Genomic DNA, 144,179 nt, shown 5'->3' with positions numbered 1-144,179 from the left:
CTTTGACTAGCACACTTTTTGATCAATTCATCAAAGGGACTAAAATGATATTTGCACCTCTTTAAAGAATCACATAGCTCTCCATATGTCCGATCACTACAGCTCTAACATGGTTGCAGATGAGCACCACGAGCGGTTTGAAAAAGGCTCTGTTCCACTGCAAGTCCTTCAAATATGGCCTGTGCGGTAAAAGATTCAGTGACTATTCTCTAGATGTTTTAGGATTTCAGAGGTGCTAACGTATACATTGCAATTTTTAGAAAAATAAAACCAGACAATAAACTTGTTAACATGAAACTCGCTTGATATATTGTCAAGCTCAAGGCTTTTCTAACAAAAGCTGTTAGGAAAGCAAAACAAAGGGAAAGAGCGCCATAAATCCTCTATTTATAAAACTGTTTAGTGACACTGAATGGGACTCCAGCGATTTTGCAACAATGCCATCAGACACAACAACGTCTTCTTTTACATTCAGCTGCACACATCCCCCCCCATGGCATAAAAGTCACATAGTCTGTTTCGAAGAAAAGACGTGAGCTGCCATTATACCTGTGCATTGGGGAGAGTATTACCACTCTGGTTTATATAATTAAGAATTCTTTGTATTTGGATTAATTTGTATAATTTCTCAAGGTATTGCTTGGTTTGTGGGTGGAAGAAGAAGAAGAAGAAGAAGAAGAAGAAGAAGAAGAAGAAGAGGAGGAGGAGGAGGAGGAGGAGGAGGAGGAGGAGGAGTTTGGATTTGATATTCCGCTTTATCACTACCCTAAGGAGTCTCAAAGCGGCTAACATTCTCCTTTCCCTTCCTCCCCCACAACAAACACTCTGTGAGGTGAGTGAGGCTGAGAGACTTCAAAGAAGTGTGACTGGCCCAAGGCCACCCAGCAGCTGCATGTGGAGGAGCGGAGACACGAACCCGGTTCACCAGATTACGAGTCTACCGCTCTTAACCACTACACCACACTGGCTCTCAGTAAGATTGCTTCAGTAATGGTTTGTCTCATGGTTTATTTCAGTACTGTAATTCCACACGTCCAGGCTGATGGGTGGGTGATGTTTGCAAGCATGAGGTCATGCTTCACCTGAAATATTGCCCCAGGTTCTCAAGCGTAGTGATAGGCACGAATTCAGGAATATCAGGATGTGAGGTCTTCCAGTTTGAAAAGCCTTGGGACAGACTTGTTCATAGTAAGATTCCCAACCCCCATCTACACTCTACACCACCTCTACAGATTCTCCTAGGTTGGAGCATGGTGCTGATAAAGCCAAGGTTGCAGGTTTGATCCCCATATGGGAGGTATTCCTGCATTGCTGTGGATTGGACTACATGATCCGCAGGGTCCCTTCTAGTTCTACAATTCTATGATTCTATGAGCACAAGAAGAATAAAAAAGCTTTGCTTTCGGAAAAGAAGCAGGTAAGTGGTGCTAGGGAGAGATTATTAGTGGCAAGTGAGACCTGTTTAAGGGCTTCATTCTTAGCTAGAAACAATACTACTGAGTATACTACAGGAGCAGCTGGGGATTTTGGGACTGTAGTTCCCTCCATCAGTAAGCTCAATTCAGAACACAAAATAAAAATAAAAACCCATGGTATCTAGCTGAAAGCTATGACTACTGAGAATGCTCAGGACCATTAATTCCTGCAAACAAGAAAACAGCAAGAAATCTCCTGACTCTAGCAGCCCCTTCCTGTTGCTGATGACAATCTCACACTTCTCAAGTGTGTTTTTTGTTTTGTTTTGTTTTCTGCTGGTACTGGAAGAAAAGGAAAAGTGGAGCATATCACCCATTTGTCTTTCTCAGAAAAAAAACCCAGCAAAGGCCAGATATATTTTCTTCAAGCATTCTCTATGAAATCTCAGAGGAAATGGAATTTCAAAGTGAACAGGGGAAAATCTCACTCATAACTACTCGAGGAAGTGTCAGGGTTGTGAATATTCTGTCTGGCCCGTCCAGGAAACACTGTGGATGTGCCATTTCAAAAGCAGTGTTCTCAAACCTGACAACCATCCTCCAATGTCCATTTGAATCCTTACAGAAGTAGTAGCTCGATAATGTGGTGCCGTCCATATATTTTTGGAGTCGGAGGCACAAACACTCTCTAGACTTGTTTCCACAATTACATTTTCTAGAAGGGCCTCAGAGCCACAAGATTCAATATGGCACCATGCCACTGTGGAGCCATTCCGGAAGTGTGACTGGCTGCTTTCTTCCTGCCACACTTCCTGGAACTACACAGTAGTCTGAAGCCATTGAAGTGGAAGGAGTGGGAATAGAGGGACTTGTGCAACTGTAAGCAGCAGGAGGGACACAAGTGGGTTAAACCACAGAGCCTAGGACTTGCTGATCAGAAGGTTGGCAGTTCAAATCCCCGCGACAGGGTGAGCTCCCGTTGCTCGGCCCCTGCTCCTGCCAACCTAGCAGTTCGAAAGCACATCAAAGTGCAAGTAGATAAATAGGTACCGCTCCACTGGGAAGGTAAAGGGCATTTGTGTGTGCTGCTCTGGTTCGCCAGAAGCGGCTTAGTCATGCTGGCACATGACCCGGAAGCTATACGCCGGCTCCCTCAGCCAATAAAGGGAGATGAGCGCCCCAACCCCAGAGTCATTCAGGAGTCCCTTTACCTTTACCTTAAGCAGCAAGAACCCTTGACTTTAAAGTTTTTTTTTCAAAAAGTGCAAAATGAAAATCAGCCGCCTCAGAAACTCAGCACCAACCCCCACCTAGAGTGGTGGGCAGCATGCCGAAACTTCTATAAGAGGTTTTCAATAAAAGTCAGGAAATGGGAAAATGCCCTTCTTCACTGTCTGGTAAGAACAGGGGGAGGGTGTCCTTTTCCCCTTTTTTTCTGATGGGCGAAAGAAACAGGGGGCCTGCAGAAAGCTGTGGGTGGAACGGGGGATTGAGAATTGATTTCTCTCTTCTTTTTTGCTTACCAGAATGAAAAGGGGATTTATTCTCTTTCCCTTTTAACCAGGATCTGGACAGCATCTTGCCTGGTAGGGAGCTATTTTGCATGATTAAACACATCATTTATGTAAAATAACTTATTTCTGCAAACCCATATCAATAATGGCCCTGCATTTAATTTTCCAAGACAGAATGAATGAGCACTTCTGTAACTATGAAAAGAACTAAGCTTATGAAAATGATCCAAGAAGATACAGAACTGCTAGACTATTTTGTAATCTTTATTGGTATATGGGTCCCCCCCCCCCCCGTTTATTGATAGCTGTTTAAAACTGTATAGCATAAATCTGTATCTTTTGTCTCCTGAATTGACTTGGTTACCAGGGGAAACTATTTTCTCCCTAGCCAGTAAGAAGCTCTGTTGCTCCCAGCTTGACAGTGATGCTCCTCTACATACCCAGTAATGTTCTGTCTTTTTCAGGGATCAAAGTTTCATGGTTCAGGATAGACAAATCTCACCATTTCAGTTTCTTTCAGTTTCTCATTTTTCCAATCCACATCAATTTGTAATTTTTAGAGTGAATTTCCCTAATAAAATTATTTGTGTGTGCAACTTTGCCTAATTTTTAACACAATTTTCCCTGGCACAATTCAATTTTTCACCAATGAATGCTTTCAATGCTTAACTTCCCAAAATCTGTTCATTACTTGACTGGAGGATCTCATTACAAAATTTGGAGAATTGCGAATTTTGAAGGATAGCTGTCTTTCGGATCACATATTGTTTAGACTCAGCAATGAATATTAGGTATATTCGTATGAAAATGCAAATCAAACTTAATTTCTCCCCAATCCCCACTATTAACGGACTAAGACTGGTCCTTAATATGATAATAACCTTTATGGGCTGGAAATAGAGGCCAAAGAATCAGAAGCAGTCAGAGTTTTAGTTTTGTGACAAGTTAAGTAAAACTAGGCAGAGCGCACAATAATATGGTTTTCAGGGTTAAACACAGAAATCATGGGTTTACATGGAATACCCTAATTAGATCTTTAAATGCAGAAACACGTGTTCATTTAATTGAGTTTCATCCCAGCATGCCTCAAAATAAATTGGGTTAAAAAAAGCAAACTTGCTGATTTTCACAGGGGGAAAATGGTAGTTACGTTATTGCTCATTATACTGTATGTCAGCGGTTTGGAAGCTCATTCTGAGTGACTGAAAATAGAAATTACGCTCTGCAACTTTACTTCATCAAGCATATTGGATTTGAAAACCATATGCTTCGAGCTTTGGAATACTGGTATTTTCTATTATTGTCAATCCATGAATAAGGGCTGAAGTTCTCCAAAATGAATAAATCAAAAGGGAAAATCAAGCAAGGCTCTCCTTTTACATAGTGTACTGAGGATTGAAGAGAATGAATTTTCTGAAGAACTGAAACTTTGATTGATAAAAGAAAAACAGAACTTATTTCTCCCTTTGTACATTTTCCTTATGCAACTTGCTGTCCTATTTCACTGAGTTCTCCTACTGAAATTGTCTTTTAATGTTCTCTAATAATGTATAGAGGGAGAAACACTTTTCTATTCCACTACTGGAAATCATGGTACATGGGTGCATACATGTGATAGCCATATAACACAATCCTTTTCATATCTTCTCAGAGGTCCATTTGACTGAGTTTAATGCGGCCTCCAGGGATGTGTGTACAGAATTGCAGCCTTAGTTTTACTTGGGAATAAGTCCCATTGAATGGAAGACTTGGGACCTAATTATGTTAACTTAAGGAAGTCTGTAGAGGGAAGGTTTCCTGTCCCCTCATCTTCCTTGCAGCCCTGAAAAGCCTCTCTGAAGGGCAGAAGAGATGATGGGAGACCCTTTTTTGGAGAATTTTCTTAAATTAACCCATCTTAGGGTCCAAGGCATCACTGCTTGGTTCTAAGTAGATATGTATAGTCGCATTGCACCGTTAAGAAGCAGGTATAAATCTGCAATCATTTTCAAAGGATTCGTCCAATGAAATTATGGTTGTTGTTTCCACTGATTAGAAGGCTATTCAGTCCTCTTTATAAGAACAAAATATAAAACAGAATGGATCTTCAATTTTACAAGGGGCATACATATCTATGTCTAAAACATGGGAATGGCCAGGATTTATATTAGGAGGGGGCAGGACTTTTGTTGTGGATGGGGCAGAACCAAACTATCTGTGATGTGATTGGTCAGTTAGTTAACTGATTTTACTTGATTTGGTGGGGTCAACTGCATCTAAACTACGTCTAAAGATGTAACCTGGTTGGGAGAACTGACATTCCAGGATCATGATAAGGATGGTTTGCGTGGACAGGCGGAGTCCCCAGATCCCGCGCGGTCCCCCCGTCATGTGAAATAACGACTCATGACAACGTGCTATGGGATTAAATTGGCCACAACTTTATTAAATTTCAAATGTGGGCAGACCTTGGCTCAGGCATTGGGCGTTCTCCCTCCCCAGTCCCCAGCTGGGGACCTAGGGAGCATCAGGGTTATCCAGTGTGTGTGTGGGGATGGGCCGGCTCTGGAGAACATATGTTCAAGCAGAGATAGCCGCCCCCATTAAGCCGCCGCCGCCGCAGGGGAGAGCAATGACGACCTTTCGGCGTACGGCCAAAGCCTCCCTTCAGAAACCCCTTTAATGGGGAACCCTGATATCGCCGCCACAAAGAGGAAGATGGACTAAAGGATTCCGCCCAAGGCCTGATACCGCCAAAGTTGTGACGTTTTGCTACGGGAAAGGCGAAACCTGCCAATGCAGGGAAATTCCTTTCTGCCCTTTAACAGCGACCTTAACGTAGCAGCGCCCGCATACCTGTGAAGAAAAGTTAACCTGCAAATAAGACATTAACTGAGGGTGGGTAGGGTGGGAGAAGCTCTGGAGCCAAGTGAGGATTCCCAGGTAAGATCCTCCCTCTATTGTGTGGGCAGGTAATCCCTCCCCTACCTGGCCTGGTCTCCTTGGCAACGCTTCCCCCAGGTGGGATTGGACAACTGACTGAGGTAGGCGGAGACCTCCAGGTATCCCACCTGAGGGAAGGCAAACCAAGCCTATGCTGTTGGAGCCGCTCCAGATCTAGGGGCTGCGCGCGTCCACGCAAAGGGCGCCCCCCGTTTTAATCGTGGAGCGGTCATTGCAAGCAGAGACTGCTGAAAGTCAAAGAATGTACATTTGTGTCAGAGTAAGACACAATGATCTACAGAGCATATATCTTTTCAGTGTATGCTATACCTATCTTTATTGGGAAAAAAGAAAGAATTGTGTTTCTGTCAGTAGTTTTCTTTTTAAAAATCAATTTAGACATCAGCTTTGTAGGATGAGCATTATGATCTTAGTACTTCAAAAACCTCTGTTGCTTGCCATAGATAACAGCTTGATGAAAAGAGATATTCTGGTAATGTTTATGATGTGTTGTGCCCATTATATAAAAAACGCAAGCCCTCTAGCAATGAAATGCCATGCTCCTTCATTCCACAATGTTAGATCATCATATCATTCCGATTCCCTCATTTTCCTTTGTGAAAATGCCATGGACTCCTTAACTGTCAGTCCTCCATACTAATAGCAAGCTCATTATTAGAACACAGGTTCTTGTGTAGTCAAACGATGCCATCCATGCAAGAAAGGGAGGCATCACCATGTCTGCAAGAACTGCTGAAGTACAAAAAGATACTGAGGGGCTGGGGAGCCTAAGTGGAACACCCAAAAGGGAGTGAGAAAGAATGTACCACCTTGAGAGCCAGTGTGGTGTAGTGGTTAAGAGCGGTAGTCTCGTAATCTGGGGAACCGGGTTCGCGTCTCCACTCCTCCACATGCAGCTGCTGGGTGACCTTGGGCCAGTCACACTTCTTTGAAGTCTCTTAGCCCCACTCACCTCACAGAGTGTTTGTTGTGGGGGAGGAAGGGAAAGGAGAATGTTAGCCGCTTTGAGACTCCTTAAAAGGGAGTGAAAGGCGGGATATCAAATCCAAACTCTTCTTCTTCTTCTTCTTCTTCTTCTTCTTCTTCTTCTTCTTCTTCTTCTTCAGTATCAGGTGATGAATACCAGTTGCATTTGCTAGGAGTGTGCAAATGGTCAGGGATAATGAGAGTTGAAGCCCAGCAACTTCTGGGTGGCTACAGGTCCTGCCCAACAAGATACGTATAGGGAATATGACTATGTTCTACAGCCACAGTCAGAGGTAGCATGCCTTTGAATGCCAGAGCCCCAAGTCTCAAGAACTATTGACCCATACACCACTAATCCTCTGCCACCAAGCAGGTTCTCCCCAGGAAATCACTTAGTCTCAGTCGGGTTCTCAAGTTAACAACAAAGATTGTAGTTTATTGCAAACACAAATTGTCAGGGGTTTAGGAGCAGAGGCAAGGGCAAGGGAGGAAACAGAGAGCGAAGGGGAGGAGGCAGAAGAAAAGATGAGTGATGACGACGACCCGAGATCTCCGAGTCTTTCCAGTGAATCAGAGGATTCACAGAAAGGAGCACCAGTGGCCAGGGCAAGGGGGGAGTCTAGGGGGGCACCCCAGGAAGATAGAGCCAGAGGGGACTCAGAGGAGAGCAGTTGGAAATCGGGACCAGCGTCACCGCCAGAGAGCAGGGAAGAGGAAGGGAGCCAGGGGGCAAGCGCTGGCAGCTCACCACAGGAGGGAGGGCATGAGTCAGGAGTGGCCACACCTCCATCGGGGAGCGAAGAAACGGTTAAGAGGAAAGTGGAAGGTTGGGCGCGCGCGCCAAGTTCAAATGCAGAGGAAGGCGGCGCAGTAAGCAGCCCGGAAAGGGAGCCAGGTCCTAAAGCCCGGCGCAAGGAGGCAGGAGGGTCCGGGTCAGCGTCAGAAGAATCCCGGAAGGAAGAAGCCCCGGGGGGTAGAGGGACCCAGAGGAGGACAGTCAGGCGGAAAAGGTGGAGCAGGGCTAGGATATTAAGTTGGTGCGCACGGGGCGGAGACTCAGACGGAGCTTCATCGATCTAGCTACTAGACGTAGAGTTGCGCGCAGCAGCGTGAGAATGGAAACTGTAATTCAATAAAGACTTTTACTAAATGATCGCTGGCTAGCGTGATCCTCTGTGAGCTAGGATCTTCAAGCAGCTCTGACAGTAAGCTCCGTCTCCAAATTGTGGGCATCTACAGCCCCGAGGAGGGGAGAGAAACAGGTGCCTACTAGTGAGCTCACGAACAGCAGACGACATGACGGCTGAGCAGCAGATAGAGGAACTCAGAAAAGCAGTGGCACAACTGAATGCCGAGGCTCTCGCATCCAGGAAGAGAGAGGAGGAGGCAGCTGCCGCCTGCAGGGATCTCCAGATCAGGTTAGACGTGCTGACGAAGCAGACACCCCGGCAGGAGGGAATTGGGTTGGCGAGACGAACAGGCGGGCTGGTCTCTCACTTCGATGGGAACCTGCAACAGTATCCCAACTTTAGAGCAGACGTACTGTGCGCACTGCAACTGCTGCATAAAGACTTTAGAGATGAGCAAGAGAGAGTGGGATTCATCATGGCCCATTTGCATGGGGATGCTAAAGCATGGCTACGCAATTTATGGAGGGATAAGGATCCGGCGCTCCAGAATGCAGATGCCTTTATTAAAGCGATGGATGGGTGTTTTTTATCAAGTATTGACGTGGATCTTGCCCGGAAGGAGGTGCATGGGCTAAGACAAGGGAGGGCCAGCGTCAGACAGTATCATGCACGCTTTTTCGCCTTGGTCAGTGCCCTGGAATGGGACAGAGATTCGGCCCCTGTAAGAGACCTCTTTTGGGAGGGGTTGCACAGCTTGATTAAAGATGAGATCGCGAGGGGGGAGAGACCCCGAACCACCCAGGAGGTCGTTCAGAGGGCACTGGCAGTGGGGGTGAGGCTGGAAGAACGTCCGTGGAGCAGGGACGAAGGGCGTGGAGGGCGCGAATCAGCCAGGGGCCCCTCCTTCCTTCCCAGAGAAGCAGCGCGGGCGCAATCCACGCCTCCGCCAGGAGGAGGAGCCGAACCTATGGAGGTTGGAGGTGCAAGGGCTCAGTCAGCAACCAGAGCCCTAGCACCGGCAGCAGTGAAAGCGAAGCCTCCTAGAGGGAACAGGAAGTGTTACGTCTGTGAGGAGCCAGGGCATATGGCGAAAGAGTGTCCCCAGAGGCTCCACAAGCTCACTGCAGCCTCAGCAATGGTGACTGCAGCAACGCAGCAAGGAGAACCACAGCAGGGAAACGACGATGTCTGGCTGGAGGAAGAGGCACTGGGGCCCAGCCAGACGTGTCAGTGAAGCAGTCCCCAGAGATTTTACAGCCCGTGAACCCCCTCCCGCCCAAACCAGTGGTGAGGCTCACCGCATCTCTCCAGCTGCCCAATGGAATCACCATGGACGTGCCAATTACCATCGACTCGGGCAGCAACGCGGACTTTATAGGGCAGGAGTTTGTCGACAAGCACGCTATACAGTTGCTGCCTGCCACGCTGCCCCTGCAGGTTGTCACGGTGGATGGAAGGGAGTTGCTAGGGGGGCAAGTGGTGAAGCAGACGCCGCCAATGGTGATGCGACTTGGGAATCACAGGGAAATCATCAGCTTCAACGTCACTCAGCTATCGGACACGCCCATTGTATTGGGCATGAGTTGGCTGGACAAGCACAGCCCGGCGCTGGCTTGGTACCAGAGGCAGCTGACCTTCGGCTCTTCCTTTTGTGCTGAACACTGCATCATGCCCCAGCAGGAAGGGGAGCAAGAGGAGTCACAGCTGCAGCTAGGCACGCTGCAAGCGATTCCCCACAAGTACGCAGAATTTTTGGAAGTTTTCTGCGAGAAGGAGGCGGACAGGCTACCCCCTCACAGACCATATGACTGCAAAATTGACCTGCTGCCGGGGGCGGCGCTGCCCAAAGGGAAGCTGTATTCCATGTCAGAGGACGAGCTGCAGGAACTCAAAGAGTTCTTAGATCATAATTTGGAGCGCGGTTTCATCCGAGAGTCCAAGGCAGCGGGGGGCAGTCCTGTATTCTTTGTTAAAAAGCGAGACACGCCCCAAAAAAGACTGGTCGTGGACTATCGCATTTTAAACAATGGGACCAAGCCGTCGGACTTCCCCATGCCACGAATCGACGACCTCCTGGCGAAGGTGCGGAAGGGAAAAGTGTTCACCAAGTTAGACCTGCGAGGGGCGTACAACCTCATTCGCATGCGGGAGGGAGATGAGTGGAAGACGGCCATGTTCACGCCACTGGGTACCTACGAATACAGAGTTATGCCTTTTGGATTGCAAAATGGCTCCCACGTTTTTCAAGCTTTCATGCATCACGTGTTGGCGGGACTTCTCTACAAGACGTGCGTCTGTTTCTTAGATGACATCCTGATCTTTTCGGAATCGCAGCAGGAGCATGACAGACACGTCAAGGAAGTGCTGACCAGACTAAAGCAACATAGGCTCTACGCCAAGCTGGAGAAGTGCCAATTTGACGTGACGGAGGTGGATTTTCTGGGCTACAAGTTGTCTGACAAGGGGCTCGCCATGGACAGCGCCAAGGTTCGAGCGGTATTGGATTGGAAGAGTCCACGCAACCGAAAAGAGGTCCAAAGGTTTGTCGGCTTTGCGAACTTCTATCGCAAGTTTATCAAGGGCTTCGCTATGCAGACAGCGGCCATCACAGACACGCTTAGCTCCAAGAAAAAGAAGTTCGTTTGGACAGAGGAGGCGGAGCAGTCCTTTCAGGCACTCAAGCGTCTCTTCGCGTCGGAAGAGCAGCTGCTTCACGTCAACCCCAGCAGGCCGATGAGGGTGGAGACAGACGCCTCGGACAGAGCCGTGGGGGCGGTCCTGCTGCAAAAGGACCAGCAGGGGGTGTGGCGGCCAGGAGCGTTTTACTCCAGGAAGCTCAGCAAGTCCGAGCAGAACTACACCATCTGGGACAGGGAGTTGCTGGCCATTCATGCAGCGTTCAAAGCGTGGAGGCACTTCCTGATCGGCGCCAAGCACACGGTGCAGGTTTGCACGGACCACAAGAATCTGGAGCACTGGCGCACGGCACAGTTCCTAAACCAGAGGCAGATACGTTGGGCTGAGTTTTTTGCGAACTTCGACTTCCGCATAGAGTATGTCCCGGGGGACACTAACATCATGGCGGACGCCCTCTCCCGTAAGCCACAGTATCTGGAGGACGCAACGCCAGCGGCCGCCATGCACATCTTCGCACCAACAGTATGGGCGTGCGCCGCGGCCACCGTGGACCTGGAGGCGGTGCGACGAGCGTTGCAGGATGACTCCTTCGCGCAAGCAAAGATGGCAGAGGTGCAAAGGGGCAAGGCTGCGGCCGACGGTTTCCAGCTACGAGATGGATTGCTCATCCGTAAAGGGGCCATCTACGTGCCGGGAGACGACCTTCGCGCCAAGGTGCTGCAGCAGCTGCACGACGCGCCCACGGCCGGGCACTTTGGCAAGGAGAAGACGGTGGAATTAGTAGCCAGGGATTTCTGGTGGCCTGGAATGAGAGGGGAGGTCGCAGACTACGTGGCGAGGTGTGACACCTGCCAGAGGGCCAAACCAGTGCACAGACCGCCGGCAGGACTGTTGGAACCGCTGCAAACTCCGGTCGAACCTTGGGAAAGGGTGGCTCTGGACTTTGTCACAGATCTGCCCAGCTCGAGGGGCAAGACGGCAGTGCTGGTGGTGGTGGACCTGTTTTCCAAGATGGCACATTTCATTCCGTGTGCGAAGGTGGCCACGGCGGAGCAAACCGCCAAACTGTTCATAGACCACGTGTTCAAGGTTCACGGTCTGCCACGGTCTATTCTGTCCGACCGCGGGCGGCAGTTCATCTCGAATTTCTGGCAGAAGCTGATGGGCTTCCTAAACATCAAGATCAACCTGGCGTCGGCGAGACACCCGCAGACCAACGGGCAAGCGGAGCGGGTCAATGCCATCATGCAGCAGTACCTGAGATGCTATGCGAATCAACAGCCTGCGACGTGGGTGGATTACCTGCCGCTTGCCGAGTTCGCCTACAACAACACGAAGCACGTGTCCACGGGGGTCACGCCGTTCTTCGCCAACAACGGGAGGCACCCCAGAACCTTCCCGGGACTGGAAAGAATGGGGGAGGGGGAGCCGCAGACAGCAGATGCGTTCGCGTCGGAGCTGCAGGAAGTCCACGATCAGCTGAGGCGCCACCTGGAGCTGGCCAAACACGCATACAAGGTACAAGCGGACAGGCACAGAAGGGTTGGCGAAGAGCTCCACGTGGGAGACTGGGTCTGGTTAGCAGCCCACGCAGTGCCGGCCAGGTCGTTGGCCAAGAAGAAACTAGGGCATAAACAACTGGGACCCTACCAAGTCGAAGAGCAGGTCAACCCGGTAGCTTTCAGACTGGCACTTCCGGAGGGTTCCAGAATGCATCCGGTGTTCCACAGATCGGTGCTCACTCCCTACAAGGCACCGCACAGGTTCCAGGAACCCGGAACGGCGCCGAGTCCGGTCAGAGACAGAACGGGGCACGCGGGAGTGGCACAGAAGGAGCGCATCAATGACGTCACGGAGATTTTGGACTCCAGATGGGGGGAAGAGGGGGTAGAATACTTTCTCGCCAGGGAGGGCACCCTGGCCAGTGCGAACAGCTGGGTGCCGGGCTACGCCTTGGACGAACCTCTACTCAAAGACGAGTTTCATGCCCTCTTCCCACATAGACCTATGCCAGCAGACTTTTTCGACGACTGGCTTTTCACGCCCACGCTTTCGGCCAGCACTTTCCGGGGGTTCGACTCGGACGAGGACCCGACACAAGACGTCCGTTCCCCGGAGGGGTCACCCTCGGGATCTGCATCAGAACCCTCGTATTGGTGGGACGATAGACCAGAGGAGCAGTTCCGCAGAAGGTGGCTGGAAGGCCCAGGACGAGCAACGCCGCCAGGAGGAAGTGAGGGAGAGACGGACATGGACGTTTTCGGGGACGACCCTGGTTTCGAGCACGGCAGCACAGAGATGGAAGCGGAGGTGACCGTCGTCGACAAGAGCAGGGAGGAAGACCCGCGAGACTTCAGATGGAGGCCCGCCACGGGAAGCGAACGATATCCGACGTTCGTCCCTTTGCAACAGCACACCCCAGCTCCAGCACCGGAAGGAGGGGAGGGGGGAATGGGGGGCTTCGAGGGGGGATGGATGTCAGGGGTTTAGGAGCAGAGGCAAGGGCAAGGGAGGAAACAGAGAGCGAAGGGGAGGAGGCAGAAGAAAAGATGAGTGATGACGACGACCCGAGATCTCCGAGTCTTTCCAGTGAATCAGAGGATTCACAGAAAGGAGCACCAGTGGCCAGGGCAAGGGGGGAGTCTAGGGGGGCACCCCAGGAAGATAGAGCCAGAGGGGACTCAGAGGAGAGCAGTTGGAAATCGGGACCAGCGTCACCGCCAGAGAGCAGGGAAGAGGAAGGGAGCCAGGGGGCAAGCGCTGGCAGCTCACCACAGGAGGGAGGGCATGAGTCAGGAGTGGCCACACCTCCATCGGGGAGCAAAGAAACGGTTAAGAGGAAAGTGGAAGGTTGGGCGCGCGCGCCAAGTTCAAATGCAGAGGAAGGCGGCGCAGTAAGCAGCCCGGAAAGGGAGCCAGGTCCTAAAGCCCGGCGCAAGGAGGCAGGAGGGTCCGGGTCAGCGTCAGAAGAATCCCGGAAGGAAGAAGCCCCGGGGGGTAGAGGGACCCAGAGGAGGACAGTCAGGCGGAAAAGGTGGAGCAGGGCTAGGATATTAAGTTGGTGCGCACGGGGCGGAGACTCAGATGGAGCTTCGTCGATCTAGCTACTAGACGTAGAGTTGCGCGCAGCAGCGTGAGAATGGAAACTGTAATTCAATAAAGACTTTTACTAAATGATCGCTGGCTAGCGTGATCCTCTGTGAGCTAGGATCTTCAAGCAGCTCTGACACAAATAAACTTTGAATGCATTAGAAACGCTGTTACCCTTTACTCTCTTAGTCTTGTTTTATCCTGTCTCTGACTCTTCTACCTCCCCTCACACAAGAACCAACTACACTAAAGTGTCTTCCAACTGCTTTCCCAACTGCTTTTTCCTCAACTGCTTTTCCCAACTGTCTAAAGCTCTGGCTAAGACTTTTTAAAAACAGGTAGGCTCCACCTCTGGCTTTTCTATTGGTCTACCTATTAACCCTTTCTCTCCCCCTGTACAGACATTTCCAAAAGAACGGGCAAACACCACAGCCAGTTGCAGGGAATAGCAGGTAGAGACAGTACTGTAGTGCTCAGGGCTTCAATGGGCACCTGGTTGGCCACTGTGAGAACAGCATGATGGACTAGATGGGCTTTTGATCTGATCCAGTAGGACTCGTCTTGTCTATTAAGAACATAAGAAATGCCCAGCCCACAAGAGGCTCTTGTGCCACTTTTTCCTAGCTTCTGGCTGACTGTGAAAGGAAATTCCAAGAACAGCAGAAACTCCTGAGTATATCAACTGCAGTTCAGATTGTAGGTAAAGCAGATGTCAAATACAATATGAAAGCCAATTTGTAAATGATGTTAAATAAATGTGAGCTAAGCAAATAACTTAACATCACTTTGTATAGAGCAAGGTTCAGAGAGGGTTCAAATTCAAGTATTTGTTATGGGAGCTGAATAACTGGCTTTTTTGTGAATCGTTTTAGTTATATTCCACATGCCATTCATCAGCTCTTTAGCTAACACATATTTACCAAACCCCAACTGTAAACTGACCTGGTTCTTTTACTCTGGCTTTCACATGGAAGTGACTTGGGGTGAGGGGGTAGGGTGACCTTCAGCTTGTTCAACAAGCTTACTTATATTGAATGCAAACACACCATTCTGCAGCAATTTTTCATGAAAAAAATAAGGTCGTTCAGATGAAAAGATGGTTGCCTAGTGGTAATAACAACTGTGAGAGCCGCGTATTCTGAATATACAAAATACTGGAGTTGGGTTCTGAGGATAGCTTCATATGTAATAAGCAGCAGCAACTAGAAGCAAGAGTCACCCTGCTGTTAGATTTACCCACTTTTACCTGCTGCATACACTTTAAGTCATAACAGGCTAGAAACTAGCCCATAAAACCCTGGGATCCCTTATTTATTAGCCACCTCCCTGGTCAGATGAACCCCACTCACCATACCTCCATCATGCCAATAAAGGTAAAGAGGACCCCTGACCATTAGGTCCAGTCATGGCCGACTCTGGGGTTGTGCCGCTCATCTGGCTTTATTGGCCAAGGGAGCCGGCGTACAGCTTCCGGGTCACGTGGCCAGCATGACTAAGCCACTTCTGGTGAACCAGAGCAGCGCATGGAAACACCGTTTACCTTCCCGCCGGAGCGGTACCTATTTATCTACTTGCACTTTGACGTGCTTTTGAACTGCTAGGTTGGCAGGAGCAGGGACCGAGCAACAGGAGCTCACCCCGTCGCTGGGATTCGAACCGCGACCTTCTGATCAGCAAGTCCTAGGCTCTGTGGTTTAACCCACAGCGTCACCTGCGCCAGTAGCAAGCTTCAATTTATTGGCTCTCATCCAGTCCTTTCTGACCACATCAACAAGTTAGTTAATCACAGCTAAGAAGTGAAGACTAGATGGCATATCTCCAGGGGGATGTTTGTTCTCTGTAAGAGGGCTGTGCAACAAAAGACTGAATGTTTAAAGTGATGGCCACACCATACATTGAAAGCTCTGTAGCTGCCATGGTTTCCCTTAAGGAATTCTGGGAACTGTAGTTTGCCCCTGTAATGGCCTAGGACTCGGGCTTGGACTCAGAACCAGAGGAGACTCAGTCTGCACCAGATCCTTTGCCTCAGGCATCATCTGAATCAAGTCTGGGGCCTGATCCTGAAGAGTCCCAGTCTGCACAGGTTCCCCTGCAACAAACACCAGCTGGGCTGAGTCAGGGGCCTGAGCCTGCCCTGGCTCCAGATGCGAGGATTACCTCGTTGCCTTCAGCTGGGCCATCACTTACAGCTGCTCCACTACTGGTTTGGTCAGTAGTGAGGCATCCCCTGGGTCTAGTAACCCACCAACGTCTCCCGAGCTGCAGAAACTAAGGTCTGAGAGAAGGAGAGACCTGAGTACTTGCAGGAGGAGTGCTTGCCTTCGGGCAAAACAGGGAGGTGAGTCACTGGGGGATCAGAACCGGCTGCTACCCTGACAATCATAAAAGGCTGTCGGACCCCACCCCAGGTTGTGGGAGCAACATTGCTGTATGCTAGCTTCTGCCTGAGATCCTGTACCTGTCCTTGCCTGGTTTCCTGCCTTGTGTCCTGCCTCGGCCCTGTCAGACTGACCTTTGGATTCTGGACCAGTCCTGGACTGCGTTTCACGAGTTACCCCGGGCCCAAAACAGCCCCTCACAGAGCTACAATTTCCAATAACCTTAACAAACTACAATTCCAATAATTCTTTGGAGAAGCTTTGTGCTTTGAATTTCTGGTGTGTGGCTGTATCTGGGCAGTTCACTGACTTTAGGAGGGAACAATTGGAAGCAAATGGAGACTAGTATACGCAAAGATCAAGGAAGGAGTCTAACCTCAAACAGAAGTCACAACAGAAATAACTGAAATGAAGTTTACAGCTTAATACACATCAAACCAGAGGGTTGTTGTTTTCTGTCACTAACTTGGGCTGCGCCCAGTGTAAGTAGCAGAAGGGGGTTATTACAAACCAGAGAAAAAAATCCTAAATATATGTTGGGCTTCTTCTCTCTACATAAATGGTGCCTGGCATGCCCTGAACCATCAGTTTGTGTTTCAAACCTATTATTGAAATGTGGATAATCTCATCTGATAAAACGTGTTGGGCTCTTCAGATGGAATGTACAGTTGGAATTGTAGGAAGCTGTGGCCCATGTAGCTCAGTATTTCTCTATATCACAGATGGGGAACTTTTCCAACCAAACTTTTTCAACTGATTTCCCCTCTGGGTAAATTTCTGAGGGACACATGCCAGGTATTCCGTCCTGAGACTTCTCTTATCAGTCTGGATAGTATTAAACAAAACTCCAAAAAGCTCTCATACATAGATTTATTGAAGATAATTAAGGCACATGTAGAAATATTACTCACATTCCAGTAGGCTGTTCTTTGGCACAAAAGTGGGTGGAGCAACAAATGAAATGTTTATGTTTGCCCACTTGGCTGGTTTCTGTGTGCGCACGCACGCACACCCACCCACCCACCCATTTCTATTCTCTATCCATACATGCAAGAGGCTTGATTAGAGCTGAAGGAGACAGTCCAGCCAAGCAAAAACACTCAGAATGCCAAGCAGCACTAGTGAGGAGAGTTCTGAGGGCCAGGTGGAAAGACCTGAGGGCCATATTCCTAAACTGCCTGGTGATGCAAGGGATGGAACTTGTAACCTTCTGCATACAAAACACTTGCTCCACCACAGAGCTATGACTTTACAGTTCCAAACTGTATCAAAGAATAAAATGCCTGGTATCAAAGAAGTTCCATCAAATTGTATAAACAGGAAGAAGCTGGGGGTCATTTTTTTTTTTACAATGGGGGGGGGAATCAATTTATTTTTCGGAGTCATACTGGCAATGAACTGGCCTGGTGAAATGAAAAAGTTGAAATGTCTCCGGGTTTCTGTTTAGACTCTTTCTGCCTTTCAGGGCACAAGATATTTATTTCAAAGTAAATATGCTGGTGTTTTTTGGCTAACAACAGCCAAGTTATAAAGGATATTACCGGAAATTCTTCTGGCTGAAGTGAACAAAGTCTGGAAAAACTGGGTTGTAACAATTATGACAAATTTATCTATTTGAAATGAAAAGCTTGCCTGGGTTATTCCTTGCCTATTGCCATGGTCACCCTGACCCTGCAAGATTGGTAATATTTATTTTAAGGTGACCTAGAGGGTACAAGAGGACACGATCCTAAATGCTTCCAATATGACACAATGTTAACTTGGTAGAGAAAAGCCCACTGTTATTATGAGAATGGTGAGAGTGAACATATTTTAGTCCTACTATAACCAGGGCAGGATTTGGGTTTGATGAGGCCCTAATCTACTGAAGGTAATGGGGCCCTTTATATGTCCAGCTATCCTTTGTCAACAACAAATTGTCACTGTTTTTTTGTGTTGAATATATACTATATGGTAATTTATGGACCTAATAGGTATCTAAAGCCACTTGCACATAACAAAATATGTATTTTATCAAATTTGTTTTTTGTATCATCTTATATTTGGGAAATGTACATCCAGGGTTTTTTCTTAATTTTGGGGGGTGGGGGCAAGAGAGTGGGGCCCTAAGGTATAGCTTGTTTAGCTTCTACGTAAATCCAGCACTGACTGTAACATTGACTTTACTCGTACTGAATTTTCTTTTCTTTTCTTTTTCTATAGATATGGGAAACAGCCAAACATGACAAATAAAAGGGATCTACTCAAGTGACAGTACTGTTTTCAAGCTAAACTTGCTATCCTATGATCAAAACTACATATTTATGTTGAAACTCTGTTAATAATTGTGTGCGCTAATTCTCCTGGCCCCCATTGGTGGCACACTTTCTCCTCCATGCAGTTTTAAGGAAGCAATCTGAATAAGGGCTTCAGCATGGAGGGGAAGTCTTACACATTCTTCATCTCTGGCCTTCTTCCTGATTTCTTGGATGGAGGTCCTATGTAAACTTTCAGGTCAGGTCAGCTTTATCCTGCCTAGAATTTCCCTTCCGGTTACACAGCTGTGTCTTGATTTGTAAAACTCCACTTTCTACTTGCCATTTGTTGCTTTAGACTGGCTAGATTCAATTGTCCCACCCACCCTCCTATGATGCCATTCACAGGAGGGGGCAGTGTGGGAGTGCACTGACTGGTCCCACCCCTTGTGCTGTGCTCCCAAAGGCCTAAACTTCGGCCACAATCTTTCGGAGAGAAAATTCTGCAGCAGGGCAGCCTGCTCTGGATGTCTTGGTTCCCAATACAATTTAGAACTCTGCCACATTCTGAATTGGTTGCAGTTTCAGAGTCACCTTCAAAAGTAGCCCCACGCAGAGCACATTGCAGTAGTCCAAGCAGGAGATAGTCAGAGCATGTACCACTCTGGCAAGACAGTGCACAGGCAGGTAGAGTCTCAGCGGATGAAGCTGGTAGGCAGCCGCCCTGGGGATGCAGATACTGGGTACACCCAGTGGTGTCTGTTGCCTATTGGGACTGGTGGGGTGGGAAGACCAACAGTAGATGGAACCAGAGTCAACTTATTCTGGTTTTCAACCCATCCTCCTTCTCTCCATTAAGTTCTACTCAGGCAACACTGGGACTAAGGAGCAGACAGCTGGCAACTGCCTGGACTGCTTGTAAGTAAGAAAGCGCATGGGTGGGGGTGACTGAGGGCAATCTGTGATTGGTTGGCCAGTGTTTTATTCATTCTAATGGCTCAGGCTCTGCTGATATCTACCTCATGCAAATGGACTCACATGAGGAGGAATGGCTCAATAGGGTTAACAGCCTCTCCAGATACTGAGCCCTGGAATTTTTTGTCCATAGTTGTTTATTTTTATGACTTTGTTCTCCATTTTCAGATTGAAAATATTTAATGAACAGCAGGCTATAAATACTGCCAATATATAAATACTGCTTGGATACTGTTGTTGTTGTTGTTTAGTCATTTAGTCGTGTCCGACTCTTTGTGACCCCATGGACCAGAGCACGCCAGGCACTCCTGTCTTCCACCGCCTCCCACAGTTTGGTCAGGACTTGGATTCTAGACAATATTAAATAATGATGAAATACACCTGGTCTCAGAGATCTGGCTATGATATCTGACTTTGTCTTATGAAATTTGCTCTAAATTTCATGTGTAGAAAAGTTCCAGGGTTGTTTAAAAGTTTGGCAAGTAAATAAATAAAAATATGACCCTACCTAAACACCAAGCTCTTCTCAAATAATCACGGAACCATGGATAAAACATTTAGGGCCATATGGGTGATAAGTTCTTTGAAGACATCTGTTGTATACTAAAGGAAAAAAGTGCAGCTGCAGAAATGCTGAAAAATGAATGTCTTTCTGCTAATGTATACATTGCAATTCAAACATTTGCATGTTGTTAAAATATTTTGAATCTTTCTGCTTGTAGAATAATTACTGTGTACGCCAGAAAACTTAGCCCAAGCACAGACTTTAACAAACTGTGTATTGCATTTGAAATACCAGCCCAGCCATTTGCTTATGCAAAACAGCTACAGTTGCAAGCTTCAAAGAGCTTATGAAAGGATAGCTTCATTAAAATCAATTGCACTGTGATTAGCAGATTGCTAGTTACGCTTCTCACATCTGCAGATAAACTTTTGAAAGCATACAGTGGTAACAGGTTGCTGGATTAGATACTTCATACTTTTGAAGTAAAAAGACAAAACATAATTCATTCCAAGGTTCAAACCAATGCCAACACTGGTAGCCACAGGAGTTTCATTCCAGTCATCCATTTGCTCATTTTTTGCACTTTGTTTTAAAGAAGGCTTTTTGTTTCAATATGATGTATAAAATATCAGTTTTGCAAAGTCTCCCCCAATAAATATCAGAAATGTTGTTTCTTCTATTTCATTGGAATTTCCCCACTAAAATCATAGTTGTTGATATATATATATCAGATTGAAAACAAACTTTATGGGTAGCTATAAAAGAAACCCCACTTCAAAGGCTTGGCTTTAATTCTCTTGGCTCTTGGGATGTTGCTATTGTATTCCATCCATGCAGGAGGATGAGTCACAAACTACACTATGCATGGGCACTTTTTCTCTCTTGCTGCATTGCCCAGTGCACATGGAAAATGGATCGGCAGAGTCATTCATTATAAAAACAAACCGTCATTTTTGCATGCCAGAATAGACCTTCCTAAAGCAGGCAAACTGGTGCTTGGAACTTCATTTGTAGCGAACCATCCAGATGGACTGGTTCACCACCAGCATGAGATAAACCAGGCTTCGGAGAAAGATGTTGACATGGTACTGGACTAGTTTCAGAGATTGGCCTCACTGGCCATTTGCCAAGGCCCACACCTCAGCAGGGAGCCCAATGCTTAACACTCTCCCCATGGCTCTCTGTGTTTCAGCTCCTTCTCCTTGCTATTTGTGTCCATTCACCTGCGGTTTCCAAGGAGTGACAAGAGCAAGGAGAAGGGTGACGGCCTCCACTTGCTTTGCTGTTTCTTTCTGGTCCATGGGGTGCATTGTGCACAAAGGAAGAACACAGGAAGCTGCCTTATATTGATTCAGACCATTAGTTTGTCTACCTCAGTATTTTCTATGCTGACTTGATCTCCGGGATTTCAGACTGGGACATCACCAACCCTACTGAGCTATTTCAGGGATTGAACCTGGGACCTTATGTATGCAAGGCAGGCACTACAACTGAGCTATGGTTTTTTCTAGAGAGCAAGCAACTTGAAAGAGTCAGAAGTTTAGGAAGATGGCAGCATCTTGGAACCTCCAAAATCAGAAGCAGTACTGTGAACTGATATTTGAGCTTTGAGTTTATTATGGCTTGTCTTTCAACACATCGGCTGTACGTAATTCAAGATCAAGGCACTCCAGATCACTTCTGTGTGGTTTGGCACACATTTATTGTTTGCATATGCCAGGGAAACTTTTCAAAATATACTTCTAAGTACTACTATCAAATCTTGCTGTGGATCTCAGATTTCATAGAATTATAGAGTTTGAAGGAATCAGAAGGGTCATCTACTCTAACCCCCTGCAATGCAGGAATCTCAACTGAAGCATCCATGACAGGTGGCCATCCAACCTCTGCTTAAAATTCTCCAATGAAAGAGAGTCCACCATCTCCCAAGGGAGTCTATTCCACTGTCAAACAGCTCTTACTGTCAGAACGTTCTTCCAGATGTTTGCATGTCATTGGGCATGGACAAAAATGTTCATTAACCTAATAGATTCCTAAACTTAAAATTGTGGAATGGAGAAAAGAGAACATCTAGTATCACCTATACCCAATAAGTATGTTTTATACTAATATCTTTCTGTATATTTCTTTGTTACCTGTACTGCACTTATTAAAAAGCACTGCAGAGAGAGAGGAAAGCATAATTTCAGAGGACTGTAATAAGTGCTCCAACTTCCAGCACATAGAAACATTTCAGCAGCTGTCATGTCATAAAGGTGTTTTTCTTTAATGCAATATTTTCACAAGCTGTATTCTGAAGTTCTACAAGCTCATCCATGTTTCATGCAGCTACTGCTACACATAATTAATTGAATTGAGCCCCAACACCCCAGCCTTTTAAGACGGCTTCCAGAGTTCCTGGCTGCATTTGGCTGCATTGTGTGGGCTTGCTATTAAACAAAATTCAACTATTGTAATTCATTAGAATCCTTTCCCTTCCATCCTAGTATCTTTTCACAGCATCTGTCTTCATCACTCATTTTACCAGTGAGAAAAGTGAGGCCCAAGGTCATTAACTGAACTTTGTGATTATTTGGATAGTTCTGAGTGAGTATCCTGCAGCCAAAAACCCAGCCCTCTTATCTCCTTCAGTCAACAAACAATCAATCTGGACAATATAAAAGCAGAAAACATTCTGCTTCAAGAAACTGATAAGCTGCATGAGAAAGTCCAGCTTGTGTAAGGCTGACCACTTACACATCACCTTCCCCAAAGGAAATGCATCACCAAAAAGGAGAAGAAAATATTATGCAAATTTTCATAATAATTGACTGGATTGAAGGGAACAAAGTTGAGGAGGAATGGTGGCGATGCCCCCCCTTTCTCCTGAAGCTTCCAGAGAAGAGGAAGGCAGTATTGAATTGCAGCAGTGGTTTGAGGAAGGTCACAGCTCAGAGACAGGAGAACAGAAGAGTTGGGAGGTGTTGGGAGAAGGGAGGGGGGACAAAGAGCAAGAGCAGCCAGCTGACACGTTATCACTGGAGAGTATTTTTGACCCCCCCTCCTTTCTCCCAAAACACGATATTCATTGAGAGTGCAAGAGCAAAGGACTAAGAGGCAATCAGCCACTGGCAGCCACGGTAAGGGGAAGTGATGTTGCTAGGAAGGGAGGAGTTCAGTTGGAGCAACGCCATTAATGGGAGGCGGACTGCATGCCTTTGTCCCTCGCTGAGATGACTGAATAAACTCATTAGTAAGAACTCTTCCTTGCTTTTCTCTGCTCCTTGCTGCCATCAGGGGAGGGACAGAATTCCCCGAAACCTGATATTGCCTATGTACATTTGTACAAATTTCAAAATAGTGTCCATCGTTTAAATGGTAACACATTGCCTTCATGCGAATTTTAACCCACAAATGATTTCTTGTGGGTTTGAATGCAGAATTACAATTCCATGACAATCCAAGCTAAAAACAGCTGGAGAATAAGGGAGTGTTGACACACCCATAGGGGAATATTTCGGTTTAGTTCACATTTAAAGGCAAAACCTACCTAATTCACATGTTCTAGAACAATGCAGGAATTGAAACACAGCGATCCTTGAAAAGCTGCACTTTTCTGGATTTTGCAATGCAGTTCGCCAGCCATATAAAGTGTGCAAAAATGCATATCCTGAGGCAAAGTGTACAAAAAAACCCCAACATAATTAGTGAAAACAGCATACAAAAATGTATTCTGTTAGGGAAATTGCATTACAATGCAAAAACATGTACATATGTTAAGAAAAATCACACAGAGACATGTATATTAAGAGAAACTGGCACTAAAATGCTGATGAATTTTCATGAGGTCTTTAAAAAATGATGTGGAAATGTGAGCTGAACTTTCCTAACAGAAACTGAAATTGACAGGTTTGCCCATTTCTATGGCAGCGCGGACATTTCTTGGTTATGATGTATAATTCCTCCACACTCTTAACAGTAAAAAAAGGTTCAGTCCTGGGTATAATATATTAAGTGGCACATGTCATATTGGAAAAATTACCTGAGGGGGGGAAACTGGGCATTTAAACAGTTGCGGCAACCAAAGATAATGGCTTGCATCTGTTTTTTCTGGGCTTTCGTTCCTGCAACTTGGCTTCAGAACATAGATCTTACACCCGTCGGAGGGAAATGCCATCTGGCCTGGTCTGACCACCCACTGAGTCGCACTGGTTCCATCGCAAGGCAGAACTGTGATGCGGCCTCACCCTGTCACTCAGGAAAGAGGACCAAAATCCGTGTAGAGGTAGGAAAAGCCTTCTGCAGAACATTTTCCATTGTGAAGGAAGCATTTGCCGTGCACTAATTCAGGAAGAAACAGCTTGCTTAGCGCTTAGGCTGATGCTGACAACTTACTGTGACTTGCAGCAGCCGTGATTTGTTTAGCAGTAATTTACCTCATTGTATTAATATGTGCAAAAGGGGGAGAGGAAAGACATGACTACCAGATGAGCTGCCCCTTTTGCCCATGGCACGCACAATCTTGTTTTCAAAGCAAAAGCCATGCTAAAAAAGGCCAGCCTTGTATTCCAAAAAACTCACAAAGAACCCACTCCGGAAAATGGTGGCATTGGCAGGACAGTGCCAATTCTGAATGCACAGTGGTACCTCAGGTTAAGTACTTAATTCGTTCCGGAGGTCCGTACTTAACCTGAAACTGTTCTTAACCTGAAGCACCACTTTAGCTAATGGGGCCTCCTGCTGCTGCCGCGCCACCGGAGCCCGATTTCTGTTCTCATCCTGAAGCAAAGTTCTTAACCTGAAGCACTATTTCTGGGCTAGCTGAGTCTGTAACCTGAAGCATATGTAACCTGAAGCGTATGTAACCTGAGGTACCACTGTATTGAAATTGTGACTATGAAGCTCATTTGCCTTCAGTCGCAGTAAAGCTCTGCTGGATGAAATATTAATTGCCTCTGGTCTATTTTGGGGGAATCCTACAACGTGTTTATGTTGTTACTCTGCTATCTATACGCTGGAATCTGTTCTGGGTCAATACTGAGTAGAATTTCATGACAATTAAGTTAATTAGAATGGAATACATCTTACTTTAAATGAGGAAGATTGTGACAAGGTGATCTGTGTTCCTTCTCAGTTTGCAGGGCCACTCCAAAGAGTCCTGCTGTTCCTTTGTGTGGCACTTTATCTTTATACTTGACTTGGGATTGTCCCCTGGCAGCCCTATAAACAAAAGATTGTCCTCTGCAAAGTAGGGCACATGACCACCCGACTTTTGGCGGAACTCCCTGCCCACTAACCTTTCCCTCAAGTCCCACAGCAAGGCAAATGTAACAAATGTATTTTCCATTCAAGGGTTGTTGTCAAATATTAATTTAAATAATTAAAAACAAACAAAATGTTGCAAATGCATTGAGGGGATAATAATAATAATAAATTTTATTTATATCCCGCCCTCCCCAGCTGGGCTCAGGGCAGCTAAGAACAATAAAACAGTACAACATTCTAAAATCATTTATTATAAAATTAATTCAAATCAAATTGATGGCAACCATTGGGCTAGAGTTCTGTGAAGATTGCCACAGGAGGGAGTCAGGCTGTGCCCTGACCAAAAGCCTGGTGGAACAGCTCTGTCTTGCAGGCCCTGCGGAAAGATGTCAAGTCCCGCAGCGCCCTAGTCTCTTGTGACAGAGCGGTCCACCAGATTGAAGTTGCAGCCAAAAAAGCCCTGGCTCTAGTTGAGGCCAGCCTAACCTCTCTGTGGCCTGGGACCTTCAAAATGTTTTTGTTTGAAGACCGTAAGATGAGAAAGATGGGCTTGTTCCAACAGGCACATTCTGTGACCAAGAAGAGCAACAAATGACCAGACACGACAACAAGTGTTGGGATGAAATCAGGCCAAATTTTCATTGTTGGCAACAGGCAGAATAAGAACTGGCCTAGCAGTAGAAGCAGGACCAGTTCATCATCCCGCTCATCTCATGCTGGTGGAATGTGATCCGCTGGGGTTGGACAGTGCCAAACCTGTTCCATGGGCGTTGGCCAGTGTTCAACCCTGTCAAGGTGCAATCCAAACTGGAAAGGTCTCAGTGGACAACCAGGGTGAGGATTCCAGCCAGACAGAGACCCCCAACCCAAGCTTTCTTATATCTGTCTCTCCAGCCACAGCAGTTGCTGCAACCTTCCAATAGTTTGACTTCGCCCCCGAACTTCCTAACAGTAAGAGCTGTTCGACAGTGGAATTTGCTGCCAAGGAGCATGGTGGAGTCTCCTTCTTTGGAGGTCTTTAAGCAGAGTCTTGACAACCATATGTCAGGAGTGCTCTGATGGTGTTTCCTGCTTGGCAGGGGGTTGGGCTCAATGGCCCTTGTGGTCTCTTCCAACTCTATGATTCTATTCTATGATTCTATGAAGGCACACTCCTCCATTGTCTCCTGAGACAAACAACAACAATAAGGCTGCAAATCCTAATCCCACTTATTTGGGAGTAAATTCCATGAAATTCAATAGGACTTACCGTACTTCTGAGCTGACATGGTTAAGCTTGCACTGTAAGCCAGTGAAATCATATATATGCAGATGTATGACTCCTAATTTTTCAGGAATGTGTGTGTGCCACCTAACCTGCTTTTGTTAAATTCAGTCTGTTAGGAGTCTGAGATCATTGTCAACAACAACAATTGCATATGTTAATTGATTGATACAAAAAAAGTCTCAGAGCAAAGATAAAACACAAATTGATTGAATCAATTAAAAGCCAGAAGATTTTAAAGCAACAAAGAATTCAAAATTCCATAAACGCTCATCCAACAACAGAAGAAGGGCAGGTTGCACCCCACTCCAATGAAAGTGGAAAACTGTAGTAGAGGCTTACTTAAGCAGCAGAGGTAAATTAGTAAAATGGTTTAACCTAAAAACTGACAATGACGACACCTGGGGAGAGCGTTGCACAAACAGGAGGCTGCTGCTCAAAATTACACATTAGTCTATGGTAATACCCAGAGTAAAAAGTATACACTTTATAAGCTTTTGTTTTCAGGTTACATATTAATTACTGGTTTTAGAACATCTGCACACTTGCTTAGAGGGGATCTGGAGCCACTGGGTGATTTTTGTATGGAAAATGTGCTTTCAGAAAGGGTTTACTTTGTGCAGCCTGAAGCCAAGCAGTTACACTACTAAAAATAAAAGCTAAAGTCTCCAGCTGTCATATGTGTAAAACAGATTTAGGGATGAGTGACTCACTTTCATACAGACTGTAACTTCCCACCTGAACTGTCAACCCATCACGCCATTGGTACGCTTGCCAGATACCAACCAACTTTATACCACCAACCTGTGCTCTCTCTGTATAAGAAAATCAACATGAGAACACAAGAGCCCTGCTGGAAAAGCCCGAAGGCCATTCTAGTCCAAAACCTGTTCTCACAGTGGCAAACCAAATGTCTAGGGAACCCCACAAGCAGGATGAGTGAACCAGAAATAAAGGCAAACATATTTGAACAGTGTACCAGTCTCACTTCAGCAACATCTTAACATTTACAGGTAAAGGAACCCCTGACCATTAGGTCCAGTCATGAACGACTCTGGGGTTGTGGCACTCATCTTGCTTTATTGGCTGAGGGAGCTGGTGTACAGCTTCCGGGTCATGTGGCCAGCATGACTAAGCCACTTCTGGCAAACCAGAGCAGCTCACAAAAACGCCATTTACCTTCCCGCCGGAGCAGTACCTATTTATCTACTTGCACTTCGTGCTTTTGCACTGCTAGGTTGGCAGGAGCTGGGACTGAGCAACGGGAGCTGATCCTGTTGCGGGGATTCATACTGCCAACCTTCTGATCGGCAAGTCCTAGGCTCTGTGGTTTAACCCACAGCACCACCCGCGTCCCTCTTAACATTTATGTATGTGCAAATATACACCTTATTTGAAATTTACAGATCTAATTTGCCTTCATTGGTTTCTGTAAGACAAGTGAGTCATGAAAGCAGTTGAGAATGTGCCAGGCTGGATTTGAGACATAAGACCTTTTCGCACCTTCACTTGAACATGTGAAAGGGAGCAGGATTGAACCTACTGACCTCAGCCTCAGTCTCTGTGCATTCAGCAGAAAGTGTACATAGCATGTGATTGTGTTTCCCTGGCATACATTCAATATAAACTACAGTTTTAACCTTTTCACTGTTATTAGGCACTCAGAAATTTTCTGTTATCTTTGTGCCTAAAGGAATAGGGTTGTGCATGTGGTAGAGAATAGCATCAGAGGTTAGGCTGCAGTCCTAGACACACTAGACTGGGAGCTGGTTCCATTGAATTTAGCATTGCTTAATTGTGAGTAGACACACACAGAGTTGTGTTGCTAGCTCCAGCTAATGAAACTCAAAGTCCCTCATGTCTCTACCTCTGCAATGTTAAGTATCGGTATAAGGAACCTGTCACCTATTTCACTGCCATTGTAAAGAAGAGTATAAGATACAGCTGCAAGTCTCCCACATTCAAGCCTGAGACTTCCATCTGATCAGCTAGACTATGCATGCAGGCACCTGCACAGTTATAGCATTATTATTGTGCAGAACAGTCAGAAATAAAGAGCAGCAAAAGAAAAAGTCATTTTCCTGGGAAAGCAGCAAGTGAGTTGAGTGTCTTGCAAAGACTTAAAGCTTAGTTTCTTATCACATGATCTCCAGAGACAGATATTGAAGAGAGTCATTTAAAAGAAATTCCCATCAACTTTCATTCTTCCTTCTTTCACCCTCCAAAGCCATGCCCTACAGCCTGTCACGATGAAAAACTGTGATGCCATCTTCTGGGGTCCACACTCCCAGGCAAGGCACATGAACCCTGCAAGATCACAGTCCCAAAAAGTGTTTTTAAGGGCCAAAATTGCAGTGCTAAATTGTGCTCTCGTGAGGAAAACATGGGGTGTCCTGTTTGTTTTGGGAGCATTGAGGGGTATGCAATGCTGCACCCACATTGCACTGAGCTCCCTACTGTCTTCTCCTCCCTTTCCCTCTCTCAGTAACCAGCATGGTATTGGGTTGCTAAGTCGGCAAAACAGCTCTGCCTATGGAGCCCTACAGCAGCTATTGGTCATCTCCAGATAGGGCTAGAAAAGTCTGTCTGAAACCCTGGAGAGCTGCTGCCAGTTAGGGTGTGTGTGTGTGTGTGTGTGTGTGTGTGTGTGTGTGTGTGTGTAGGTAAGTAAGTAAGTACCGGTAGGTAAGTAAGTAAGTAAATAAATAAATAAATATACCCCTCCCATCTGGCTGGGTTCCCCCAGTCACTCTGGGCGGCTCCCAACAGAATATTAAAAACACAATAAAACTTCAAACATTAAAAACTTCCCTAAACAGGGCTGCCTTCAGATGTCTTCTAAAAGTCAGATACTAAGCTAGATGAACCAGAACATTGTTCAAGGCAGCTTCCTATGGTCGTATCAGTGCACTAGACTTGCAAAACAGTCTTCTATTAAATGTACCATTTGACTTGAACCAGTGAGAAGCTGCTAAACCTCAGCAATCTGGTTCATTTTAAAAGCCACAGGTAGCATCATCTCTAAATAAGTTCTGCAAGAGAGTTTAGGACTGCGCAGAGTTAGCCACGTATGGCTAAACATTCATTCCAAGACAATGCAAGAGCAGCAGAGAATGCTGCGAGACTGGCCTTTTACTGATTAGCTTGCTAATATGAAAAAAACAGATTTTTAATTAAAGCTAGAGGCTTTGATGGCCAAAGATCACAACCATGAGGTCCCTTTAATGCAAAAACCAAAGTCCTTTAAAAGAAAAAGGAAACACTTTATCTAGCATAGAGAGAAAACAAGGAGTTTTGAAGTCAGTTCCCTTTTGACACCGAAAAAAGAAAGATAAAAAAATAACAATCAAAAGCTCTGATGTAGGAGGATTTCTGGCTGGTACACCCAAACCTAGCTGGTTAACGAATAGTTGAAGGAAATTAAGGGTTTTTCCTGTTTGGATGTGGTGGGTAACTCACTCTAGTTAGCTTTTGAAAGGAAGTGAACATTGCTGAATTCCACCCTATTACCACATTGGAGAAGAGGGAAGGGAGAATCGATGTTTTCTCTTGCTCATCCAGGTGACAATAAAGTATGGCTATTGTCATATCCAAAATGGGCCACTGTATTCCAGCTGTCAATTTCATAACAGCTTGCTACTGGTCCTTCTTTTGAAGGGCAATCTGGTCCAAGTTCAGTTTGATGATGAAGACCATAAGAAGGGAGAGTAGGAGACTTGAAGCTCCTCATCAATAGTTCTCACCTGGACAGCAATCTGAGTAGACACACAGGTTGTCTGGCCATGGTCTTCTCCATTCTGATACAATATACTGTATTTATAGGGGCAGATGCTGCCTTGTGGGATAGGAAAGGATTTGTGTGTTGTTGCCCAGAAATGCTGAGAAATGCTATATTTCAAAGAAACTGCTGGATCCTTGTCTGCAGGCCTCTAGTTTATATATGTTAAAATTATTTGTCTCCTGCTCCATTTATGAGTACTTTTCCGGTAATAACATTTTATTTTTTAATAAAAGGAAGAAGAGCGCCTGTCCTCGCTTCCTCGTTAACAGTCTGGTTTCTCAGAAAATGAGCCTGCTCTCCATTTCATTCTGTGTTAAAGGAAATTTAACCTGAATCTTTTTTATTATGTGCTTGCAGCTATGTTAATATTTTAACCAGAAAATATTCCACTTCATAATTGCCCATTTAGTGGAGCTATTTAGAAGAGGTTTCTGAAAGCATCTGAATCATTAGAATTTCAGAAATTCATTATCTTTCTTTTATTCGTGCAGCCTTTTATACTGGAGACAATCTGTCCCTAAATCTGCAATCTAGGCCTGGATGAGAGCTGAAAGAAGGTAAAATGAAATCTATGAATCTTTATTCTAATCTCAATATTTTATTAGAACAGATTCTTTCCTCGCTGGGATGCGGTCATCAGTGCCAAAGCTTTGCCAATACATTGCTGTGTTTTCTGTCTCCACTGCTTTTAGGATAATGGTAACTATGGTAAGTACATAAGCAAAGAAGGAGATAGTGGAATTTAATGCCAGGCTTTAAGAACTTCTTCTTCTTCTTCTTCTTCTTCTTCTTCTTCTTCTTCTTCTTCTTCTTCTTCTTCTTCCTCTTTTGCTTTATTAACAATCTCTTATATCATATGACCCATTTCATATAGCATATATCATATAACATATACCACCAAGCTTTAAGAACTTCAAGAAGTTAACATAATGAAGAACTGCTAATCTTTTGGAAACCTGGGTAGAGTGTTGCATTTCTGGCCTTTAACTTTAGTTCCAGAAAATTCATAGACTCCATAGAAATGTATAGAAAAGAAACCACCTAGGCAGCTGTCTTACAGTGTCAGACCATACTTCCATCTATCTTCCATCTGTACTGATAGCAGTAACTCTCCAGCATTTTAAACTGGGGATATTTGCAACCCCACCTGGAGAATGGCAGGAATTGAACCCAAGACCTTCTGCATGCAAAGGCAATGCACTACCATTGTCTTGGAAGCACAGTACTGTAGAATTGGAAAGGACCACAGGCATCATGTAGTCTAACCCCCTTCAATGCAGGAATATTTTGCCCAACATGGGGCTCAAACCCACGACCCTGACATCATGAGTCTCATGCTCTGCTGAGCTATCCCACCTTGCAGCTACCTTACTGGCTGACCATTCTAGGGAGTCTCACTTACTTGACTCCTGCTCCATGCACTGACAGAATTTCATTGAGAATTCTATACATATCTATTCCATGGCAGTCATCTGATCCTCGGGGCCACATTCACACCATGCATTTAAGGGACGATGACACTGCTTTAAACAGGAATGGCTCTTCCCTAAGATTTTTAGGAGCTGTAGTTTGTTAAGGTATCTGAGAGTTGTTAGGAGAGCCCTATTCTGCTTCCAGAGCTGTGATTCCTAAAACAGTATAACAATACATCTCCCGACACAGGGAAAACTGGAAATGCTATTCCCTGGGGGAATAGGGGGCCTCCTAACTAATTTCAGCTCCCTTAGCAAGCTAAAGCTCTGAGAATTTTTTGGAGGAAGCCACAACTGTTTAAAGTAGTGTCACCATGCTTTGTGGTGTGACTTGGTATTATGCTACATACTGCTGCTCTTGGTGGGTTCAAGAAGAAGAAGAAGAGTTTGGATTTGATATCCCACTTTATCAGTACCCTAAGGAGTCTCAAAGCGGCTAACATTCTCCTTTCCCTTCCTCCCCCACAACAAACACTCTGTGAGGTGAGTGAGGCTGAGAGACTTCAGAGAAGTGTGACTAGCCCAAGCAGCTGCATGTGGAGGAGCGGGGAAGCGAACCCGGTTCACCAGATTACGAGTCCACCACTACACCACACTGGCTCTCAAGCATGGATGTGTACATATGGAGCAACATACACGGTTGCCTGCAATTTAGACTCTCCGTGGTGGGACAGCAATGAGCTCCAACACTTCAAAATCTGCCATTAAACCACTTCCCATTTCATCTACGTGCCCGTACTTTGCTATTCAAGCATTTGCTCATGGATGCTGTCAACTGAACAGATGCCCACAGCTGGTTTGTCAGAGGATGAGAGCTAGCATCTACCAGCTTCCTTCCCCATGCTACTATGCATCCAATAGTTGTATGAAATGACACTTAGAAAACATTTGTGAAAAGTGTTTTTCCAGCTACTCAATTCCTACCTATGGGACTTGCAGTGTTTCATGTTGTTCAAACTTAAAAAGACAGGAAAGAAACTAACTATACTGTTAGTGGCTCATCTTCCTTCAGAGGTGTGTATGGCCTCTTCTGTAGAGATTTTTGGAAGGTTTTTTAAAAATTCTTCTTTTCCAAAAGGCTTTTTCCACAGAGTTGTATTGCAAAATACAGCTAATGTGGCTGCCTTATTTAATTTTGATTATTTTGGGACATTCTGTTTATTGCACTACTATAATTTTGTGAGCCACCTTGGATGTGCCATGCCTAAGAAGGCAGCTTATAAATAATGTTTAAATAAATAAAATATAGCAAATAAGATAAGCAATAGCAATCTCTTTTTTTGCTGTTTATGTTTCATTCAGTATCTCTCCCTGCAAAATATATTTCTTCCCCACCCCTTCCAATGAAATAATTGAACCTTTGCTAGACATTTAGCTTTATTTGACTCTCTACATCATGCAATTTGCTATTTCTTATTGACAAAGGTAATTTGGAATAATTGAGATATTAAGTCTAAATAGATACCAACACAGGAAGTCGGCCTGGATGCCGACTGGCATGGTATTAAATATCTATAGAGAAAGTGAAATGTTTTATATTTAACTCTTTTGTTTCCAATCATTAATTTTTAAATTAATCAGTCTACACCTAACTCGACAAAGGCTTTGTCAGCTTTCAACTGTAGTTCAATGTTGCCCTCTTCTGGATTGACAGAAGGAATAACTAGAATGTTCAAACCCTTTTAAACCTTAATTTAAATTGTAAATGTATGTAGCTTGTAATTTGTGGTTTGTGACACAATAGCTTCAGAGATACTGTGATTACAGTAATCAAATTACTTTAATCCATTTGCTCAAATCTATTATTTCTTTTAATTCCATTACATATTCAATACAGAGGAGCTTCTTATATTTGTGGATTGCTTTAAAAAACATTTTCTGTGGTGGCTAATGGCACATAATTGGAAGCACATAACATTCTGTGGTGATTGTGAATTCAGCTACATTTGAAGGAACTAATGGGGAGACCCAGCCAATAAATTGTTGCTATTATTATTATTATTATTATTATTATTATTATTAAAGCCAAATCAAACTTAGGTGGTCAAACTCAAGGATTCATACCTCACAATTGCTCACTATTTCCAGCAATCATGACCCTAAAATAACTTAGAGCAAGGAACTGTACAGTGGTACCTCGGGTTAAGTACTTAATTCGTTCCAGAGGTCCGTTCTTAACCTGAAACTGTTCTTAACCTGAAGCACCACTTTAGCTAATGGGGCCTCCCACTGCCACCGCGCCGCCGGAGCACAATTTCTGTTCTTATCCTGAAGCAAAGTTCTTAACCCAAGGTACTATTTCTGGGTTAGTGGAGTCTGGTAACCTGAAGCGTCTGTAACCTGAAGCATATGTAACCCGAGGTACCACTGTACCTTGGATGGTAAAATGTCACATCCATAACAATATAATTAATAGATAAGATAGAAACATAGTTGAAGGAGTGCCCTTCATGAAATCCACTCTCTCCTCAAGCTGAGAAATTGTTGGTTAAAATGTTTCCATTTAGCCTACAGGCAAGAATATTGCTCCCATTTTGGATCTCGACACATCAAAGAAGTGATTCGGTTTAAAGCATTGTAAATTTAAACAGGGAAAACAGGTAGAGAAAAACAGGACTCCACGTCACCATCTGGTAGCACAATGTTATATCGCACATACAACACATATCAATCGCTTTTTCTCTACCAGTCTAACTGAGTCCTGGTTTATGACATTGTCGCATGGTCCAATCTGGTTGATTTTGTGGAGTCATCAAGAATGATTTCTTTTGTTTTGGCTTTATGTCACTATGTAGCCAAATTTGACCATTCAATCTCTGTTTAAAAACCTCCAATGAAGGAGAATCCACACACTCTGAGGTGGTCTGTTCCACTGTTGAATAATTCTTACTACCTGAAAGTTCTTCCTAATGTTTAGTTGGAGTCTCCTTCAATGGAATTTTAATCAATCGGTTCAGGTCCTACCATTGAATTGGCATAAAAAAGCTAGAGACATCTTCTTTGTGACAGTCTTTCAGATATTTGAAGATAGCAGATAGCTATCATATTACCTTTCAGTCTTCTCTTCTGCAGGCTAAAAGATGCAGCTCCCTCAGCTATTCCTCGCAAGGCTTGGTTTCCAGACCATTGATTATCTTGGTTGCCCTTCTCTGCACACGTTCAATATCCGTCTTAAATTGTAGTGCTCAGAATTGGGTAAAGTATTCCAGGTGTGGTCTGACCAAGGCAGAATAGAGTGGTACTATGACTTCCCTTGATGCAGCCTAGAACAGCATTAACCTTTTTTTTTTGCTGCTGCATCACACTGTTGACTCATGATAAGTGTGTGGTTTAACTAAGACCCCTAGATCCTTTTCACATGCATTACTGGCCATCTAGGGGTCCCCATCTTATATTTATGCTGCTGGCTTTTCCTGCTTAAGTGCAGAACCTTACAATTGCCCTATTGAAATTCATTTTTTTAGTGTTGGCCCAGTTTCCCAGTGTATTAAGGTCATTCTGAATCCTGATTCTATCTATTAAGGTTGGTAGAACCCCCAGAACAGACTAGGGAGTGGGGTGAGGAGAATAGGGACAAGGGAGTTAGCATTATATTGGATTCCACACTTTATCACAAGATATGCATTTCAAAGCATATTTTATCCCAATACATTTTGACACTGTTTTGAGCTCAAAACAGTATTACAAAATTCAGAAAAGTGCAAAATCACATTATCACATTACTCCAGGAGGTTCAGATCAGGGAACTTAAAATTGGAACTGACAAAAATTGAATTTGTCAGGAATCCCTAATATGTTAATCCCATAGCAAATGTTAACTCCATAGTAAAAGATGAATTGCAGTGATGACTTTACAGTAACTTCTGTGTATGCCATAATCAGGCACCCTCACGTTAAGCTGAGGTAGTGTAATAAACTTCAGAAACAGGCCTTTGAACCAAGCCTGAATGCTGACATTTGTGATATGCAAAAATTCACGCAACGTTTCACTGAGCACCATGTTCCAAATGCAAATTCTTAGGCACTTGAGAACTTGAGAACATCTGCAGATCAATCCACACACTCATTAAGAGAATAGTTATGCTCTCCCTTCCAGTGACAATGAACAATTTGGTATGAAGGAATGTCAATGAGAACAAAAATAGAGCTGAAATCTTTAACCCACACACCCCACCACCGATTGTGAAAAAGAGAGAACAAAAATACCAAACCAAGAGTGTGAATCACTTTGAGCATTGTTGAACTTCACATCTGCATCCACATCCAAATTTTACCGCAATATGTAAAGCCGAAACCTCATTCCCATCAATTTCAAATTTTGGGAGAAGCATAGATATGAAATTAGGGAGTTGGAAATGTGTTTTCTAAAGGCTTTCCTTTGAGGAAGATGGGTGTTAAAAATCAAGCGAATAGCCCAGTGCAAACAGGGTCATCGGGGAACCATCCAGGAGAAACATCTGGAAGTAGTAAGGAAGGACACTGAAAAGAAAATCACAAGACAAGGCCAAGTGCTCGGTTGCCAAGGATGAAAACAATGTTAACAGTAAGAGAATTTCCTCCTTCCATCACAAAAGGAAGATTTTGTAACTAATACAGTTGTGTCGCCAAAGAAAGACAGCCCTCTCCTAGCAAATGTGTGCACAGCTGCTTTTAAACAGGGCATTGGAAAAGAACTCGTGGGAGCGGGAGGTGCAGTGCTGGATTTATGTATAAGCTAACCAAGGTAAAGCTTAGGGCCCCACTCTCTTGGGGGCCCTCCAAAAAATTAAGAGTACTTCACTATTAATATACTTCCTCCTAATTGTATTTCAGTTCAACAATTACTTTGATAAAATACATATATTGTTATGTGCAAGTGGCTTTAGATACCTATGAGGTCCATAAATTACCATATAGCATATATTCAACACAAAAACAGCGACAATTTGTTGTTGACAAAGGACAGCTGGACAGATAAAAGGCCCCATTACCTTCAGTAGATTAGGTAGGGCCTCATCAAACCAAAATCTGGCCCTGAGGAGATACATCTTTTAGGGTGCAGTTTGTCTGCGACAGGCTGTCTTAATTAAATAGAAGGATCGTCATATGGAAGCACCTGTACCTCTATCTCAGAAGGTGGGTCTTGCTTTCCTAGAAAGTAGCATGAAAATCCCACATTCGTAAGTGGCGTCCATTGGCAAACTTCCCTCCCCTTGAGGGGTGTGTGAGCTGTGATGCTGCAACAAACACATTGAAAAAGTTCCTGAGCGCAATTGCAGAACCATCTCAAAGTCACCAGAGTAGCATATTTGGCACACAGAAGAAGCTTTTAAAATTCCATAGTGGGTGGAGCGAAACCCTTTTTAGTCTATACAGAAGGTTTAAAAAACAAGATGTGATGAAAGAGACAAATGACTTCTATAACCGGCATCTTGAGTCTGATGATCTTCCTTCACAATTTGTTCATGAGCCAGTATTCTTAAGCTTTGTAGGGAACAGATGATATATCAGCTTGCACAAAAGAGGCCAGCTGTAGATTCTGAAGTCAAAGACGCAATTATGTATACTTCAAATGCACCAGGGATCATTACTATACGGTTCACGAGAGGCCCCTTGTATAACATTTTCAAGAAATCTGGTAATTTAAAAGTTCTGTATACTCCAAAGGGGAAAAAAAATAGATAGCAGAAGAGTTTAGTTGACAAAGTAGTTCTATTCTTTTCTTTTTTTCACATCTGTTGAGAAAGGCTTGCTTCATCTTTATCAGGCTGACCAAAGCTAGTAATTATAATCTTACCATTTTTTCTTCCTTTCCTCTCCCTTCTTGAACTGGCATAAATGCTCCCATTTAAATGAAATTCACTGTAGAATTTGTTTTGAAGCTGTAAAGCTACAAAATCATGATTTCTGAGAACAGTTCTATGGAGATGATGGCATAAATGTGAAGCACCAGTTATATCTTAACACAAACTATGATTCTCAGGGCAGGATGCCATTTTCTGATTCGCCTCAGGTGGCAAAATGTATTGGGCTGGCCCTGGGTGGCAACCACCCTTCCTGACCATTGTCCATGCTTGCTGGGGTCTGATGCCTGGGGGGTGATGCTCAGAACATCTTGGGATCAAAGGGTGAGGAAAGCTGGTGTAGACAGACATGTCACAAAGAAAAGAAAAAGATGAAATAATAATAATAATAATAATAATAATAATAATAATAATAATAATAATAATTTTGTTATTTATACCCGGTCCATCTGGCAGGGTGTCTCCAGCCACTCTGAAAAGACAAGATTGTCCATTTTCTCCAAACATCGGGGGTGGAAGATGGGTAACAAAGAACTGGCAAAAAATGAGAAGAAACAGACAACCAGACAGTGTGTATTTGTTTATAGCTCTTCCTTTTTGCCAGGGCTTAGTGTCAAAACTAGTGCTTCACTTTCACTGAAAATGTATCTGTTGACTCATTCCTCCCCAGGCTTTGTTTAGATTTGTTACATAAGGCATGCTAAATCAATTCTCTGTCATGAGATACATTAATCTGCTGGATGCATCTAACCGTTTTAAGAAGGGCATGTAAACCAGCTAATCGCCATTGAGGAGCTAATGACTACGTGGAATCCTGCTTTCCAAAAGCAGCTTTTTGTTGTTGTCATTGTCACAAAAAAGTGGTTTCTCCCACAGCTACAAAATTGCTGAATGGCAAAAGGCTGCATTTTCTGTCCTCTTATGACACTGTCTGAAGGATCAGCCATGCCGGTTTCATTTTGCATTTCCAGAAATGGAAATGCTAGCTCAGCTCCCCACAGGAAAATCTTTCCAATCCTTGCTGGTAAAACTGCTTAATATATTCAAATTTACAACTAAAGCAAGATTTTCAATATGCAGCCTAAATCTCTCCCTGCTCCCACCACAGCCACCCCCACTACTCTGTTGGAAAAACAACCTCAGCTGATTCCCTTTACTATCTATAACAAGAAGCACAGGATACCTTCACTGCAGAAATATTGTTCTTTGTTCACATGTAGTCTGAGACTTTAAAAAAAATACATTTTAAAAATACTGAAAATTAGATATTAACACTGTTGCTGTCTTTGGTTTTTATGTGATTGGTGACTTAGTCAGTATCCTAAACCAATTCAGCTTGGCCACATAACCTGGCAACCAGGTGTAAGTTAAGCTAGAAAAAGGGACAATGTGTACCTCAAACTCTATTTTAAAACCTTATTTTCCCCTCCCAGGCTTAGTCTGGCTCAGCCTGAACTGGTGTGCTTTACCCTAGCTTAATTTAAGGCAGCATAATTTATGTTCCAAGGGACGCGGGTGGTGCTGTGGGTTAAACCACAGAGCCTAGGACTTGCCGATCAGAAGGTCGGCGGTTCGAATCTCCGCGACGGGGTGAGCTCCCGTTGCTCGGTCCCTGCTCCTGCCAACCTAGCAGTTCGAAAGCACATCAATGTGCAAGTAGATAAATAGGTACTGCTCCGGCAGGAAGGTAAACAGCGTTTCTGTGCGCTGCTCTAGCCACATGACCTGGAAGCTGTACACCGGCTCCCTCAGCCAATAAAGCGACATAAGCGCTGCAACCCCAGAGTCGGTCACGACTGGACCTAGTCGTCAGGGGTCCCTTTACCTTTAATTTATGTTAGTTTCCCATTCTTAGGATTTCTCCCTTAGTGTGCACCCATAGTGCGCACATTGAAATCAGTGGGCATTACTAACTTAATTAATTTGAACAAATCAACTATGAATACAACTTAGTTGAATACTAACCCCATATCTGGAAAAGGCTAATGTGCAAATCACTCTGTTCTGCCAAGGGGAGTTGTCCTTATGCGTCTGGAGGTAATAAGCACACTTTGTGGCAAAATTTTACAAGTTCTCTTAGCTACACAGCAAATATTGGACATAAAATGTTCATACACAATAACTAAGGCAAACTACTAAACATTTATCGGAACATAACCCTTCTCAGATTATTTCATTCGTAGGTTCCATTGCCTTTCAGAAGTTCTATCACTCTCCATCATAAGATTTTGTCATTACCTCCATCTATGATGAAATCGTTACATGTCTCTGGTCTCTGATCGCTTCGGTGCTCCAGTCTCCTGAATTTATATTATTTGGGCATGAGAATTTGGCAGGCAGCCATCTCCCTGTGGTCAGCCAGGGCAGGTACCAATGGCATCATCCCAGGTACATCAAAGGCTTGGCAAACTGCCCTCCCCACTATCAGCATGGAAATCACTGGCTCCTGTCATTCCCATGGGCTTGATCCTGCAAACCCATGAATTAATCATCAGTCTTGGCATTCATCCCAGATTGACCTCATATACTAATAATTCAGGTTATGCCACCACTTTATCTTTAAAAATAAGATCACTTTCCATTATACGGCACTTTATACACTGTTATAATTAACCCCTTAAATGATGCAGCCTAAAAGGTCCAACGTGACTAGTAAGCAGATTCAAGGTCTTTCACAGCTCCTAAATAAAGCCTCAAAGAGATAATTTTTGGCTATCACATTATCACAGTATCCTACTGGTTATTTCCATACAGCTCTTGCATCATTCAGAAGATGTTTGTGAATTGACTCTGTGAACACATTCATAGTATAGGGTGATGTTATGTTATTGCAGTGGTGGTGATGATATTGAGCCTTATTAGGAATGGTAGTTCTGTTCCAAAACTTATTATAATACTAGAGGTGTCTTTAGTCAGTTCCCTTAAGATAGGAGATTTCTGACTTCACTTGTATTCTAGACAAATAACAGGCTCTTTTAAACAGGGACAGTATTAGATTCTTTAATAAGGCTAAGAATCTCATACCAAGGGAATAGCAAAAGAAAGTGAGAAAGAACTCTGAATAACAAGATGCACAAAACTGACCACCTGAGATTTCTTTTTCGTTTTTGGCTTCGATGTAAACAGAAAAATCTTTGGGGGCCTCCAGCCTGTGGAACAAATTCCACACAGTAGACAGAGTTAATGACTCAGAAGCAGAACTGGGAAGCTCCAGCACCACTCCAAGTTTCAAAATTCACGCCAGTTTCCCAGAAACTTTGTGATGCCTGCAAACCAAGTGTCTGCATATGCATAATTTGCACCTGAAGGCAGCCTTGCCATAATTTACAGCCAACAGTGTAAATATCCCTGATCAAGAACACATCTGGCAGCCCAATGATGCCTATAAACAAAATGTCCTTAGCCAATTTTGCACAGAATCAGTATTTCACACAGAGGAATGCATATACCCCACAGAAACGTAATCAAATGGCACAGAGACAATGGCTTATTCCAATTGCACCACGAACCACAGAAATTGGTTTCCAGCACTGGATCCAATCTATCCCTCAAATTTCTAAGAATCCTATTTTTTTAAAAAAGATTGTGCTATAGTTTCAGATTGAAACTGTGGCATCAATAACAATTCCAGACATTCAGCCCTCTCCCCCCCCCCCTATTTAGAATTGCATGAAGGAGAGAAAGGACAGGCTGGCTGTTTTGGTGCTCATGTTCCACACATGGTTTTAAATTGCATGGGGAACTGCCAGACCCAATGGAGGTCAGAGATGATAATGTAATGGAAGGGTGTGCAGCCACCCTCTTCTTCTCTGAACTCTCTCTATCACATAAAAAGAATGCTTTAATAATAATAATAATAATAATAATAATAATAATAATAATAATAATAATTTTATTTATATCTCGCCCTCCCCAGTCAGGACTGGGCTCAGGGCAGCTAACATCAAAGTGTATAATACATTAATACATTAAAACATTAAAACATAAAGTTAAACAATCAATTAAAATACAGCTTAAAATCAAGTTAAGATCAGAATGAAATCAGATGGCAACCCATGAATTATATCTATGGGGTTAAGGCAATTAAGTGCTCACCAACACTTTTAGAGGATGGGGTTGAACTAGATGACCCTCTCAGTCCCTTCCAACTCTACAATTCTGTCACACACACACACACACACACACACACACACACTCTGCAGGAAAATGCAGTGGAGAAACCACTCTAACCTTAAAAAAACTAATGAATATCAACATTGTTAAGTCCCTCTCTGTAAGTAAGACTCTTCTTGACCCAACATTTCAGTTGGGCAATGTACTTGTCAGGAGAAAGAGAACTGATGAGTACAATAGATCGAAAAACCAGATCTAGCCTATGACCTCCATCTCTCCTGCTGATACAAAATAGCCAGGGATTGTATGGTATGGTATGGAGTGAAATACAAAACATTCCAGTTTTGTTTTATAAGGGACCTTCTCTGCACTCTTTCAAATATATGTATTGTGGCAGCACTACTCACTTAATTCCTGACTCTTTTTTCTTTTAAAAAGTTCAGCAGGGATGAATTGGGAAACATGCCAAAAACAATCCCAGTAAAACAGAAATTCTGTTTGAGCAACAGTTCAATTGATGCAGGCATGTACAATGAAATGAGCAACAGCCTCCAACTGAATATTCTCCAGTTGACTGGTGAAATTCCTGGAGAAAAGCTCTTTCTATAAGCCAGGTTGTAATTTGCAAAAGTGTCACTGACAAGAAGACATGGCCATGATAGTTTATTCCGCTGTTGCTGATATATTGTGAAAACTCTGGCACCTCCTAAAATGAGAAAGCCCAGCAGTGGACAGACAATGTACAATGTCTACTGAGGCAGTCTTCTCAATATATCAAGGCTTCTGTTATTTTCCAAAGCTAAATGTGGGCCAAAAACATGAATTTTATTCATGTAGTTCAGCCTTCTATGGGCAAGAGAGATGAAGGGAGAGTGAACCTTTTGCCCTGAATCAAATCTGGGGCTCTCTGTGTCTTCCATGGATTAAGGAAGGGAAGAAGGCTCTCATTGGTACAATCCACTCATTGAGAAGAACAGTTGCACGGAGTCTCTGACTTGGATTGGGACAATGGCAGGAGCAAAGAGTTCAAGACTCCATGTTTCATGTCATGATTTTGAACTGGGAGGCATCCTTGCTAGATATTTGTTGAAAATGAAAACATCAGCCATGCAAGGTCAGACAATAGGAGTAAAAGCACGCCTAGTTCGCCCTAGAACTGATGGTCTGTTTGCCTCTTCTTTCATCATCACCACCACTTCTTCCTCCCACTAATACTCAAGGAAGGCTGTAGTTCGGTGGCAGAGTACCAGTTTTCTATGCAAAAGATCCTGGGTTCAATCCCTGGCATCTCCAGGTAGGTTCTGGGAGAGAATGCCAGCATCCTGTTCTCACTGTGGCCAAAATGATGCTTGTGGGAAGACTGAAACTGGGACACGAATGCAACAGTGAATGCAATTTCTTAATATGCGGAAGTATTTTTAAAAAATGGATTGCAAGAAGATCAAACCTCTCCATTCTTAAGGAAATCAGCCCTGAGTGCTCACTGGAAGGACAGATCGTGAAGCTGAGGCTGCAATACTTTGGCCACCTCATGAGAAGAGAAGACTCCCTGGAAAAGACCCTGATGTTGGGAAAGATGGAGGGCACAAGGAGAAGGGGACGACAGAGGATGAGATGGTTGGGCAGTGTTCCCGAAGCTACCAGCATGAGTTTGACCAAACTGCGGGAGGCAGTGGAAGACAGGAGTGCCTGGCGTGCTCTGGTCCATGGGGTCACGAAGAGTCGGACATGACTAAACAACTAAACAACAACAACAATATTTTTTAAAAAAAGCAATAAAAATACAATTAAAAACCATACAGCATCTAACACCGGGTACTGAAACTGTAACAACAACAACAACAACAACTTTTATTATTTGTACCTCACCCATCTGATTTGTGACTAGTATGCTCATTTGCCTTCAGTAAATAATACTGGATGAAGCTGATTGCCTCTGAATTATTTTTTGGAACCCTGCACCATGTTTACTCTGCTAACTAAGTGTTGTGACTTGCTCTGGATTGTTATGGAGCAAAACCACAACAGCCTCAGCCACTCTGGGCAGCTTCCAACAAATATAAAAGCATAGTAAAACATCAAACATTAAAAACTTCCCTATTTATTTATTTTTTACAACAGGCAGAAAAAAATCATTAGGAGATCCACCAAGACCCCCAGCAATTTACAAGTGGTCTGTGGGGGCATTTGGGAACCACAGGACTACATGATCTTTGAGGTCCTTTCCCAATTTAGAATTGTAAGCATCTGGAATCCCAACCTCAGAGCGTAGCTTGATGGGGTTCCTCTGCCAACAGAAGCTTTAAAAAAAACCAACAGCTTGCCAATTGCAGTTATCAAGATGAAGGAAAGAGCTTTCTAATGTTCTGTTTTTGAAACCGTGTTTTATGGCTCCAGTCAAAGAATTTTAAAAAGGTAATGGAAATCAGATGATCCACTGTTAACAGCAATTTCCAGGCATGACCCCAAAACTGATACTATTATTTGTTTTACATTGAGCATATTATCTTTGTTGTGGACAGGCTACAATTACTAGTTGTTTATTTTACACTTAACAGAGCTTTTCAGTGCTTGCCATGGTAATTTTTTTAGCAACCACTAAATGAATTAAATTAAGACTATTATTGTGGCATGTTTTGCTTGACGGCTATACCCAGTTTGCATTCTTCCTGGCAAGTTCAAGCTAACCCAAAGGGGTACCAACATTGATTTTATTTTATTTTATCACACAGCTCAGTTTGATAAAAAGAACTTTGATGTATTTCTTCCCACTGTTAAAGTGATTCACATTAACAGTGGCCACACACACACACACAGAGAGAGAGAGAGAGAGAGAGAGAGAGAGAGAGAGAGAGAGAAACCTTCGGCATGTCCAAGGGCTTAGTGAGCATAATTTTGACTATAAAATCCAGAACAGCTACAGAGGGAAATTTTTCAAGATAAAAATCAGTTCAACAGAATATTAAATGTGCACTTCTTTGAATTTGCGCTTAAAAAGACAAATAAACAATGTTGGGAAGTCACTGAAGAAAGACCCAGGCATTTTCTTTGGAAAATTAGATGGACTTTGCCTATGGAACACTGGTTAGAAGACTTCTAGGTCAAGAAGACAGTGGTAGCACACATGTCTAGTGATGAGGAAGGACTCTTCTTTTCCTCAGATTCTGGTCACATCTACACTATACATTTAAAGCACTCTTATATCACTTTAATAGCCAAAACTTCTCCTAAAGAATCTGTAGTTTGTTAAGGGTGCTAAGAGTTGTTGAGAGATCTTTCACAAACTACAGTTGCCAGGGTTTGGAGCTATTTCAATTTTTACCTGTGCTGGACATGCACATGATATCACACAACTATTTGGTCATTATTTGTTTTATGTTCTATTTTGAAGAAAGTTCTGTGAACAAAGCTTTTGGAACATATTTATGGATCTGGGCAATTTTTGTTCCAAGAGGAGTCAGCTTTTATTCATCCAATTGCTTCAAGCTACACGTTTTTAATATCTGAAATAGTTTTATCCTCATGGAATAAGACCTTCTCTTGGTTTATTTCAATGCATCTTAACCTTTAATCTAGAAGCTACCATTTCCTTGATTTGAGCATCTCTGGGCACATGCTTAAAAAAATGCCTTAAGTCAAAGCTTTCATATCCTAAAGGTTGTTAAATAGCCAGCTGCCCTAATCTGGTGAATGTAGAGTTTGTCTTTTGGAGGTGTTTCACAAAGTGTAGTTGGAAAAAGATTTGCTGGGGTCATACAGAATGCTGTGCTTTGAAGCAGATGGTTAGACTAGATGGTCTATTGGGCAAAGATCTGGGTTAAAGAAAGAACCCATCATCAAATGTTAAAAGAACCGCCCCCCCCTGACAATTATCTGCAGATCTGAAGTGGACAGAGGGTTACAGTTGTCAACCCAACATGCAGAGCAATTGAAAGCAGCGGGCCTAACGTATAAAAAAGACTAATGCCTGTTAAATACTACAGTCAATGAAATAAGATTATCAAATAGAAAGCAAATGAAAGAGAAATTCCAGTGGAGTTGATTTTAAGCATCAATGACAAATCCGAAGAAGTGTGCTCAAGCCTGGGGAGAAGGAGTTGCTGGCAATAAGCCTGGGAAAATGAGATTAACAAAGAAATTTCTCAAACGGTTGTTAACAAATTTAGCAAGTGAGCCGAAATGCAACTAGACTGAAAATACAGTGTGTTGTATTCAGAATGAGAGCAGTTACTTAGTTCTAAATGGAACCCTAGCCAGTAATCTGGCTGCTGCAATTTGGATCAGTTGATGTTTCCGAACTGTCTTCAAGGTCAGCCCTTTACAGAGTATGTCGCTATAATGCAATGTGGAGCACAAGGAGTACAGTGGACAAGTCACCTCTGTCCAAAGGGGACTCTAGCTGGTGAACCAGGCATAGCTGAAAATAGGCACTCCCAACTACTTAGGACCAGTGGCATAGCGTGGGTTGTCAGCACCCGGGGCAAGGCAAGTAATTTGCGCCCGCTAACCAGTGGATTTGTGCCCCTAACCCTAACCCCCAGATGTTGCGGCCAGTGCGGCCTGTGCGACCGGGCCCCCCTGCACCTCCCACGCTACGCCACTCTGCAGCAGTAGCTTCAAAACCCACCTTGCCAGTTCCCAAAGGGCACCATGCACAGCAAAATCCAACGCCTTTCGTTTTTCTCATTTATTTTTATTATTACTATGTATCTTTAAAAGATAAACATTCAGCATAACAAAGAACTTAAACCGGAAGCCTTTCTTTAGCACACACACACACCCTTAGGGGGATGATCCACCACTCATTTACTCGTGAGCAAGCCCGCCAAACCTGCTGACGAAACTGAAAGCCTCTTAACCCGCTGGCGAGAGGCTTAGCCGGGCCTCGCCCGCCCACCGGCTTCCTCTCGGAGGTTTTTGGGGAGCGCAGGGTGCGGCGAGGCCCGGTGGCGCGTCGGGGTGCGGAGGCTGCCCGTGCCGGCCAGGCGTCGGTGGCGGCATCGGCGCTGCTGCAGCGGCTGCTCCTCCTGCGAGCAGTGAGTGGAGCGCAGCCGCAGCGGCGGCGGGGGGCGCGCTCGCGCTAGGGCGCAAGGCTGGCGGTGGCTGCGGGGAGCCCGGCGGAGGAAGGAACTTGTCCCTTCCCTCTGGACTCGCGCCCCCCCCAGATGTTGCGCCCGGTGCGGCCGGCACCCTTGGCACCCCCCACGCTACGCCACTGCTTAGGACACTTTGGTCTCCAGGACTGTGCTGCATCTGGGACTACCAATAGTAATAATAATAATAATTCATTTATATCCCGCCCTCCCCAGCCGAAGCCGGGATCAGGGCGGGTAACAACAATAAAATAATACAATATTCTAAAATCATTTCATTATAAAATTAATTCAAATCAAATTAATGGCAACCATTGGGCTAGAGTTCTGTGAAGATTGCCAAAGGAGGGAGTCAGGCTGTGCCCTGGCCAAAGGCCAGGCAGAACAGCTCTGTCTTGCAGGCCCTGCGGAAAGATGTCAAGTACCACGGGGCCCTAGTCTCTTGTGACAGAGCGTTCCACCAGATTGGAGCCACAGCCGAAAAAGCCCTGGCTCTGGTTGAGGCCAGCCTAACCTCTCTGTGGCTTGGGACCTCCAAGATGTTTTTGTTTGAAGACCGTAAGTTCCTCTGTGGGACATACTAGGAGAGGCGGTCCGGTAGGTACGAGGGTCCTAGGCCGTATAGGGCTTTAAAGGTTAAAACCAGCACCTTAAACCTGATCCTGTACTCCACCGGGAGCCAGTGCAGCTGGTAGAGCACCGGGTGAATGTGATCTTGCAAGCTACAGACCTGCACATTCAAGGATAGTACTACACTATCCAAAACAGACTTGTGTTCCCAACTCATAGACCTGAGAATTTGGAACACACAGCACCTCTGCTTTTCAGGATTCAGCTTCAGTTAATTGACCCACAGCCAGCCCTTCACTGCCCCCAAACCCCAGTCTAGCACCTCACTTGCTTCATATGGAACAGAAAGATGGTTGAACCTGCGTCCCTCAATAGTCATTTATGGTTACATTCATGATATAGCCATGTTTTTGCTAATGCTCCAGTTACATTTAGCATTCATGTTTATATTTAGTGCGCGGCTTGTTAAAATAGTTTGTCATACATATTGCACTGATCTATTTGCAGACTGAAAATGCATGTGTAACTTTTCCTGCATCCCTAGAAAGGGTTACAGCGCTGCCTCCTCCACAGAAACAGCATCAGGAAGGAAAGTTCCACTCCTACTAATAGATTCAGCAAAATGAATAAGAATCATGCATTTAATTATTTGGATCTATCCTCTGTAATAATGAGCTGAAAAAAATTCTCATTACACCGAGCACTGCATTTTACTACAGGATTTTAATTACTGCAAATCAACATGCAGAGAAAATCTTTAAATATGTAGAAATAAATTGATTGCAATTTCAATATTGTGCTTTTCCCCTCCAGGATTAGGAAGCCATGCCAAGTCTCAATTGAATTTTAATATATTCTCTCCACTAAAATCATTTGCACAGTTAATTATTGGAAGGAAATCTTTTCAGATGACTACAAACTTTGCCCAATCACCCTATCCAGCAAGAGTGATCAATACATGTCGACTGGATTCTCGCTGAGTGCAGTTCCATAAAAGGGGAAATTGCTGAGTGAAAGAAGAAAGAAAAAAGAAACGTCCACTTACCACACCTCCCAAATTGTGTCCTCTCAGTGCAGTTTCGTGATGGTCTGGTGAAATCTGCTTTATGGACACGCTATGAACCTGTCCCTGTCCCTGGAGCCAATTGCTTGCACAGAGTGGCTTCTTGTTGGCAAGGCTTGGTGAAGACCTAGTGAAAAGTTTGGTGCTTCTGGTCTGTACCGATATAGGCTAAGGCCCAGACTTATGCAGAAACATGGGAAGGGTACTTCACAGCTATCTTGCTGAGGAAACAAAGAGGTCAGTGTTAGTTCTGACAATATCAACAGGAATAGGAGCAACCTCAATAACACTTTCCTTCTCCTCAGCACATGGCCAGCAGCATGGGAAGATCTTACAATGGAAGAACATGCAGTGGACAGCCTGTTCAGTTATTTTAGAAGAGGGCAACTTATTCCATGGGTGTTTTCAAAATTGAGGTGCTGTTTGTAGTGCCTTTGTTCAATAATTGCACTGCCTTACTTGGATATGGACAGGCAATGTTGTACAGGGAATAGGGTGTTGGACTGGATCTGCAGAGGCCTAGATTCAAATATACACTCAGCCATAAAGCTCACAGAGTCACCTGTTACCCATTAATCCCCTTCAGAAGGATGAGTTTGGTTTTTTAAAAAAGGAAAATAACTTTTCTCACATAACTTCTCTTGAAGAAGTGTAGGATATACAAATATGATCAACGATTGTTTTCTTTAGAGTCAGACCATGCAGAAATTTAAACTGGAGGCCAGTTTGTGTCTCCAGAAATTTGAGTAACAGATACTCATTACTCTCCTGTGGGAAAACTGGCAAATATTTTCAATACAAATATGTCCTATATAAATAATCTTGCTCTTGGAAAGCTCTCTCAAGAAAAAGTCTAATATAGGAAAGGGGTCAATGGAACTTTGTGGTGGCAAAATTCGGCAGCCTATGAAGAAACTCTATGCCCAAGAAATATATAGAGGATAAGATAGAGACTAGCTGACAGGACTTGATTTACATGTATCTCTTCTTCTAGATGTCAAAGGCATTCATTTATTTATGTTTGATATTTGCAGCCAGTTTCATACAGTTGACATTTTAAAAAGCACACACTCCAACAAGGAAGTTTGTTGCTTGTTGTGTGTGAGCTGCATGACAAAACAGAGCATCCCATTGGTCAACTTTTTGGATTTCACAGTCAACTTCCAACTCATAAGATCCCTGGCCTCAGCTAATCCTTATTTGGAGATTTTGTTTTTGTTGATTATCAGTAAACTAAAGGTCAGTCGGTTTTCATCTCCTCCTGTACTTGCATTTTACAACATTGTACTTGCATTGCTAGACTTAAAAATAAAGTTTGATTTAATTGAAGGAAGTGAAGTATGACCCTGGTTGTGCAAAGAAGAAAAGGCATGTGAATGATTTTCAGCAAGAGGAAAGTTGAGCTGTTTGTGATATACAACACTTTGAAATAATAAAAATAAAAAAAGTTTTACTTGTTATAGATGCACCCAATGATGCTTATTGTGTTGGAAACAATTAAAAGGCAAGTCTTAGCCCAAGTGGGATGTGCTGTGTGTGTAAGTAAAACTAAATCCTAATGCAGACATTAAGGTTTAATCTGTAGCAGGTTGTAGAGTTGTGTGTTCCTTCTTGAAAAATTGTTCTACTTTACCTTCACATCATGTATGACATTTCTTAACCCTTCTGAAAACGAAGGAGACTTCCAAACCCCTTTTCAAAACTGACTTTTTAACAGACAGTACAGTAAAGCCATGAAATATAACAAAAATATGGAAAAATGGTTTGGAAAAGCTTTTTTTGTAGTTATTGGGTTGAACACCTGACTCCTTGCTATTAAGTTTAAGCTTGTTTACTTAGAAAACTTCACCACAATGCAGACAAAGGCACACACTTTTAAATACTATTGATTTTATGAGAGAGTTAAGTGTGTATTTAACTTTCTCAGACTGAAAAACCAATGGAGCTGAAAACTCCCTTACTGTGGGTGGATCATGCCCTTGAATTTGTTCAAAATAAACCAAGCAGGAATAGGCAGGTAGCAAAAATAAACCTTGAAGAATTGATGTGGTTCTTCAACTATATTCCTTCCGTACCTTTTCTGGGCATTTGGTCATGCAATAGTTCCATTCATCTGTTCCTGTGGAAACTATGAAACTTTCACATTGGATCAGAAAATAACTTCTTTGAAGTTATGGGAGGATTCTGATTTTCTTCTCCTCAGGAGCCCTAAATAGAAATGCATTCTGCCCCACCTCCCCAATGCTGTGGCTTGGTTCCTTTTAGATTTAAAATAAATACAGAGGAATGATTTGCTTTTAGTTCACAAAAAAATTCAAGAATTTATTTTGCTCACCCTGTTCCTAAAGCTCAGATAAACCAACACTGTGTAAACTCAACCTCTATATTTTTAAAACTCTGTATAGGTGTAATGTCTGCTCATATTTTTATACATACTCATATTTAAATAGAAACGAAATGTACCAAACATAAATATGTACTGGGAATATAACTGCAGTCATTAAAATGAATTTTTCACATAAGCCATGGGGAACCTGTGGCCCTCCAAAAGTTGTTGAACTACAACTTCCATCATCCCTGACCACTGTTTCCCTCTTGTCTTTCATCATGTCTGGAAGAAGTACAGAAGCAAAGGCTGATCTAGGGGAACACAACCAGTTTGGTTGCATCAGGCACAGCGCTTCTAGGGTGCTGCAGCGAGTGCTGCAACTACGAAGTTCACTGGACAGTGAAGAATAAGAAGAAGAAGAGGAGTTTGGATTTGATATCCCGCCTTTCACTCCCCTTCAGGAGTCTCAAAGCGGCTAACAATCTCCTTTCCCTTCCTCCCCCACAACAAACACTCTGTGAGGTGAGTGGGGCTGAGAGACTTCACAGAAGTGTGACTGGCCCAAGGTCACCCAGCAGCTGCATGTGGAGGAGCGGAGACGCGAACCCGGTTACCCAGATTACGTGACTACCGCTCTTAACCACTACACCACACTGGCTCTCAGGGGGAGGCAGGGGGCAATGGATTTTGGCTTTGTGTAGGACATCACTGAAATTTGAGTCTTGAGTCTTGAGTTTAGAGAGTGGAGGCATCCATGATCCTTGCATCTGGAACCTTCCCCATCCTCCCTGCCCCTCTTTTTCTGTTTGCTACTTACCTAGAAGCTGTGGAACAGATTAGACCAGATAAAGAGGTTTTCTAAGGAGCTTGCTGCAGAATAAATTTGACTTGAGGACTGCAGGTTAAAATGTCATATGTGGTGACCATGGAATTACAACTTTGTTTTTATTTTATTTTTAAATTTTTTAAAATCAGGTTCACAGCATCCATTTGGAGTCAAGGCCAGAAAAGTGGCAGACCTAAGGCATCTGTGCCAGGAAAACATGAAGACTTTTCCTGCTCCTCACCTTCCATCCTAAGCCAGTGCAAGCAGCAGGGATCTGGATGTGGCATCAGATCAGCCATTCTGCCAAGCCTTGTGCCTCCCCACCATGTATTAGGATTGCACCCTCAAAGTTATTTGTGAGGAAGTGATGCCAGGCAGGCCAATATTTCCACCTTTTGACTACACTGGGGGATTTCTGTACAGTGCATAGTTAAACCCAGGCACTTGGTCCCACAGGAGGCAGTCAACGACACCAACTTGGATGGATTTGAAAGAGGATTGGGCAAATTCATGGAGGATAGGCCTATAAATCGCTACTTACCATGATGGCTATGCTCTGCCACTGTGGTCAGAGGCAGTAATAATAATAATTTTTTATTTATATCGTGCCCTCCCTGGCCAGGGTGGCTAACATCAAATATAAATTACAATAAAATGTAATAGGAAAACAAACAAACAAACAAAAACAGTTAATTAAAATACAGCTTAAAATGCAGCCTCATTTTAGTAGTAGCCCATAAATAAAGACCACAAAGGGAGGAAACATCAGATATTTACCCGAGCCAGCTATCCATGCTGGTCCTACATGGGCCAGCAAAAAAGCCAAGGGAAAATTTATATACCAAATCCCATATAAGGGGTCAGAGTGAGTCTAAGCCAGGTGGAACAGCTCCGTCTTGCAGGCCCTGCAGAAAGATGTCAAATCCCGCAGGGCCCTAGTCTCTTGTGACAGAGCATTCCACTACATCGGGGCCAGTGCTGAAAAGGCCCTGGCCCTAGTTGAAACTCCTTGAAGCTTGGGGCCTCCAAAGTGTTGCTATTTATGGACCTTAAGGTCCTCCGTGGGGCATACCAGGAGAGGCGGTCCCATAGGTATGAGGGTTCTAGTCCGTATAGGGCTTGACCCTGTACTCCACCAGAGTAATGCTTATGAATTGCAGTAATGCTGGAAATCACAGGAGAGGAGAGTATTCTTGTCTTTCAGTCCTTCTGGAGGGTTCCCCTCAGGAATCTGAGTGGTCACTGTGAGTACAGGATGTTGGCTTGGATAGGCCACTGACCTTATTATTATTTATTAAATTTGTATACCACCCTTCATCCAAACATCACAGGGTGGTTTACAGCATAAAAACACAAAATACATGATAAAACAAAGCAAAACCAATAAACCCTCCTCTCACAAACACATTTAAAATGCCATAGAATGTTAATCAGCCAAAGGCCTGGTTATAGACAAACATTTTCACATGGTAACTAAAGGTACCTAAGCTGATCCAGCAAGTTCTTATGTTCTAATGTTCAATTATTTTTCTTGAGCAAAACAAAACAACACCTGTGGAACATAATATATTGGAGCCCTGCCTGGAATGGTGATTGGCAGTGGTGACTGAGTCCCTGTCAGGGAAAAAGGTAGGGAATAAATTATTAAATGATAATACAGTGGTACCTCGGGTTACCTACGCTTCAGGTTACAGACTCCGCTAACCCAGAAATAGTGCTTCAGGTTAAGAACTTTGCTTCAGGATGAGAACAGAAATCATGCTCCGGCGGGATGGCAGCAGCAGGAGGCCCCATTAGCTAAAGTGGTGCTTCAGGTTAAGAATGGACCTCTGGAACGAATTAAGTACTTAACTCGAGGTACCACTGTACTGACTAAATGGCTGTTTGGTGGCTATGCAGACCATCATAGCCCACAGGGCTCTGAACTTTGGAACCATTATTATAAAATCAAATGTATTTAGAATGACTAAATGCAGAAGCAAAAGTATACATCATAAATCACTCATACTGGGGGGGGGGTGGAATGCAAATAAAATTGTTCATTTTAATTTGGGAGCTCCAGCAGTTAATCATTAGGACCTGCTCAAACAGTCCGAAGCACTTTGCCTGGAGTTCAGTAGAGATTGTTTTAATAAATACAGTTCTTTTACAGTAACTCAGCTAGGTGGGCCACCACAGGGTGCTGCGCTACCCCAACAGATCACAGTGTAATGCCAAAAATAACCTCATGGAAACAAAGATCACTTTCACGATCACATAGAGATGTTTGAGTTTCATAACTTGCAGCGTAAATCTTATTAAAAGAGGCCAGTCATTTGGTAGAGTTCACATTTAAAGGAATCTGGCCAGAGCTGAGAATCCACTAAACCAGTACTCTTTTGCAGTCTTTAGGAAATGGTAGAGTAGGAAACAACCAAGCTGCCCTGAAAAGTAGGTTAGGTTTCTTCTTACTGTAGCTTTCAGCAAGCTAACTATTGCATCTTTTCCACAGTGGTGGCTTCTGATGTGGGGGATGCAAGACAAACAGCTTTTCTGAAAAGTAAAACGTTTGTTAAGATATAAAACATTTGTCAATTTACCGAACACACTCCAAAATGTAATAAAAGCTATCATACTCTGCTTATAAAACAGAAACCAAACACTGCATATTTTTAAAAGCAGACACACCAAAAACTTTTCTTAATTTAAGACTTCTTTATTTTCCATAAAACTTAGAAAATCTGTGCATTTTAGCACCTCAGGTTTCATGCTTCAACATTCTTTTTTTTCAAGTGTAACCTTTAAATTACAAACAGTAGGCACAGCAGGAATAATTTTAAACTGATCCCTTAAAAAACAAAGGCAAGTCAAAACCCTGCACATTTTATAAAAGAGCAACTTCAACTTCTTGATCTCCTGATACAAAATTCAAGTAAGAGTAGACAAATTTGGTTTCCCAAGACATCTTGGTATTAGAAAGTTTGCAAAAAGAGAGCTTGGATTTCCAGCACTGAACTGATGGAAAAAAAAGTTGCAGAATAGTTCCCAGCCTGATCAAAGGACACTTCGTGAGAAGAAAAGATTTCCAAGTTGAGGATTTCTTCTTTTAAAGGCTTTTTTAAAAAAGTACCCATATGTGTATTTTTGCCAATGCTTTGCATTTATCTATCATTCACTTCTTTCTTAGAAGAACATTCATAGATAGCTGGATATGCAAATATTTCTTTCTTTAATCATGATATGTACAAAAGACATATTCATAATGTTATTGTAATGGATGGAAAACCCACGTGAAAAGTTTTATAGATCATTGGCATCAATGATTTTCCCCTTTCCTTTTAGACTCCCTTTTCACAAGGGAGCGAAATTATAATTATTTAACTTTGCAACTCAAGGCTCAGGTCAGATGCTTGAAGGTTTATATTATTTTTTAAGAGTTTGGGTTTCTTTTCCTGCTCATTCTTTTAGCCCAAAGCAAAGCAGCAATCTAGAAGAAGTTTCTTTTGTCACCATCTTCTGGGAGTAGAACTATAAATAAGAGTTTGTCATAGATTGCCAAACGTTGTCTGTAACAGGCCAGGGAAATAAGATTAAGGGTCAATAAATGATACTGCGATGTATCTTGTTCCTTTCAAAATGGGAAGTCCTTCATGTAAATGGGTAAGTCTTCCTGGATGCATGAAACTCCATCCTTTCCTGGGTGATTCTATGGAGCAGTTGTACCTCAGAAATTTGCATCCACCTCCCTATAAAAAATCAGAAACAAAAGTCTTTAAATCACCATCTGGCAGAAATCAATAGACACTGGGAGGGTTTTTTGGTATAAAGCCCAAGACAATAATCAGAAGTACAATCAATCCCAAGTGTATTAATTTACACCAGGAATTTACTGCATTTGAACAATAACACACCTTAACATTTCCCCATTCTAATTCATATATAGGTCAACATCATTGTGGAAATTGCATGATAGATGATACTGGCCCAGTTTGCATCAAATACTAAGTCAAACCATGCCTTAACATCTGTGATCCAGGAGCAAAGGTTGCAGCTACTACTACTCACCTGATCCTGAAGTTGTTCCACCCAGGCATAAGCCATGGTTTGGCTTAGTGTTGTATTCAAACCTGGGTGTGTAGTTTATCGATCCCAGAAAACCCTCAAGCAGTTAACCAAGAACAAACTTGGGTTACAACTCATGGTTTGTCCAGAGTGAAACAAATCATGAGCCCAGCTTTGGATGTAGCACTAACACAAACTATGACTTAGTGCTGGATAGCACAGCAGCAGCAGCAGCAGCAGCTGTGATCTGCATGCCAAGAATCAACACATGTGCTTGTTTGTGCTAAGCCAGGCTTCCTCAACCTCGGTCCTCCAGATGTTTTTGGCCTACAACTCCCATGGTCCCTAGCTAGCAGGACCAGTGGTCAGGGATGATGAGAATTGTAATCTCAAAACATCTGGAGGGCCGAGGCTGAGGAAGCCTGTGCTAAGCCATTGTTTGGTTTAGTGTTACATGCCAACCAGGTCAATAGCTTTTCTAGTCTAGGCATCAGTAGTGGGAGGTCGCTAGGCCTACTCCATCCCTTCAAATGCTGTATCTGAAATCAGGTAACAACCTAGAGGAAAAAGATTGGAGGGGGTGGTTTCCAAGGCAACAAGTCATACCACTTGGAGAGACAAGGGAACTTTGTCTCTATTCCTTAAATCACCCTGTGCAAAACTGAGGGATGTGGTATCTACTTTGTTTTTACTGCTGCCATGTGCCAGTTACTGCAAATCATTCTGCAATCTACCTTCTGCTGGCCACTGTCTTAAACTATTTGTAACATGATCCTTCAAGAAAGCAATTTTTTTGGGTGAGGGATCTTCTCCATCTCCTCCTCCAACAAGACACTCCTCAGAGGAAAATATTTCACCAGCCATACAAAATAATCCTATCACTGATTTCAATACTGAATACAGCTGTCTGCTTAAACTGCCGTATCACCGCAGCTTGATGCAATTATACTGTCACTGAAAGAAATGCTGTTCTAATACTTTAAAAGAACAAAGAATTATCATTGTGGTGTCATTTTCTTATTTGGGACTTCTAAGCAAGCTTAGTGGGAAATGAGTCAGAGAAGTTGAAAGTCATTGCTGGAATAAACAGATTTGCTCCAAACATACTTCAAAATCTCTTCCCACTTTGTTGAGAGCTATGTTGATAGTAAATGTTGAGGCGTCGTGATGAGGTCTGAGGGAACGTTGTCTCTCAGTAGTGTATTTCACAACAAAATTCAGCAAGGCATGGCCCTATAAAGAAATAACAGGACAGTTAAGAAAGGATGGCTCATGGGAATCCCTCAAGCCTACTCCCTGTGATGATAAATATCTGTGATTTACTGTCATGGATCTCCTCCCACCCACTGATAATAATAACTCCTTCACTTCCAGATGTCCTCAACTTTTGTCTCTCTCTTCCTTTTTTAAAGATTCTGAGCCTGCAGACACAGAGTTCACCTAGCACATACTTCATAGGAAACTACTGATAAATGGAATAAATAATACTTAGCGTCTAATTTTGGCTCCTGAGCATGAGAACATAAGAGCCTACTGGATCAGGCCAACAGCTCATCCTAGTCCAGCATCCTTTTTTCACAGCCGCTAATCTGATGCCTGTGTGAAACCTGCACACAGGACTCAAGCAAAAGAGTACTCTCCTCTCCTGTGCTTTTCAGAAATTAAATAATTTGCATGGTGCAGAAGCTGAAGTAGGGATAGGAGAGGCATGAATAGCTCTCCTAGTCTCTGCAATGCCCCCTCATGTTGCTTGAATGTTCTTGGTGCATCCACATTGGCAGAAGGACCTGTGGGGTGGACATACTGGGTCTGTCATGACTACTCTGTGTTTGGGTACTGCACCTGTGCTTGAGCCTTTAAGTCTTACTTTTTAATAACCATTTTAACCTACCTTTGTATAGTAGCCGGCAAACACTTTTAGTGTTACAGGCGCTATGTATTCTCTAATGAAATGTAGCCACACGCTATCCAGCCCAATTTGTTTCATGTGAATGTCATCAGTTGGAACGTTTTCATATCCTCCAGAAATGCGGCTGTCCTAAAACAAGACATCACAGAGATGTTCAGATACATAGGGCATAAGGTTATGTTTTCAAATCATATGGGACACTTTGTAAAGTAGCACATGCCTGTCTAATTCTAAAGCTTTCATACTCTGGTACCTTGAGACACATCCCAGTGAACAAATATACTCGTCATATGGCTTAGTTTATGGGACCAAAATGGCAATCTCTTCTTCCATCAAATGTATTGTGTAAGGAATTGGTACAACAATACATTGTTTTGTTCACCAGATAATTCAGTAGTGGCTGAATGCATCAATAGATGTTTCATTTTTTTAAAAAAAAAAAAACAGCACTTGAAACTACAGCTGATTATTAAAACCTTCTTAGATTAATGAAAAGGAGCTTTTTAATATACAGAAAGTCTAAACTGCCTTACAATGTTGAAGAAAATAGTAAAGATGTCCTTTCTTTTATCATTTGTTATAGTAACATAACTAGACCCACCCTGGGACCTCATGCTGAAGACTAAGTAAGAAACCTAATAAATAAAAAAAATCACAATCTAACCCTTTATCAAATTTACAAAGTCAAAATGTCATATGGATTTGGATCTAAAGCTAATTGTGTACTTTGAGGTACATGTATTATGAACGGACTTGTAACAAAAATAACACTGTATCTCCATTATTTCTATAATACTGTCATCATTGCATTGTGCTTGGTATTTTTTTCCATAAATAAAAATAGTGACATAAAAGCAAAAGTGGTTTTTTTATAAGGTAACCCAAAACTCTTAATATCACTGACTGAGCCCTAAGCTTCATTTGCCAATCTAAAATTAAATTTTTCAGTCCTGATGGAAACATTGGGCACAATCCTGTCCCAACGAACTCCCCCTTAGATGAGTGTATGTGTGTACCTGCAATGACAGTCCCATGGGTGCCTCCCACAGGGGACATCTGCATGTGGATTGTGCTCACCTTTTGTCAGCGGTCCATGCTTTATTTTCAAAAACACCCATATAAAAAATAAATTAAAAGAAGTTTCCAACTATTATGCTTACATGGTGTTTTCCACCTGACCAACGTCCATAATGTTCCATCTCCTGGACCAGTTCATCACAGGCTGTCTCAGAAAATATGGGGAACCAAAACACATCCGGGCATGGCTATAGGTGGGAAACATAAACCTGTGTGTTAGCATTTTGTGCTCCTTTGTGTGCCACATAAAGCTGTTGCGTAGCTTATGCTCTGAATCTAAGGTGGAGGAGGGCTGCAGGAATACTTAGTCCATCACTACAGCAACTAGTCTCACCCCTTTGATTTTGTTTTGTTTCTTAAATGTCATTTCTTGTCTTTTAGGTTGTGGATACAAGAGTTATGCAGCAGTTGCTCTGCATCATGCACTTGGCCAGCTACGTAAGAGAAAACACAGCGAAATCTCTAATTATCTGAAAGGAGAAACCATTTCAGTGGCTGCTTGGGTCAGTCACTGTAGAGCAGTTTCCTCTCATGTGCCCACAAATACCCACAGCAGAAGGTTACATTTGTACTGATCTACCCAGTGTTCCCATATTTGAGGAAAGGAACATTTTCGGCTGTGGTAATTTGGTTTCCCTAGCAGGACTGGCATTACAATGTAGTGAAGAACAGCTGCCCAGGCTTCCAGCAACCCAATTTCTCCAAGCTTATGGGACTCTTGATGCTAACCTGCTGATTCTTCCCACATACACATGAGAGAGAGAGCACAAATTAGCATGGCATGGAAAGCCAAGTCTGTTGAAGAAGAAATGGTTTTTCAGTGTCAAAGCAGAGAAGTATTGGGCCACCCCAACCCCAGGTGGTTTCCATTATTAGTGGTGCTGCTGCCAAGTTTCAGGTGGGTGTGGGAGTTACAGAAACACATACAGAGCCCATAAATAATTAGCTCACTCCAATCCAAGTTAAAACCCATTTGTATTTTAGTTCAGCTCATCAATGAAGTTCAGTCCCTTTGTGAGTCCCCAAATAGCGGTTTTCCTTACCTGTTCTACTATGCGCTCAGTGAAAATTTTTGAATAGTTGGGGTTTATGTAGGTTTCCTTCCAATCCTGAGAACAAAGATTTGTTTGTTAGATTAAAAATAGAAAGAGAGAACAACCCACACAGAAGTGCTGAGAATGTAGGGTTTCAGCAAAGGATAGTCCTACTCAAAGCAGACTCACTAAAATTGATGAACATGACGAACTTTGTTCCATTTCAGTGGGTTGGGTCTGAGTAGGGCTTAGCTGGATACAACCCATAGGATTATTATTTTTCAAATTGAGCAATGAAGGTTAATGTTGAAAAATTAAATGGATTAAGATCCCAATGTAAGAAAGCATTTTGTGATTTGTTTGCTCACAAAAGAAAGAGGTTATGGGGAAAATAATTATATTGCATTCTTTGATACATACCACTGGATTTTCAAAGATCTGCCAAAGATCATTGTTGTAGTGAGATATATTGTAGTTGGCAGTTGATAGAAGTCTTCCAAATTCATATCTGTTAGTGATGTACATAAAGACACCCTACCACCAGACAAAAAACATCCTTATGTTAGTTTACATTTAATATTTAGAAATACAGAAGAAACTATATTATCCAGTCTATATTAATACTCATCACCCAAACTCACTATCATCCCCATTCTGAATATACAAACTACAGTCCTCTTTATCTGAAATTCTAACTAAGCTGTACTGCCAACTGACCAGATATAGTCAGTAAACAAAGCATGGACTCTGACATGGGCTGAGGCAATTTGTTTCTTTTCTACATGCAGTCCATGCATACAGAGCATTCCCAATTCATGAAAATGTAGGGAGGAGAAGCCCTGAACAATCCATACCTGTATCAGAGACCCACACACAGCAATCTCGGTTATGTTCTTAATATCTATACATTTATATAACTGATGATGAGTGACCAGATTAATTTATGAAGGAAAAGTGGGTATATTTCCATCTACACATTTTTATGTAGTTGTCTTACATCCTAAATATTTAACTAATATTGATCTGTTGAATTCAGGTAAAGACATGAATAGACAAGCAAGTGTCAGAGCTCTGTAGAGTGCCAATTTCACCCCATTTCCTACCAGATCCTTTGACGAGTTGACCTGTAATGAAAATGTTCCCCTTCAAATAGTTATTTTGATGAATATGATGAAAACAACAAACCACTGTGCAATGCTTGAAGAAGGATGAAAAGCAAAATGAACTGGAACAGTAGCAAAAGCCACATGATCCTTGTAGGACCGATTAACTTCATATTAAATTGAACAAATCAAATTAAGTAAATGGGGAAGGTATGTTGTTTTCCTTTTCAATATAAACAGGCCCACGTTTTCAAACTGATCAAAGATACTGTTGCATTTGTCACAGCCCAATTGCTTGCCATTTTGAATAATGGTGCTTCAAGACATTTGCTGTTTCTGACACTTGTGGTTTTGTGAATGGCCAGCATGCTGGTCACCTACAAGCCAGACATCAGCCACACCAGTCCTCATGTTGATGATGATCTCTGTCCAAGCAGGCTAGTAGGACCAGCCAGGGGCAGCACCAATTGAACAAAATATGTAATAGTAACTTCAAACCTACATGGCAATACAGGCCTATCCTATAATGAGGTACTTCCTGGTTTGCTTCTGGGTCTGTGGCTACTGTCTCTAAGGAAGCAGATGTCTATGAGTTTCCTCAGTGATCAGGATAGGGCAGCCTTTCAAACCTGGAGCTGCTGTGATTGGCATTCCAAAACGTCTGAAAGCTACCAGGTAGACATAACAAATTCTGTCGCAGACCATGTTGTATAAGTAGTGAGGCAGATACACTATCTCAAGTACATAAGGGTTGGGTTTAAGTCTTTTGGGGTTTTTTTTTAATGTTGTAATGTTCTTTTTTAAAACACGAACATAATAAACATGTACTCAACCCATGGCTCTTATTAAACAATAAATACGAAAAGCTGAATCAAAAAAGCTCTGCCAAAAACAGTTAAGTGATGATTATGTAACACTTCCCTCTGCTACAAAAATACACCACACCGCTGTCCAGTTTTATGCTCCATTACTTCCAATGGAGTTGCGTCAGCATAGAACTGTAGAAATACAGTGGTAAAGCATGCTTTTGACAGTGGGTGTATTTAAAACCATGTCACTGCATTAAAGACATAATTTCTCATGAGAAGTGTAGGGAAACCACAGTATGTTCTGTTTTTACAGCATGGGCGAGCTTCAGTTTTAATCATAACAAGATATTGAAAAATGTGCATTAGGGGAACAGGGAACAGCAAGCAACCCTTATTAAGCAATGGATTTTCTGGTTCCTACAGCTACAATGGATAACAGAGTGTGGGTAACTTTGTCTCAACAACAAAAAGCCATTGAATTACATCCAGTTTTAACTAGAAAGAGCCCATTAAATTGTATGCAACTGTATGCAGTTTACGAATGACTGTTTGGTTCTTGAATTCAAGAGACTATTTTGGCATTATATTTCATTATTTTTTCTACTCTTCCATAAAAAAATTCATTCCGAAATTTGACTTTATTATGCTGCTAACAGCTGTGGCTTCTTCTATTTGCTAATGGTGGGATTACCTCTAGAATGATGTGGAGTGGCCCCAGGCATAGATTCATTCATTTATTAATTAATAGGGTCGCATAATTTGGGTTCTACCAGCTGATTGTAAGGCTTCAGGGAATGAAAGAGTTTCCTGCAATTAATCCTCTCCCTGCAGCCTCTCTTCCCCTCTAAATCTGGGTTAAGAGTCCCTCTGGGGTTTTTGAAAAGTGGGACAGCGTGGGAAGGGAATTTCCAAAAATCCTTTCCCTCTCAATTCAGCCAGCATAAGCTTTACTGTCAGCTGAGTGAAACCCATTGGATGCAGCCTTTTGACATTCAAAACAAGTGAAAGTGATATAGCTAAATGAAAGACAAAGAAAGTTCAAAAATGAAATCTTCAATCTCCATTAGTCTCAATGGAACATGAGCAGATGCCCGCAATGAAATTAATGGAGACTGAATCTTAGAAACAATGGCCAATGCTAAAATGAGTTGCTACTTAAGACGATACCACGAAATTTGTGATTCTCACATGTACTGTATATAACTAGGAAGCAGGGACTTGTAGCACAAGAATGATTTGCATTAAAAGAATGAGGATAGGTTGATTTTTGGTGATTATACCACATCAGAATTTTGGGTGTATGTTTAAGTACACTAGCATATTGGTTTACAAACTCAACAATGTGGAAAACGTGCTACTGTTTGGGCTGAAACTTGCCCTCCTGCATGCCGAAGGCATCTTCTGCTCACTATTTTATGTGAAACACAGAAGAAGCAAAAAAGCATGTTCTTCCATTTGGACAAAAGGCTTCACAAGGCTTTGGGCAACCTCCTATGCAAGCATAATAATGAAAACTGCCGATCAGCAGTGGTCACTGGAGTGGTGGCACTTACCTGACCTCCTGACAGCCCCATTGCTGAAGCATGCCACGGAGTAGGGACAAGGCAGAGGTGAAGTTGGTTTGGTGCACACCCACCAGGCAGAGAGTGCTAGATTGGCTTTGCCAGTATGTCTGCATCACAACGGCCTTTCCTTTCCTAATACATTGTAGCAATGAGGGTGACAGGAGGTCAGGTAAATGCCGGCAGCCAATTGACCGCCATCTATAGAACCTACTCAACATATCCCTGTGTGAATTCTTGTACACAGGTTTGTGTGGGGTAGCACTGACAGCTGTTTCCCTTCCCTTCGTGATTTAATCTTTTGAACGGCCACAGGAAAAAAAAACAGATTGGTTTTTGCAAAAGTTGTATCCATGGGGCTAAAAGCTCAAGACAAAACAATGCCCAGTTATCACTGGGGTACAGGGAACGGAAGGAGATACCTCCCTCTAGGAGAGTAAAACCGCATTGTAATAAATGAGTAAAAAAATGAAAAGAAAGAAAAACCTTTGGGGGTCTGAGCATATGGAATGTTTCCGCAGAAGGGGAGCCTTTTTCCCTTTGTAAGGTCTAAAACGAAGGAGGAGAAGGACCATATCAGTTGACCTTTCATTGCTCTCTTTCGCACTGTTAGAGCTGCATTCGCTTTCTGCTTCCATGTTAGATAAACAAGATCCTTTAATCAAAAGATGGTATTCTGAAATACCATTTACGGACATCATGCAGCTCTAAGCAAAGCTTAAAGCATACGGGTTAAAAGCTTGAACTCTCAGCCTCTTATCTGCTGCAACAAATATATACATATATATGTATATGTATTTTTAAAAACATACACACAGAGACAAGCTCGTACCAGGCTGCTTCACAGCATAAGAATGAGAAAAAGAAGACTTTTTCTGATGAGCCACCAAGTCAGATTAGTTGAACGTGAGCACATGGTAAGCACAGATTGCAATAACTGATGCAGGAAAGGTTGAGAACAAGAGAATGTTGATTGGGCTATTCTGCAGAATGAGTACAAACAAAAGAAAATCATGCCTTGTTAAAGGAGGGAATAAACTTCAATACTTGCCAACTTTTCTTGTTCAATTCAGCAAAATTATTTTTCAATGCTACATTGCCTGGAAATAGCTGTCATTTGATTCTGCTCTGGAACTAGTGTAGATATCAGTACAGATACAGATTTACATTTGTATTGCAATGATATTCATATATGTTCTCATAATGCTAGCATCCATTAAACACTAATAACGACAAGGAGCATTGGTCCTGTTTTGCAAAATTTAATCTGCCTTGAAATAACAAGATCAATCATTCCTGCCCTTGAAAAAGACAATTCTAAAATGCAATAAAGTGACATAAGTTCTATTGTATCCTTCATACAATATATAGCATTTGCTATATATTATTAACTCAAGAACAAAATTTAGAAAAAATAGAAAATCAGTGCTGAGCTACAATTACCATTTGAAATAGGTATTGATTAAGTTCACAAGTAATTTTGCATTCAGAAACAGGCAGCACACAATATTTATGAGTGTTAACTATACTCAAAGCCAAAAAGTTGTGATGTGAATTGGTTTAACTGCTGCCATTGTAAAGAGGTAACAAAGAGTCAGAAAAGTGATTGTAACTCACAAAAAAATTGGCTAGTACTTTAAATTGGAAAGAAAGAACAACCAAAGTGTAGCGAGACATTTTCAAAGCTCATGCAACTCACCATTTCCCTGGCATTCCTGCAGAGGGCCATATCAGGATCCAATCTGTCCCTTGCAAAATAATTTCTCTCTTTCATCTCAGATCTGAGGGTTTGTCCTTTGATCAAATATATGTTAGCCACATAAGGGATGTTCCATACACCCCTGGGGGGAAATGGTAAAATGAGTTGGGTGTAAAATACACTTGGATGAATTTCATTCAAGTTTCATCATTTTTTCATCATTTGTTTCCTATGGTGAGAATTTTCCACTCATGAAACAGGATGAAAATACTATGGAGCATAATTCTTTTTTTAATCATTTGTACTCTTGTTGCGGAGAAGCTCCACAAAGCTCCACTATACAGAACTGAGAGAACATTATCCATTTGTAAACAAGACTAAGGAGACCAATAAGTTACTGTGGAATATTTGCTAATGCAACCACATGGAGAAAGGCACAAACTGAACCATTCTAAAATTATATTTAACACCCAGCTGTAGAACCACATGTCCCAGAATGCTACTTGACCCTGCGGCGGGTTTCTAAAGCTGGACAAACAATAAACAAGCAAAATCAATCATTTTTTGCTTGTTTTTCAGGTCAGGTTTCTCGCTCACAGACCCATATACAACAATAAAATCAGGAAATAGCTGAATTGAGAACATTCACTTTTAAATCTCCCTTCCATTTTTTATTCAATTAAAGCTATTGATAGAGCACATAGTCTTCAAAATCAGCTTATAAATTAAAATATATGGCAATTACAAGGAAACAGAATTAAAAGCAGCCTTTCCAAGAACCGTCTTTATATGTCACTTCTTTTATGGTGTTTTTTTTCAAATAATTTTTTATTAGTTTTCCAATATTCCCCCAATAATAGCCAGCTTATAACAATATCAATTAATTCCTTCTTTTATGGTTTCTGGCTGAGGAAAAAGCCAGAACTGAAATATGTGGGAAGTATGGGGAAAGTAAATTGTTTGGGGGTATGCTGAAGGAATTTAATACACAGTCAATGCAAGCAATTCAAAGTAAGTTACAACCCAGGGTTATGCAGAACTTTACAAGCGTTAAATAAAGTCCTTCTTACCAGATTCTTCTTTGGTTTTTATTTTTTACCGTATTTTTCGCTCTATAACACGCACCTGACCATAACACGCCCATAGTTTTTAGAGGAGGAAAATCCGTAGGCATGCCACCCGTAGGCATTCCCTCCATAACACGCACAGACATTTCCCCTTACTTTTTAGGAGGAAAAAAGTGAGTGTTATGGTGCAAAAAATACGGTACTTTGACTGTGGGGCATGCATGGAGACGGGTTTTGAGGATATCCACAGGCTATTTCAAGACGTTACAGGGATTAGTTAGCCGAAAAATGGCTGAAAGCCACTCACAGCTGACTGTGTCTTAAAAATAACTCACTTTAAGAAATGTTCACTGAAGCAATACTCAATACAGCCACCACAATTGTGTCCGTTCGTCCCCCAGAACCAATTTATTTAACACATACGTTGATGTGGCATGTTATGTATGTTTTATACCCCACCATTCCTCCAAAAAACTCAAGGTGGCATACATGGTTCTCTTCCTCCCTATTTCATCCTCACAACCACCACGTGAGGTAGGTTTGATTGACTACGACTGGCCAAAGGTTACCCAGTGAGTTCTCTGCTCAGCCACAAAGCAGCTCCTTGGAGCAAAGCTGGAATACAGTGGCACCTCAGGTTACAAACACCTCGGGTTACAAACACTCCAGGTTATAGACTCCACTAACCCGGAAGTAGTACCTTGGGTTAAGAACTTTACCTCAGGATGAGAACAGAAATCGTGTGGCGGCAGCAGGAGGCCCCATTAGCTAAAGTACCTCAGGTTAAGAATGGTTTCAGGTTAAGAACGGACCTCCGGAACAAATTAGGTTTGTAACCAGAGGTACCACTGTATAGACATGATCAATACTTACATATGTGCCAAATCCAAAAAAGTATGAACAAGGTGGTTTTTCAACAACTACTATTGGGATAGCTATTGGATATATGTGGAATTGCATGTGCCCGGGGTGTGCTCATGTGCAACTCTGGCACACTCGCGGTGTGCCAATGTCACTCCTGCACATCACAGGGGTGTGTCGATGTGACATAAACATGCTCCAGAGTGTGCGCATGCCACCAAGTCGAATCGGAGGGGGGGTAGCAGCCCCTTCATTTAAAATTTGTGGGTGCCTGGGCACCCACAGCCCCACATAGTCGGCACCTATGCAAAAGAGCAAACAGTTAACTTACACTCTGTTTCCTTGGACAATATCCACGTAGTCTTCAGACCGAGCATAATATCCATCAGGGCTCAGCGCCCCCCAAAAGTTTGACCAAAGCTTCCCATGGCGCAGTACAAGAGGGGCAATCATCTTTCTGTTTTAAAAACATGATTGCGTTGAAAGTTAACAAAAAGACTGAAATGTGAGGCAATCACAAGGAGACATTCTATAACTGGGGAAGAGACAGGTGTTAATAGCTGTCACTTATTCTAAATAGGCCTCTTTGCTTCCAGTCACTGCCTCTGGGATAGCGAGAAAAAACCAGTCTTTCCGAATTCTGAATTTGTAAAGCAACAACTGCAACGTGAAATTTCAAGGGCCATAGCTCAGCGAAGAGTATATGTTATGCATGCATGCATGCATACCTAAAGTCTTATATTCCATCATTCACATTCCCACTGAAAGGCGTCTGCTAGAATAGCGATGAAAGATCTCTGCCTGATGTCTAGGAAAGGGGCTGCCAATCAGGATAAAATGGATTAACGGTGTGAATGATAAAATAGCTCTTTAAAGCCTTAACTGACACATAGTGAAACTGAGTCTCTCTTGTAGGCACATTGTCGTCAAAGTCAAGAAAGTTGACGTGATCAAAAAGCAAACATGCTGAAGGAAGTGCCTTTACTGCAATATGTGCAGAGAAGCATGGGGGGGTGTCCTCCATCCCCGCAGCACATATCCACCAATGACAGAGCATTCACATGATTAAAAAGAGCCCCCTAAATCAGAATTTTTAAAAAAAGTCTGGGAACCTTTTATCATGTCTTTACAGAAATACTGTAAAGATATGGACTCACTAGCAAGGTTTGATTAAACACTTACAAGTAAGAAAATAATATCAACGGTTAAGTAAGGACAACATGGAATGAAATTGACTGTAAGATGTAATCATGAAAGTTAATTTGGTATACAACTGATAAGAAAATACAAGTATTAAGGTATAAGAATATAAAAAAAGTTAATAAATACTCAGAAGTAGTAAATATTTAAAGAACCAACCAGAAGGGGAAGTTGAGGGAAGTCACGGGGAGGGGGGGGATTTCTTTTTCTTTTATATGACAAATGTTATATTGTGTTGTTTTATTGAATATAAAACTGTAAAAATCCAATAAAATATATATTATTATTTTTTTAAGAAAGAGCCCCCTAAATCATAGTGGAAGGCTAGTTTTCACATAAAGGAGTGCATTAATATTCTCCTCTGCCCGGACATAATGGCGATATCCAGTGATGCAGAAGTAATTTTCCTCTCCTCCCCCACTGCAGCTCTCCACAGTTTTTAGGTACAGAGATAGGAATGGGAAACACCACTGCGCAAATGGAAATCTACTCTACCGGCAGATGAACACCACTGGATGCCACCCAGTGTATCTTCTTTCATGAGAAATCTATTTCAAGGAATTACGAAACAAACCTGTAGTAGTAATAAAAGAACCTAGAATTGATAAGTTCCCCAACCCCTCCTGCCATAAGCGTACCGATTCTGTTCTATCAAGAGTTTTAAAGTCCTGGGGTTCGTTAAAACAACATCCGCATCTATGCTGAAATAATAGTCACATCCTTCATTCTGCCGACAGATGTCCCTTGAAAAGGAAGAGACACACAAGGCATTAGCATTGCAAACATGTTCCATTCCAAAGAGATGATAATAGTTTTAAGCATACAGCTGCAGTGTGCATTTAAGAAGTTCCTTTGCTTAATAGCTACCTGAATTGGCAACTCGACTCCTGAAACAAGTCTACTTAAAGCAACTGTTAGTAGTTGAAAGTAATAGGTTTTATGGCTAATAATACAATCTGGGTTTCGCTTGATTTATCTATCCACCAGAAGGAAGTTTTTCAAAATATCAGTCTCACTCTTTGCACAGATGTCTTGGATTTTTGAAGGTGATGTTACTACCAATTTGGGGAAATTTGTCCATCTTCTGGAAGATTTGCATAGTGAAATTTCTCTATTTCCCCCAGATTTGGACAGCTACATTCCCAATATTTTCAAAACCCCATTTTTTTTCTAAATTCACTGTCATTAACTTGTCCCTTCCCAGTAAATGACAAAAAAAATTCTTAATAACAATGCTATCAATTAATACAACTGTACACCTATATGTTGAAAATTAAATCTGACAATACAATAGCAATTTACGGATACCTATTTACCATACCTATTTCATACCTATTCCTGAATACATGAACGCAAATATAAACTACATATTAATACAACCATTGTCCTCTATGTACAGCTCTAATTTCTGTTCACAATATTATCCCCCACATGACAGACAGGTAGGTAAGTGGTAAACATAACCCTAGTTTACTGTTTTACTATTGGACTGGAGCCTCACCCAATAGCTCAGTTGGGAGGGCCATGGACTTGAGCCCCACTTTGGGCAAAATGATTCCTGCATTGCAGGGAATTAGACTAGATGACCCTATTGCAGCTAAGCTGTGGGTGTTAACAAAATACTGACGTAGATAGCTGGCTAGTTTAATACCAGGGAATTCTGTTGGAAAATAAAATGTGATATTAAACGGCTGTTAAAGTCAATGGCCAATCCAGTGTGCATGTATGTGCGCGAGAGACAAAGAGATGTGATACCGGGATCTGATTATAAAAGCTATTGAACATAGATCATTCTGAAGGCTATGAACATTCTCGTTCCCAGAACTTTCATAATTTATAACAGCTGGATCTTCCCCCCCCCCTGTGGTGCAACCTTTCAATGAAAGAGGAACCAGCTGTATGTTATCATCCCAAACATATGTTGCAGGTCATACAATGATGAGGGAGCTATTCTGTTCAGTGGAAAGGTTGTTTGGGAGTGAAAGCCACATAGATTTTTTTCCCAGGATGCAGCCCCACTCCACAGCAAAAAGACACTCTGTTGAGACGTGGCAGCGTCCACCTCTGCTAGAATTGCAACTAGCTTCTCACGTTCCAGAGGCAAGTGTCTGGGCCTTGGGAGAGGCAGCAAGAATTCACGGGATCAAGGTGTGCAGGCCAGTGAATGCTTGGAAATAACAAAACCACAGCTCACAAGCATGGTAACAGGTGCCTTACTTATGAACATCTGAGCAGAGCAGCCCACACAACACTGTTAGAGATGGGTAGAGATTGGAGAGAGTAGTTTGGGGAGGGGGGGTTGGTGGTGCGGACCAGTTCTGGACCAGTTTCCCTAGAGCAGGCACCCCCCAACTCAGTCCTCCAGCTGCTTTGGGACTACAACTCCCATCATCCCTAGCTAACAGGACCAGTGGTCCTAGGGATGATGGGAATTGTAGTCCCCAAACAGCTGAAGGGCCGAGTTTGGGGATGCCTGCCCTAGAGGCACACAGCTGGTGCCTATGTTGTTAGTATCTTGGTGCCAGATCAAGACAGTTTTATCATCCTGAACTTCTAATAGATGATTTATTTTATACCTGTTGTTTCCCTATTTTTATTGCTAGTCTTTCTGCTTTTTAAATGCCTTTTACAACTGCTTTATTACTATTACTATTTTACATTACTTGAATGTAAATGCTAGATGTTGAATTTTAAAAGAAGTTAGCCAACCTTCTTAAAAAAAAACCTAAAAATAAAATAATGATCTTAACAGAGAGGCTGATGAATAATCTACAACATCTGCTGAGTTTCAACATGAACTATTGGTCTCAGCACTCTAAAAACATATGTTGGAAGTCTCAATGATGGATCATTAAATCTTTGCCAACAAGCAACAGCCCTACAAGAAAGCAGCAGGAATTTCTCATAAACACAATACATTGTTGGGGCCACTGCATCAATGATTTGGTTGTGTGTTCATTTTAATTAGACATCTTCCTGTCTAAATCTACACATTTCATTCCTGTCCATATATAGATATGAGGAGATAAATCATTAAAAATAAAATTACATTCCCATGTTCCTTGCATCAGCTTGACTCAGATATTCTTCAGGCCCCACAATTTGTATCATTTTGAAAATGTGCTTGGCTTTTTCCCAAAACGTCTTGATATGTCTTTCATGGTGAACTTCCTGAAAAAGTAATGAAATAATTAATAAATGAGAAATCGGTAATACCATGTAAAAATTAAACATGCAACAGAGCAGGCCAGTACTAGCCTGTGGTATAAGTTCTCCATAGAGGTATAGCAGGTGCCTTCACTATACCTCCTGCAGAAGGACATCCTTGACCTACGGACATTTGGTTCAAGGTCCAAAGTAAGGCTAGTTGCATAGACTTGCTTCGGACACTGAAACAGATGCGCACAGATTGGAACACCAGAAATCAGGAACAGTAAGAGAAAGAGACCCAGAGGAGAGGAAGATATACCATATTTTTCCGTGTATAAGATGCCCCCTATTTTGGGGGGCTCCAAATTAAGAAAACACCCCTCAGCACTACCCATGTATAAAATGAGACCCAATTTCAAACCTAACTTTTTGGTAAAAAAAACAACCTAGTCTTATACACGAAAAAATACGGTATTTTCTTTAGCAAGCAAAAAAAGAATCAGAAGAACACACAGACCAGCGACAGGAAAATACCAGACCTGAAAAAGAGGTGCTAGAGGAAATAATATTTTAAAATACTTTGTTTTAGCTGCAACACATCTATAACACAACTAAATCTCTGACAAGTGATTTTATATAGCTACTCATTTTTATAATGATGGTGAAAAAATAAGAAGAGCAACAATCATTCTAAAAAGTCAGTCCACCTTTACAGAGTTCCTCTTTAAATATTATTTCTCCTCAAATAAGTTCCACTTTGAACTTGGATGTTAGCACTTACTAAAAATATTATGATAATCAGCAGGAACCGTCACAGTAAAAAATAACACTGGAAATTTAGCAGCAGAATAAACAAGCCCAAGATCAACTACTATTTTAGGTCACTCCTGCTATTTTACAGATGTGTTAACTCCTTAGGCTACAATCCTATAACAGCTCAACCTGAGTGTATGCCCCATTGAACACAATGGGAGTAAATCTGAGTAGACATGCATAACATTAAGCTGTTAATGTATTGGATTTTCTTATTCTTAAAAGAAGGTGGGTGGAAATGGAAGGTTGTAGCCAGTTTTTGTTAATTAATGTAGAATATATGGTTGTGATCTTTTGCCCATGGCATTACCTTCTATACTATAGAGTGACACTACATATTAAATATTCCCTAACTGGGATTTATTATTCCTAGAGAGCAGTGACGTAGCGTAGGTTGTCAGCACCCGGGGCAAGGCAAGTAATTTGAACCCCCTAACCCGTGGATTTGCGCCCCGTAACCCTAACCCTCAGATGTTGCGGCCGGTGCAGCCGGCCCCCCTGCACCCCCCACGCTACGCCACTGCTAGAGAGATCTTATCTTTTTACACATCAATCAGAGTGGTTAAAAAGTGATAAAGGGGTGGACCCATTGCTTGTGGAAATTCAGTTTCATTGGATAAGCTCTAAAATCTAGGTTTTTTGGGGGGGGGGATAAAACTATTTCAGTACCTTCCCTGAACCACTAAATCCATACTAGTTAGCCAATTAAAAATATGTGAAATTGTGCCAGGTATAAATTTATAAAACTGTTTGTTTTCAGGTTTGTGACTCTATTTGAGTTGCAAGCCTCAGTATATATATAATTGTTTGCATTTGTAAAAATGAATAGCAACGGTTCTCCATAATTCATTATTTGCTCATGAATAAATTGGGATGTAACCTAAGCAAGGTCTTTCACTGGACCAACCTTTTTTTAGGTGTGGCAACACGCAAACATCAATTCCACAGAACTAACTGCTCATCAGGGTGTGGTGGTGGACATTGCTGAGGTCAACCCTATGTAAGTGTGCTGTTGCCAGGTGGATAAACTGTCCCAGCATGGGTGCAGGTGCCAGAAGTCATCAGATGGGAGTATCCAGCCATACACTTGAATGGTGCAGCTGCAGCAACCCATTTCTCTACTTCTCAGCAATTACAGTGGTACCTCGGGTTAAGTACTTAATTCGTTCTGGAGGTCAGTTCTTAACCTGAAACTGTTCTTAACCTGAAGCATCACTTTAGATAATGGGGCCTCCTGCTGCCACCGCGCCGCCGGAGGATGATTTCTGTTCTCATCCTGAAGCAAAGTTATTAACCTGAAGCACTATTTCTGGGTTAGCGGAGTCTGTAACCTGAAGCGTATGTAACCTGAAGCGTATGTAACCTGAGGTACCACTGTATACTTTCTATGAGGAATAGGTGACAGTGAAGTTAAATGGAAGGGATAAGCAAGAGATGAGGAACCATTTTAACCCATTGGGCAGAGATCCTTGTCTTCTACTGAAAACATTTGGAAATGGACTTCAAAGTAAAGGTTGTGCCTTTACCTCCTTCCCATTGGACATCAAGGGTTGAAGAGGTGGGCGTGGTTTGTGGGAAATGGCCTCATAGGAAATTAGGCCTGTGGGCCATTGGTTCCCTATCCATGGTATAAAAAGAAGGGGGGCAGCAGAGAGAGAAAGAAAGAGGGAAACTTTCAGATCTGAAGGTATACTGGAAAATAAATGGGAGAAAAGCATCTAGAGGCCACACAATGAGCAGACCAGATAAAATGCTCTTTCACAAGTGAGGAGCTATACCCCCAACACACACCAACATTCCCCCTCTGGTTATACTTATAGATGCCAAAACACAGGAGCTTTAACAGCTGCCCTTAAAAAATATTTGGAGGAGCTATTTAATATTTATTGGTAGATAGTGTAATTCCACCACTTTCAAGAACCAAAAGAACAAGTAGTTTAAGTCGTGGTGGCATAGCTGCATGTCTTATAAACAGTACTGAACTGAGAAAGAATGGAGAAGTTAACATGCTGTTGATGAAATTTTATTCTGAACATGTGTGCATGTACATACATGTATGTGTATACATATATGTACACACACATTATTTTTCTGTAATAAGAGATCCATTTAAATGTTTAAGAACTTAACTTTGTTGTCAATCTACATAACTAGACCAACTTCATTAACTAATTTACAAATGTAACTGTTCAATTACCACCTAAAGTACTTACATTATTGTGAATGAAGAGGGTAATTTTTTCCTTTGCATAGTCCAAAGTCAACAATCTGTCTAGAAACTTAGGCAGGAAAGGAGTTGGTTGTTCAATGAAAACACCAATTGTTACTGTTGGAGTCTCCTAAAAATAAAAGTGCGCAAAAATAAAAGAAAACCACAAAAAGCTTTTACTTTAAAGTTTAAAAAAGTATGAACAATCTTACATTTAATCAAAATGATCCATATTATATATCTTGGGAAATAACCTCCAGTTTTACACAAGTTATAAGTCTGAATACACTTTTAATTGCTGTTTTGAGATACTAATAGCTGAAATGAAATGATACAATAAGAATCCATGAAATTCCTCCTGATATAAGTGAGCAAAATGCTGTCTGAGAAATTAGTAAGTTTTATGCTGCATACCCATATTCCTGAAAACAAGCAGATGTTCTACCACTGAGCTCTGACCCTTCTCAGGCTGTATATAAGTGTATTAATCATGTAATCAGAATATATAATATAATAACTAAGGGGTAGGGTGTGAAAGATGGGGTGGGAAAACTCACTGAGAATTTTGAACAATGGAAATAGTTTCCTAGAGTTCTAAAGTTCTTATGGGATCAGGGGTTTTTCCTGAAGACTATGGTAGCCTGCCAAAGTAGCTGACCCAGATGGCATTCATAAGTTATCTTACCCCTGACACTGATGGAAGAACTGCTGCCAGAAATTAAAGTGGACTGCAAACGCATAGCCAATAAGCTTAACGATCCAATTAGCCAGTAAGAATCCTGATGGTTGCATATGTGGTGTAAGATTTGATGATGTCTATGAAATGTCAGCTAGCAGTTGTTTCTCTTTGAGTGAGTGCAAAAAAGCTTTGTCAGCTATTTCCCCCCCCCCCAAAATGATACTTTGAATCATGACTAGCTGTCAGTGCCAGGAAAAACATTTCGTATACTCTATTATCTGAATCAATGAAGACCAAGAATGTACTGTAACCTGCACAAACATGTGCCAAAAAGACAAAAACAATATGTTTCTACCGCTGTACCAGACACTTTATATAAACATCTGGAAACTGTGAAGCATTAAGTGATTCAGACCAAAACTAAATATGGGCATGAAGGGCCTGGAAGAAAACTGTGAAGATGAGGGAAAGGTAGGTGGTAGCAGGATGGGAAGGGTTGATAAAAGCAAGGAGGGAGAAGCTGGAGCAACATTCCAGGTGCACAAGGAGGTAGACAATGCCATGACGATCAATATGTAGCTCAACATTGAAAGATTTCAGCCGCATGCAACAGATACTTACATCAAGTGTGGCGAAGTCTAATAAATCTGTATCACAGGCACCACATCCAGTTTCACGGGTCCATCCATTAGGGATATAATTTCCAAAGTAATTGAGATTAAGCTACAATTGGGAGGTGGAAATAAACAGCCCTAATTAATTCAGCAATATGATAAAATCTTGTTTCTGTACTTTTCAATTAAAGGCCAGTTCCACAAGGCTCTGCTGTCATACTCACTCAACTTAAAGGAGTGGAAACCAGGGGTGAAACAGAATGCGATAATTCTGCCCTACTGCCACTGCCAACGCATCCTCAGTAGGCTGCTAGTATCGCAGTATCATTAAATAAATAAAAAACTTAGCTGAAACAAAGTCACCGTCACTCACTTTGGTTGGGCCGTTTCCATGGAGAGTGACTGGCAAAGTGTCATACAGTGAATTTCTCGCTCTGGCTCTTCCATCTTCAAATTTCAGGAGCACTTCATCTGCAGCCCACCAGGAAGTTAAAGATACATCATCTGTAGTTTACTCAAACAAGACTCTCACAGCATTCTTTGCATTTCCCCGAGCATCCATTTTTTTTAAAAAAAGATCTCCATATTTCCTGTCATTTCAGCCTACGATCCACAGGCTGTTAATTTCTACGTTCACTAGGAACATTTCCAGTTGCCAAATAAGAACCACAATATTCTGTTTGTTTGTTTGACATATCATTATTATTCCTATCCCAAGATCATATTTATGACAATGGGACCCCCTGCTTCCTCAGAGGAACTGGGTTAGCATTTCCCAACACTTGTTGTAAGTCAGGGCCTGTCCAGATACAATCTTTTCCCCTCAGGGCTGTTCTGGAAACAGTGGAGGCAGACTTTCTTCCTGCTACCTCTCTCCCTCTCCTTTGCCTACTTCTATTGTGGGGAGAAAAAGGCTGGGATATCTTTCTAGGTTTTATTTTTTTCTGGGATGAGGAGTGATCCAACGTTCAGATAACTGCATGATCTTCCAGTTGGCCAGTCAGTTCTCCCACTGGGAAGCCAATGAAAGAACACATAAGCCAGGGGGCCTGTAACCGATTGCCACTTGATGTTAATTCCATATGAAGTATAAATGTACAGAAAGCCCCTTGGATGTATTGTATTATATAATAGCTAATGCAGAAATGGCAAGGAAGAAATCTGAGAGGCATATCCTTCATCACTCAATAGACACTTCAAAATACATACCAACTGCTCCATTTAGAGTCTGGAAAATGTTGCACTTGTGATCCAACGTGATATTAATGTGTTCCTAAAATGTAAGTATATAAAATATGCTAAATGAGGCATTATAAAATCAAGGGCAGTACAGTGGTACCTCGGGTTAAGTACTTAATTTGTTCTGGAGGTCCGTACTTAACCTGAAACTGTTCTTAACCTGAAGCACCACTTTAGCTAATGGGGCCTCCTGCTGCTGCCACGCCGCTGGAGCACAATTTCTGTTCTCATCCTGAAGCAAAGTTCTTAACCTGAAGCAATATTTCTGGGTTAACGGAGTCTGTAACCTGAAGCGTATGTAACCTGAAGTGTATGTAACCTGAGGTACCACTGTACAAACTGAATTCTAACCATCTTGACAAATGTAAACTATCTGAAAACATGACTGCATGTTTTCACTGACAATTCATTTTAATATCCTTAATTCTTATGCCAGATGTTTCCCAATCTCTCATATATCTTCATAGTTCAGCGTGTCATACAGATCTGTCCCTCGTCAAGAACATACGATTCGTTTAGCCAACAGTTTCTATCATCCTACAAACAAAGGCTTGCTTTCTGTTTTGTAAGCCAAGCAAATTAAGTCCATGACTTCTCAAAGAATGATGAGTCAGTGGTTTAGGAGAGGAGCTGCCAAATGACACTAATACATTAACAGCTTGAAATAAAGAAAAATTGGAAAGATACCAGGATATATACAGAACAATTTGGGTGACTTCAGATGCTGCTGCTATACATATTGACTTTCTTGTTTGTGCCTTGCTTTGAAAAAAGAGAACGAGCAGCAAGCCATGTTCTTCAAAGGGACCACTGCAATAGAATTCTCACCCAAAGATCTGCTAAAATATCCACTAAAATCAATACAAAACCCATGTAATACTGGAATTGTGCAGGAGTTTATTTCCTGTACAGTGGTACCTCAGGTTACATACGCTTCAGGTTACATACGCTTCAGGTTACAGACTCTGTTAACCCAGAAATAGTGTTTCAGGTTAAGAACTTTGCTTCAGGATGAGAACTGAAATTGTGCTCTGGTGGTGCGGCAGCAGCAGGAGGCCCCATTAGCTAAAGTGGTGCTTCAGGTTTAGAACAGTTTCAGGTTAAGTATGGACCTCCAGAATGAATTAAGTACTTAACCTGAGATACCACTGTATGTCCAAAAGTCCTTAGAGAAACCACCTCTAATTTAGGAGGATGACAGCATGAAACTAAACACATCAAACCTACAACAAAATGTTACAGTGAAGAGAGTTCTTGTCCAGGTTCCCATTGAGCAGGTCCTTTTCCAGAATACTCCCATATGCAAAACCCCCACACATAACCTGCCAGCATTCCACCTGGCCACTGAACATGCACAGTCATCATTGGAAAAAAGAATTCCATCCCAACGAAAAATCCAAAACCCTGCATCCAAACCTTCTTGTTTGTAGATGCCATTTGAGCTAATATAGGATATTTATAGAAGATAGAATTATTCTTTCAAGTGACCTAAACATAGCCAGAATTTCAGCTTGGTTCATCACTCATTTTTCACAATTGTGTGCAAAGCTGATGAACTCCAGGAGTCATAAAAATGATTCATAAAGTGGTTCAACATACCCTCTTTAATTGGTCGATATAGATTTTTGTATAAAAAAGCTGATCGTCATCGTTATCTTGGAGGTTCCATTGTTGCACAATACTGTTTACAGCTGGAGAATATCCAATAAATCCTGAAAGAGACCATAGATTGAACTAAATAAAGACATCACTGTTTCCACTTGAAAATGAGCTGCCTGCACCTAACATCTGACTTCAGGAAGTCCCAGTAGATGAAACTATGCGAAGTTTCCCCATTCATTTATGACCAGAGATTTGCCTTGGTACAAATTATCTGAATCTCTGTGCTTTCTTTAGATTTCCTCCATATGCCTAGAAAAAAAGAGCTACAGTGGTGCTTCGCAAGACGAAATTAATCCGTTCCGCGAGTCTCTTCGTCTTGCGGTTTTTTCGTCTTGTGAAGCACGGCTATTAGCGGCTTAGCGGCTATTAACAGCTTAGCGGCTTAGCGGCTATTAACGGCTTAGCGGCTTTAAGAAAAAGGAAACAAACTCGCAAGAACTCGCAAGACGTTTCGTCTTGCGAAGCAAGCCCATAGGGAAATTCGTCTTGCGGAACGACTCAAAAAACGGAAAACTCTTTCGTCTAGCAAGTTTTTCGTCTTGCGAGGCATTCGTCTTGCGGGGCACCACTGTATTCCAGGCGTGGATCTGATTTATTAATTTATTCTGAGTGACAATTCAGACGGGGGGGGGAGAGAATGCGTGGATTCTTCCGTCTGTCATTGCATTTAAGATTTGGCTTTCATTTTGCAACAGATGCAATGCTATGCATCTTCACTCGGGGCCCCTCCTTTGTGGCTGCTTAGGCCTTCTAAGAAGTGTTGTCAATGAGCAAGTAAAATCCTCAATGATACACTGGGCAATAGATATCAGTCATAATATAGACATGGAAGCATGAGAACAATTGTGGAATATGGATATAAAATTTACAGCACGTAAATGATATAAAAATGATATATCATTGGTATCTAACACCGAGTGAACTAACAAAAATGTATAAATCTAAATCAAAGAAGTGTTGGAAATGTAAAGAGAAAGAAGGTTCTTTTTATCATATGTGGTGGTCTTGCAGTAAGGTTAAAGCATACTGGGAAATGATATATAATGAATTGAAAAGGATGTTCAAAATAACCTTTGTAAAAAACGACAACAATCAGAAGCTTTCCTTTTGGGAACTATAGAGACAGAACTACCTAAATAGCATACTATATGTATGCTACTACAGCGGCAAGAATGCTACTCGCCCCAAAATGGAAAGAAGCAGAAGTCCCAGCAAAGGAAGAATGGATACAAAAACGTATGGAATATGCAGAAATGGTGAAACTTACTGGAAGAGTAAGAAATCCAGATAGCAAACTTTTTATAAAAGAATGGAAATGGTTTATTGAATATTTACAGATAAATTGCAAGCAGATAAAAACATTGGCAGGATTAATGTAATAACCTGCAGTTTCATAAGAGTATCCATTTAAAGTAGATAATCAAATGAGCAAATTAAATGTAGTTGGATATGCAGAAGGTATTAAAAAATAAATTTAAGGAACTGCAGAAAAAGAGGGAAGGAAGTCAAACTTTGAAATGTAAAAATGATTGTAAAATTAATGAAATATATAAATTTGAAAATATAAATAAATTAAGGAGGAGGAGGAGGAGAAGTGGTGTGGAATCTGTGGTCTTCCAGATAATGTTAGGCTCCAACTCCAGCTAGCATGGAGTCAGGAGTGATGTGAGTTCTAGTCCAACATGACATGGAGAGCTTTAAGAATGGCATCAAAGTGTAAGAGTATGTCAGAGTTCATTAGCTGCTAGATAAGTCCTGCCCTGGATAAATAGAAAACATCTAGTTTTCAAAGTGGGTGGAATCTGGAATATAGAATCACAGAATTGTAGCGCTGGAAGGGACAACTAGGATCACCTAGTCCAACCTCCTGCAAAGCGTGTTCTCCTTCATGGAAAGCACGTGTTGCAGTGGGGTCTAACAGGACACCCCCTCTTGGTTCCTGGGTGGGACCATTTGGATGGCCATGACTGTGATTGGGCCAATTTGGGTTGTTGGGGAGATTTTGATGTTACCATTTAGAGGGTTGACCCGAAGGTTATATATTCTTGACATGCAGCTTTTTTCAGTCTCTTTTGCTGTGTGCATCGGATCGCCCACCCTCCCTAATTTAGGGCTGTTGCGTTTGACCTTGCTATGCCTGTCATGGGGTCATCTGCTTCTGGGGCAGGGGCCTGGTAGGAATTTTGTCCATTTGGCAGATTGGCTGGTGCCATTTGGTTTTTGCCTACTGCGTAGCAAATCGTCACAACTTGTAAGGTTGTGGTTAGACATTGGTTAATTTTTGGTTGGTGGAGGGGATGTGGTTGGCAGTGCCTGCCCCTCCAATGCTGCTGCTGCAAGGGAATTGTGTTAAAGGAATCCAGGGGCTCGCCATGCTTTTATCCGAATCCCCGGTCTGGGGCCACGCAAGCCCCTGGGAGCATGAAGAGAGGTGAAGGCCTGGGGCTCAGATCCATTTTCTCCCCAATATTGTTTTCCCTTACTGGCTTTTGCTGGATTCTGAGAGTCAATTCTGTCCCTGGCCGGGGACAGATAGTCGGAACCAATGCCTAAGCAACCACTCACGTTTATGTATTTTAATAAAGTTGTGGCCAAAATTATGCCAAAATCTTTAAACAAAAATTCTGTGTGAATTGTGATTTATTTATGGGGTGGCTTGGAGATCTCGACACGCAGTGCAGGAATCTTTTTGCCCAATGTGGGAGTCAAACCCATGATCTGGAGTCTCATGCTCTGCCAACTGAACTCTGGGCTTGGCAACTGCCACAGACTCTCCAGAAGCAGTAGGAACAACCTCAGCACTAAAGAAGAACCATTTTTGAAGTTTCATTACGATCAAGCATTAAATAAATATTGTGAAATAAATCAAACAGTTTTTACGAAGCTACCTACCTCCTGCATTAAGGTACCGTTTTCCACTGCGAACAACAGGGTACTTGTCTGCTAGTCGTTTATCAGGCCATATCAATCCATCTGCTGCAAACACTACCTTGTGATTAGCTTGCTGGAACTTCTTTAACAACTCTTCAGGTCCCCCAGCAAATATAACATCATAGCTGAAGTTTGGAGGGATAAAAGGATGACCATTAAGGGAATTTCTAGGCTTAACATAGACATTCAAAACAGGAGTTAGTGAGTGTACACACGCACAGACAGACAGACAGACAGACAGACACACACACACACACACACAATTAGAATAAATCTCATTTTCAAAAAGTTATTTCATGTGCATATTTTATTATTTAGAAAAGATGATGCATGCAACCTCAAAGAGATGCATACAATTCATTTACTCCGAAAATCTGGCTAATTGTCACCATACCATTCACTTGGGCTGCATTCATACTGCAGTTTATTCCATTTTATTGACATGATATTTTGTGCATTATATTTGAGCTTTCACACAACATAAAATGTACTTCCAGAAAACCAATTTTCTCGTCATGTATCATTTCCCAGAATACCGTCGCTGGATGCCCTTTCTTCAGTTCTTCCTTTCGTCACCACACAACAAAACCAGTTTCCTTCGACTTACACAAGGCACACTGAAGAATGCAAGTCTAGTTTCCTGCAGTGAGCACAGATGAGCCTCCACAAGAAGCAACATATTGGGATATAAATAATAAAATTATTATTGCTACTACTACCTATACACTACACCAGGAATAGCCAATGTGGTGCGCCCTCTCTTTCTCTCTCTCTCTCTCTCTCTCTCATTAATCCTTGCCAGCTTCACCAATAGTCAGGGTCCTTGGAAGTTGTAGCGCAACAACATGTGGAGAACACCAGCTGTTTGTCTATGCCCTAAAAATTAACAGCCAACTATTACCTCAGTCTTCTAGATGAGGTTTAGGGCAACCACAGGGACAGCCAGAAAGAACCAATTAGAAGCCATTTTTCTTCTTCCAAGTTTGTTTTAAATTAAGTGAGCTTTGTACTCTAGAAACTGGTTTCTATTCAAAAGATATGGTGAAGTGGAAAAAGAAAAATAGGCCAAATTATCTGTGTTCTCCACACCTGTACTTGACATAGTAGAAGTCCTAAGAAACATTTGTGGTCTTGTCTCAGAAACTGTAAGGTTTTTTATTATTATTATTTTCAATTCAAAGACCTGACAAAGCCACAGATTCACTAAGATGCCTTCTTTTTGGACCTGAATAACACAACAAACAGGGCGTTTACCGTGATGCTACCACAGTTTGAGATTACATTGTTAAATTGGTTTGATGCAGGCTATGTAAGTTCCTACTGCAATCTGGACAATGCAAGCCATGGGTACTTCACTCATTAAACATGGGTCACATTGAATCAACTAACTTGCATTCATCCCAGCATCTGCATTCATCCCAGTGTTTTTAATATGTTGTGGCAAGATGGTGCCGTGAGAGGAAGCACCACTTTGAGCTCCGCATCAGTTTTAGAGAAGGTTTTAATTACCGGTCGGACTCATCTTCTGACTACTTATCAGTCGGAGTTGCTGTTAAACGTTCAAGGGCATCCTGATCAAATTTGCAGATGACACCAAACTGGGAGGGGTGGCTAACACCCCAGAGGACAGGATCACACTTCAAAACGACCTTGACAGATTAGAGAACTGGGCCAAAACAAACAAGATGAACTTTAACAGGGAGAAATGTAAAGTATTGCACTTGGGCAAAAAAAATGAGAGGCACAAATACAAGATGGGTGACACCTGGCTTGAGAGCAGTACATGTGAAAAGGATCTAGGAGTCTTGGTTGACCACAAACTTGACATGAGCCAACAGTGTGACGCGGCAGCTAAAAAAGCCAATGCAATTCTGGGCTGAATCAATAGGAGTATAGCATCTAGATCAAGGGAAGTAGTAGTGCCACTGTATTCTGCTCTGGTCAGACCACACCTGGAGTACTGTGTCCAGTTCTGGGCACCACAATTCAAGAAGGACACTGACAAACTGGAACGTGTCCAGAGGAGGGCAACCAAAATGGTCAAAGGCCTGGAAACGATGCCTTATGAGGAACGGCTAAGGGAGCTGGGCATGTTTAGCCTGGAGAAGAGGAGGTTAAGGGGTGATATGATAGCCATGTTCAAATATATAAAAGGATGTCACATAGAGGAGGGAGAAAGGTTGTTTTCTGCTGCTCCGGAGAAGCGGACACGGAGCAATGGATCCAAACTACAAGAAGGAAGATTCCACCTAAACATTAGGAAGAACTTCCTGACAGTAAGAGCTGTTTGACAGTGGAATTTGCTGCCAAGGAGTGTGGTGGAGTCTCCTTTTTTGGAGGTCTTTAAGCAGAGGCTTGACATCCATATGTCAGGAGTGCTCTGATGGTGTTTCCTGCTTGGCAGGGGGTTGGACTCGATGGCCCTTGTGGTCTCTTCCAACTCTATGATTCTATGATTCTATGATTCTATGAAAACATTCGTTTTCTTGTAAGAATGCCTTGTAAATCTAGAAGACGGCAATAGGCAGCTGCAACAAATTTAGGAGAGCCACCCCTGTGTGCCTCTTTCCAAATTTTATGAAGGAACTTTTAAGAACCGATAAGCAAAATCATTCTAACAGAATGTTCTTTCACAGTCATTTTAACCTTAGGAGTCAGCATAACGGTCATTAATGTGATTAAGCTTAGCCCCAAACTTTTCCATCCATTTAACGATATTGTTTTGTTTTTACATATTTGTCTTAAATGCAGGAGTGGGAAAGCGCTATTTTCTGTTGAGCACCTCCTTTCATTATTTTCTGCAGCATCTCCTTTCTGCTAAGGCAATGTGGCTCTCAACAGAAAAGGCCAAAGCCAGTCGGAAGTGGGCTGGTCCACTCTTTCTCCTTCTCTGCCCCCTTCCACTTCCCTCCATTTTCTTTCTAACAGCCACTTCTCTCCCTTCCTTGTCTCTCTCCCTCCCACTCTTCCACCTTGCCTATCAATCACTTGCAGAGAGCTATTGAAATTATGCAAAGCCTCAGGACTTCAGGTTCCCCACCCCTGTCTTAAAGCTATAGCTGCTAGGTTGATTTTAATAATATTTATTTATCACTGAAGAGAAATGAATTTCACTCTTCACCTTTGTATGAAGAGGATTGAGGCATCTGATGAAGACCTGCATTTTTAAAATGAGCTTTAAAAATATATTTGTAAATGTTTGTATCTCTCATTCTCTCATGCCAGGCATAAAGCAGCTGCCTAGGTGCTGGCAGCTGTTTATCTTCCTGTTTAAGGGCCCCTGTTTAAGCAAGTGCCTCAGGGTTGTAAAAGGAAATTACAGGCTAGGAGCAAAAGGTCACACTGACCATACAAATTACAGAATACAATCAAGATGCAAAAACACAATTAAGAGTTGGTAAATAGTAAGTTTTATTGTTTAACAGAAGACTTGAGTCATATTTTCATAAGGTTAAAAAGGGCAAGAGCTAATGGGAACAGCAGCTGGCTAAGGAAAGAGGCTTCTCTCTGAAGCTGCTTTGAAGCTTCAGAGAACTTAGTAAAAGCTAAATTCTCTAAGTTCTCTAAGTTCCTTTTCTTCTAAAAATCTATATATGTTATGTATTAAATATATTGGCTTAAATGTAATTATGCAAAGGATTTAGAAAGTAAGAAATGTTAGATTCTTATGTTAGATTCTTATTTCATAGATGGTGTGTGAGAAGGTGAACCCAAGATCTCTGACCTCTGCTTAAGATAAGCCATCTGCTTTAGCCATCTGTTCTGGAGTGAATAGGGCAATAGGGCAAAGATAATCTGTTAATTAAGGTGCCTGGTCGAGGTAAATGTAAGATATATGGCTACTTGTTTGCCATTTATAGATAGAAGGAAATATAGCTCTTTGTCTCCCATAAAAGGTATCTTTTATGATTGGTTCTAGTAAACAGCCAATAGGAATTTCAACCAGGCTGATTGGACAGAGACAGCCAAAGGAGGAGCAAGGGGGCTGGACTGAGGGAATATAAGTGCTGGCCATCAGGGCTGGAAGGGCAGAGCATTGGTAACCATATACCACTGTGTCTCTCATTTATTTGTCTGACAAATAAATTATTATTTTAATTTCTCTATTGCTGCGTTGAATATTTCATTCCAGCTAAGTGTTAACCACAAGCAGGGTGCTACAGGATCTCAACTTAATGAGAGTGCATACCCCCACAGTAATGGTTGTTGTTAAATAATCTTCTTTGATCTTTCCCTGAACTTCTCACTTTCACCTATTTTCTTCTTCTTTGGTGATCACTTGTAGCCAAGTTAGATTGTCTTCCATAAACACGGTTTTAACAGTGAGTCCACAAGTGACTGTGGAGGCTGATTCTGGATCCACACATCCTTCCACGGTGGGGACATAGATTTCAGGACGGGAGTTGATCATGGTGAAGCTTTGCCAAACGTGCCTTTCTCTTAGCTCGTTTCGTTCCTGCTCTCATGTCAGTTTTGTACACAAATGGGGTGCCTGAAAGGGGCTAGTGCAGACTTCCTCAGCCTCGGCCCTCCAGATGTTTTTGGCCTACGACTCCCATGATCCCTAGATAGCAGCACCAGTGGTCAGGGATGATGGGAATTGTAGTCCCAAAACATCTGGAAGGCCGAGGTTGAGGAAGCCTCGGCTAGTGTCTGGGGTTTTTGTTTTGTTTTTTTGTATCAGATTGCTTGCTCTTTAAGTGCCTGCATAAAATACCACCGCCTTGTGAGTGATTACAAATTCCCAAATCTGTCTGCTCTGTCATGGTTGTACTTTTACACACCAGTTCCAAACATCAGTGATAATATTCACAGCTGGCAATACCCGTTCACAAACAGTTTTTCAGAGACTGAGGCTCACTGCTGATTCCTCTGCAGAAATAGCTTGTTTAGGATGTAACATGCTGAATGTTGTACCGCATGATATCACAAACTATGGTATTTTTGCTGATGCTGCTGAGATTTTACAACTAACTGGAGACATATATTTGAGAAGCAATGTTTTAGCAGTGCAGCATTCAGTATATACAAAGCATTACTATGGTCCTTTGACAAGGATTGATACCAATACAAAAGGGCAGCAGAGTGCAAAATGGGCTGCTTTCATTAAGGTGGTTTATAACAATCACTTGTTGTGTTCTTCCTTTGCCAACGCATGTTCCCTGGAAGAAAACCGATATGTTGGCTTTGGCATGCCAACTTTCAGTAGAACAAGGTTATTATAGACGCTACCGCAGGTCTTAAGACACAGGGCTCTGTCACAACACACACGGTTTGCAAAAAGAAACCCCTGCTTTCTGTATAAAACCATGAAAAGGGCTAACAATGAATGAGCCCCTGTTGGAATCATTGCACTGCAAATTCATTAACTCAATGAGGCCTTTGTCTAGGAACCGGAGCAATTATTGACTTGATTCCACTCAGGCAAATCTCTATTCTGCCATCACCATGCCCTTTTCATCCAATGTCTACCTTCTTTGCAAACACAGTTAATAAAACTCACAAGTCAATAAAACACAGACTACTTGCCTTTCTGAAAGTTACTTAGCTCAGTCATGACATCCAATGCTACTGGATTACATGTTCAGCTGCACCTATTTTAATGGCCTTTGGAAAGCTTAAGAGAACAGAATTGCTCTTTTGGATTTTAATAACACTGTTTTACAGCTTGGTGTTACATGTGCGCTTCTGCACTCTCTTATGACAGGGTCCCCCTCCCCCCAAAAATAAGTTTCATTCCAGGTTGTCTCTAGTTCTCCCTATACAGCACTTCAAATATTTTCTGGACACACGGATCCATTACCAGGGAATAAAGAAGACTTATGCCTCCTTTCATTTTCCTCTCCCCGACCACAAGCTTGCCAAACTGTATTCTCCTGCATCTGGTAATTCAGCAGTCCAAGATCTTGGCTGCTTCTGTCCTTCCCCTCCTTGTCTCCCCAGCTCCCTTTCTCCTCCAGTCTCTCTCCAGAGAGTGACTACCACAAATGCATAAGCTGTAGAGGTCCTTGTCATTTGGCAGTTTTAAACCACGTGAGGGGAAGAAAAAGAATGCCTTGTTCTTTTCGTTCTTTTTGCAGTCATGAATATGCACTCAAACAGGTTTCTTCTCTACTAAACTTTCAAACGTAATCTGTTCCAGAAGACCATTTGACTTCTGAAACATTTGAAAACCGAGGCACAAAGGGCAGTCTGCAAATTTACAGAGAAAATTGAGAAAAATACAATGCCCGTTCGACTTCCAAGACACATTCGAAAACGGAAACATTTACTTCTGGGTTTTTGGCGTTCGAGTTCTGAAATGTTCGTCAACGGAGACTTTAGAAAACTGAGGTACCACTGTACAGTATTCTTCATTTTATGTTCTGCTTGTCATCTTCTCCACAACCCTATAATTTCTTGCTGCTGCCATACCTTGGTTTCCTCCATTATCAGCCTGGTGCGTGCCAGATGTTTTGCACTGTAACTCCCATCAGCCCCAGTGAACATTGCCACTGGTTACAGACTATGAGAGTTGGAAACCAAAACATCTGAAGAACACAAGGTGTCCTTTTTCTTCTTTTTTTGTTGCTTTCTTCTATATAGACTTCCCAGACAGCTAGTCCAACAGAGGCAAGAGAAGGAAACCTCATCCATGGGGCCAACTCAGCCTAGGGAGGGAGAGACCTATACTTTCTAGGACAGCAACTTCTACTTCTTCTTCTTCTTCTTCTTCTTCTTCTTCTTATTATTATTATTATTATTATTATTAATTTATTTATTTATTTTTGTCCCACCCTCCCCAGCCAAAGCCGGGCTCAGAGCGGCTAACAACAGTAAAATAATACAGCATTCTAAAATCAATTCATTATAAAATTATATAAAAGTGCTGGCAATGTTTGTTGAATCCACAACCAGCTCTGATGGTAGAGAAGGAGCCAGGAAGCATTTCTCCAGGAAATGAGACATTCTAGGCATCACAAAGGAAAACAATACCTCTTCAATGGGGCTTTCCCAAGAACAGGAGTGGAGGACTGAGCAAGAAAAGGATTTGAAATGAGCATGTCAAATTATGTTTAAAGACAGGTTATGTGAAAAACAGCAGGCACAGGATCATGGTCTGGCTGCATTTCAGTGACAGAAGCTTTACAGCAGCGTCAGGCAGAACTTTGCATTGCAAAATATTATTATTTTTCTCCTCATACTACCAGACTGCTTTTTTAAATTATGAAGTCCTCTTACTTTTTGTTAACTCCTTTTATGTTTAAGCTGGAAGTATTGCCGATCTGCATAAAAGGATGATGTCATTGTACCAAAGTAGGTAGAGTTACATTTCAGACATCTGTGAGCTACAGATGCAAGTTATGCTTGTCCTTTGGCTACAACTGCATGTTATTCTGTCTAGTTCTGGCCAAGCTCTCTCTCCTGGGGGTGGGGGGTGGGGGACATTGAACTGCCACTGGAGGAATAGAAACACTTAGGAAAGGCTTAAGGGCCCTACTTCTCCTTGGCAGTGCTACAACTCCTGAGGGCCATTAACACAGTGCTGATCTAACAAGTCCAACAACATCTAAGTGAGCAGAGCATTCAAGGAGACAGAACCAATGCAAGACAGCAAGGCCACTCCTCACGGTGTGGGGCCCTTCCACCAGACATTATGCTTGGATATCAATCTGCTTACTATAGAATCAGATGGTGATGGGTTCAAAAGAGGAGGGGGGACCTTGGATCACAGAACAAGGGGCCTATGTCTGAACATCTGTGCCTTACATTTAAAGGACTATTATACCACTGTGACAGTCATGGCTCCCCCGAAAGTCTAATGTGGCCTGAAAAGAACAAAGAAAAACAATGTGATGTGGGCAGGGGTGTCAGACTAGACCCAAGGAAACCCTCATTTGAATGGCTACACAACCATAAAGCCTAACTTGAGCAAGTCACTGTTTTTATCCCAACCTGTCTAAAAAGGTAGTTTTGAAATGGGTGAAGGTACCCAAGCATGCAGCCTTCTGCTTTTGGAGAAAACTGGGATAAAAATCTGATAGACAGGTGCAGAATTGGGCCTGTAGGAAATGTATAAGATGATCCTTCAGAAGGTTTACAACTGTTGAAGCAGATAAATGCTTAGCAAAACATAGCAGACCTAAAAAAATGTCCCAAGGAGCATTAGCATTCTCTGAAGAGTTGAAAGATATAAAGAAAAGGAATATCTCTGGTTACGAACTTAATTCATTCTGGAGGTCCATTCTTAACCTGAAACCGTTCTAAACCTGAGGTACCACTTTAGCTAATGGGGCCTCCTGCTGCCACCGTGTGATTTCTGTTCTCATCCTGAGGTAAAGTTCTTAACTTCAGGGTTAGCAGAGTCTGTAACCCGAAGTGTTTGTAACCTGAGGCACCACTGTTCTGTAAATGCAATGTATTTCCTGAAGGGTGGGGGAAACCAAAAATTCATTCCAATCAAGTCAAAGAAGTACTGTATAATGAAGCCCTGTTAGAGCAATGTGTGAAGAAAAGTTTTTCAGGGTTACCTAATCTGAATTAAAACCACTGGCAACATGACAGTAGTGGATCATATAAAAAAGCCACACTGGCCATGGTAAAGTTCCACTGCCAAAGGAATGCCTTGCTCAGAAGTTATGATGTGATTTGGCGATGTATTTTCTGGCCTTTACACTTTCTTTTTTAAAAAAGAAATCCTTTGTTGGTAGGAGAAGAGGGAAGCTTAGCTAGCAAAACAATATTGATTTCACTCATAGACTTGAAACATGATATTTTAGTTTGAAAATCTATCCTTCCTTCAGCTGCAATACTGGTGTCATCTGCAAACTCAGGAACACGTTTCTGAAATGGTGTACTTGAAGTCCTTTATATAGAGCCAGACTGTCAGAATTCAGTATTGTAGTGGAATAAATTATTGCTGTAGCCTGTCTCCATTTCCCTGACAGGACTGAAACCTGTGTGAAAATGCACAGAACCCTTTTACATAGAAAGATAAAGCTTTTACAAGTTTTCCCTGCTATTTTATTGTGTATCACCTTGGAACGATTATAGAGATGAACAACAGCAGCAGCAACAATCTCCACACTTAGGTTTTAAATATTGTGAATCAGGGATGAGGAACTCAGCACCTGGTATTGAAAAGTATTGTCTAGATTGGTGCCTCAAAATGTTATTGCACTGCAACTCCCATTGCCCTTGAGAATTTGCTTTCCTGACTGATGGGAGCTGGAATCCACAATATCTGGAGCGCAACAGGTTACCCATTCCTGCTGGAAACCATAGCAAGCTATTTTTCACAGAAAAACAACAACAACAATGCCTTCTCTGAAGGCGAAGGTATGTTCAAGATAGAGGGCACTGACTTTTGAGCTGCATCTGCACACATTGGATTAATCCAGAACGTGTTATAAAGTTATGCCATTCTTTGCTGAATTTATTGTCCTCTTGGTGCCTCAAATCAGCAGATTTGAGGCACCAAGAGGACAATAAATTCAGCACAGAATGGCATAACTTTATAGACTATATTAAAGATCACTATAAACATTTAAAAACATTAGCAGGATTGATATAGCACTTGCAATTTAAAACGATAAAGGATAAAAATGGAAATGTAATAAGTTAGATAAATGCAATTAGATGCAGCAAAAAAGGAAGGAAAATTTTGGAAGCCATGGGAGGGGTAGAAAGAAGTACAGGGGTTCAGGGAACCCCATAAATGTATTGACATGCATTATGGTTTTAATGTAAACAAGTGTATGTGTGTGTAAAAAAAATGTTATTTCAAAATTTGAAAATTAAAAAGAAAAAAGAAAAAAAGAATGCTGATTTGAGATTTGGGACACATACATATTTATGTATGTATATACATATACATAATTACATATGCATGTATAGAATTACATACATAATTCTATCTATCTATATATATAGAATTCAGAAGTGAAGTGTTATTTCTGTCTCTATAGCAAGGAACTGACATACCATCAATCAAGTATACAAGGCTATATTGATTATTTGCTTCAGAATCAAAGTCAGAAATAATTCATCAATTGATTTATTACAATGTATACGCTGCCTTTGGTTGCTCCAAAAATATACTACAAATAGCATCTTCTTGCTTAAAAACAGAACAGAAAAGAAAGCACAAGAAAGAATATAAATTGGCAGGTGGGTGCCAAGGGAGCCTCTCTGGAGAATATGTTCTAGAGTGGAGGCACAATCAAGGAAAAGGACCTTTCCCTGGTAACTACTTCCCCCACTCCCATATGATGGCAGGGGCTATGGTCTCTCATGCAGTTCTCAGAAAGCTTAAACACATGGGAAAATAGGTAGCTATTACACAGGTAAGGTTGACTGACATGCTGTGTTTTTCGTAGAGGCAAATAATCTCACTGCAAAAGAAAGCTGAAACAAAAAGTTGCTGATTTACAGGAGGAAAGGCAAAAGCTCATCTTTTGCTCCAAGCGGAACGGCAGGTATTTAGGAACTTTGCAGGGAAGGAAGCCTATTAAGTAAGCTGTATAATGTTACCCAGTGGGTTTATGAAGACTCCCACTGTTTTGCTTTTCCCCAAAGTTTGGCAGAATAAATGTGAAAAGTGTGCCTTGGAGTTTCTCCAGCTCTCAACAAAAAATATAAAATGGATAAATGAAAATGGCTGGCTTGTACTCCAGACAACCCTCCATTCAAGCTGGCTAACCCCAGAGTTGGACCTAAAGCACAGTGTGAAATAGGGGATGCTCTGAGAGGAGAAAGTGGTGCCTGGCTCAGAGCGGCATTTTCCCTTTTTGCAAAGTTGTAGCAGGAACTTTCAGTCACTGACAGGAACCAGATGCTCTCTAGAGTATGATCTCCCAGACAACATTTTTCCACCACAAGACGGAATGACCTCATGTTATTCCTTTGCTTTTCTGTGTCCCAGAGTGGCAGCATATTAAGGCATTCAGACAACTTTTGAAGTGGTAACAGTAGCAGCCATATGACAGAGTGGAAGGGCTTAAATATTTAAAGTATGTTTACAAATTCCAATTCCAGATTTGTTATCAGTCATAAACAGCTATATCAACCATGGCGTTTAATAGCTTTGAAATTCTGCCTGTTCCAAAGTGGCCAAAGTGAGTATTTTTCCTATCATGAAAACATTTGTCTCATGGCAAAACACAATTTACCAGGCTATACTTTTTGTGTCATGAGGTACTGGGAGAATCTGCAAGTCATCTGAGGTTTTTTTCTACAATCAAGGGGTATATAAATTTTATTAAATAAAATAAAAAATAAATTATTGTTATTATTGTTGTTGTTGCTAATTCATGTGTTGCCTTATACTCAAAGATCTCAAGGTGACATACATAGTAAATATTGAAAATATACAATGACATCTAAAAATGATCACAGTAAACAGCCCCCACAAAGTACACATTTCCTGCCACAACTCACTCTCTCTCTCTCCCCCCCCCACAGCAATAAAACAGAAAGCAGCTAAAAACCACCAGATATCAACATTCAAATGCTTGAGGTGTATAAAAGGTCTTTAGCCTGAATGTACCTAACAATATAAGCAAGACTCGAATAGGTTTTTAAAAAGTAAGAATATGCATCTAATTCCTATGGACAGAAACTGAAACTCTAACAGCATGGAAGTTTCAGAAGAAATGTGCGGCTCATTACATTGTGCATCAAGTCCTCCACTTCCTTATTATTTGGGTTTCTCGCCTTGAGAATGTCTTAAAGCCTGTTTTGAAGTCTTGGAGAAGCTGCTCTCCTAGCTTATTGTGGGAAGCAGAGAATGCTGTGCTGCGGTGTTAAGTTCAGCCAGAGGACCTGCCATTTCTCCCATAGGAAGGAAGTTAGATTGGCAGGCTTCCACAGGCCATGTGTAAGTGACTGAAGCCGAGTCCAGACAGTTATTCCCCATACAGCTAGATATTCAGGGTGGGGAGGGCATTACCAACTAGGCTGGCTCATTCATGGTGCCCAGCCTCCATGCTTTGGAGGCGATGTCACACACTTGAAAAATGAAGGTTACACAAGGGGCTTTTTTGAAGAGGGAACTCACAGGAACTCATTTCTGGCATCTCTCAGGTGGGTGCCATTGCCATTCTAAGGGAGGTGTTCATTTTTCTAGAAAAATAGCACTAGATATTCATCATTAAGAATCCACACCTGCTGACATGTAAATGCCTAGACACTTTTGTGCAAATGTCATCTTCAACATGTGAAGGACTGGTGCAATAAGTGAGCCAGAAGGCAGGATTCAGACCTTTCCCTTCCACACTCACCACTGTAGCACAAATACCACATGCAAAGGGTCTGAATCTTTATGCTAGTAAACCAAACAGAACAGACCGGGAACTGGCCAGCTGTCCCATGCTGTTAAGACCATTACTCCCATCATCCATGACTATTGGTTGGTACTGGCTAGGGTTGATGGGAGTTGTAGTCCAACATCATATGGAGGGATTAGACTTCACTGTGATAGTCTTTATTGCAACTCTAATCCCATTAAACATTTCCTTGGGATTATTTGCCTCTGATTCTCTACTCGCAAACTCCAAGCTGGGTGAAATTCCCACTTTAGCTATAAACCTGTACAGAATACAGGGGGAAATACGTGTGTGTGTGTGTGTGTGCACGCACACACACAATACAAAAGAATGTCTAAAATATTTTTGAAAGGCAACACCAATTAATTATAAAACATGCACCCTAAGAGTTAGGGCTCCAAAATAACAGCTTCTACTTCTGAGACACATATGAATTATGGGTCACCAGGCTCAGCCCTGCAATTTTCTTCAATAGGAGGGCCTGGAAAACATGGGGCTGGGGAGAAGATCTAGGAGATTGTATGAAGGGCATCATTGAATAACTTCAGCCAGTTCCAACACAAAACATCTGAGACTGGTGGAGGACGTCTCCCAAGTCAGAAAGAATTACAACATCAGGAAAGCTTGCATCCCAGCACTGGACCTCTGAATTTTAGAAATTAGCCAATATGCTGTCTTCCAGATGTTGTTGGACTTCAGCTCCCATAAACCCCTGCCAGCATGACCACTGGTCAGGGATAAGAGCTGGAAGGCACCAGGTTGAAGGAATCTGCTGTAAGTTTAACATGAATTTGCTGCTACCGTTCACTGTGCATTCTTTATAAGAACACTTTCTTATTTAACTGCCAATTGTGCAGGTCATTTACCCATTTACTTCTGACAGGAACTTCTAACTCATAAAGCAGGAATGTTTATTTTAGGCTGCGTGTCTCACAGCTTCTCAAAGCTAGATAACATCCACTCCCCCCCCCTCCCTTCAAGGAACACAACATGCCCTGCTGACAGTTTCTGAATCTGTAAAATCTGTTAAACAAACAAAGCCTGCTTCTTATACAGCCTAAAATCTCTGGAAGTGGAAAGAAGCACTAGCTTTCCCCATTTAAAAACTAGGACACAGGGAAATATATGCATGTTAACCAGCAGCATGTCACAACAAAACTGATTTTCCCCCACAGTCCAAAGTACAGGATACAAAATAAATAAGTTCTCTTACCAGTCAACATACATAACCACCAAATCCTCTTGATCAGCATACAATTCCAATGCAGACTTCAACAGGCGTACTTTCTGACCTCCTCCGATAGAGTTTAGAATATCTCCTCCTTTCCACTCTTCACCTTTACCCAGCACCTAAGATAAATAATGAAGGGTCTTAAGCAGAGTGTGCTGTCACAACCTGGACCATTATTGATAAGCCGTGAGACAGTATTTGGTCTTCATCCCATAAATTAGTGTCAGCTCCAGGGGGACTGGCTAATGTGTCCTCTGATGGGCTTCTTCCTCTGCCGGTGGGTCTTGGTATCTCCTGGTATTCTCCTGATGGACATCTGCTACAACTGCAGACATCTCCAAGCAAAAACACAAGCAACTGTCAATGGCAAAAGCCACTGACAAGGGCAGTCCATAACTCCAACTTGCTTGTTACAGGTACCAGAGAACACCCAGTGAACTGGCTGTTTGTCCATCAATGGCTTTGACTTTGGCCAAAAAAACCCAAAAAAACCCCAATACCTGCTGCTGGAACTAAAGGCACTGGTTGCAGCAAATCATCACAAGCCCTACTGTCAGCAGAGGAGGCTGTTGGTGGTATTGCTTCTGTCTCCTGCCTTTTTGGCACTGACCCATGAGTCTTCTAAGTGGTAGTTCACCATTGGTGGAATGCCTCCATGGTGAGCTATGTCTGTCTCCCTCCTTATCAACTTTCCAGAGAAATATAAAGACATTCCTGTTTACCCAGGCATTAGTAACTGTGAGGGTCTGTGGTAGCTTTTAAATGTTTTTAGGTGTTTTAGATGTTTTTAAAGGTAAAGGTAAAGGACCCCTGACAGTTAAGTCCAGTCGCGAATGACTCTGGGGTTGCAGCGCTCATCTCGCTTTACTGGCCAAGGAAGCCAGCGTTTGTCCACAGACATTTTTCCAGGTCATGTGGCCAGCATGACTTAGCTGCTTCTGGCAAAACTAGAGCAGTGCATGGAAACACTGTTTCCCTTCCCGCAGGAGCAGTACCTATTTATCTACTTGCACTTTGACGTGCTTTCGAACTGCTAGGTTGGCAGGAGCTGGGACTGAGCAACGGGAGCTCACCCCATCATGGGGATTCGAACCGCCGACCTTCCGATGGGCAAGCCCAAGTGGCCCAGTGGTTTAGACCACAGCACCACCCGCGTCCCCCTTAGATGATTTAAGGTGGTATTTAATTGGATTTAAATAGGGTTTTTTATTTTAAATTGAATTGTTTGCCACCCTGGCCTCCTTTGGGAAGAAGAGTGGGGTAAAAACACAATCAGTCAATCAATAAACCACACAAGAAAGAGCTGCAAGTAGATTATGGAGGATTAGTAAAAAGACAGCTATCATTTTATCAGCCACTTTCTCAGGTCTTATGGGGCCTGTCAAATGCTCAACCCTTTCTAAATCAGACTTTTTCTTAACTATAATTACTGTTGTCCTATCTAGTGGATTTGGGGGGGGGGGAATCCTCAATCCACTTCCAAAGAAGAAACACTGTTTTCCTATGACATTTTAACTCTCGGCGCATTTTCTGTAAGTCGGTGAGTATCAAAGAAACTTATTTTGAAGTGAACATGTTTAGGCTGAAAACAAGTTACAACAAAGCTCAACGCACACCTCCCATGCCTTCCAACAGTTTAGGCATATTAAAGACAGCATTTCACTGCCCATAAATTTTCCATGTCCCAAGCAGTCCTGAGCACTATGACATCACTCTAGAAATATGAGAGGCGATTCCTAACCAAACAGTAACCCAGCAATTACTTTCCACCACATAAGTCGCTCAAAGCACCAACTTGCTGAGAAAGAGAGGGGAAAGCTTCTGATTCTTAAACTAGATAAGTAGAGTATTTCCAAGGATAAATCACAACTGGACTAGGACACTGTGGACAATGGAGACGAACACCACTAATCTGCATGTTGGAGGAGTTTCGTTGGGCAGTGGTAATTGTAAAGTTTTGCCTCATTTGCAAAAAGGAATCCTGCACAGCTTGTGTTTCATTCCTGGCCATCACAGTGGGATAAACATTCATGCTATCACAGCTAAAGCACCTTCATAGTGTTGAGGTGCCAGAACAGATGGTACATTCAGGATGGAATAGTATTTGTTTAGTTGGTTGGCTGGGATTTCTTTTTAATCTATTTTAGCTGAAGAAAAGGGATAAAGGCTCTGAGAACTGAATTAAGAGAACTGCATGTTGCCTACACCAGCCTCTTCCTTCCATGCACAAAATAAATTGTGCATGTATAGGCAATGTTCACACAACTGGAAATTACCTTTTTGGGGGTTGCTGAATCCTGATTGTGTGGAGAGACCTTACATACACAAAAGTTCTTAGCCCTGCTCACAAAACAGCATGCAGAGCCTGATTGCGATGGCAGGCATGACCCAGCTTCTTTGTCACATATTAAGTAGCAACCAAATACTGATGGTTTTAAACAGGGCTTTTAAAAGGAGGCAGGGCCATATCTCAGTGGTACAATAAGTCCCAGGTTCAATCCCTGGTTGGACTGGGATCTAAAATGCAGTGTAGACTGCATTGAATTAGATGGACCATAGGACTGACACGGTGAAATGCAGTTTCCTAAATTTCTTACATTCACTGGCAGAGAACAGGCATTGAATGCAGAAAATTCAAAGTTCAGTTGCCAGTGTTTCCAAGTAGGAGTGAGAAAATCTCCTGTCCAAAACCCCTGAGAGCTGCTACTGGTCACTGTAGCAATAATAAACTTAGATTAGCCAGTAGTCCTCAGTACAAGTCATATCTCTATGCCTTGCAGTCAGGCCCATGGGAATCTGCTAAGCAAAATATTTTTTATTGACCTCCATTGCCCTGGACCTCTCTGATAGGAAATTCCCTTTAAAGTTGAAGTGCTAAATCCTTTACAGCCTATTTCAGTTATCAGTGTTTTCCTACAGAACCAAGTGGAGGAGCACACATTCCTCGCAGAAGTAACTTTTTTAAAGCAGCAGTTGGGATAAGGCCAAAAATAAGGAGGAGATATAAATTCCAAGAAATGGATGCATTTTATTCTGAAAATGCAGAATATAAGGGGGATGCTTTCGGATGAAAATAGTTACCAAGCATAAGCATAAGTTAACTGGAAAGGAAAAGAGATAATATTTACACAGACTGTGAATAAAACCTTGCAAGCCCTTAAATCTATAAGCCTGTGGAATAGCCTCCTGAGCTAAGTAGAAAACTCCACCATCTGGAATATTAAGAGGTAGACTAGGTGAAAGATTACTAAGCCTACAGTAGGGAGTAATTCTGAATTGGCAAAGGTATGCAGCAAATGACCGAAGTGGTATTTTCCATGACTTCATTCTACAGTGGTTTATTTTATGAGTGTGTGTGTGTGTGAATTCACACACACAGAGAAACTATTTTCCATATTCTGAAAGAGCAGGAGGGTTCACAATACCTTTATAGTGTAGTTGAAATGCTTTGCTGATTGCATGAATCTGTGAAAGCCGTCCGTCTCCTTTGTTGCAACAGTTAGAATTAGTAGCTTATCTAGGAAAAAGGGGGAAAGAGAGAGGTGTGAGTTCTTCACAGATGAAATAACAACAACAATAATTAATGGATTTCTAGCCTGCCTTATCTGACATATTGGAAACATTGGACTGCCCAATTCAATATAAGGCAGCTTCATACATGGCATGCATATGGCATGAATAAAAAAGTAGAGCTAATTCTCTTCTGATTTACAAATAAATATTCTTCCCTGCTCACCAGGAGGCAGTTATTGCCATAGGCAATGAGCTAGGTAGCTATTTACAAGTGACTACCATCTTTCCATTTTGTGACAAGGGCCGCATCCCTGTGGTAGAGCATCTGCTTTGCAGAAAGTACCATGTTCAATCTCTGGCATCCGCAGGTAGTGTTGAGAGTTCCCTGCCTGAAACTCTGGAAAGTGCAGCCAGTCAGTGTAGACAGCACTGAGCTACTTGGAGCAATGATCTGATTTGGGATAAGGTAGCTTTCTGTGTTCCAGATTAAACCTATCCAAAGCAGTCAAGAAAGCCAAGCTTGTGTCTTTCTTTTGCCCCGAAAAGTAGCATACAAACATTAGGAATTATAGAGGGAAATTCACTGGGGAGCTCAGAACTACCCACCCTGTGTGGTAGGTTAGTCTGACAGATAAACCCTTGGCCACTCAGGAAGCTCAGCTGAACAGGAATTTGAAATTGAATTGGCTACTAACCGCTGCACCACATTGGCTCTGTGGTTACACCATTAACTTTCTCTTTGATTCAAACTGGACACAATAGAACTAAGCATTTCAACAGCTCACTAGAGAAAGTGCAGCCATTCAAGCTCATGAACAACTTTCACTTTAAATAATGTACTGAAAAGCAAGTTGTCAAAACCACATGGCAAGAAGGGGCCCCTGAATGATGGTTTTGGAAATAAAGTTGTCTAAATGAATGTCTGTGTCCTATTATTCAGGATGCAAGGAGTCACAAGCCCAGGCCAAAATCATAATTTGCTATCCCTAATGTGCCACTGCTGACATAAAGACTTGGAAATGAAGCCATTTGGAAACCCTTCAAACTCATGGAAAATTATACATTTTCAATAAGCTAGATTTTATAGCGCAAAAGAGAAAATCCAGTTTGTGCAATCAAAGTCTGTTGTTTCAAGCAATTATGTCACCAGCTTGAACATTATTGGGGATTAGTTAGTTAAAAATGCATCTCTGTTTTCAAGCAGTATTCTAAAATAGGATTGCTACTAATAGTGGGTATATTTCAGGAGCAGGAACAAATTAGGTTCACAACAGCATCCTATAAACATGATAAGAAAAATCAGTTTTCTGTCTAACAGGTATGGTTGGAAGTTACAAAGCAGCTATTGGCAGTTTCCCCCTATCTTTCCCTTGTCCTCTTGGCTCTGAGAAGGCTGAGCAAAAAAAAAAGTAACAACTATGAGAAACAAACTTGCGAGCAGACCACCACCCCACTTTGATTTATGGAGCTTTTGGAAAGAAAGCACCAGCAATAGAGTATACTGGAAAATGTGATCATAGAAGACTAAGTAAGCCAAATGAATTCCTTATTACATTTCCCTGTGTGAACTATTTTGATTTGAGAGCAATTTCAGGTTTGGATTTGGGAAGATATACCATATTTTACAGCTACACTTGCCAGCAAGTTGGAACAAATGTCAAGACACTTTATAATCACTCCAAAGGAAATGATCGTAGGCATAGCAGCCAACATATAAACACTCAGTAGGCACCTCTTGTGACAGAGATGGGGAAACTGGCCTTCCAGATACAGTGGTACCTCGGGTTAAGTACTTAATTTGTTCCAGAGCTTCGTTCTTAACCTGAAACTGTTCTTAACCTGAAGCACCACTTTAGCTAATGCAGCCTCCTGCTTCTGGCATCAGAAGGAAGGCATTTTGTACAATTTCATGTTTGTGTGAAGGTTATTACCTCTCAGTAGGTTCATTTCAGCTTTAAAACTAATAAAATGTTTATGTTACAGTACTTCAGCTGTCATCGACCAGCTCTATTATGTAGCAGAGAATGTTCATGAATACATAGTTCTAAACTTTGGAAGAAATTATTCTGAGGGTGCTTAAAAACTGAATGAGTTTACAGGAACTCTCTCCTTAGACAGATACAGAGCAGACAGAAAATGCCGTCATCCCGTCTATTATGTGTCTGGAATAACACTGTAATAAAGAATTAAGTTGCAGTTACATTCCCTCCCCCAGAGTGCATTACTAACCCTCTGAAACAGGGAACTGGTTCTCCAAATAAGCTGTAGAAAAAACACTTTGCAAATTTCATGTTCCTCATCCACGGACTTCCTTTACTTTCATACTGATTTTCCAGCACACAATTCTAACTGCAACTAATACCATTAAAGGCAGAGCAAAATATAGAGTGCGCTTTTCTTTACAAATATGGAAGCAAGCTGATATTTGCAGTTTTCTCCCAGCCTGAAATTTGATAAATCTCGATGGCATCCCTGCAGCTTTTTCCAAACATTTACCAGGTGTGTGTAGACAGGAAGCAAGCAGAAGAGCCATAATTTAACAAATCAACCATTTTGCCTGATTTGGGCACAGCAAAACTCTATACCTTTACTGAAAAAACTCCTGCTTCTGTGCCTAACGAAAACAAGGCTCCTCCAACATTTGATTCTAATGTGCCACCACACAGTCCTTGGGACTAACAAAGCATTGTTCCATATGCAACGCTCTTCCATCACATAAGGGAGAGATGGGAGCCTATGGTTGAAGGTTGCATGAGACCATTGGCCTAATTTCATGCAGGTGCTGAGAAACCAGAGAAAAAGGAGAGAAGATGAGAGGATGATCAAGCAATATCTCACATACTGTGCATTTTAAAGGCATGTTTACTTAGGCCTTTCACAGGTGCTGTAGACTGGTATCAGTGGGCACCACATTGGTGACCCCTGTAAGGGTTTCCTCCAGACACAGCCAACTTCTAAAGAAAAAAGACTCTTCCCTAATAGTCCATTTCTCAAGGTGTTTAAAGAAGTTTTATGTGGTTCTGTACATTGGCATCCCAAATCCATTTTTTTAAAAAAATGATAATCTAAATGGGGGGAAAAACAATGATAAAATCTGACTGATTTATTCCAATCTAATTTTCATTTTATTTAAGACAGACAGACAACTGGCAACATTTTCCTTAATTATGGCTTGTACAAAGGAAGACCTTTATCCTTCCCTTTGATGACATTTCCATTGACATGGAAGCTGAAAGCAGAAGCATGCCCCTGAAATAAATACAAGATGTGACTCATTTATTCTGTTTAGAACTGGCAATTTGTGTGCCCACAGAACTTCGAATTACAAAGCTCTCCCTACTGCAGATTTAGGGATGAGAGAAGATTAGCCAGAGGCTTTGCTCTTGCATTCCCTACCCCCAACATATTCATTTTCTAGAAACAGGAAGACTGATATTGTCATGGAAAAGCATCTCTCCCAGGGAAACACACTTGCACTCTGAGATGACACATGTCTGTAATGGTTGTACTATATCCATATGTATTTACTGCTCATTTGAATTCACTGCTGCGGATTTCCATGCTTGAAGTAGGAAGGAACTGACAAACCCGAGGATTCATGGTCATTGTACAATTGATTTAATTTCCCTTTGTATTATGCCTTATTTGCTTGATTTATTTCACTGAGGTGCTGCTTGAATTTGCAGATTGTTCTGGTCTGTTGCATTCATTTCTGCCTAAAAGATCCTTTGAGCCTGGTATGCTGTTTGTATTTCAGTCCCACCCACAAAAGGGATGCAGGTGGCACCATGGTCTAAACCGCCGAGCCTCTTGGGCTTGCTGATCAGAAGGTCGGCAGTTTGAATCCGGGTGAGTTCCCATTGCTCTGTTCCAGTTTCTGCCAACCTAGTAGTTCAAAAGTATACCAGTGCAAGTAAATAAATAGGTACCCTTGCGGCAGGAAGGTAAATGGCATTTCTGTGTGCTCTGGCTTCAGTCACGGTGTTCCATGTGCCAGAAGAGGTTTAGTCATGCTGGCCACATGCTCTGGAAAGCTGTCTGCAGACAAACGCTGGCTCCTTCGGCCTGAAAGTGAGATGAGCGCCACACCCCATAGTTGTCTTTGACCAGACTTAACCATCCAGGGGTCCTTTAGCTTTACCCCATCCACAAAGCAGTATGATCACAAATTACACGACATCTATCTCAGCTCTGAAGGTTCAATTGTACTTAGCTTGAACCTTGGGTGCACCCTATCATTAAAATTTGATTCATACAGATTAAGCCTGGTTGACACATCACGCTAAACCAAACTATGGTTTAGCAAGCCCTCACAAGCATTGGAAGAAGAAATCATTGCTGCTTTGCTACTCTCAGGTCATTCTGCTGCTGTGAGGTGCTTAAACCATGGTTTGATTTAGCAAGTCTTCAGAACACAGCTCTCCCAGACAAACCATGAACTACAAACCACAAGTTCAAGCAGCGTGCTAAGGTTGTTCTGGTTCAAGCAGGATGCTAAGTCAAGCTATGGTTTAGCGCAGGACAGTGTAACAGCAGAATGACCAGAAGAGGAGGAAAGTTGCCATTTTTCGGAAAGTGACAATCCAGACACAAAAGTTGTTGAGCATATGGGTTGCCATAGGTCTGGATTTTCCTGGACATTTAAGCAATTTCTGCCCGGACACTGCTCCTGAAGGCTAAACCAGGCCTAAAAGATGGCCATAAATTCATCTGTAGCAGGGGAAGGGGAATGGTTTAGCAGCAATGCATACACTGCATGGTCTGGCTTACATAAAGTCTTTGTTTCATTCCCTGCCATTTCCAGTTAAAAGGCCCTCTGGTAGCAGAGCTGTGAAATATATCTTTCTACATTCCTCTGTGGATGCAAAGAGAGGATTCTGCTTCAAGTCTGGCTTAGGATTTTAATTTTATGTGCCATTAAATCCAGAGCAATTCTGGCAGGCAACCAAGTACGGATTCTTGAATGGTGCAGCGGCTAAACTGAATTTAAAGTTCATAAGTTAGGATCACACTCCATATCTGCATGCAATGTGAGGTCACTTTTTGGAACCCAACCAGGAAAGCCAATATGCCTCATGGTATTTCATATACATCAAGCTAAATAATCAGGATTTTAATAAAGGACAGATTTAATATATCCTGGGTATTGCTTTTCTTACTATTTAAAGGGGGTATGGAGTGAACATTTGCTTTTTCTTTAGCATGAATTCCATCTAGGTTCACCTTTGCCTGTGTATTTCATGGAATATCTGTTACATATTTGTACATCAAAATCTAAAGAGGGAAATCTAAAGCCATTCCTGTAATGTGCTTTGAAACAAAGGTAGAAAGGGCATTCCAACATTTCTATAAAGCAGGAGTTGGGAACCTCAGGACCAGGGGCTGGCTTCTCAATCCTTTCCCTGGCACTCTCCCCAGGCCATGCCACTCTCCAGGCCACAGCCCTCAATGGCCAGCTCTGTGCCCTCCTTGGGTGCCTACATTGGCTCCCAGTACATTTCCGAGCACAATTCAAAGTGTTGGTGCTGACCTTTAAAACCCTAAGCGGCCTCAGTCCAGTATATCTGAAGGAGTGTCTCCACCCCCATCGTCCAGCCCAGACACTGAGGTCCAGCGCCGAGGGACTTCTGGTGGTTCCCTCACTGCAAGAAGCAAAGTTATAGGGAACCAGACAGAGGCCCTTCTTGGTAGTGGCACCTGCCCTGTGGATCACCCTCCCATCAGATGTCAAAGAAATAAACAACTATCCGACTTTTAGAAGACATCTGAAGGCAGCCCTGTTTAGGTAAGTTTTTAATGTTTGATGTTTTATTCTGTTTTTTAATCTTTTGTTGGAAGCCGCCCAGAGTGGCTGGGGAAACCCGGTCAGATGGGCAGGGTATTGTATGTATGTATAAATAATTATTATTATGCTTGGGTGGATTGTGTCCTAGAGCTGTAATCATGCTTTTTGCTTGCCTGTATGGAGGACTGAGAGTTTTGTGTATGCAGGTGGGGGTGTGTGTGGAAACACCAGGCATTTGTATGGATGCAAAGTAACCCACTGCAAAAATGTAGAGACACTCTCTTTTTTTTGCTCCACCCACTATGCACCTCTGGCATGAGGCTACACTGGAAAAGAATGAGGCCCCCATTGAAAAGGGGTTCCAGCCACTGATGTACTGAGCAAGGTGCTTAAGGATTTGCCCAAAAGTGCACATACCTATTAAGAACTAACAGACATGCCACCATGTCTTTTAGTGGAGAAAATGGGAAGGAATGCAAAACAGACCTTACATGGTCATCCCACAGTCAGTACTTTCATGGGTTTATGTGTCCATAAACATGCAAGTTGTTTACTCAGATCTGTCTACGCATATATAGCAAGACTGACAAATGTGAGCTACTTCTGCACTGACTAACAAACGAAACAGAAAATGTTCAAATCAAATGCAGGGCTCATAAGGCTGAGCATGGAAAAACACTCTACCAGAACATATTCTTTCCCTGGCAGGAATCTGAAGCCAACGGTGTATATATTTATGCTCCTAAGTGATCAATGGCCAAACATGGTGCCTTCTTCCTTCTCTGTCCTGAAACCTGGCTAGAATTCTATAACTCATTCCACATATCTAGTATGGAGTGCTGATAGCTTATTCAGGACTATACCTTTGGATATGAATACATTAGGAAAGAGACAAGGCTGCTTATAAAGCCTTGGAATCCAACTTATAGATAAAATGGAAAGGGGAAATCAGGCTCATTACCTTGAGCTTCTTTGAGGAAAAGTGGGATGTATTGTAAAAATGAATGAATACTACATTACAATTCAAATTTGTTATAATATAACATAAAATGTGGCCGTGTTTTCTTTTGGAACAAAATTATAGTGACCACTAGGTCTATCTTGCATTTAAAGCACCATTATACCACTTTGAACAGACAGAGCTTGCCACAAAATAATCCTGGGATGTTCAGAGTGCTGAGAATTGTTTGGCGACCCCTATTCCATTCACTCGGGGACGCGGGTGGCGCTGTGGGTTGAACCACAGCGCCTAGGACTTGCCGATCAGAAGGTTGGCGGTTCGAATCCCCATGACGGGGTGAGCTCCCATTGCTCGGTCCCTGCTCCTGGCAACCTAGCAGTTCGAAAGCACGTCAAAGTGCAAGTAGATAAATAGGTACTGCTCCGGCGGGAAGGTAAACGGCATTTCCGTGTGCTGCTCTGGTTCGCCAGAAGCAGCTTGGTCATCCTGGCCACATGACCTGGAAGCTGTCTGCGGACAAACACCGGCTCCTTCAGCCAATAAAGCGAGATGAGCGCCGCAACCCCAGAGTCGGTCACGACAGGACCTAATGGTCAGGAGTCCCTTTACCTTTACCTATCCCATTCACAGAGCTACAATTCCTGGTTTAACAATCAATTCCTCTTCCCATGAAGCTCTGGAAACAGTAGCTCCGTGAGGAAAGTAGGGGTCTCCTAAGACCTTTTAGCATCCTTAACAAACTTGCAGTTCCTTTTAATTTTTTGTGGGGATCCATGACTGGTGCCATAGTGCTTTAAATGTATGGTGCACAGATGGCCTTAGTGGTGGGAGACCTCTAAGTTAGTCATTCTTAGATTTACACAAGGAAGGCCACGTCTCTGCAGTACAATGATTTAACTATTTTGTTTCGTGTTAAACATGTGGATCACTGATGTTAGACAAGCTTTAAATCTGTCAGGATTTTAAATCAAGCCAGCTTAACAAGGAGCATATTATCTGAAAAATGTACATTTTAGCAGCTTACTGGGTTGGAAATAAATTGCTGGCACACAGCTGCAATCCAAATATTAAAATATGACCTTCAATTTCCTACCCACTCCCATGTTTACAGAACTGCCTTGTGAAGTGTGAGTCCCTAAAGGTGGGCAAGAAATTCATTTGGGTTTGTACCCAATGGGTTGTGTGCATGGGATACAGCTCACACAACTGATTTCTCTTTTCCCCGTCTCTCCCTATCACCATGGCACTATCCCAAAATCTCCAGAGGGTTGATGAGGGGTTCCCCCTGAGAATAAGGGGTTGTGTCACATGGGGCTGCCATGGAAGGGAAGAATTGACTGGAGAGGTTTGCAGCAAAATCCTTTCAACCATATTCAGGTGATTCCTCTCTCCCACCTCAGAATTTTCCGGTAGGAATTTTCCCATTGGCTGATTGGCTGGTGCCACTTGGGTCACAAATCGTCACAACTTTGTAAGGTTTGGCAGTTAGACATTGGTTCAAGGTGTGGTGGAGGGGAGGTTGTCACACCTGCCCCTCCCAATGTGCGATAGGGTATTCCGTTAAAGGAATCCAGGTGCTCGCCATGCTTTTGTCCGATCCCCTTCCAGGGGTTAGGGTCATGCACCTGGGAGCATTTTGGGGTGAGGTTGTGTCTGCAGTAGGACCAATGCTCCCCCACTATGTTTACCCTTATTGACTTCTGCCGGTGTCTAGTTGTCAAATGCTGCCCTGCCAGAGATGTAGGTGCAGCTAGTCGGACCAACGCCTAAGCAAACCACTCACATGGTGACAACTGTGTTTTTCTTTGGGAGGTCTTGGGGGGTCTTCACAAGCAATGAACGTTTCAAGTAACCAACCAAACAGCTTCTGCTCTACTCAGGGCCAAGGCAGCGCCAGCATTGCAAGCTATGCCTGGAATAACCCTGTTACATGTATGCTCAAGCACTAATCTTAATTCTTCTAGGATGCAATGTTTGAGGCAACAGATAATTTTAGGTAAGCACGTCATTTGCTGCTACTTCTTATTGCAGTTGCAGCTCCACAGTGTATCAATGAAACATCTACTGCAGGGCTGAGAAAGTTCAATCCCGGGTGCTGAAAGTGGCCCTCCAAAAATCATTATCTGGCCCTTGGGACTCTCCCCATGTCACATCCTTTTCCAGCCTTGCTCTGCGCTCTTTTTGAATGCTTTTCCCTAGCTGGAATAAGTCTTTGAACTGAGATCATGCCTCTTATTTGCCTGGATGCCTGAAAATTCAGTTTGACTTTTGTGTGGCTGTAATGTAGCCTACTAGAAAAAGAAAAGAGGTAATGAGTCACATCTGTTGTGCCACCCACTTCTGCCTCTGGGTTTGCTGACCACTGTCCTGCTACCACTGCCACAACCACAAAGGTTGCCACAAGGAAATGGAGACTGAAAAAGGTTTCCCACCTTTTAGTTACAGTGTAAGTGGCGAACATCCTTGAAATGTGGGTTGATATGATTAATGGTTATCCCTGATATAGCTTCCAAAGCTAGCTCAAATACCATGCACATGCCAGCATTGGCACAATAGTTCTTTGTATTGGCTCTGCATTGATCAGAAGCATGACCGGAAACACCCAAAATTATCAGTGCCAGACACTTAGCATCAATTATATTCTGCAGCTAGCATTGGAGGCAAATAGCTCCAAAAGGAGCGAGAGGCCTTGCCAAACCACGTCTTGCCTTCCCTTTCCCCACTTAGGCATGCTAAAGTCATGGTGCTGAGTTAAAGTAAATAAGCTACAGTTCTCTGGTGAACACTGCAATTACACACTGGCAATTTAGAGCCCACATATATTGCATCATAAGCCCGGTACATACTACCCCGACAGGAAATTGAATAAATCCATGTATGCAATAGCCAAATGCGTGTTTTCATAACCTTTTGTGCTTTCGAAAGTTACATCCGTAAAGTTGCAAAAATACCATACAAATGTAAGGCTGTTATATGGAGTCAGACTACTGACCCATCTAGCCAATGTTGTGTGCCCTGACTGGCAGCGGGTTTCCAAGGACTAAGTTTTATGAATAAGTGCTCCTTTTAACTGAAGATGCCAGGACTGGACCTGTGACCTTCTACATGCAAGCCTTACATTCTTACCTTGTGAGCTCCCCTAACTAAATCTGAAGCCAGATATTTCAGTCACATTTCCAAGCACAGAAAAATGAACCACCAGGAAATGACTGGTTTGGCCCAAGTGTCTGTTCGGGTCTGGAGGGGGTGGATAAGACTGGAACTGTCAGACAACCGGTTCCAGCACCAACACATGGTTTGTTTGGCCTAGTGAGGTACAAAGACCTTGACTTCAACTTTGCCGCCTCTGCTCAGAAGCCAACAGAACAAGACTAACATCGCTGCTGCATTCTTAGTTTAACATACTGTTCTGTGTTTGTTTTTTAAACAATCAATATGACTACAGTTTCAGCAACTGGCATCACTTTTACAAAGTGAGAAGAGTTTACTGGCACAGAAAGCTTTGTGCCCTCAAGGTATTTTCTTCTCCTTTTTACAGGGCCAGCTGTTTAAACAGCAGCTGTAAAGCAAGATCCCCAGAACACTTCAAATTACTCTTTTAGCACCCAGTTTATTGACTTTTGACCGGGAGTATTTTTGTCTGCTTCCACATTGATACTTGATCACTCACCCAGCCAGACTTTTTCCTTTTCACTCTCTTCCTCATCTCTCTCACTTCACTCTAATGTCACACATATTGACTAAATCATAGTTAAGATGTGAATGGAGCACTCACAGAATCATGCAGCAACCAGATGCATAAGAAGCCACCTCAGACCTTAGTCAGAACATTGACCCATTGAGCCCAGTATTGTCTACACAGACTGGCAGCACCCCTTCACAGTTTCAGGAGTCTTTCCCCTGGAGAACCCGGGACCTACCACTGAGTTATTATAGATGCAGATCTATGGAAGCAGTAACTTTTGAAGAATACAAAAGCACTACAGTTCTCCTGTATATCAGTGTGTCGGTGGTGTATTAGAAGTGCAAAGGTTTTTTCTTCCTATAGTAGATGACATAAATGGGGTCTCTTCTCGCATGCTCCCTGCAGCTTGGAAACCACTTCTGAGCTCCAGGAGTGTTATATATTAATTCAATCTCAATCTCAAACCTTTATTGGCATATAGACAAAATTCCAAAAGGTTCAGTACGATAAAGTCACTCCGCAAAATCTGCATCTAACAATTAAAATACTGTAAATGGGATTGGCAATGTGTTATGCCATACATGCTCTTTGTACATGCTCTTGGACCAGAGTTCAAAACCCCGCTCAGCTATGAAGCTTGGACCAATCACTGTCTATCAGCCAAACCTACCTCACAGAGTTGTTGTAAATATAAAAGGGAGAGAGACAGCTACTTGGAGGAAAGTTAAGATATAGATGTAAAATAATAAAATCACAGTAACCAATCTGTCTCCCAGCTACTGCCATCTGTAGGGCAATAGGCCCTTCCTATGACTTATTCATGCCACTCATATTGTCAAAGTTCTGGTGAATCTACATGGTTTAATTGTATTCTGTGCTCTTTGCTTATATTTTGGTAAATTGTCTCACTGTTGTTGTTAGCCACCTTGAGGACAGGAAAAGTAAGCTACAAAATACTTCAATTAATAGTTATCTAAATGAAAATGGGCTGTTTTCAGATACAAATTGCCACATTACCCACAGTTGCAAAACCAAATAAGACATTCTTAGTCATATTAAATTGGCTCATGACTTTTAAAGTGTCCAGTATTAAACATTTACCTAACAAATTCTACTTTTTTTAAAAAAAGAGAGCTGCACACATATTCTATACTTGTTCCAACTCTATTATGAATATTCAAAGCCATTTAAAATGCAATGAACACAAAAAAACTCCAATGTAGGTATTTTATAGAAGTGGCAATTATAGTTTTCTGGAAGAAGAAGGCAAACTAAGAGCCTGGTGTGCATCCAGTCAAGAATCTAAGTCTCTGGAATATAACAGGACTGATAGTTTAGGTTCACAGGCTTCAGCAAAACTTTTTGTGGGTCAGATTGGCACCTGTGCAAGCAACTAGAATAGATGACTGAATTTTGCCATTTCAAAGAGGCAGAATGCAAATCTACTGAAGACACACCAGCTTTCAAGTTCCACTCAATTTTGATCATGTCGAGAGACAGGTATAAGAGACAGCAAGAGAGAAGGAGGTGTAGCTATGCATATAATTGCGGTTTTATCAATAACCACAAATTATTCCATGTCAGAAATAGATGTGAAGTTTACAAAGGAGACTTTGTAACTCAGTTTTTGCTCTGTTTCTGGGTAGCTTTTCAGGACCAATAAGGTCTCTTCTAACAAACTGTAGCTTTCATAGACTCAATAGAACTTTTGTCGCATAAATCAAAAGTTACACCGTAATCCCTGAATGTTACGTATCTCTTTTTAATGAATAACACACTTCCTGTAGGTTTTCACATCAATCAAACAAGCTCATTTGTTTTAATTGCTATAAGATGAGCAAGAACAGTTTCCAGGCTTATACAGAAACCTTTATTATTATGGCTACGTCAACATCGAAGGACCTTGTCAATTTGGGATTCACCTCACAATGCATTTCTTCTGACCCATACAATTAAGGGTGTGTGTGTGTGTGTGTGTGTGTGTGTAAAGTTCTTTGCAGCTTAAACACTGCTCAAATCAGACTTAGAAGCATTTTATTAAGTATGAATAGGATATAAATTATGCAGAATAAAACAGAACCTACATCAAGGTCAGTCTCATTAGATTTTGAAACATCTGATCAATGGCAAAGAAGTGTATGTAAAACAACTCAGAAAATTAAACAAGGATTAAAACTGGAGTCTGTTGTTAACAATCCCTGCAATGTCTGGGGTCCTGGCAGAAGTGGAGTTTGCACATCAGGAGAGTCTGCTATACATCAGTGAAGATTTTCTTACTGTTTATGTTAACCAGAATCCACTATTATTATTTTTACTCTGTAACATGCATTTTATTAGCACTGCTTCAGCATTCTAGATCATTGCCTCTTCATTAAGATGGCTTGAACAGTACCATTCCATAATAATTTACAAATAATAAACTTATTTGGGATTAAGTTATACATGTTCTGTTTATTAGCCTGGGATGGACTCCAGGGAGTTACAAAATAATGTCCTGTTCACACAACAGTTCCTTCTGCCATGGGGGGGGGGGAGGGACATGTGTTTGCGGGGGGGGGGGGTTATTAACAAATTTCATGCACAACTCCCCCCACATACAGAATCTGCCTGTATATGTGTACAGCCCTAAAATCTGTAAACTTCAGTAAAGGGAATGGGCAAATGATGCATCCATGAGACATCTGGATATCTGCACATAGAAGGCAGATTGCAAGCCATGTTGTACATCTGTGCCTGCAGAGATAAGGAGATAGAAGCTGCACACAAGAGTCACTGTTCTGTATTGTCTTCCAAAAAGGGGACTGTGTGAACCAGTGTTTCCACTAAAAGTCACATTTTGATTTGAAGAAGCGATGTGATGTGGCTTTTATGATATGTGGGTACCTTGGTTCTCAAACTTAATCCATTCCAGAAGTCCGTTCCAAAACCAAAGCATTCCAAAACCAAGGTGCGCTTTCCCATAGAAAGTAATGCAAAATGGATGAATCCATTCCAGACTTTTAAAAACAACCCCTATAACAGCAATTTAAAATGAATTTTACTATCTAACAAGACCACTGATCCATAAAATGAAAGCAATAAACAATGTACTGCAGTCACACAATCAATCAATCAATCAGTAGTTGAACTGGGTTCCACAAAGTCTCACACAAAAAAAGCTGCAAAAGCAAAACAAAAAAGCCGCAAAAACAAAAAATGCTAAATACATAGCAAAAACAGACTGACCTCAGTGTAGCACTCAAAATGGAAATGTGGCGCTCAAATCGGAAGCATAACACACAAAACAGAGCATGTTCAGCTTCCAAAAAAAAGTTCACAAACCAGAACATTTACCTCCGGGTATGTGGTGTTTGGGCTCCAAGTTGTTTGAGTACGAAGGCGTTTGAGAACCAAGGTACCACTGTACTTATATAAGCCCTTATACAAGTTATGTAGTTGAGCAGAGAAGTGATTGCCCTAAAAGTGTTTTAAAGAAGAAATAAAGCTTACAAGTGCTATTATTCCTTATAAGACACTAACCAATAAGTGAGTAATCAGACAAACTACATTACATGCAATCAGGCACAGCAATTCTATGGGGATGAGGCCTCCACAGCCCACAGCCCCCAATTCCACAGGGATGGGGCTCAGTCCCAATCTTGAGGGGGCAGAGGAGACCTGGCGGGAAGTCACCCCATGCCGTATATCATCAGGAGGTGCAGCACAGCCTGGTCAGAATCACCCCAGGCCGCACAGCGCTGGGAGGCGCCATGCAGACCAGCACGGCCTTGAGTGCAAATGTTGCATCAGGAAGAGGGTCTTCAACCAAGCAATGGGTACAAAAAATGCATATGCTGAAGTAAAGTGTGCCTAAAAAGTCATATATTGGTGAAAATAAAATTTTGAAAATGCATCATATTAGGGGAAATTGTTTTGCAAAAATGGGTATATTAGACAAAATTGCATATCAATATGTGTATATGTGTATGTGCACAAAAATACTGGTGAATTTTCATGAAGACTTAAAAAAACACGCACCCATAAACTGATGTGGAAATGTGAAGTTAAGATTGGGGGGAAATGAAAAACTGAAAGAAGCAACAGTGTTCCATCTGTGTGGCAAAACAATCACGGCAGAGTTTTGAAGCGAGCCATTTACTACCTCAAAGGTGTGAATCAAAACTCTGAGCTCTTTTTATTACCATGTGAAAAATATAAATCACAGATTATGGTTGATTTCCCAGGACTGATGCAAGTGAGAGCTGGGAACGCAATCAAAGGCCTGCTCAGGATCCAAGCAAGAAGCAGTGTATGGCAAGCAACATGATGTGTATTTAAAACCAATTGTCTCTTTTGACTGGAAGCACTAGAACACATTACGGGCCCTTTTCTTTAAACAGATTTTATGCATGTCTTTCCTCTTCTGTTTTGCACATTGAGGATTGAATTTCTTCCTGCCTTCCAGCTCCCTGGAACAAGCACTTTACACGACCCAAGGAGCAGAATGCGAACAAGGATGGGAAGGAAACTGGTTGAAAATCTGACCAGAAGAAAATGGGGACAGGGTCACAAAGTAACACCTTTGATGTTTGAGAGACTATTGAATGGAATAATCATGTCTTCCAGGTGCCAGGTCTCTTCTGCCAAGCATCATGGCTAACAGTGCAGTTGTATATTGTCTACTCAGGAGGAAGCCTTGCTATGTTCGATGGGGCAAATAGGCAATGGTGTCCCTATGGCGTAAACTCCATTACACACAGTGGGATTTACTTAGGGCAAACATGCACAAGATTGCACAGTAAAATACAGTGGTACCTCGGGTTAAGTACTTTAATTTGTTCCGGAGGTCCGTTCTTAACCTGAAACTGTTCTTAACCTGAAGCACCACTTTAGCTAATGGGGCCTCCCACTGCCACCGCGATGCCGCCGCACAATTTCTGTTCTCTTCCTGAAGCAAAGTTCTTAACCCGAGGTAATATTTCTGGGTATGTAACCTGAAGCGTATATAACCTGAGGTACCACTGTACTGGAAATGAAAGAAGTTTCTTGCAGGGCAAAGAATCAGGATTGTATTTAGAAGAAGAAGAGTTTGGATTTGATATCCCGCCTTTCACTCCCCTTCAGGAGTCTCAAAGCGGCTAACATTCTCCTTTCCCTTCCTCCCCCACAACAAACACTCTGTGAGGTGAGTGGGGCTGAGAGACTTCAAAGAAGTGTGACTGGCCCAAGGTCACCCAGCAGCTGCATGTGGAGGAGCCGAGACGCGAACCCGGTTACCCAGATTACGTGACTACCGCTCTTAACCACTACACCACACTGGCTTAGCAGGGAAATAGAAGTTTCCCCGCGATGCCCAGCTCAGAATTTGCATTTCTATATTGCTTGCCTTCTCAAATGCATCCTAAATATTGATCATCGCCAGTATGAAAGTCATGATTCAACTCTTCACCACAGACAGGAAAAGACAGCTCATAAGGTTACAAGGTGCTTAGAAGGACGGACTCTTTTAAAGCATTGTTGAGATATCACAAGGATCGTTGGGAACAGGTTTTTCAAGCTTATTGCCCACCCCACCCCCAGTAAATTCGGATTAAATTAAGGGGGTACAAGCTGGAATTCTGATGGCAACAGCATTGTGTGTGAATGCTGCAAAGAAATAAATGAGGAGCGCAAAGCTCACCCATCTCCCTTTGCTAACTCTCTCTGCATTTTCCATGTTAAGGAAATTGCCAACCTACATGAGAATGCACACCTAGTGAAAATGGACCTAAGCATCTCGGAGAAACTGTTTTCCTCTTGAAACTTGGAAACTTTGTTTTTGACGTTACTGTATCTCAAACGGACTCCTTTTAAAAGACTCAGCGTGGAACGCTGCTTGCTGCCTGTAACTTGTGTCTGGGTGGGCGGCCAAGGAAACCTTCGCCAGACGTTTATGTTCCACATGAATGTTACAAGGAAAGTGACAGGGAGAAGGGAAAGAAAGAAACACACACAAAGCATGTGCAACAAATTCAGCGCTCAAGAGGCAAGCCAGACCCGCCTGAGAGCTGGGGAAATCAGCTGCAGTTTGAACAACGGGGCTTTTGTCCGAAGATCCCGAAGCCGGGTCTGAATGAGAAGGTATTTTTTTTCGGGGGGGGAGAGTCTCACTCCCCGTCTCTCAGAAAGTAACGGACTGGCAAAACTCGCCTTGCAGCAAAAGAAACTCATTTCCCCTAGGGATATTTCCTCTCTCTTCACGAACCCAAGCTAAAGAGAATCCACTTTCAGATTAAAGGGGTGGGGGTAGCGTCACCTTTTAATTTTAATGTAAGAAAATCAGGATTTCCACCAGCAATCCATTCATTTACTCGGTCATAACGTGGACCTAATCAAATGTTAAAGTGGGGGGGGGGGTTGGGGGGGAAGGGTGGATTTCATATAAAAGTACCAGGGCGCAAATCCACACACCAGCCCCTCCCTTCTAGAAGTGAACCCGTCTCAGAAATCAGCTGGTCTATGCAACAACTCTGCACATGGCAAGGAACCCTCTCGCCTTCTGCCCTGCTCACCGCACGCGCGCTAAGGTTAAGCTTCGCAAAAAAAAAAAAAACATGGAGGAGGCCCGGCTCAAATGAAAACGTGGGGGCGTCGGGGAAGCAGGAGCGGGTGCGTCAAGTTACCGGTGGGAATGGGCGATCTCTCGGCCTCGGCCTCGGCGGGGTGGGTCGGCTGCAGGAGATGGATAGCGAAAGCCAAGAGGAGGGCGAGGGGTCCAGCGCTGCTGCTACAGCTGGCCATCTTCGGCGCTTCAGCCAAGCCAGGAAACGAAGCAGAGCCAAGCAGAAGACCCGGAGAGGCTCTTTCCCTTCTTCCCTCCCTCGCCTGCTCTCCCACCCGCGACAAGAGTCCTGCGAGGCGCTCGGCCGGCCGGTTTCCCCGTTCCCTTGTTCGAAGCGCGTGGGGCCGCCGTGAACTCCAGAAGGGAATTGCTTCGCGGGGGGTGGGGATCCTCCAGAAGAAGGGTCGTGATGAAAAAGTGCCGGGAGGAGAAAGAAAGAGAAAGATCCGCTCGATCCACTCGCCGAAGGAGCAGCGGGGAAGCGTTCCGGAAGATGCGATCAGGTGGAGGCAGCGCCGCGGATCCCGCCGCCGTCTGGCCCTCGCTTAAGGGAACCAGGCAAAGGGAGCCGTCGGTGCGCGTTGGAGCCTTTATAAGGCGAGCGGGAGGGGTGGCCGTCGGGGAGCCCCGGGCGCGGCCAGAGGAGAGCAGCTACCCAAAGTGCTGCCGGGTCCTCCCAGCTATTGGCCGGGGGGCTGGCAAGGGAGGGGGAGCAAGCCCGAGGGGTGGGTGGGGTGGGGAAAGGGGTGTCTCCCTCCTTGCGCGTCCCCCAGGCGCGCCTGGACCCTGCCGGTGCGAGGACATCCTCTGGCGCCCTCGCAGGAGCAAATGGGAAGCCTTCGCACATGCTCGGTAGAGACGTGAAGCCCTTGCCCAGACCCGGACTTGGACTTTTGGCAAGCGCCGTCGGTCCTCTGGCGCCGGGCTGCTTTTCCCATCCTAAGAGGTGCTCTTCTCGGTCTCTGCAGCTTTAAGGGGGCAGGAATGACGGCGAGCTAACAAGTGACAGCTGCTGCCTAGGGCGGCGTTGGGACGGAACTGGTGGCCGTGGGATGCTTTAACCGTCGGTTGATGCAGTTACGTTGGTGTTACTTTAGAGGAGCAAAGTAGCGCGTGGAGTAGAAAAATAGAATTGCAGAATTGGAAGGGACTCTGAGGATAATCTAGTGCAATGCAGAAATACGCGGTTGCCCCATAGGAGGATCGAACCCGCAACCTTGGCATTATCAACACCAGGCTCTAACCAAATGAGCTATCCGAGTAGGATGCCTGTATTGCAGAATAAGTACTATTCACGTAAAATGTGTTGCAAATGATAAGCAGTTGTTACTAGTTATTGTTGCCTCCCGCCCCCGCCCCCCCCCCCATGGTAGTTCTAACAGTGCCAAGGATCTCCGACGTTAGTCATACTAAGAGTAGACCCACTGAAATCAGTGCATTGGGAATAGTAGCTCTGTGAATTCCAAGAATTCTTTGGGCGTAGGGGGTGTGCTTTAAATGTACAGTGTACACGGGGTTTTAGATACCACCCCCAAGTCTCTTCCTGTAAAGAGTTTCGATATTTGTTTAGGGATTTCCTGGCGTTAATTGTTACTGTCGCCAATGCATTTATTTATTTGTCGGGTTGATACCCCGCCCTTCCGCCAGAATTTAAAAACATTCCAAAACAGTTGAAACATTCTAAAAACATGTACAATTAAAACATTTAAAAGCAGTTACAGTTTACCAAAGGCTTGCAAATCCAAACATTGTGATATCTGTGCACAGTCCCTCAATTTCAGAAAATTCTTACAGCCTAGCACTCCACAAAACAGCCACTTCCAAAATTAATCCCATTTTACAAGTGACGCTCAGGGCACTTTCTGTTTACTTGTATGCTTTTTTGCATTTTCCATATCTGAAAATGGAATGCAAAACCTTTTGGGTAGAACACACATTCTCAGTGTGAATAGCGGTGTCTGAATTTGCAAGCCTTTGGCTAGCTTTCTCAATAAAGCTGAACTGGGACTGTGGGGCATACTTGAGTTTTTTTGTGCAGTAAGTTTGTCTTGTGCGTGAATTTGCTTGTTTGAGGGATCACTTTTTACTCTGTCCTTCTGTAAAATCCCCAGGTTCAATTGTACCTGGGTAAGACTGTACAAATGGCTTCAAAATGGCTCACTCCTATTCTGTTTGGCACTGAATCACATGTTTACTGTTTTCACATGGCATGAGAAATCTATGACCACTTAAAGCAAATGTGGGGCTCCTGATTTGGATAGGAGACATAGATTCCCCCTCTGTTTTTGACATCTGTCTGTCTTGAGCAGGCTTCCTCAGACTCGGCCCTCCAGATGTTTTGAGACTACAATTCCCATCATCCCTGACCACTGGTCCTGCTAGCTAGGGATCATGGGAGTTGTAGGCCAAAAACCTCTGGAGGGTCGAGTTTGAGGAAGCCTGGGCTTTAGAGACATTGGAGTGTGCTTCAGGGAGGGGGGAATCCAAACTGCAGTGTTTGCAGCACCGAAGTGACCTCCCCATGGTGGAAACTGGGGCAGTGTGTACGGGGGTCCTGGGCTGCCCAGACGACAGGACCCCAATCTCAGCCTTGCTCTGCCAAAGGAAAGCAGAGCAATACGTTTGGCACCAGCTTGGCTGATGGAGTTGCCCGCATGAGGTGTACAGGGTGCCACCCAACTGTGATAGGGACTCCACTGCAGATTTGTGAAGAGTTTGCTCTTTAGCCTTTTCTCCTAACAAATATATCCTGCAAGGCAGTGGTGGTTTAGGAACAGAGTTTTCCTTCTCCTAGATGGGCTACCTTCCCAGGCTGACAAGCCCCATCTACCCCTCACTTCCCTCATGCAGAAACCACCTTCTTGATCAATTTTTGGACCCCCTATTGTCCCACTCAGTGCGCCAGAGCCTGTGTGTGTGTGTGTGTGTGAAAGAGAGAGAGAGAGAGAGACTGGGGTACCATATTATGGCCCTCTGGTAATAGCAACATTGAGCTAGGACTTAAATTGAGCAAATGATCCAAGGGGGGAGGGTTAAACAGTCTCTCCTTGTGCCATGGCCCTAATAAAAATGACTTTTTGTGGAAGTGAAAGATATTGAGAGATTGAACTGTGGAAAAACTGTGTGTTATGGAGTCACACATATAACAAGAAAGGCTGCCACAGTGCTCATTTGTAAAACTGCTCATCTATAGAGCAGCGCATTCCAGAATTTATTTATTTTTTGGTTAATGTTACTTGTGAAAACGATATTAATCACCTGTGTCTGCTTGCCACGTCCCCATGATATACATTACTTTATGTTAAATACTTCATAGTGCAAAAATATTTACACAATATATAGTCTGAAATTTGCTTCGTGGCATCTTGGAAAATTTCATAAAAATCCAACACAAATTAAGGCTGGTGATTGCTGTTGGCTTTTTGTATTGTTTTTACAATGTAGGCTTTACATCTGAATGCAACTGCTTCTGTTTAGCTTCCATCTGCTTTTCATTGTGACATATAATTGTATTAATTTTGTGCTTCTGAATGATGTGATGATGACATTTATTTAACTGATTTCAGAATGCAGCCCAGAGTGTTATTTTGTTGTTGTTTTCTCTCAAAGCAAGCAATGGTGTCCTAATAGGTTATGGCATGGCGCACAACGTCCAGAACCTTATTGTCTATTTTAAAAGAATAAACACATTGCAGGCTTTTCTTTCTCCTCCTCCTGCTTTCCCACACCAGGAAGGCTATTTCTCCTCCAGAATATAAACCATTGCAGAATTTGGCTGGTGGGTATAAAAAGAAGCTCTGCTTTGCTTTCTGGCAGCATATTTCGATATAAATGCTTATTTTGCATAATTGTATCAGATTAAATACAAAACCATAACATGTGCACATGGCAGAGGTTTATGGCTCTGTGCATCATACTGGCCCAAGCACCATGGAGCCAAGATTGCTATGGCTCCCTGCCACATGATTACACAATGGCAGATGTGTTGTCCAACATGGAATAGTTAATATAGCTGTCAGAATATGAAAAACCTGCAAAAAAAACCCCTATCAGCCTTGGAAACTGAATAGAACCTCCTTGCTCAGAGATGGTGGGCCTGTGAATACCAATTTCAAGCAAAGCGAACAGAAGCGAGGAGCCCCTATCTTCATGCCCTGCTTATAGGTTTCCTGGAGGTCTCTAGCAGGCTGCTGTTTTTCCTTGTTACAGCTGGCAGAGCATGAGACTTAATCTCAAGGCCAAGGGTTTGAGCCCCACATAGGGCAAAAGATTCCTGCATTGCAGGGGGTTGGACTAGATGATCTTGTGGTCCTTTTCCAACTCTATGATTCTGTGATCAACTATGTTATGTATCTTGGTGTTTTATATTGTAAACCTCCCTGTGATGCTTGGATGAAGGGTAATACAGTGGTACCTCAGGTTACAGATGCTTCAGGTTACATACGCTTCAGGTTACAGACTCCGCTAACCCAGAAATAGTGCTTCAGGTTAAGAACTTTGCTTCAGGATGAGAACAGAAATCGTCCTCCGGCGACACAGTGGCAGCAGGAGGCCCCATTAGCTAAAGTGGTGCTTCAGGTTAAGAACAGTTTCAGGTCAAGAACAGACCTCCAGAACGAATTAAGTACTTAACCCGAGGTACCACTGTACAGGCAAAAAATCAATCAATCAATCATTTGGACTTCAGTTGTGTGTGTAGAGTATTGCAACCTTAGCCTTGTCCATATGACAGCTCTAGCAAAAATTAAAATTAAAAACATGGTGCTAGAATCAACCATTCCTGGTCGAAACAGACATAAATCTATTATTATTATTATTATTATTATTATTATTATTATTATTATTATTATTTAACATCTTTATTGAAAATTCAAAAAGTTCCTAATTATATGTGCACTATACATGGTGAGATGTAAATAAAAGAGAAAAAGAGAAACAGAACCTGTGTTGAAGGGAAAATATGGGGGGGAGGAACCCAAAACTGTATATTTTACAAATATTATTGTACTTCACCAGATCTTAACCTATTACAGTATTTGTAAGAATGGATTCCACACATCATTGAATTCGTCCATGGCAAGTCTGTGAACATGCAAGTTGTTCATATGTTGCAAGTTTGTATGTCTTCAATCCGATCATAGAAGGGAGCCTCGTTTTTATTTTCCCAATTCATCAGTATCAGTCTTTTTGCTGTGGTAAGGGCACTGAGAGTCCACTCATATTGTCCTTTTGTAAGGTTCCATGTGCTGGGTATATAATTCAAGAGGTTATTTTGCTCTGTAAATGTAAGCTACAGTGGTACCTCGGGTTACAAACACTTCGGGTTACAGACTCCGCTAACCCAGAAGTAGTACCTTGGGTTAAGAACTTCACCTCAGGATGAGAACAGAAATCGTGCAGCAGCGGCAAAGTGGCAGCGGGAGGCCCCATTAGCTAAATTGGTACCTCAGGTTAAGAACGGACCTCCGGAATGAATGAAGTTCATAACCAGAGGTACCACTGTATAAAGCTTTACCACAGTTGGTGGATGGGACAGGGGGAGTCAACAGTGTTGCTAATAGTGACCTCCCTTTTCTGTCCTACCACCCTTACCATACCACCAGAACTTTCTTCACCACCCTCACTTCTCATTTCATCTGATATGACTAGTGGAGACAGTCTGAGATATGTGCTGTGTGGAGGGAAGATTCAGTGTGTGTAAACAGCTAAGGGGAGAATAATTAAATTTCACAAATAATTGGTGCTGCCCTCAAGGAAGCTTGTTCTAGATGGACATCTTTACGGTCTGGTGATCCTAAGCCTGTTTACTCAAAAGTAAGCCTCGCTGAATTAAATGGGACTTCCTTCCCAGGCAGTATGCCTAGAATTGCAGCATTATATTAGTGGAAGCAAAGGCTGAGTCAGCCCTACTGAGATTTGAACCTGTGGTTCTGGGGAAATGTAGAGAGGTTCCATAATTGAAGCTTAGGCCACCAAAGAAGCCTACAGGAAGTTGGCAGTTTAGATTAATCTTGGAAGATTAAGAGTTGTATATATAATACACTACTGTGCTGCGCAACTCAGACATGACAATGCCAAGAGCAGTCTCTGTGCAGATCCCCTGAGAAAAAAATACTGGATGCAAACCAGGTGGTCTGAGTCAGGTGGTCTGGGGAGAGGGGAATGGAGGGCAAAATTTGGGTCTGAGGCTCCCCACCCCTGTTTAACGTTTCCCCCATTAACATAGCAAGAACATCACCCCTACTTGTTTCTTACCAGGCTGTCATAGCCAAGATAATATCCGACCTTCCTTTCCAGTTTTTGTTATTTACGTTGTAAGCAGTAGGAAGTTAACCATTCATGCTAGAGTTGCCAGCTTACATGTATTTGAAAGAGTCGTGTCCTTTGCCCATTCAGGGCTGGCCCAAACATCTTTTGTGCCCCAAAGGACCCATTGCCTCTCCAGTTTCCTATGTACAGAAATAAACTGGACCGGCAGGTGACTCTCACTTCAGCACTGGCAACAGCAGCACTCGCTGCCACATCAGAGGGCATCAGGCTAGCTGAAGAGGTTCAGGGGAAGCTGCATGGTGCAAAATGGCTGTTTCCTCCAACAACTCACTCACTGCCACCCTCTGCCTGGCACCTGCTTGCTAACGAAACAAATGGTGCAATAGCCTTATTGCATGAGCTGAGCTAGCTACCTCTCTTCCTGTTTGCAATTGTGTGTGTCACTTTCAGTAATATATGCATTTCTGTGCACACTTTACCCCAGCGTATGCATTTTTAAACACGTTACGTGACTGAAGAACTAATTTGGAGAATTGTACATTTTGAAGGGTTTCAGTTCTCTTATTGTTTTGGAAAATGTGAAGTACAGTGGTACCTCGGGTTAAGAACTTAATTCGTTCTGGAGGTCCATTCTTAACCTGAAACTGTTCTTAACCTGAGGCACCACTTTAGCTAATGGGGCCTCCCGCTGCCGCCGCGTTGCCACCATGCGATTTCTGTTCTCATTCTGAAGCAAAGTTCTTAACCCGAGGTACTATTTCTGGGTTAGTGGACTCTGTAACCTGTAGCATGTGTAACCTGAGGCACCACTGAACATAGGTTCTGTTAATGTGAACAGAATCTGATTTTGTCTCCATCCTTACAATCCAGAGCCCCATACACAAGCCAATGCTTGAAAATGCAACCTCGAGGTCACATGAAGTGGTTTCTCCCATTCTCTTCACTGTAGGAGGAATTCTTTGTCTACAGATCTGCTGGAACTCTGACACCAACAAATGGTCAGTGGAGTGGGATGAAGATTTCTCAGCACAGATTTCTCCGGGGGAACATAAATCTAGTTGTGGTTTGGCCTTATCTGTTGGGATCTTTGAAAACCAGCTTCCTGTGTCCAGCCCAGATTGATATACTATGTCCTTTGCTTACCCTCTTCTTTGGATGAACTTTTAAAGAGCTGCTAAATATCTGTTTAAATGTTTTAAAATTAACACATTATATTTTTTAAAAAACTGACTAAATATTTTATGAGCAAAGCAGGCCTGCCTTTGAGGCAAAAAAAAAATGAGTTTCTGTTTTGGCACACTTCTGACAGTGAAGAGCTTTTTTATCATTTCACTCCCTTTCCCCAGCAGTGCCCTTATAAAATATTCAATATACAAAAATCTTAATTTGGCAGAGATTTAAATACACAGAAAGGCACTGCTCGCAGGCCTGCCGCTAAATACCATGAGATTGATGGAGGGCAGGGAGAAGCCTTTAATGGTAGACCTTCATCTTTGCAATCCTTTCCCCCAGGAGGTGGACGTGGTACCCTCACTGATGGGTTTTAAGTGGATGGGTGGGTGGGTGGGTGGGTGGGTGGGTGGATTTATTCATTCATTCATTCATTCATTCATTCATTCATTTAAAATCACCTTTGAATTTCATCCAGCTTTTTACTGCTGGCTTTATTTCGCTTCGTGTTTAATTGCGTATAATTGTTTAATTTCCTAGTTTAGGAGCAATCCTATACCCATGAGGCTGGCGTAAAGCAAGTTTGATGTAAATTAAGCTGGTACACCAAATCCAAACTCCATTCAGGAGCAGGGCTACCACCGGCTGTGTCGGCCTAAACAAGCCTTTAAAATAGTGTCTGAGCTGCACCACCGTTTTTGCTGACTTAGAATCATAGAATCATAGAATCATAGAATCATAGAGTTGGAAGAGACCACAAGGGCCATTGAGTCCAACCCCCTGCCAAGCAGGAAACACCATCAGAGCACTCCTGACATATGGTTGTCAAGCCTCTGCTTAAAGACCTCCAAAGTAGGAGACTCCACCACACTCCTTGGCAGCAAATTCCACTGTCGAACAGCTCTTACTGTCAGGAAGTTCTTCCTAATGTTTAGGTGGAATCTTCTTTCTTGTAGTTTGGATCCATTGCTCCGTGTCCGCTTCTCCGGAGCAGCAGAAAACAACCTTTCTCCCTCCTCTATGTGACATCCTTTTATATATTTGAACATGGCTATCATATCACCCCTTAACCTCCTCTTCTCCAGGCTAAACATGCCCAGCTCCCTTAGCCGTTCCTCATAAGGCATCATTTCCAGGCCTTTGACCATTTTGGTTGCCCTCCTCTGGACACGTTCCAGTTTGTCAGTGTCCTTCTTGAATTGTGGTGCCCAGAACTGGACACAGTACTCCAGGTGTGGTCTGACCAGAGCAGAATACAGTGGCACTATTACTTCCCTTGATCTAGATGCTATACTCCTATTGATGCAGCCCAGAATTGCATTGGCTTTTTTAGCTGCCGCGTCACACTGTTGGCTCATGTCAAGTTTGTGGTCAACCAAGACTCCTAGATCCTTTTCACATGTACTGCTCACATGGACTTAACTTAGTCCAGGTGGCCAGGTCATGTGACTGAGTTGAATGGACTTAGGATCCAGCCTAAGTTCTCCCTCTCTGGTCCCACCCCCAGCTTGAGCTCCACCAGACCTGGCTTAGCTGGCAGCAGCCCAGTTGAGCTGGGATGGGGAAGATACACTGGGAAACTCTCAGCTCAGCTAAATGTTTGATTAATTTGAACCCCACTCATCCTAGCAGATCTTGCTATAGGGCTGCCTCTTTAGCTTTTAAGCCTTCTATCTGTCTATTGATTTATTTCATTTAAACCCCACCTTCCATCCAAGGTGCTCAAGGTGGTGTCCATAGTTCTCCACATTTTATCCTTCTCATCAACCCAGTGAAGTAGGTTAGGCAGAGGGACAGTGAGTGGCTCGAGGTCATCCAGTGCCACAGAGCGAGCTGGCAGTAAATCATACTGTTCAACGTTGGAGTTAACAATTTACTAGCCTGACTCATCTCTGCCTCTTGGCCTCCTTCCTCCCACTTGCCAGCTTTGGCTTCATGCCTCTCATTCTGAACTTCTCTCTGCCACAGACTCTCCCAGCTCACTAAGCCCTGTTACCTCCTCAGCTTCCAGTACCTCCCCTTCCCAGTCTTCTCTCTCTTCTCCCTCAGACCACTCATCATCATACCACCACCACTCCACAGTCTCTGGGCCTTCTTCTCTTGGGGGTTCCTCAGCTGGTTCCTCCACCATTCCTGTGCATCCAACCCGTCCATGACATCGAGTGAGGTTTAGAGCTAAGTAGAGATGTGAACCCTGCCTCCCAGTTCCCAGTCCAACACTCTGACTACCACACCACACTAGTTCTATATACTGTACAGTGGTACCTCGGGTTAGGAACTTAATTCGTTCGGGAGGTCTGTTCTTAACCTGTAACTGTTCTTAACTTGAAGCACCACTTTAGCTAATGGGGCCTGCTGCTGCCACCGTGCCACTGCTGCGCAATTTCTGTTCTCATCCTGAAGCAAAGTTCTTAACCTGAGGTACTATTTCTGGGTTAGTGGAGCCTGTAACCTGAAGCGTCTGTAACCTGAAGCGTATGTAACCCGAGGTATCACTGTATTTACTAATTATTGCCAGCCACCTTGTGAGGGTTTTATCTTTTAAAGGTAGGATATAAATAAATATGCAGTACTTTTTTGGGGGGATGCAGGGGTACCATACCTCTAAACATTTTGTGAATCTAATGGGAGAAGAAACTAAAAAAATTAGTTACCTCTCTAGCATGGTGAATTGTCAGTTCCATTGCTACCCCCAATGGTGGCCTCATTTCCTTTCCCTGTGTTTCTTGAGTCTCAGACGGAAGCAAGCATTTAATGTGTGAAGCAGTGTGAAATGTGGATGTGTGGTGTTTTACTGATGAAAGTCGGGAAGATGTTAGTGGACACAAACCCATGCCAGTGTGGAAATTACTGTGAGGTGTCAGCTGTGTAACATGAGATAATGCATATTCCTTGTAATTTTGTCCATTTACTGTATTTATTTCCCCCGATTTGAACTATAAAATGGTGATTTTCTTGAGTCAAAATGAGAGTACCCCTAAACATTTTTTTAAGCGCTATAAATATATAGATTGTATACCCTCATGCCCTATATTAGCATAGCATAGCACCTAGCTTGGTTCCCAGTCTCCCCCAGTTTGTTTTCCTTTGAGGTGGAGATGGAACTGGAATCTTCCATTCTAACAGCATGTGCTCTGCCACTGACTGATGTCATGGACCAAGACATCTGAAAGCCAAACATCAGCAAAAGCCACTCGACTAGGGTGGCTTAATCTGAGCTTAGCCTCTCAATAACTGCACATATTTGAATTAAACTAGCATCACAAACAAACAATGCTACTCTTTTCCCTTGGTCAAGTTGGGAGGTCCAGTTTGGAATGCATGGGCAAGGGTCAACAGAAGATGGATGAAGTCAATGACTGAGGTCAGTGCTGGGAGCTCTGGCACACAGCCCAGAATGAAACCAGGAAGTGCCGGAGCAGCAGGGATGAGGTGTGTGATAATGTATGCAATATAAAGCATGCATTCTCTATTTAGTACTGCAGGATTATAATCAAAAGAAGTGTACTTTCAAGTACTGTACAGTCAGCAAAAAGTCATGTGACATCATTGCCACCCTCCCATTGAATATGGCCGCGATTCAACCCGTGTAGAGTTGGCAATGTCTCTTGGCCCAGAGTTATGTGTGGATAGGATTTCCCTGCCCACCTATGTGTGACTAAGAGCAATACTTCTGGGGTGAAAGTTTTGTTTTCTTTGCTTTTAAAGGATCAATATCCATGTCATCGCAGGCAGAATCTAAGAAGACTCATGCCTGTCCTGTCTGTAAGAAAGGGGACAGCACTTCTTCTTAGATGGCACGTGGAACCTGCAGGTTTTAGAAGCATTTCTATAATGCTACCACTTTTCAGTCAACTGTCAGATTCATCAAGGACAACTTTTTAATAAATGCAAAGGTGTTAAGTAATTGACGAAACGTTTTGGCCCTACATTTTGGATGTCAGCGGGGGACCTTTTCATGTATTACTACAGTGGCACAGGAATCACTTTTCTCACTCTGTGGTAATAATATCTGAAAGCCCAGCTCTACAGTGACAGGAAAGCACAGGTAATTTCCACTCAACCACAGCCAGGAGGGGGAAGTCGACAAATGTCTAGAGAGGAGTCATACAATTGGCCCTGTCCGTGTAGTGCTGGGACTTGAAACATTGGAGGACTGAGAGTTTTGTGTATGCAGGTGTGGGGGGGGGGGAGGTGGTGGAAACACCAGGCATTTGTATGGATGCAAAGTAACCCACTGCAAAAATGTAAAGAGACACTCTCTTTTTTTTTTTTGCTCCACCCACTATGCACCTCTGGCATAAGGCTACACTGGAAAAGAATGAGGCCCCCATTGAAAAGGGGGTGGAGACGCTCCTTCAGGTATACTGGGCCGAGGCCGTTTAGGGCTTTAAAGGTCAGCACCAACACTTTGAATTGTGCTCGGAAATGTACTGGGAGCCCTGCTGGATGAAAGAGTGGATGCTCCTCAAGAATACAGATATCTTGGATTTAGAAGGTTTTAACAATGGATTTGGATGGCATGCATATTTATGGTATGATAAAGTTAAAGTGCATAAGGCCTTTAAAAATCACATTGTCAGAAAAGCACTTTACAATGTTTGGACTAGATATAAAGATTTGTTAGAAAACAAAACTCCTAGATGGTTGTCACCCTTGGAGGCTAAAGAGGTGAAAAAACTCAATATGGAGGCCAAGTGGCCAAAGTATTGGGAAATTTTGAAACAAGAAGGTGATAAATTGAAATTAAAGAGCCATGAGAAACTGAATACGAAAGTACGAGATTGGTTCCATTATTTCCAGTGTAGCCTCATGCCAGAGGTGCATAGTGGGTGGAGCAAAAAATAAAAAGAGAGTGTCTCTTTACATTTTTGCAGGGGGGGGGACTTGAAACATTATCACACTAACCCCATCTTTCCTCCAAAGGGACAGCATGCATGGTTCTCCTTCACATTTTATCATCACAACAACCCTGAAAGGTAGGCTGATCTGGTTTGAGAGTGGCCCAAGATCACCCAGTAATCTTCATGGCTGAGTGGAGATTTGAACCTGGATTTCCCCAGTTCTAGTCTGAGACTCTAGCCACTCTACCCTTATTGACCAGAGAGCAAGCACACACCACTATGGGGACATAGAAAGGGGCTCCAAGTCACATAAAACTCTGAAGGCAATCAAACAGCGTTTGTATAAAAGGTACAAATGCTTCCTTAGCAGGAACATGAAGCGGGGCGGAGGTCAGCACCATAGGAAAACATCTCTCATGATGGCAAACTACATCAACTCTGTGCTATGAAGATTCTTTGAACAGATGGGGAATCTGACATGTCTGGTAGAAGTCAGGGTTTCTGGTAGAACAGGGTTTCTGTTGAGGCAGGGGATTAGCTGTGGGAGGAGCTTATCAGAGTCTGAAGGGCAGCGGCGCGCGCCTAGCGGCGCGCGCCTAGCGGCGCGCGCAGTTATAGCCATCTTTTAGATTTAGGGGAGCTAGTCTCAAACGTTTGTTGGGGGAGACCTAGGGGTTTTTTTGTGTGTGGGGGGGAAGTTATTTGTCCTGTCCTCAAGCTTTTTATGATGGAGGACCTCTGTAGCCACCCCCAACGACACGATCTCAAGATGGAAGGGGAGGGAACAGCTGCAGTCGCCTGCGATTCCTGCGCAATGTTTGCCATCTTGCCAAAGGTTGCAGGCAGCTTTACCTGCAGCAATTGCATGTTGATTGCCCTTTTAAAAGACAAAGTCCAGCAACTGGAGGAACGTGTAGCTACGCTCCAAAGAATTAGAGAGCTGGAGCTCTTCTTGGAAGCAACAGAGCACACCGTCTCCACCAGGGAGGAGACAGGGGACTCCCCTGAGAAGGAGGCTAGTTCACCAACACAGGAGCCAGATATATGGAGAAACGTGACTCAAAGAAGTAGGAGGCCCAGGGTTCACTCTGATTGTTTAGAAATACACAATCGCTTTGAGGTCCTCTCCCCTAGCATGGAAGACGAAGAGCAGACTCCATTTGAGGATCTCTCCCTCATTACAGTCGATCAGGTATATGAAGACGAGCAGCAAAGTCAGTCCTCAGGGAATGTGCAGGCGACCTTGGAACGGACAGCTCACGGAAGAACCCCGACCAAACCCAAGAGGAGGCGTGTAGTGGTGATAGGGGATTCCCTACTGAGGGGAACAGAAGCAGTGATCTGTGGGCCTGACAAGATGTCTCGGGAAGTGTGCTGTCTCCCCGGGGCTAAGATCCAAGATGTAACTGAACGACTACAAGGAATCATAAAACCCACTGACGAATACCCCTTCCTCTTGGTTCATGTGGGAACCAATGACACTGCAAGCAATAGCCTCCAGAAGATCAAAAGAGACTACGAGGCTCTCGGCAGGAAATTGAAGCAACTAAATGCACAAATTGTCATCTCGTCTGTCCTCCCAGTTGAACGACGTGGCCCAGGGAGAGAGGGGAAAATAGTGGAAGTGAACAGCTGGCTTCGCAAATGGTGTAAACAGGAACGGTTTGGATTCTTAGATCACGGACTGCAGTTTCTTGAAGATGGACTTCTGGCAAGTGATGGGCTGCACCTCACAACGGTTGGGAGAAATGTTTTTGCCAAAAATCTCAGAAACCTCATCAGGAGGGCTTTAAACTGACTAATGTGGGGGAGGGAGACAGTGCTCCTGAAGGTAGGAGTCTATCAATTAATGAAGATGATCATCCAAATGTCATAGACCAAATGGAGCAAACAGCACGCGGACCTAGTGGAGGGAGGAAAAAATCCTTAAATAAGAGACACGGGGGAATGATTAATGGACTTCAATGTCTGTACACTAATGCGCAAAGCATGGGAAATAAACAAGATGAGCTTGAGCTCTTGGTACAGCAAACTAAATATGACATAATAGGCATCACTGAAACCTGGTGGGATAAGTCCCACGATTGGAATGTAATAATGGAGGGATACAATCTATTTCAGAGAAACAGACCAGACAAGAAAGGAGGAGGAGTGGCGTTATATGTCAGGGGTGTGTATACCTGTGAAGAGATCCAAGATTTAGAACCTCAAAGCCAAAGTGAGAGCATTTGGGTCAAAATTCAGGGAGAGAAGAATAACAGAGACCTCATTGTGGGAGTTTACTATAGATCCCCAAGCCAAACGGAGGACATAGATGATGCCTTCCTGGAACAGATGGCCAAGCATGCAAAAGGAAGGGAGATAGTAGTAATGGGAGACTTCAATTACCCGGATATTTGTTGGACGTCAAACTCAGCCAAGAGCATAAGGTCAAACAGATTCCTCACTGGCCTTGCAGACAACTTCATTGTCCAGAAAGTGGGAGAAGCAACAAGAGGAACAGCCATTTTAGACCTGGTCCTAACCAATGTTGATGACCTGGTTAGTGGGGTAGATGTGGAAGGATCATTAGGCGCGAGTGATCATGCTCTTCTGAAGTTTACTATACAGCGGAAAGTAGCAGCCAAGCATACTAGGACTCAATTTCTTGACTTTAAGAAAGCCGACTTCATAAAACTTAGGGAAGTGCTAGGTGAGATCCCATGGACAGCAATACTAAAAGGAAAGGGAGTTCATGATGGCTGGGAGTTTGTTAAGACGGAGATAGTAAAAGCACAACGTCAGGCAATACCAATGAGACGAAAACATGGAAGGTGCCTAAAGAAACCAGGGTGGCTATCTAAAGAACTTTTAACTGAATTAAGATTAAAAAAGGATGTGTACAAAAAATGGAAAAGGGGGGAAACCACCAAAGAGGAATTCAAACAAATAGCCAGCACGTGTAGACACAAAGTCAGAAAAGCTAAAGCACAGAATGAACTCAGGCTTGCTAGAGAGGTTAAAAGCAACAAAAAAGGCTTTTATGGGTATGTTCGTAGCAAAAGGAAGAACAAAGAAACAGTGGGGTCACTCAGAGGAGAAGATGGTGAAATGCAAACAGGGGACACAGAAAGGGCTGAACTCCTCAATGCCTTCTTTGCCTCAGTCTTCTCCGATAAAGAAGACAATGCCCGACCTGAAGAATTTGAAGCAAATGATTCAGCAAAGGAAACACAGCCCAGAATAACTAAGGAGATAGTACAAGAATATTTGGCTAGATTAGATGTATTCAAGTCTCCAGGGCCAGATGAACTGCATCCAAGAGTATTAAAAGAACTGGCAGATGTGATCTCAGAACCACTGGCAGTCATCTTTGAGAATTCCTGGAGAACAGGCGAAGTCCCGGCAGACTGGAGGAGGGCAAATGTTGTCCCTATTTTCAAAAAGGGGAAAAGAGAGGACCCAAATAATTACCGCCCAGTCAGTCTGACATCAATAGCAGGGAAGATTCTGGAGCAGATCATTAAGCAAACAGTCTGTGAGCACCTAGAAAGGAATGCTGTGATCACCAATAGTCAGCATGGATTTCTGAAAAATAAGTCATGTCAGACTAACCTGATCTCGTTTTTTGACAGAATTACAAGCCTGGTAGATGAAGGGAACGCAGTGGATGTAGCCTACCTTGATTTCAGCAAAGCATTTGACAAGGTGCCCCATGATATTCTTGTAAAGAAGCTGGTAAAATGCGGTCTTGACTATGCTACCACTCAGTGGATTTGTAACTGGCTGACTGACCGAACCCAAAGGGTGCTCATCAATGGTTCCTCTTCATCCTGGAGAAGAGTGACTAGTGGGGTGCCACAGGGTTCTGTCTTGGGCCCGGTCTTATTCAACATCTTTATCAACGACTTGGATGATGGACTCAAGGACATCCTGATCAAATTTGCAGATGACACCAAACTGGGAGGGGTGGCTAACACCCCAGAGGACAGGATCACACTTCAAAACGACCTTGACAGATTAGAGAACTGGGCAAAAACAAACAAGATGAATTTTAACAGGGAGAAATGTAAAGTATTGCACTTGGGAAAAAAAAATGAGAGGCACAAATACAAGATGGGTGACACCTGGCTTGAGAGCAGTACATGTGAAAAGGATCTAGGAGTCTTGGTTGACCACAAACTTGACATGAGCCAACAGTGTGACGCGGCAGCTAAAAAAGCCAATGCAATTCTGGGCTGCATCAATAGGAGTATAGCATCTAGATCAAGGGAAGTAATAGTGCCACTGTATTCTGCTCTGGTCAGACCACACCTGGAGTACTGTGTCCAGTTCTGGGCACCACAATTCAAGAAGGACACTGACAAACTGGAACGTGTCCAGAAGAGGGCAACCAAAATGGTCAAAGGCCTGGAAACGATGCCTTATGAGGAACGGCTAAGGGAGCTGGGCATGTTTAGCCTGGAGAAGAGGAGGTTAAGGGGTGATATGATAGCCATGTTCAAATATATAAAAGGATGTCACATAGAGGAGGGAGAAAGGTTGTTTTCTACTGCTCCAGAGAAGCGGACACGGAGCAATGGATCCAAACTACAAGAAAGAAGATTCCACCTAAACATTAGGAAGAACTTCCTGACAGTAAGAGCTGTTCGACAGTGGAATTTGCTGCCAAGGAGTGTGGTGGAGTCTCCTACTTTGGAGGTCTTTAAGCAGAGGCTTGACAACCATATGTCAGGAGTGCTCTGATGGTGTTTCCTGCTTGGCAGGGGGTTGGACTCGATGGCCCTTGTGGTCTCTTCCAACTCTATGATTCTATGATTCTATGATTCTAAGTCAACAGGCCTCGTGTTGTCTGGGCGGTGAATCATTCTTCATTCATCTCCACTAGTCTGATCTTTAATGGCTTTTATGGAATGACACAGCTCATTCTTTTTCTCCTGCAATTCAACCCACATTTTCTGTTCCCCCTACTCAGTGAAAAGTTACCCCCCACCTTTCTATTAATGTTTTAAAAGTTAGTACAATGAACCCATGATATCATTAGTTGGCTGCACTGAAAGTGTGGGATTTTGTCAAGACTGGGTGTAAATGTAGTTATTTCAGTAACCTAGTTTGACTCTTTATTCTTTTCTTTTTGTTTTAATATGACCCAAGAGGCATTTATTACAGGATATGTATTTGGCTATTGCTTTCAGTTAACATGCCATGCCTGATATCTGAGTTATTAAAACACTTCCTCAGCAGGGCAGCTGAAAATAAGATTTGCCAATTTTAGAATGAGAAATGGATTTTGCACATGCAAAGGTTGACATTGGTCAGTAGAAACATCAAGCTGGAGTTTGGCCATGGGTTTGAGAAGGATTTGGATTGCATCAATTATAACAACAACTCTCTCATTCAGAATCAGGCAAATAAAAGTGAACAGACTGAAATAATGGAAAGTTCAGAACATTCTCTGTTTCTCCCGGTCGCATGGAAAAAAAGCCCTTCAAATATTATTCAAAAATATTTCATTATGGCGCTTTTAACCTTCTCCTCAACATGCCTTGGAAACACATTATTAACGTGTCTAGCACTAAAGAGATTTCTGTTTTTTGTGTTCAGACTCAAAAGTCAAAGGCATATCAGAAAGAACAAAAGCCATAGGAGGCACACCATGATTTAGGAAACTGTGTGACTACACAAATGTGCAACCTCTAATAAACTTGTCTTAAGTAGCTGAGATTACAGCCTCCTGAGAAATGAAGTGCTAGACTGCTCATTTTAAGTCTGATTATAACTGCTGCCGTAATTGTGAGCTTGCCATCTAAAAATAGATTTCTTTTTGTTACATTCCTTTAATCTTAAACTTCAGTCAACCATTTCCTCTTAACTGATGGCTAGAAATGCTATTACGGGATTTATGTATTTATATTTTTTTAAAAAAATCTTTGTTTGTGTATGGTATTCAAAACCTTCTGCTGATGACTGCTAGCACCGACTCCTTATGCCAACAATACCCTTCCAACATTCTACATAGGACAATCAAGCCTATCCCAACACAAAATAATAAATGGGAACAGATCTGACATCAAAAAGCTCAGTATGCAGAAACCGGAGGAAATGTATCCCAGCCTTAAGTGGCCATTCTTGAACAAAGGAACTTTGAAAAGAGACACTAGTGTGAAACTACTAAGTTTGATTCTATGATCTGTAGCCAGAATCAAGATAATGGACTTTTATCCCTCTACAGGTGTGAATTAGCTTACCAGTTCCAGGATGTTTGTGTTATGGTCACTGCTGTGTGAATGGTCACTGTAATAAAGTTACACACACTTAAGTTTTAATATAATTGTCTGAACTGTCTGCATTTTATTTGCCTCTAGCCCAGTGGCGTAGCGTGGGGGTGCAGGGGGTGCAGCCGCACCGGGCGCAACATCTGGGAGGGGCGCGCTTGCACTCTCAGCTCTCTGCCCCTACCTGGCTCACTCACTCTCTCTCACTGCAGTGCTGGCTGTGCGAATCCGATCCGAGCCGCTGGGTCGCCGCCCACTGTGGAGGGGGGGTGTCAGGCATGCGGTGCGGAGAGAGAGAGAGGGACTATCTGGGGGAGGGACAGTGCAGCGGCCACCCAGCGCAGCGCTGAGCGTGGGAGAGAACCACACCAGACCAGACCAGGCAGCAGCAAGAAGAAGCTGGCAGCGGCGGCAGGTTAGGGGTTAGGGGGCGCAAATTACTTGCCTTGCCCCGGGTGCTGACACGCTACGCCACTGCTCTAGACTTATCTATACATGCCAATTTAGGATTGCATCCGATGAAATGGACTGTGTCCCATGAAAGCTTATATCACATTCATTTTAAAAAACTAAAACCTTAAGGTGCCACTTCCTTGTTTTTCTACAGACATTGAAGTATGTGTTCAGGATCTTACGTAACAGGAGGCTCTGTCTACAATCCATTATACTTGCCCATTTACAACAGACCAGTCATAAGTAGCTGTAAATTGAAGCTGGTGTGATATTTTCCTTTCTGTTTAATTTTTGAAGGTGCATTTTGAAAGCACATAGCTTGTCCAGCCCACTTTTAGCCTGATTAACAACAATGTTAAACCCAAACAGCTTAAATGACGCTCTGGCTATTTGTTATCTCCACTTAATTCATAGACTCCTGGGTATAATTGGTGCTTAAGGAATGCTAGATTAATGGCATGTATTCTCAAGCAGCTAAGGGTAGTGTCAGCTGAAATTTGATAACAGCATAAAAATGGTTTCAGGAATCTGATGGGAATATACTTTCCTTCACTCTATTCTGGAGCCAGTGTAACACAATGCTGAGGCTGAGAAAAGGCAGCATACTCCCCCCCCCCCCTGCTAATCCTTTGTTTGAAATACATCATTATAGAGTTTAGCCTCTACTCCCTAAAAGCCTTATAGAAAAGCTCACCAAATCTGATATGGGACTGCCTACATATTTCAATTAACATAGAATCATAGAATTCATTTTGTCCAATTCCTGCAGTGCAGGAATCACAGCTGACAGATGGCCGTCCAATCTCTGTTTAAAAACTGCCAGTGAAGGACAGTCCACCACTTTCAAAGGTAGTTTGTTCCACTGTGGACCAGCTCTTACCATCAGAAAGTTCTTCCTCGTGGGATAGCTCACTCTAGGATAGGTCAGTCGGTTTGAGCCCCACACTGAGGGCAAAAGATTCCTGTATTCCAGGGGGTTGGATTAGATGACCCTCATGGTCCCTTCCAACTCTACAATTCTATGTTTCCAATGTTTAGTCAGAATCTCCTTTCTTGTAATTTGAATCCATTGGTTTGGGTCCTACTCTCCAGAGCTGGAGGAAACAAGCTTGCTCCATTCTCCACGAGATATTTGAAGATGGCTATCATATCACCTCTCAGTCTTCTCCTCTCCAAGCGAAACATGCCCAACTCCCTCAACCATTCCTCATAAGGCTTTGTTTCCAGATCCTTTACCATGAGGGCATCACCCACCTTTGCACATGTTCCAGCTTCATTATCTTCTGAAACGAGTTTACGATGTGCATTAGTGGTAGGGGGTATGGGTTGGGCTGCAGTGTGGACCTGGTTTCCTGATTCCAGGCATTGTTCCTGGTGTGTGTGTGTGTGTGTGTGTGTGTGTGTGTGTGAGAGAGAGAGAGAGAGAGAGAGAGAGAGAGAGAGAGAGAGAAGGGCAAGGTGGCAGGAAAACAGTATACAGTGGTACCTTGGGTTACAGACACTTCAGGTTACATACACTTCAGGTTACAGACTCCGCTAACTCCGAAATAGTACCTCGGGTTAAGAACTTTGCTTCAGGATGAGAACAGAAATTGTGCGACCGCGGCATGGCGGCAGCGGGAGGCCCCATTACCTAAAGTGGTACCTCAGGTTAAGAACTGTTTCAAGTTAAGAACGGACCACCGGAATGAATTAAGTTCTTAACCTGAGGTACCACTGTAGTCACAGCAGCAGAGCCAAACTGATGCCCTTGCTGTGCCCTCATCACATCAAGCTCCCTGCTGCCTTGCCCCTCTCCAGGTCAGCCATGCAACCCCACCCACAGTGCAATGACAGCTGCTGGTGGTGTCACAAATGTTTCAGTGCATAAGCCATAAGCCTTTTTTGGGTGCCTGGTGAAGACCTTTCTGTTTACTGTGGAGTAGGTAGGACTGGATTAGCATTTTATTATCAATTGTCTTCACTGTTTTATTTTAATTATTTTTTTCTGTTGCGTTTTATCAAATCAAGTCACTGTGAGACTTTTTTTTTTTAAGCAACTCACAAATATGATGATAATCAACATCTTTCCTTTCTGGATTTCAGTAGGCACTGCTTTGTAAGATAATGAAATGGTCTTGCCCAGTCCATGGTTTTGTTTCTCTAGTGCCAGAACAGTTCGAGAGAGCTACTGCTTTTCTTGTGTGTGGTGTAGGAGTAGATGCCTAGAAAGAGGGTCTCTCAGGAGAATTGAATAAATCTGCAAACCACACAGGTCCCTAGATAGAACATCTGGCCATCTGGAATGCATCTGGAGGTGGGAAAAATATCACATCATTGGAAGCTGAGGTGAACCTTAACAGACATAAATTAATCATTATTGCTTACACAAGGAAGCATATTTTGTATGCAGCATGGAGTTAAAGATGGTTATTTCTTAATCAGGCAGTGCTGAAAATTGTACTGCAAAACTCCAATCAGGATGTTGCTCTTGAGAGCTGAATGCAGTCTTCCTGAGAGAAATGTTGTACAGTTGACCTCTTGCACGTACACCATCCACACATATTTTCCATGCTGGCTGCTTTCCCTTCAGCCAGTTTGGGTTGTGTATTTGGAGTTGACTCAGCTTGAGCTTACTTCATACTTTCATGAGGGAAACCTGCTGGTCTGCAGGCCTGTGATTTCCAGTCAGACTTCCAGAGGCCTCAGGTTGGGTTCAATCTTTTTCTTTCTTTCTTTCTTTCTTTCTTTCTTTCTTTCTTTCTTTCTTTCTTTCTTTCTTTCTTTCTTTCTAACATATCACTTAAGCCCACTGAGACATCTGTATTCAGTTAGTCTCCTTCACACCACTGAATAATGTACTGCTGAATTTAAAGCTCCTGCAACTGTGTGACCCAGGGATCGGGGGATCTTGGAACCAGTTACTCCCCCGCCCTTTCCCAAAGAGATTACACATCTGTTCAGTGGGACCTACTACTAAGTAAGTAAGCATAGAATTGCTACCTGAATTTGGGGACAAATCACACAGGAACAAAATTCATCTGTTCAGTTACTAGCTATGTTTTCAGATGGTTAAGGCTGTAATCCATTTACCTGGTAAGAAATCTCAATGAATTCATTGACATTTTTTTCTGAGTAGGCATGTATAAGATTATACTGTTCATCAGAAATCTTCTCCGGACAGCGGTGTTATCTTATATATCATAGAATCATAGATCAGAGTTGGAAGGGACCCTGAGGACTATTGGGTTCAACTCCCTGCAATGCAAGAATATGCAGTTGTCCCTTAGGGGGATTGAACCTGTTACCTTGGTCTTATCAGCACCAAGCTCTAACCAACTGAGCTGTCTGCTCAGAAGTGCATTCCACTGATTTCAATGAGTCTTACTTCTGGGTAAGTGTGCATGGTAAAGGTAAAGGGACCCCTGACCATTAGGTCCAGTTGTGACTGACTCTGGGGTTGCGGCCTCATCTCGCTTTATTGGCCGAGGGAGCCGGCGTACAGCTTCCATGTCATGTGGCCAGCATGACTAAGCTGCTTCTGGCGAACCAGAGCAGCACACGGAAACACCGTTTACCTTCCCGCTGGAGCGGTACCTATTTATCTACTTTCACTTTGATGTGCTTTCGAACTGCTAGGTTGGCAGGAGCAGAGACTGAGCAACAGGAGCTCACCCCATAGTGGGGATTCAAACCGCTGACCTTCTGATTGGCAAGTCCTAGGCTCTGTGGTTTAACCCACAGCACCACCGCGTCCCTAGTGTGCATGGTATTGCAGCCCAAAAGGTGGGGGGGTTGCTTTTGGGGGTGGGTGGGTAAGTGGGAAAGATAAATTATCTGTCATTCAGTTTGTCTTGTCTTTTTGCCTGTCTCCACTGTCATAAATTTGTTTGTTTACATATTTAAACCCTACTTTTCTTGGTCTTTATTTTTTTCTTTATCAAATAAACTTAAAGCATCTTACAGCCAGCACCTGGATCATCACAAAGCACAATGAAACAATCCAAGCAACAGTAAAAATAGGTCACGCTTTAGTAAGCATTTCAAACATTTTATACATGGAAACCAAGAGGAAGGTATAACAGTGCAGGATAGAAATATCAACTCCATTGGAAAACTTGGTGAAATAAAAAGATCTTAGCAGTTCACCTGAAGCTTAAAAGAGAAGGGAACAACTGAGGCTCCCTGGGAAGAGAGTGCCACAACCTGAGGGGCACAACACGAAAGGCCAATATTTTGATAGTCTGAAGTACAAAATGCATCCATACAATGGTAGATATTGTACAAATAGCCTTCTGTTTCTCTCTCCCCTCCCATTCTCTCTCTTTTTTTAAAATATATTTATTAAAGTTTTACAAATCAAACACAACAATACAGACAAACACAAACAAAAAAAGAACAAGTATAATTTCAAAACCTTATTTTCTTAAAACTTACTTCACCGACCTCCTCAAACCTCCCCTTTCTGCATTCCCATTTCAAATATTTAATTCAGCAAATCCTCACCCTTAATTTTATCTAATTGTTAACATTTCTTTTCTTTTAACTTAATCTTTACAGCTGTAATCCACTTAATTTCTAAAACCACATCATTCTAGCACTCATTAATTTTACAATGTTTCTTAAGATAGTTCTTAAATTTCTTCCAATCTTCTTCTGCCGTCTCTCTTCCCTGGTCTCGGATTCTGCCAGTCATTTCTGCCAATCCCATGTAGTCAATCACCTTCATCTGCCATTCTTCCAAGGTGGGTAGATCTTGTGTCTTCCAATACTTTGCGATGAGTATTCTTGCTGCTGTTGTAGCATACATAAAGAATGTTCTGTCTTTCTTTGGCACCAATTGGCCGACAATGCCCAGGAGAAAGGCCTCTGGTTTCTTAAGGAAGGTATATTTAAATACCTTTTTCATTTCATTATATATCATTTCCCAGAAAGCCTTAATCTTTGGGCATGTCCACCAAAGGTGAAAAAAGTACCTTCAGTTTCTTTACATTTCCAACATTTATTATCAGGCAAGTGGTAATTTTTTGCAAGCTTGACTGGGGTCATGTACCACCTATAAATCATTTTCATAATATTTTCCTTTAAGGCATTGCATGCCGTAAATTTCATACCGGTGGTCCACAACTGTTCCCAGTCAGCAAACATAATGTTATGACCAATCTCCCCTCCCATTCTCAATGATGAGAAGAACTTGGTGCTCCCTAGCATAACACGGGTTGGTAGGTTTCAAAACAAACTGACTTCCAGCAATAGGTTAATGGAAGCTGGTTTGTTTGGTGAAGCAAAGTTAGTCGTAAGCCAAGATTCCTGCTTCATACCTCACAAGCTGGCATTCTTTGAAGGTAAAACTGACCTCCAGTGAAGTCTTCCTCTGTAGTTATGGGAAAACAGGAGGGGAGGGGAAAGCCTGCAAGCCTGCACTTAAGATTCATTGCAGATTGGGCACAGAGCACTAAACTGTAGTTCAGCATTGGGGAGGGGGAACCAAGCTATTGTGTTGTTGTTATCTTTTTTCCCTATCTCACCTGACTATACTATTTAAGGATGACAATAGACTAAAGGAGAAAAGGTTAGGCTGCTAAGTGAGGTAGGAGGCCCTGATGGACTACTTGTTGGGTTTAATGAGGGTTCGGATTTTCATACTCTCCAAGTTCTGAGATGGAATTAGGTGAAGAGTAATATATTGAAAATGACTCAAGTAATTCACTGAAATTGCACTTGGGTCCTGCTTTGGGGTTACCCACTGGCATCTGATTGGCCACTAGAAGAACAGAATGCTGGACTTGATAGATCTGTGGCCTGATTTTGTTAAAAAGCAGAGAACACAGGTCTTGTAAGATACAGGTATGTTGTTCTCTGTTCCACCTTTCAAATAGAAGTGCCTGTGTTTTTTAAAGCGCTTTCAGTGTACAGTTTCTATGTTCACACTATCTGAGTTCCCTGAATTTCTCTGACATTTAGATTTCAGGGATTAAGCTTCAGATTCCTCAGTAATTTTCTGGCTCTCTTTAAATCAGGGGTGGCCAGACTGTGGCCCTTATATACACTCCCATCATCCCTGACCACTGGCCATGCTGGAAAAGGCTAATGGGAGTTGGAGTCCAACAAATCAGTAGAAGCACAGATTTTCCATCCCTGGTTTACATCTTTAAAGCTGCAATCCTATTCCTGGAGTAAGTCCCATTAAACTTAATAGAACTCTGACTTAGGAATCTTAAGGTGAACATGTGTTTATTCCAGTTGGAGTCCTCCAGTGTACTACTGGTTTGTTTGTTTTAGAGTTTTGTGTTTTGTTTTGCGTGTTTTTTGAACATTTGCTCACTGCTGTCCTTGTCTCCCTACAGTTTCTTCAGTGGAAAAGGCAGACACAAGGCACACTGAGCTCTTGTCTGCATCCAGCAGCCCAGCTTGTATTTATTTTTCCAAGTTGGCAACAGGTAGACTAGGCATAATATTAACGCAGGGCTTGAAGTTGTTGCCCTAGTGTAACAGTTTCATGAAGCCATGCATTTTGTATGCTTTAGGCTTGGAAGTGTATTTACTGAGGCCCTTGAGAAATGTGGTATCCAGTGCATACTGCAAACTTAGGTAGATTTTGGTAGCCTGAGCTTTGAAGGCTCTGAATTTCAATCTCCCCTTACTCTCCTTCCCAAAGCTCCACTGTGCATTATGTTCAAACAGTATGGTATATAGAGAAACGTTGCCCATGGAGAAAAACGATGGAACAGTCTTATTTTGGAGATTTGATAAAACGTGAAGAAATGCATATTCCAACATTTGCTTTTCCTTATGTGAGAAAGCAGATTGATTTCAACTGATTCAGTTTAGCTCATCCTGATTTAGTCTAACACATCTGATACAGAGTTTTGAACTGCACAGAGTATTCACTTATTCTTTCTTTCCATTTCCAAGTTGGCCCATAACTATAATTCTGGATGCATTAGTCTTGTTGAATCTGATGCTGAGGAACCATATAGTACAAACCCTCAGAGACCTGCACTGACTGCCAATCAACTACTGAGCCCAATTCAAGGTGCTGTTGACTAGAAATGGGCAAATTTCAGTTTCAGTTTCTCTCCGTTTCTGATTTTTCCAGTTCTCTCCACATTCAGATCTCTCCACATTTCCACATCACCTTGCTTTTTTTTTTAAGGCCTCATAATATCTCATCAGTAGTTTAGTGCAGACTTTTCCAAATAAACTCATTTTTGTATATTTTTTGCCTAACATACACATTTTTGCAAAGCAAATTTCTCCAATATAATGCATTTGTGTATGCTATTTTCACTAGTGTATACATTCTTATATACACTTTGCTACAGTATATGTATTTTTGTACACAATCCTTGGCTGAAGAACTGTATTGCAAAATTCAGAGAAATGTGACTTCTATTTTTATTTTTAAGGATGGCTTTGTTTTGGTTGGCATATCATTTTGGGCATGGTGGGAGGAAGGTTGCAGGATGGAGCCAATCCAATCGCATTTTGTTTATTTGTTTAAAATATTTTAAAGCCCTTCATCAAAAAGATATCACAGTGGTATACAACATGTATGAAACCATAATGCAGAACAGTAAGTTAAATATGAAACCATCAATAAGATTTAACAAGGTTGAGCATAATCTATTTTTAAATACCATTTTAAAAAATGTGCAGCAGCAGCCTTTACAATAAACATTCCAATTAAAGGACAAATAAAACAGATGAGTTAAAGCCTTCTTTAAAACTGGAGCAGACAGAACTTTTGAAAGAGAATTCCATTGGGTAGGAGTCACCACTGAGAAGACAACCACCCACGCAACTAATCAGGAGTTAGTACAGTCTCTGACTCAAGCCTGTACAGCTTAAAAGGACCTACGTTGGCTCCCAGTACATTTCCGAGCACAATTCAAAGTGTTGGTACTGACCTTTAAAGCCTAAATGGCCTCAGTCCAGTATACCTGAAGGAGCATCTCCACCCCCCATCGTTCAGCCCCACTGAAGTTCAGCTCTGAGGGCCTTCTGGTGGATCCCTCACTGCGAGAAGCGAAGCAACATAGAACCAGGCAGAGGGCCTTCTCGGTAGTGGCACCCACCCTGTGAAACGCCCTCCCTTCAGATGTCAAATTTATTTATCTGAAGGCAGCCCTGTTCAGGGAAGTTTTTAATAACTGATGTTTTAATGTATTTTTAATCTTTTGTTGGAAGCCATCCAGAGTGGCTTGGGAAACCTAGCCGGATAGGTGGGGTATCTATAAATAATAATAATTGTTATTACACCCACCTTACCCCCATACCATAAAGCCTACTAGCCATTTTTGTATGGGAGCCCATTAGAAATTGAACTCCTCCTGTGTTTTCTTGTTTTGTTTTTTTTTAAAGAAACAACAGCCACCAAGGATCAAGTACCTTGTGGGCCATGAAACATGGATTATGGGCATCAGATTGATGGATCCTTGCATTTGTGGAAACCTACTCCAATGGGATGTAGATTAGCTGAATATAGGATTGCAGCTTCAACAACCACATATCTAAAACACACAAAGCTTAACAGAGCTCTGACAGCTTCTAGAATAACAGTGAACAACCTCCCCTGCCCTAATACCCTCTAATGAAAATTTAGACCACACATGAGCCTATAGCCGGTAAGTTCTGTGTTTGGTTGGTTTATTTATTTATTTCAAAATGAGGTTTTGGACCACACATTACCAAGCACCACAAGGAGGGAAAACTCACTCTGAGTGCCACAAACTACATCAATTAATCCTTAAGACAGCAAATATGAAGAAAGTGAATATGTCAATCGATTAAAGCAGCTGAGACTAAAACTAACAGAGTAAATAGATGAGAATTTTTAGGAAAACTGAGCTGGAAATGGAAGGATTCACTTCCCCCATGACTTCTGGCTATATTCATTCTTCTGAGACTTTGATGCTGTCCTCCCCCCCCCCTTTATCCATGTTTTGGAGGTTTAGCAAAAAATAAGAACATATGAAGTATCCTGCTGGATCAGACCTACGAACCATCTAGTCTAGTTTTCACTGTGGCCAGAAAGAAACCTATGTGAAATTCAAGGTTCTTCTCTCTTGTGAATAAAAATGTAAGATTAGACACAATGCTGGCTGACCATGACTGTGGGGCAGACTCAGGATTCAGTGGCCCCCAGGCTGCCTCAGCCCTGCCCCCCCTTGAAACGCCCCATTTGGGCTGATAGGGAATCCCACACGGTGGGTTTAATGCTGCCGGCCTTCACATCACATTTGCAGACATCTTTATGACGCGAGTTGGTTTGCCAACAGGCCTGGTGCCTGAAGCCAGCTCCCTGTAAGGCAAATCCTTGGGGATTCTGCCAGGCACAGAAATACACACACAGAAACAAACAAACAAATGGGACGGGCAGCAGTGCAGATTTCTGCCCCCTGTGGCAAAATGTCTAGATCTGGCTCTGGTCAGCACCATTCAAGTGATGCTGGAATAAGTCTTTTGGTGGCAACCAGCAGCGGTTTAGCTCAGCCAGGGTTGTTGAGTGGAGAAATGGCTCTGGTTAATAGAAACTTCACCCACAACCTGGCCTAAGGGTTTGTGGTTTTTTCAAGTTCTGCCTACTTCTGTAAGCTGCTGTGAGCATTATGTAAAAGAAGTGTTGAAATTCCTTTTATTTTTTTCTCTTTTGACTGGTGAACAACACTGTTTCCTAAGCTTCAGCTTTATCACATCATTGTGATACGCAGTGGCTGTGATGCAAGCTGGCACTATTTTGTCATTGTTGTTGTTTAGTCGTTTAGTCGTGTCCGACTCTTCGTGACCCCATGGACGAGAGCACGCCAGGCACTCCTGTCTTCCACTGCCTCCCGCAGTTTGGTCAAACTCATGTTGGTAGCTTCGAGAACACTCTCCAACCATCTCGTCCTCTGCCGTCCCCTTCTCCTTGTGCCCTCCATCTTTCCCAACATCAGGATCTTTTCCAGGGAGTCTTCTCTTCTCATGAGGTGGCCAAAGTATTGGAGCCTCAGCTTCAGGATCTGGCCTTCCAGTGAGCACTCAGGGCTGATTTCCTTAAGAATGGATACGTTTGATCTTCTTGCAGTCTATGGAACTCTCAAGAGTCTCTTCCAGCACCATAATTCAAAAGCGTCAATTCTTTGGCGATCAGCCTTCTTTATGGTCCAGCTCTCACTTCCAT

General features: G+C 42.6%; 1 protein-coding gene across 2 annotated transcripts; it reads right to left on the bottom strand.

The window, feature by feature from the left end:
* Positions 1–53,999: 53,999 nt before the first annotated feature.
* On the bottom strand, positions 54,000–115,723 carry PLOD2 (procollagen-lysine,2-oxoglutarate 5-dioxygenase 2). 2 transcript variants are annotated; one of them, XM_082224131.1, is made up of 20 exons: positions 115,106–115,723; positions 97,946–98,037; positions 94,503–94,639; positions 80,946–81,109; positions 77,991–78,103; positions 76,362–76,425; positions 75,526–75,623; positions 75,160–75,261; positions 73,864–73,989; positions 70,737–70,858; positions 68,326–68,430; positions 66,819–66,944; positions 64,560–64,701; positions 63,347–63,409; positions 59,807–59,920; positions 59,396–59,461; positions 58,436–58,540; positions 57,258–57,404; positions 56,474–56,599; positions 54,000–55,050 (listed from the first exon to the last, which is right to left on the bottom strand). In XM_082224131.1, exons 1-20 carry the CDS (start codon positions 115,221–115,223, stop codon positions 54,895–54,897), a joined length of 2,286 nt encoding a protein of 761 aa, XP_082080257.1. In that variant the 5' UTR covers positions 115,224–115,723; the 3' UTR covers positions 54,000–54,894. The 2 variants fall into 2 exon arrangements, with proteins under 2 accessions (XP_082080257.1, XP_082080258.1); XM_082224132.1 differs by lacking the exon at positions 63,347–63,409.
* Between the last annotated feature and the right edge of the window lie 28,456 nt (positions 115,724–144,179).

This window comes from Podarcis vaucheri (genome assembly GCF_965113315.1).
Source record: "Podarcis vaucheri genome assembly, chromosome: 5".
Lineage (NCBI taxonomy): Eukaryota > Metazoa > Chordata > Lepidosauria > Squamata > Lacertidae > Podarcis > Podarcis vaucheri.
This window is presented reverse-complemented; position numbering and strand designations above follow the sequence as displayed.

Excerpts from the sequence above, each read along its gene's own strand:
- PLOD2 (XM_082224131.1), bottom strand. The coding sequence starts at position 115,223 with ATGGCCAGCTGTAGCAGCAGCGCTGGACCCCTCGCCCTCCTCTTGGCT. Across the intron at positions 75,262-75,525 it reads ATGGAAACGGCCCAACCAAA|CTTAATCTCAATTACTTTGG; the intron begins GTGAGTGACGGT and ends TCCCAATTGTAG. Across the intron at positions 73,990-75,159 it reads TAGACTTCGCCACACTTGAT|GAGACTCCAACAGTAACAAT; the intron begins GTAAGTATCTGT and ends TTTTATTTTTAG.